A 143,832-nucleotide genomic window follows, 5' to 3' on the forward strand; every position below is an offset into this window, starting at 1 on the left:
AAGAATATTTTTATTACTACTACACCTTGTAAGTTTTTAACCACTTTTTTTTTTTTTTTTTTTGTAATTATCAATACAGATTTCTTTGTATTTGATCAATTTTGTATATTGAAAATAACAATGAAACTCCTCTAATTATCTTTTTTTTTTTTTTTTGGGTTAGTTTCTTGCGAATTCATTCGCCACGAGGGGAATAAAGTGACCCAACATTGACAAAAATTAGTCTTCGTACGAATTTTGAGAATTTATCTTTGAATGTTATTACTCAATGCATTACCCATTAGGTAGATTATAATATTTTGAATTAATTGAAAACTATTTTACAACTAATTACATTAATATTAACTTGGATTTACTTTTAAAATTTAGATGGGTACGTAATGTGTAAGTGTAACCATCTCCATGTGGTTGAGAAAAATAAATTATTAAATTGTAATTACAAGTGATTCAATCTAATCTATTATATACTACTAAAAGCACTCCCAATAAATGCTATACTCCATTTTTTAAAATATCTTCTTAAAACACACATTTTTCTATTTTACCTCTAAGTTTTACATTATACCATACATCAGTTTCTTTATATATTTCTCTACATCATTTAAATATTATATTTTTAAACATATTTTATTAATTAAAGTAAAATAAAATAATTGAAAAAGAAAAAAGAAATAATATAAATGGGAGAGAGAAAACTTATAAAGAAAAATAATAATATTAAAATATTATATAAATGATATGTAAATGTTACGTAAATATAGATATGAATTAATTAGAGTTTGTGCATAGCTATTATAAATATATGTATAAAAGAGCTTGTTACACCCAAATTTCGAGCATTAAGAATTGTGATCTTGAAAGCTGGATTCGTCAGGAATGGGCTCGTAATGTTTGGAACATGTGTCCGCAACCTAAGCACCGTGTAACGCCCTGGTTACCCCAGAACAGTTACGGTGAACCGGAAATTTGACTCCTTGCCTGAGTCATTTGGTTAAAAACGTGTTCTAAGTGTTATTAACAGGTTAAGGTGAAAACCAACAAAAAAGAAATGATAAGTTTTATTTGATACATAAAACTGTTCATAGGCCCACAAGAACATTTACAAGTTATTTACAACTCAAAAAGGTCACTACTGTTCCAAAATTATAAACCCGCCGACTTAATCGGCAAAAATAGGGTAAACCCCCTAGTTCCTCTGAGAACTCCTTGGTTGTGGTGGTCAAGCGGCCGCATATGTACACATCACCACCTAAGCTCTCCACTCAAGGCTGGGTGAGTTTTTCTTTTCCTTTACCTGCACCACATAGCACCCATGAGCCAAAGCCCAGCAAGAAAACATAACATTATATGTAAACATTATCAAATGATTATCATTATAATCGCACTGAGCATAAAGCTTTCAAACAAATGAGTGAATATCACTTGAAGTCCTGATAAACTATACTGAGTGGCTGCTAGGTAAGCCACTAGCCTTCAATAGGTTCTGGTAAACCATACTGAGTGACCAACAAGCGAGTCACTAGATCAAATGGAAGAGTGGCTGCTAGTTAAGCCACTAGCCTTCAAGCGCTTATAATGTTCATCGACCTTGAGGTCGGTCCGGCATTAATGCTCTTTGAGTCATTCAGTGCAGATAAACGATTAGATCTAATCTTCGTTGGCTTGCGTTAACACGCTAAGACCGTTCTGACTAATGAGTCAGCGCAACGTGACCAGTGCCCAGTACCACTGTCGAACCTGACTAATAAGTCACAGCTTCACAGTTGATACTAGCACCTTTGCCAAATCTGACTAATGAGCCAGTACCATGCACAAGTGAGCAACATTTGCTAAGTATTTCACATTCAATTCATGTCCACATTTATACAACCAACATGCCTCATGAATAGTCATGCATGTCACATTTGGGGTGCAGTTTTCTTACCTCTGGTTCGAGCTAGAATAAATAAAAGAACGACCCTTGAGAACGATCAACCCTTTGGTCCTTTAGCGGTTACCTGGTCATAACCAATTATGGGATTCCATCAATAAAATAGATCATAAAAGGTTCCCAAACCAAAACCTAGCCTCCAAGACATCAAACACTACTTAACCGGGTAGTAGGATCGACCCCGAGGCCTAAGGCTTGAATCCCCAAGCTAAAAACACATTTCTGGCCAAAAATGCCCTGATGTGCCGCGACTCACCCTCATGACAGAACCATTTCCCACATAGAAACACACGTAGGCCGCGGCTCACCATAGCCATGCCGCGGCCCTTTACCCAAAACCAGCAAGCACCAGCTTGCTTTCCCCTACGTTTCCCCCCGGAACCAAACCTTCAAACCAGTTCCAAACCTCGACCTAACACCCAATTTAACCCCTAAACTTCATCTACAACTCACCCTTATCAAAACCCAAGTTAAACACCAACCTAACTTCCATTAATTCTAACTATCCACCAAAGAATTACAAGCTGAAATCTTAAACCAAAACAGAGATAAACCAGAAAGTTATGGCTGAACCAAGTCTACAAACCCAACCCCTTTATTTCCTAGCTTGAAACCTCACTTTGAGCTCAAAAACTCCAAAGAATAAATGAGGGAAAATGATGTACGGGAAAGGAAGTTCTTGCTCTGTTTTTGTTCTGTTTTCTACAGCCATCTAAAGCTTCACATATATCCAAACCAAATGACCTAAATGCCTCTAGGTCATTTAAGGCTTCTAAAATCATTTCAAGGGTAAAATTGGTACTTTCCACTTATCCCGTTAATCATAACTAACGCTTCCCAATTCCCGCTAATCTCAATATTCTCAAACACCAATAATTCATAACCCGTTACCCTATAATTCCCAGTAACGCTCTAATCATTAAAACACCCCGAGACTCATCCCGAGCCCCGAGCTTAAGCCTGTTATGACCAAACCGATAATTAACATACCATGATCGTCTCATGCCGAATGGCTCGAACAAACCCACATTATAATGTGGTCTCAAAATATATCACCAACATGCATCCAAGTAAACAATTTACCCTCAACGGGCCAAATTACCATCACACCCCTGTAGTTAGAAATATGGACTCACATGCATGCATTTCACATCATATTATAATATAATCCACATATACATGCATTTTATCAATAAATAACATAATTAAGCAAGTATGGCCCTCCCGACCTACTATTCACGCCTTTAAACACATCAGAGAATTCGGGGCATTACACATCGATCCTATAAAGCAGGGGAAACCTCGAAGATGGTAGCCTCGAAACCCTCACAAGCTCGAAAGACAGACATCGAAGTACGTATATTCTCGGATGACCTCGGATCAGGGGTTCCGAGCCTGACATAATTGTGAGCTCGAAGCCACATGATCTCGGGGAAAATGCTACAACTCGAAAGTCATTAAGAGACCTGGGTGAACACGGCACTGACGATGTAGATTAATAACTTTGAATATCTTAGTGAGTAATTTTGGAGAGACGCAATCTACATTCATTGTTGTAAATCCCCTATAATAAATGGGTATTTATTATTCGGTTATACGTCCCCTGGTTTTCAGGGGGCGTTTCCTTGTATATAGGATTTACAGGCTTTTAATGCCATTAAATTTATTTATATATACAGAATAACTTCCCGAAATGTGTGGGAGAGTATTCTGAGATCTTCTCTATAAATAGAGAAGTCATGTACCATTGAAAGGACCGAATTTTTGTGATCTTGAGAGAAACTCTGGATAATTCATTCTTGAAGAATTTCCAGAAATCATCTTAAGTTCTAATAACAAAGACTCGTGGACTAGGCAGAGTTAACTGCTGAACCACGTAAAAAATCTTGTTTGTCTTATTGTATTTTTCTGGCCATAACTATTTACTGTTTTCGTGCTCTTATTTCACTGTTGACGAAAAACGGCGTCAACAGTTTGGTGCTTTCATTGAGAGCCTTAAGCATTCAGTCCCTGAACAAGTTATGGCCGCTAACGATCAAAACGTTCCTGAAGAAAATTATCCGAGACGCCCTGGGAAACAGCCAATGGTAAACCCGGATGCTGAAGAGAGAAGCGAATCCTCCGATTCTCGGGGACCACCCGCACCACCAAGGGATGAGGATATGTATTACAATCTTGAGCGGTACGTTCCCATTGTGGAACTTGAAAACCAGCAGCTGAAACAGCAGTTGGCAGAAGCCAATAAGCGGAATGAGGAGTTAGCAAGGATAGCCGCAGAGGCACAGGCGGCTCAGCCCCCGCCTCCGCGTGAAAACCAAGCTCCTCCTCCGAGGGACGTGCATGTTCCTCCCTGCAGGCTTCGTGGGCGTCCATGAAAGAATGCTGCCACAAGAAGGCCATAACAACCTCCGGCACCTGCAGAGCCATCCGCTCCCTCGAGACTCCAGAGAAGACCCGAGCTAGGGCCCCGGTTAATCCACCTGCGGGGGTACCTACGGGAACTGAGAACAACCGAGCCCCTGCAGAGGCTCGGACTCAAGTCCCTGGGAACACACAGAATGCAACCAACCCATCTCGGGCAAACTCCGGACCGTCCAGGCCGCGAAATGGGTGGCAGCCACCATCACCCATACGGTTCCCTCCATCGCCCATAAGATATCCTTCCGCTCCTCGCAGGAATGCTCAACTAGTTTGAGATAAGGACGAAAGACGTGCGGGGAGGAGATAAGGGAACAGGGAGGCTTTCCGGGAGCGGAGAGGCGCCCTATCTGAAAAAAGTCAAACGTCCCGATCTCGCACTGCAGAAACGAGGCGGCATGAAAGAGACCCATCTCGAAATAATCATGCGACAAGTTTTACTAGTGACGACTCTAGAGATACCAGATCAGTCAGCATGCATGATCGAGGTCGAAAGAATACTGGGAGCCGCAAGAATCGCTCCGACCTACGGGAACACTTGAATCAGAGTCAGGGTAATGTTAACCCGATAAACCCGGACCTGAGGGATCGCTTAAATAGGCGTAAAGACCCCCTGCGGAGAAGCGAACCTAGAATAGTAATCGACGACAACCAATTTCAGACAAGACCCCTCGCGGACCCGGTCCAGGAAAGAATTGATTAGTTAGAAAATGCCTTCAGGCTTTTGAAAAATGAGCAAGGTCAGTATCGATATGAAGATTCTGATGAGGAGCTTGAACCGTTTGGTCCCCATATTTCCAACACTCCATTTCCCCAAGGATTTCAGATCCCTCACGTCCCAACGTTTGAGGGAAAGTACGTCCCGTACAGCCATTTGAGTACATTCAACACCATAATGATAGCAAGTAACGTGGGTTACGAGATTAGATGCATGTTATTTCCAGCATCACTGACAGGACCAGCCAAAAGCTGGTTCGAAAAATATAGAAGACACTAAATAAATTCTTGGGATCAGCTGTCTAAAGACTTCAAGAAGCAGTTCAAAGCCATGATGGGGGTTAGACCTGAGGCATCAACCCTGACTAACGTTCGCAGCAGCCAGGTGAGACATTGAAAAGTTACCTTACAAGGTTTAACTTGGAAGTTGCCCGAGCTCGGAATGTGGATGACATCGGTCACCTAATGGCTGTCCAAGCTGGAGTAATGCCAGGAAGTGCTCTCTGGGATGACATGCAGAGAAAACCGGTGAGGTCCCTAACCGAGTTTAATAAACGAGCACAGAGGTTTGTCAATGTAGAGGAAGCAAGGTCGACACTTAATGTGACTTCCCATCCCGTAACTACAACGATAAACGTAAACTCTGCCTCAACTTCGATGGACCCACCAGCTTCAAAGCCTGCTGGGGAAAACCCTTCCAAGAGAAAAAAGAACGAAGGGAGTAACCCCGAGGTCGAGGGAAGAAAGAAAAAGAAGGGGGAGAGATATTTCTCCGTGTACAGAGTGTACACCGAGCTCAATGAGTCTCGGGAGAACATATACCTGGCTAATGAAAACCAGGTCCCCTTCAGGCGTCCAGACCCAATGAGAAATCAGAAGTCCAAGAGGGACTCCAGCAAATATTGTCGATTTCACAGAGACACTGTGTAATGCCCCAAATTTCCTAATAAGGTTTAGGACCTTGATTAGGAGGTCGGGAGGGCCATAATTGATTTATTATAGTATTTAATGATTATATGCATGTTTACGTAAAATTATATTATTATATGATGGTGGATGCATGCATATGGGAGAATTTATTATTGTGAGGGTATTTTGATAATTTGGCCACTGTGGGCGTAGTTGTATATTTTGGGTGCATGGTTGTGATTAATTAATGTAGCCACATTATAAGGTGGGTTGGTTCGAGCTATTTGACATGAGACGATCATGAGATGTAAGTGTTCGGTCTAGTCATAACAGGTTTAAGTTCGGGGCTCGAGGTGAGTCTCGGGTTGAATTTAATGATTAGAAAATTACCGGGAATTAAAGGGTAATGGGATATGATTTATTGGTATTTGGGAATATTGAGTATAGCGGGAATTGGAGAGCGTTAAATATAATTAACGAAATAGGCGGGAAAGGACGGTTTTACCCTCGGAAGCTTTTAGAGGGGTTTATTTGGCTTAAGGGCATTATGGTCTTTTGAACTCAAGGATTTATATCAGCCTAAGGGAATTTTAGAAGGTTGTGGAATGAAAATAAAACAGAGTCTATCTTCATCTTTCTTCCTTTCTTCCCGTACAAGTTCTCCTTCACCCTTTGCTTTGAGTTTTGAGAGCCCATGTTGAGGAAGCAAGCTAGGGAGTCTAAGCTTGGGAATTCTAGACCTAGCTCAGCCATTGGGAAGGACTCAAATCGTGTTTGAGGTAAGTTCTTGTAGGAAAAACTAATTGCAGGATCTTTATTTATTTTCATGCAATTTACATATTATCAACACAAACATGCAAATTCCTAGAACATGCTCCTATGAAATTGATACAAATACAAAGTAAAGTAAAAACTTACATTACGCAGCGGAACTGGAACAACTCCATCCTTCAATCTCTCTAACCCTTGATTCCCTTCTGTAGCAGAGTATTATCAAGAGATTGAACAAGATCAGCAACACAGTCTTCCTCACCAAGCCTTTGATCAACCTAGAACTAGTGTGGGCTGGCTCTCAACACATGAGATAGAGATCTAGAAAAGAAGAAGAGATTGTGGCTAAGAAAGGATTAGAGTGTCTAGGTTTTCACTTACCCAAATCAACTGAGACTGACTTGTTACTAAAAACCCTAGATATCATATTCCTTATATATGCAACTTAATGAGATTTATTTAAATTTAAATTAATTAAAAATAATAAACAAAACTAAAAGCCTTGGGCTGCCATAAATGAACTTGGGCCCAATCTCTTTATTTTGAATTTAAATCCCAACTGGGCCTAAATTCAAAACCTTTTATTTATTTATTTTTTAATTAATTAATTAAATCCTTATTCAAATTAACTAATTATAATTTGAAACTTGATTTAATATTATTTATTTATATTGATACCAATTTATCAATATTAATAAATTTACCCAAATATTCTCTTTTATTCTCTAAATCTCATATCTTTGTAAATTTTCCAAAATTGACCTAGTCAACTTTAAAAATCCTAATTGATAATTAAATCAATTAATTGAGACATTCTAGATGATTTACTCAAAGGTGATGCGGGGACCATGGATCCATGAAATCAAGCTCCAACAAGTTACCGTGAATTTATTTACGAATAATTTCACTACCTTATTAATTCCTCGTGACTCCACTATAGACTCGGAATTGAACTCTTGAATTCATAGAACGTATTTTCAAAACCATAAATACGTTATCCATTGTTATAACCATTACAATCAGTCAATCCTCTATCGATGACTTACTAACGAGCTGGGTGCAAATTACCGTTTTACCCCTCATCAGTATTTTATCCTTAACTCCCACTAAGTTCCTTATAAATGATATTTCCGTGAACTTAATCACAGAAATGAGATCTCAATCATTTAACTTTTTGAACAAAGCAATTAAGGAAATCATCTTTTCACTTCTCATACAGAAGTTATAGATTTCGTATCTATGAATAATACTCCCACTCAATTACACTAATAAATCTCCAAGATGTAAGTATGGGCTAGACCGTAGGGTAAGCTGGTAACGAACAAGTCAAAAGATTTAAATAATATAATTAGCAGAATATTATCACTCAGAATTAAGATCGGCTTAATATATGGTCAACGTTGTGACATTGATTAGATTTGATAACAACGATACTTATTTATCAATCAATAATCAATATCGGTCCTAGTCCGATGTAACTAAATACATCCGATCTTATCTACTTGGTCGATGCCTTGGACAAGACATCACACCCTGAATGTGTAAGTAGATCATATCGTAGATTGCCTAATCAGTGAAAATCCAATGCACTGATCTAATCTTAGGACTCGTTCTTTTGAACATTTAATTACAACTATAATCCACTGTGACCTAGTCACTATAATTGTAACTATCCATATGTTCAGGATTTTATAAATGTTTGTATTATTTCAATAATCATGTAATAAAACAAGCAAGCAACACGGTTGTCAAACTAAATGATTTCTACTACTTTTATTGATAATATGAAATCATGCTACATGTCCGACATGGTTTTATAAGGGCATAAAACCCAACAGTTCTAGGCATGGAATTCAGGTTGTGCTCTGTTTTCCTTTTGGATTTTAGCTTGTAGTTTTTGATGTAGAAAGTGGGAATCAAGGGGAGTTGTTGTGTGTGTTTGGTTGGGTTATGATGGGGGTAAGTTGTAGGTGATGTTTGGTGGTTGAATTGGGTGTTAAGTTGTGATTTGAGACAAGTTTGAGGGGCTGGTTCTAAGGAAAAACGCAAGGGAAATTCTGGTGTGCGTGCTAAGTTTTCTGGGCAAAATTGGGTATTGAGCCGCGGCATGACTGTGGTGCGCCGCGGCTCAAGGCGTCTGGCAGAGGGGGTTGCCTCTGTCTGGGGGGCGCACCGCGGCGCAGCAGGGGAGGGCCGCGGCCCTTAAGGCCATTTTGACCAAAAACATGTTTTTAGCTTAGGCATTCAAGCTATAGGCCTCGGGGTTGAACCTAGTACCCGGTTAAGTGGGGATTGATGTTCCGGAGGCTAGATATTGATTTGGGAACTTATGTTGATCATTTTTATTGATGATACCTTATATTTGGTTATGACTAGGTGACCGCTAAAGGACTAAAACTTGATCGTTCTCAAGGGTCGTTCTTTTAATCGTTCTAGCTCGACTTTGAGGTAAGAAAACTGCACCCTGTGTATATGTGACATGCATGGCTATTATGATGCATGTTGACTGATTGTTGAGTATGACATGCATGGCTATTATGATGCATGTTGACTAATTGTTGAGTATGACATGCATGGCTATTATGATGCATGTTGGTTGATTATTGAGTATGACATGCATGGCTATCCTTGATGCATGTTGGTTTGTTGTTAAGCGTGACATGCATGGCTGCTATTGGTGCATGTTGGATTGCTGGATATATTGCATATGATGCATGAGAAACATGTGATTAGGACGTGCTTGTATACTGAGTATGATATTGTTCAGAGCTTGAGCCTCTGTGTTTATGCATGGTCCTAATTGTACTAATACATGTTTAGTAAGCATGCTGAATACCTTGTTTATGGATATGGAACATGTGATGTATGATTGGTGGCATGACTTACTTGTGTATGACACTGACTAGTCAGGGACCGACTCTAAAGTCGAGAATCACGCATTGAATGACTCTATGGCATTAATGCTAGACCGACCCTAAGGTCGATGAACACGCATTGAATAGCTCCATGGCATTAATGCGAGACCGACCCTAAGGTCGAAGAACTTATAAGCGCTTGCCTGGTCTATGACCAGATGTTTATAGCCAAGGTATATGACCCCGGTGACTGTTTGTCACATGGCTAGGGGACGTTGTCCATAGCACGACTCTAGAGTCGGGAGGAAGGTTATGTTGGTGACCATTCACCATGCACCTGTCCTGATCAAACTTATGAAAGAATCACTTATCAGTTAAGCCCTGGTGACCCTATCGTCACATGGCTAGAGGGGAGCTATGCTCATTATTGTGACTTTTGGCTATTGTCACCTATTTACCTGGACTTATAGTCCTGAACGGTTATTATGATCGTTGTTGATATTATATCATGCTTTATTGTGTTTTCTTGCTGGGCTTTGGCTCACGGGTGCTACGTGGTGCAGGTAAAGGCAAGAGGAAGTTGGACCATCCTTGAGTTGAAGAGCTTAGGTGATGATGTGTACATATGCAGCTGCTCGTCCACCACGGCCGAGGTTTAAAGTGGAACTAGGGTTGAACCCTGTTTTGCCGCTTAGAACGGCCTGTTATATTTTCGGGATCCCAATGTATATATTAAACGTTCTAGTGAAACGTTACATCCTAGCGAGTTTAGCCCTGTTTACAAGGCACACCGTAACAGTCCCAGGAGTTGGGGCGTTACAACTTGATATCAGAGCAAGCCAAGGTTTATGGTTCCTGAAGACAAGTTAGGCATGTACACTCATCACTGAAGATAGCTTCACTCAGGGACTGGTAGCTATTTCTGTAGCTATGTGTATAGCTATTGGAATAAAATGTGAATGCTTTACCTGCACATTGTATTAGGGAGCATGAGATTCTGATAGAGCCTGGCTCTTGACTATATGATTATATGCTCCGTGAATATTTATATGACTGTGTGTAGAGTCCAAGAACTTTACTTAGCTAATTATTTAGTAGTATTATAGTATGTTTAGTGTTATCATTGTTACTTTGGATTTTTGGTTCAGACCGGGAGTTATTTGGACACTCATAGTAGTACTTATAGATTTTCTAAGTTTAACCTATAGTTTAAGAATATTAAGTATAACCTAAGGTTTGATTAATGTGTCTGATATTAAGGAATATATTATTATATTATAAGGTTTAGACATCAACCAATAGGATTTTAAGCACATGTTTTGAATGGTAATTAAGGATTTAGTATTGAGGATTAAATTAAATAAGGGTAAAAGTTTGAATGTATAGGGTCAGTCAGCAGCTTTGAGCACGTTGAGGGCTTAGTCAAGGCTGTTTACTCCATTCAAACTCAGCTAAAAATGTGTAAATTCGTGTTTAAATATTCAGCGTATGCCGATATATCGCAGCTATAGGGGGCGATATGTCGCAGCACGTAGATACGGAAAACACGAATCGATGCACGGTCGCCTCGGGAACAAAGGTCCAGGCGATATATCGCCTATAGGGGGGCGATATATCGCCTCCACCAGCATGAATTCAAATACATTTGAATTCTTTTCCCTTCAGCCATTCAAACTCCTTCAACAGTCCAGCATCTTCTGAACGAGTCTTCAGCCTCTGCTGAACGATTATTCAAATGATTTTCACCTAAAAAGCCATTATTTTTATTCAAGTAAAATCAAGATATTTTCATTCCCAAACTCTATAAATAGGACCTAGTACCCAGCCATTATTCACCATTTGCTCTAAGTTCAGAGGCTGCTAGTGTTAAGTGAGTGAGAGAGTGTAAACACTTGGTTTGGGGAAAAACTATAAGCTTAAACATCATAAGCTTATCAAACACTTGGGAAGTAAGTGAGTGCTATAGTACTTCGGTGGATGTTAGATTGATCTTGCAATCTTTGAGGTAAACCCAAAACTCTAGTCCTTTCTGTATTCTATGTTATTTCTTTTCTCAAAACCTTCTACTCAGTCCCCTAACCTTATTCTTATTTTTGGTTAGGGAATCCAAGTTCTTAAGCACTTAAGTGGTGGTAAGCATATTTTCGTTTAATGGTTTAGTCTTCCTATTCTCTTTCATTTCATCTCCTTTCTTTAGACTCACCCTTGTTCATTGTGGTTTTAGGAGTGTTCCAAAAGTCCTAACTCAGTCCATTTTATCCCGGTAACTTTGGTAAGGAAAATAGGCTAGAATTAATATGTTATGTGCTTATGTTATCTATATGTTTATGTTATTAAAAGTGTTATGATATGTATATGTGTATGTAGGCTTGGGCATATGACCCATATGACTAACAAGACCCCAAATGGGTTATGGGCATATGACCTACTTAGCTAGTAGGACCCCATTAACCCCATGGGCATATGCTTGTTTAGTCTATGGGATCCCAAGTAATAATGGCCATTATAATAAGTGTATGTTATATGTATTATGTTAAGTCTTTATGTTTTCTTATGAAATTGTGTATATGACTATGTGTTAGGTTTTTCCTTGCTGGGCATTAGGCTCACTCCTTTCTGTTTATGTGCAGGAAAATAAGCTTAGAGGCGGTAAGATTCGTGATGCTTGGGAGGATGTGTATCGATGATGAATGGAGTCAAGGGGCCGAGCGTTATCGATTCGAGGATGTAGTCTCCTTTTATGTTTTTTATGGTTTTACATGTATTTTCCGCATTATTATGTAATGTCTTTTATTTTAAATCTTATTTTGTTTTAAAGACAATGGGATCCCAAAATCCTTCTTAGTATTCTGTTTCTTTGTAAATAACTCTTATTTTCAAGTTACTCAATAAATTATGGTATTTTCGTAAAATGTAAGTTTTTATGTATAGTTTCGATAATGGTCCAATTAGTCTAGATTAGTGGGTCATTACACTGTGATCATATGGTTACCTGCTCTGTGAATATATATATATAATTGTGTTATTTGCATGCTGGGGTTAGAGGCATGGTTTGAGTATTGGAAGAACATGAATTATGAGTATGTATGAATGCCATGGGCATGTTTGCAGCGCTGCAAGTGGTTTATGATTGTGGTGTGGTAAGGTTTATCCCGTGGGGGAAAGCCCTTGATATGGTTATTGTGACTAATAGGTCAAGTTATTGACTGCAGATTCAATCAGCAGGTTTATTCAAGGCAGATTATGAGGCCTGGTGATAGTTATACAGGGGCTGGGAGTTACGGCCAGGGTATCAGTTCTTCGTCTGCATCTCTGAATGTTCAGCAGACGCTTACAGATTTGCAATTAAGATTGCAGAGGCAGGAGGAAGAGATCAGGTATTTGAAGCAACAGCGGAGTTTGTTGGGGAGTACCTCTTCCTTTGCTATGCCAGGGGTGGCATCAGTTTCAGCTCAGCCTAGGGTTGAGAATAGATGGGAATTTCTCTGTGGAAGATTCCTGAAGTTTTATCCTCCAATCTTTGAGGGAGGCCTAGATCCATTCAGAGCTGAGCAATGGATGGGCATGATCAGCTCCATTCTTGACAGTATGGGACTGGTAGGTCACAATAGGGTGATCTGTGCTACATGTGTACTGCGGGATGATGCCCAGACATGGTGGGAGGTAGTATCCCAGACACGAGACACAGCTGTGATGGACTGGAAAGAATTTAGGCAGCTGTTTAATGAGAAGTATTATTGTGACGCAGCTAAGACTGCCAAGATGAATGAGTTTCTGAATCTTGTTCAGGGCAATGCATCAGTGACCGAGTATGTTACTAAATTTAATGAGTTGTCCAAGTTTGCCTTAGACATGGTACCCATAGAAGTGGCTCGGAAGGAAAGATTTATTCAGGGGTTGAATCCTGGAATAGCTCAGGGCATTAGAGCTGCCCTAGTGTATGAAGTCTCTACCTATGCTCAGGTGGTAAAGAAGGCTCTTGCTGTTGAGAGTATAGTAGTTAGGCAGCAGAGGGCTGGAGAGCATGGAGCCCAGATAGTGGTACCTCCACTTATTGGAGCAAGTAAGAATGAAAGCTGGAAGACTCGTCCAATATGCACGCAGTGCAAGAGACGTCACTTGGGAAAATGCCGAGCAAAGGCATGTTTCGCATGTGGTATGGTTGGGCATATTGTGAAGAGGTGCCCCGTGTTAAGGGATGAACAAAGGGGGATAGCCATCTCGATTCCAACTCGAGTGTTTATTCCAGGGCAATCAGAGTCTGAGACTGAGACCAGTTCCTCGGGGATGATAGGTCAATTTTCTAGTTCTGAGTTTGGAATTATGCTGTTTGGCTTTGGTGCCATGCTATTCTTTTGTTGGTAGGTATATGGAGAAGGGTATATTGAAGGTATATATAGATCACATGGCTACGTTGTGATGAGAAATGTGATACGGTATTGGCCACTTAAGAGATAAGTTGAGTTATGGCAAGGACTCATTAGGGATTCTAATAGAGCTGGCTATGATAGGCTTTGGTTTGATCCAGGGTTTGGATTGGTTAAGTAATTAAAGAGCAGTCTTGAATGGAAAGGAAAGTGTAGTAATTCTTAAGCTTGTAAGCGGAAAGTCTTGTGACAATTGGCATTCTGCATGGATTTGATATGTTTATGATACCGGATGTGAGGGCTGGAGTTTGTGCAGGGAGGTGCATGGAACTCTTAGCCAGTGTGGTGGATACCACTTAGATTGTGTTAGTGAGATCAGGACAGACTGGATTAGTCTGTGGGTTTTCAAATGTGTTTCCAGGTGGTCTGCCATGCCTTCTTTTTATTAAAAGAAGATTAGAATGGTGATTGGTTTAGTACCAGAGATGGAATTGGATATAAACACTGTTTCGTGTGGCTCAGTGGAGTTATAAGAATTAAAGGGTTAGTTGCTGAGTAAGATGGAATCCTTTAAGGTGGATCTTGGATCTGGTTAAGACCAGTTAGAGATCAGAGTGAGAAAAAATTATGTAAAGGATTGAGCTAGTATCAGATTAGAGCATTGCGAGTGCTGAGTATATCTTGAGAATTGGGTTGATGCTAAATGTTTGTGAACCAGATGAATAGTGTATTCAAGGGCAGCCTTGAATGGGATTTATGATCGTCTTGGACGATGGAATAGTGGTGTTTTCTCTGCAGAGAATTGCCAAGAGTGAAGAGTGCCTTGGGGACAGGAGTGTCCATGGATAGTAAAGATATTTCAGGTGCCTTGGGGAGAAAGTGCTGGGTCTTTATAGACCAGGATCAATTAGTGGGTTGTTATGACATCCTAGTGATATAGAAAAGTGATTGCCTATGCAACATGTTGACCAAAGAATCTGACCAGGACTGGGTAGAGTTTCTGGCGGGCCAAGTCGCCAGTTTATTGTTTGAGATTATTATCTCAAGAAAGATAAAAGGAAAGATGGCTAAGTAAGCCACAGACGGGCAAGAATGAATGGAAAGCTTTAGCTGGATTAGCTAAAGGTTGTATAGTGACAGACATGAATTTATGGTGATATAGAGGTCGGACTTGGGATCCGATGGACATTGAGATTAATTGAGAGATTCTGGACGAATCTCATGTTATTCTTTTATTAGCTTCATTCTGGCATTGTGAAAGAGTTACATGATATGGGAATTTTATGGTGATCGCCTGAGATGAAGAGGCATATATCGAGGCATGTGTAAAGAAATTCATGAAGGGTTCTGTGGAGACCATACTGGGGGGCATAGCCTGTCCAAGAAAATCATACGCCAAGGTTATTTCTGGCCTACCATTAAATCAGATTCTTTCGAGTACGTAAAGAAATGCGATAAATGCCAGAGATTCGCCACGATTCCTCGAGCTCCACCATCCGAGCTGACCATGATGACTTCCCCATGGCCATTCGTGGTATGGGGAATCGACCTCATAGGCTCTCTCCCAACTGGCAAGGGCGGTGTGAAGTATGCTGTAGTTTCCGTAGATTACTTCACAAAGTGGACAGAGGTTGAACCGTTGGCAACTATAACTTCCAAAAAGGTCCTTGGCTTCGTGGTAAAGAACATCATATGCCGATATGGGATGCCGAGGAAAATTGTATCCGACAACGGAACCCAGTTCGATAGCGACTTGTTCACCAACTTTTGTGAGAAGAATGGAATAATAAAGAGTTTTTCGTCAGTAGCCATCCTCAGGCGAATGGCCAGGTCGAAGCTGTAAACAAAACTCTCAAGAGTTCGCTAAAGAAAAAGTTGGAGGAAGCAAAGGGACGATGGCCCGAAGAATTGCCCTCAGTCCTATGGGGATATAGGACTACAGCTCGAACATCAACGGGACATACCCCGTTTCTCTAGCATAGGGTTGTGAAGCTATGTTGCCTATCGAGGTCAAAATCCCAACAATTTGAACTCAAATTTATGACCAAAGCTCGAACCACACTCAGCTCGAAGAAACCTTAGACTTGATCGAAGAATGAAGAAACGAAGCTCAGTTGAGGAACGCTGCCTACCAACAACGGGCTACCAGGTACTTCAACAAGAGGGTTCGAGATCGAAAGTTCGGTGTGGGAGATCTGGTGCTAAGGCGTGTATTTTTGGCGACGCGAGATATAGCAGCTGGCGTGCTCGAGCCAAATTGGGAAGGACCTTACCAGATAGAGTCAGTCATCTGACCCAGTGTCTACAAGCTAGCGAGATTGGATGGGAGCCTGGTACCGCGAGCATGGAATGGCGAACACCTAAGACCTTACTATCAATAGTGTAGGAAGGATGTTGCCTGTAACCATGCTTGTTTATCTGTACTATTTTGCCTACTTTTGGATTTTATCAAATAAAGATTTATTTCGTCTAATATGGTTTATTTTTGCAATCTCTCTTAATCTAATAACCTATGATTACATTCATAGGATATTAAGGGGGCATTATTGGTATATATAAATACCACCAGCTTGAAAAATAAAGTAACATATACAAAATACATGCAAGTGTTTGGATATAACCAAATGCGCAAGCTAAGATAGTTTGGATATAATTGAATTATCAAAAACATGCAAGTGTTTGGATATAACCAAATGCGTGAGCTAAAATAGTTTGGATATAACCGAATTATCAAAAACATACAAGTGTTTGGATATAAACAAATGCGCGAGCCAAGGTAATTTGGATATAACCGATTATCAGAAACGTACAAGAGTTTGGATGTAACCAAATTATCAAAAGATAAATATGTTTGGATGTAACCAAATATGCGAACTAAGTTAAAAATATGAGTGTATGGATTACAAACCAAACACGACCTTAACAAGTTTGGAGCAAACCAGCTAAAACTAATCGACGATAAGTTGGAACATAAACCTACTTCGAGATAAGTCAAGATCGAGGTTGGAGTATCTTATAAAAAAAAAGATATAGTTTCGAACTCATAACCTCGGAGAGATAACCGAGGACGAGAAAAAGTAACAAAAAACAATAAGATATAACTAAACCGTTTGCATTACACACCATACAAGTACTTTCAGGTTCATGGTTAAAGTAATATCCGACCTTGATGAATAACGAGATCGGAAGCGGATAATTCGAGCAAACTGTGCATGAATGCATTGAGCTTCGAGCCTAAATCCAAACTATGTTTATACGAATAAATAAACATACACGATTTTTTAATATAAAATGTGCAAAATATTTCAAACCAAGAAATGAAAAGCATGGGTATTAAAAGAAAAAAGAAATTGTATCAGCCTTACGGGCATAAAATAAAACAATTACAAAAATAAAGGGACGCAGCCCCGAGATGAGATTCAAGAAGGAGCAGTCTCCTTGGCCTTCTCACCATCAGCGACATTATACCCCTCAGGACGAATAGCATGACTATCCTTCTGAGCAACCTCGGTGGTGGCCTCCCGAGCAGCCTCCTCCGCCTCAAGCCGAGCATTCCACTTATCTAGGAGCTTTGCCTCAAGAGAGCCTAGGAAGCTGGAATCGAGGTCTTCGTTAATGGCCCACATTCTGTACATGGCCAAATTAACCGCCTGGTCCTTCTTCTCTTTATACTCGACAAGGAGGCGAGCCTTTTCACCCTTAATTATATCAAAAGTGGCGGCCTGGTCTTCTTCGAGCTTTTTGTTAGCCTCTTGGAGCCGAGTGTTCTCCTTCTCAAGCTCTGCGAGCCTGGCATTCTCCTTCTCAAGCTCTGCGAGCCTAGCATTCAGCTTCTCAAGCTCGGATGCCTTGGCCTTAAGATCCTCGGCTCCTGTCTCAAGCTTTGCATTTGCTGCCTTCAGGTCATCACTCACTTTGAGTAGAAGATCCTTTGCCTCCTGAGCATAGGACTTGCTCGAATGGATCTCGTTGTTCAACTTATAGTTGAGCTGGGCAGAAACAGCAAGAGTCTGACAAAAAAAAAAAAATCATCATTAACACTCAGACCGTCTATAAATATAACTAAGAAAAGAAAAGGGGGGAAGAAAAGTTACCGCGGCGGCAAGCTCGATACTCTTCTCGTAGAGGGCGGTGCAGTCTCGGGCGTTGTTCAAAAATTGCCATTGGGAAGCGTCGAAACTGCTAAAGCTCTGGCCGATTCGGGACAAGACGTTCGAGCCCAGTGTAGCCCCATGGGATCCAGCAACATTGTCAATTACATACTCCTCAACGTGAGTAGAAACTGATAGCTTGTGAGTTAGAGAAGCAGAAGGCTTTTTGAGAGGTGGACCGAGTGTCGGGTGAACCAATACAGGAGGTTGAGGTTCGACCATAACGGAGGCACCGACCTGTGAAGTCGGCACCACAGTGGACCTCGTGGCAGGCGGAGCCGGGGGAGGAGGTGCCTTTTTGGTCCTCTTAAGGACCTTGGTAGGCCGGTCATCCTTTCGCGACCCCCTGGGGCGTTTGCTCCTCTTGGCACCACCACTCTCGAGGATATTGTCGAGGTCGGAATCCATAGCACCTGCACAGTTCCAATCGAGGTTAACCATAGTGCTAACAAACTTAGAAGATATAAAAAAAAACCAAGTAGAGAAAGACCTAATTGGAATTCTCCCCCGAACTTGAGCTCGGAGACCATGAAATTCCCCCATCTTCAGAAGAGACGGGGGGAGTACCTTCCCTATATGTAGATGTCAACCTCGAAAGGTCCTTATAATCATTGGTTCCGTATTGGACGGCTATTCCGTTCCATACCTCGTTAAGGCTATACATAGTATCGTATTGCCCGAGCCAGCTATCGAACCTATGAACCCGTTCATCTACCCAAGTCCACACATAGAAGTGGTTCCTATCGACCTGACACAACACTAACCTATCGGGTTTGTGTTTTAGTAAGGTGGGGGACCACATTTTTGAGCTTAGGATGACTGTACCTTGATCATCCGAGCTCGAGCTCGAGGCTTCATCGTTGGCCTCATTCCCTGATTGTGGGCTCCTCCGGCGAATTGGAGGCGGGGGCCTCACCTCACTTCTCGGGGGAAGGGCGCTTGTTGGCAAGGGCACAAGATCCCAGCACTCGTATTTTTTGTTAGACCAGTCCGAGGTGGACTGGCCATCTTCCAAGAGCCCGCAAGCTCGAAGTTTACCTTCATGCAAAAGGTATGAGAGTGATCTCCTGCCATAAGGAAGTTGAAGCAGGGTCTCCCTACGCCCCTTCATCTCGTCAGAAGGAGTGAGGCGATGATAGTTGGCTGGAAAATAAAATACAACTCAACTAAATGCAAGTCTATCGATAAAAGTTCGAACGCAGAGATAAAGAAAGTTGGGGTACTTACGGATCCATCTGAAGGAATAGCATCGTGATGGAGACAGGCCATCCGTCCAGAAGAAGGCCTTCTTAAAATCAGGAAGATGGTTGGGAAGATCCTCAAACATCTTTTTCTCCTTTGGGTAGCTCGAGAGGTAATAGAAGCCATCTCCTCCCCGAGCTCGGGAGGGATTACTTTTCAAACAAAAGAGATACAAGATCTCTTCTGGCGTGGGTCCTTCCCACTTCAGCTCGTTGTAAATTAACTTTAGGGCAGACAGAACCCTGTACGAATTGGTGTTGAGCTGGAATGGAGCCAGCCCAACGAAGTCCGTGAAGTCCTTGAAGAAAGACTTCAAAGGCAGTAACGCTCCTGCCTTCATATGCTCCTGGCTCCAAGCCGCATACCTCAGCTTGTTATCAGGATTTCCATCTCCTGGGGCGCGACAGCTTCGCTCTTGTGAGGTAGGAGCTCGGCACCTCAAGGAGCCAGACAGTCTGAGACCATGGAAGGCCAGGATGTCATTTATCTGACCTAGCGAGGCAACCGAGCTCCAGTAGTGCTCGGCCTCGAAGAACTCCCTCCTCGGCTGCGAAGTAGAGGGCTTCCCCATTAGTGAGAATTGAAGCTCTCCCGGGTTGTACGCGATGGTCACTTTTAGCCTAGGGTCGAGGGGGATCGGCTTGGGCCCTGAATCAGTTTTCGGATAAAGAGCCGCTCGAAGGATTCTCCTCTTCTTTTCTATGACCTCGACGATTTGGCGGCGATGGTGAGCTCAGGTTTCTTCCTATTCGCGCGCGAGATTGTATTCACGAATCAGACGTTGGTTCCGAGCAAACAACGATTCTGGGCTCGGAGTTTTTGGCGAATACGGAATTGTCAGTAGCGACCCCCACAGTCTTTCCAGATTCTGTGACATCTAGCGAGAAAGAAAAAATGGTGAGGGCCATGCATGCAAGGATTCAATAATTACGAGCTTGGTAAGACAAGCTCGGAAAGTGCTTGGGTACGAAACGAGCTCGATCCTGGAGACCCGATTAAGGGTCAGAACGTTTATTCTACGAGAAAAAGGAGGGGAGTGGGTCTAATTTTTTAGAATCCCGAAATATCAGGGAAAAAGGTGATGGTTATTCAGAAATGGTAGTTTTGGGTATTGTGCATTCTTTAAAACCAAGATTTTGTACCCGATATCTTGGTGTGCAAGATATGTCTTTTGAATTTTGAAAACCCATAAAGAAGAGACCTTGTTTGAGCTTGTTCTACATCAAAACTGGATTTGGAACCAATGACTTAAACCTAGCATGAAAACTTAAACTTAAATACCTATCAGCCAGAGCCTCCTGGCGTGTCAAACTAAAAAAAAATAAACCAGTGCATTCCCAAAAATAAAAGAACAACACGGACAGAAATAGGCATGGAAAATGAAAAGATCATCATATACTTACACAATGATGGCGATTGCAGAGAAATCGTCGATTGAAGGAGAGGCTGCAGGTATAACCTTACGGTTTCGAACAAGCTGGCAGTCCTTTATTTCTCTGGCTGGGAGAACATGCAAAAGAAAAAAGCTCTCTGGAATGGCTTCTGGTTTTGTCTCTTTTCTTTTTTCTTTGATGAGTGTAAAATAAGAGGAAGAAGATGTCCAGGGCCTTATATATAGAAAGTAAAAAGTGATAAAAATGGATTAGTCTGAGCCATTGGTGAGAATCCTTATAAAATCTAACTGCCAGGGAAAAATGACAAGATGGCACCGAAAAGGTGGTAGGCGAACGATCGTGGGCGGATTTCCAAGGTACTCGAGTACCTTGGATGAGCAATACCCAACTGACACGCGTCCACCCTCAAGTATGTGTGACGGTGCGGTTCCCGAAGAAAGTAGTTCAAAAGTTTCCTTCTAATGGGATTCGAACAAATACTTTTGAGGGGGCAAAATGTTACACCCAGATTTTGAGCATTAAGAATTGTGATCTCGAAAGCTGGATTCGTCAAGAATGGGCTCATAATGTCTGGAACACGTGTCCGCAACCTTAGCACCGATCCTACAAAGCAAGGGCAACCTTGAAGATGGTAGCCTCGAAACCCTCACAAGCTCGAAAGACAGACATCGAAGTACGTCTATTCTCGGATGACCTCGGATCAGGGGTTCCGAGCCTGACATAAGTGTGAGCTCGAAGCCACATGATCTCGGGGAAAATGCTACAACTCGAAAGTCATTAAGAGACCTGGGTGAACACGGCACTGACGATGTAGATAGATAACTTTGAATATCTTAGTGAGTCATTTTGGAGAGACGCAATCTACATTCATTGTTGTAAATCCCCTATAATAAAGGGCTATTTATTATTCAGTTATACATCCCCTGGTTTTCAGGGGACGTTTCCTTGTATATATGATTTATAGGCTTTTAATACCATTAAATTTATTTATATATACAAAATAACTTCCCGAAATGTGTGGGAGAGTATTCTGAGATCTTCTCTATAAATAGAGAAGTCATGTACCATTGAAATGACCGATTTTTTGTGATCTTGAGAGAAACTCTGGAGAATTCATTCTTGAAGAATTTCCAGAAATCATCTTAAGTTCTAATAATAAAGACTCGTGGACTAGGCAGAGTTAACTGCTGAACCACGTAAAAAATCCTGTTTGTCTTATTGTATTTTTCTGGCCATAACTATTTATTGTTTTCGTGCTCTTATTTCACTGTTGACGAAAAACGGCGTCAAGAGAGCTGATTGAATATGTTTTTGTGAGTTTTAGCTAAATATTATAGAGAAAATGTATTACAAAATACATCACCAAAACATATATTTTTATAATTTAACTCAAACTTTTACATTATACCATACATCAGCTTCTTTATTTTTCTCTACATCATTTAAATATTATATTTAAAAAAAAATATTTTATCCATTTTAAGAAATAAAATAATTAAATATAATAGTATCACATTCATAAATATACAAAAGTTTATAAAAAAATAATAAATATTTATAGCTTGATGAATAGTATTTCACTACATATAGAAAAACACTATTCCTTTATGTAAAAAAATATAAGTTTACATCACTCATTAGAAAATTATTTAACTATTTTTTCTCTATATTATAAAGAATAAGACACTTTAGCTACTCCATTGGGTGTGCTCTAGATGCAATACAAACTATATGTACCTAATTGTACATTCATAATTTACATATAGTGATGTAAATATTTAAATTATGTTATAACCATTTAATATTTTATTATTATTAATTAATAATTTTTCTTTCATTTAAAAAATAATAATATGACATATTAAAAATTGATCAGTGAATCGATGCAATGAAGTAAACTGAATTGAATTTTAGGATTTACTTTTTAAAAACTAATATAAAATTAATTTGAAAAAGTGCTAATATTATTAACTAATTTAAATATTTTTTATTTGTAAAATATTAACAAAAAAGTGTAAGAACTAATTTCTTCAATAATTAAAAAAAAATAATAATTGGTAGTCTTCCCAAAAAGTCTACCCTCCTGTATTACTATTATCATAACGTTTTAGAAAATCTTGCCGCGACTCAAGGGCAAAACTGTAAACATTTCATAATTACAAGTTTTAATTTAAAAGCACGCGAAGAACCGTTTGGACGTACAGGACCAGGTTGACTAACACTCACACATTCAACAAAATGAAATTCTCTCAATGGACTCCTAAAGCTTCCACTTCCCGATTCTTTCTCATCCTCGGCGCCACCATCTCCGTCGCCGTCGCTGCCGTAGACAACGACAACGCCGTGATGTCGAGCCTCCTCGAGGCCATATCTCCTTCCCCAACCGGCTGGTCTCACTCTGCTCACCATTGCTCCAAATGGACAGGCGTAAACTGTAGCTCCTCCGGCCGAGTCACCACCATCAGCTTAGCCAATCTCTCTCTAATGGGAACTCTCCCTTCCAATCTCGCTTCTCTCTCTGAACTAACTCACTTCAATCTCAAAGGCAACCGCTTCTCTGGGCCATTGCCTTCCTTCGCCAACCTTTCTTTTCTCCAAGAAATCTTCCTTGACTACAACAATTTCACGTCCGTACCCTCTCATTGTTTCCAAGGACTCACCAGTTTGATGGTCTTGACTATGGATCAAAATCGCAATCTCGCCCAGTGGGATTTTCCCATTGAGCTTACTGGATCTCCAAGCTTGGTTAATCTAAGCATGGTCAGTTGTAATGTAAGGGGTACCTTACCAGACATCTTCGGTTCTTTCCCGAACTTGCATGGTTTGACTCTTTCTCACAATTATCTCACTGGGGTTTTGCCTCCGAGCTTCGCTGAATCTGGGATGCAGAAACTCATGCTCGACAATCAGAAAACTAAACTAGTAGGTACAATCAACGTAGTATCGAACATGACCAAGTTGTCCCAAGTCTGGCTTTCTGGCAACTATTTCTCTGGTCAAATCCCGGACCTGTCAAAGCTAGACACCCTTTTCGATCTACAACTCCAGGATAACCAATTCACTGGCGTTGTTCCAAGCTCATTGATATCGATCAGGAGCTTACGAAGTGTGTCTTTGAAGAACAATCTGTTGCAGGGTCCTCAACCTTTGTTCCCTCCCTACGTAACCATTGTTGATGTTGTGGGGATCGATAGCTATTGTAGGGACACTCCTGGTCGTTGCGATAGGCAGGTAGAGGTGTTGCTTGAGGTTGCCAGAGATTTGGGGTACCCTTCAGTGCTCGCTAAAAATTGGCGAGGGAATGATGTTTGCAAAGACTGGACTTACGTTGGTTGCGATTCGCAAGGAAACATTACGAAGGTGAATTTTCACAAGCGGCATTTGGATGGGAGGATCTCCCCTGCTTTTGCCAATCTTACAGAGTTGCATAAGTTGTGGTTGAATAACAATAACTTGACCGGTCCCATTCCAGAGAGCTTAACACTCTTGCCTCATCTCCAGATTCTTAATGTTTCTTATAACAATCTTAGTGGAACAGTTCCAAAGTTTCAATCCACGGTGGATTTAATTACTGCTGGTAATCCACTAATGGGGAATTATACTTCTAGCTTGAAGCATAATAATGAGACTTTATCGAATGGTACTCCTCCGGTTATGCCTGGTATAAATCTTTGCATAGCTGCTGATGTCACTGGTTTTTTTTTTTTTTTTTTTTTTGTGTTCTTTTCATATTGTTATCATTCAAATCAAAAAATGGTTTTAGAGTGTAGAGTAGACTGTAGATGATGGCAATCAAAGACATCTTTTTTGATGGTGGGAAAGTTATCATATCAAAGGGATAAATTTTCTAGCAGAGATTAAAGTGCTTACACATGATACTATGCTGTTTTAAAAGTTTTTCTTGTAAATACTTTGTGCTTTGTCCCAACCCAAGTGGAGTCCTTGAAAGTAAAATTATGGTGATTAGTATACAGACTATACTAAGTTTTAGTTATTTTGTCTAATGAATATCTGCTTATACTTCCATGATTTATTTTTAGGAGGAGAACTGAACATCGTTCCAGTTAAAGCAGTAAAAGGTAAAATTAACATTACCACAGTTTATACTGATTTAGATCTATCTTGCTTTCTCTTTTTGTATATTTCTATGGATAATTTCTATGTGCGTACTTGCATATAATGACAATAAGATTCATACAAGTTTAATGGAAACGTGAAAATGTCTGAAGTTGTGAGATTCTTTAATATATGTGGCTCTATGATTTTACACAAATGTCATTTATGTTGCAGCATTTTTTTTTTCTACTTATTTGAATGAATATTGCTTTTACCGTACTTTGGCTATTTTGCAGGAAACAGAAGAGAATTCAAGGTTATTGTTGCAATAGGTAAAATTATTGTCAATTCCCACTTTAAGTAATTATGGTGAAAGATAACCTTTCTTCTATACAGTTTTTTGGGTAATTTACTTTAAACAAAATAAACATTTCACCAGATATACTTAACACAACATAGGAGCCATACATCAATTTAAAAAAAGAGTGTAGTAAGTTTCAGTTTGTGTAATTTTCTTTAATAAGATTTGAAGTTTAAGTTTGTCATTTTTTTTCACTAATGCAGCTGCAACAGCTGTTGCAATTGGGCTAATCATGATAATGCTGCTCTTCTGCCTAAAGAAGTTTCCAATAAAAAAATTAATCTTCTTCTGGAAGAAGCAGAATCCTGCTCATCGAAACATTGAGACTTTTCTAAGGAACTGTGGGCCACTCCAAGTTAGAAGATATAGCTTTTCTGAGGTTAAGAAAATGACCAACTCCTTCAAAGAAAAATTAGGCCAAGGAGGTTTTGGTAGTGTCTACAAAGGAAAGTTACATGACGGCTCTCTTATTGCTGTGAAGGTGTTAAATGAATCAAAGACCACTAATGGAGAAGATTTCATCAATGAGGTGGCAACCATTAGCAGAACTTCTCATGTCAACATTGTCTCTTTATTGGGTTTTTGTTTTGATGGTGCAAAAAAAGCTCTCATTTATGAGTTCCTGGTTAATGGATCTCTTGAGAAATTCGTTTTCGATGAAAACTCAATCGAAAATGACTACAACTTGGATTGGGAAACATACTACCAGATTTCACTTGGCATTGCTAGGGGATTAGAGTACTTGCATCGCGGTTGCAACACAAGGATCTTGCATTTCGATATCAAGCCTCACAATATTCTTCTTGATGCAGAATTTGTGCCCAAAATCTCAGATTTTGGCCTGGCTAAGATTTGTAGCAGACAGGAAAGTCTAAGCTCTATGTTGGGTCCAAGAGGGACTATTGGATACATTGCTCCTGAAATCTTTAGTAGAAACTTTGGAGTGATTTCGTACAAGTCTGATGTCTATAGTTATGGAATGATGGTCTTAGAAATAGTTGGTGGAAGACAAAATGTCAATGTCCAAGATAATAATACTAGTGAAATATATTTTCCACATTGGGTTTATAGACGACTCGAATTGGACGAAGAAGTTAGCCTGAAGAGAATTAGTGATGAAGAAGATAAAAGAAAAGTGAAGAAGATGATAATTGTGAGCTTGTGGTGTGTGCAAGCTGACCCTGCAAACAGACCAACCATGAGCAAAGTGATAGAAATGTTGGAAGGGAGTGTTGATTCCTTGCAAGTACCACCCAGTCCTTTCTTGTCTTCTAGTTCAACTTCACTTTCTGCTGAGTTTTCTAGCAGTACATTTTTATAGTCCTAAATAAGAAAGTAAACTCGTCTTGATTTTACCGAGTGCACTTGATCAAAATTGTGACAATATGTTATTCATCAGCTAATACATCAAAATGAATAAAAAAGTTAATAGGAAAATTGTTATGTGATTCACTATATATATTTCTACAGTGTCAGCAAACCTTTTGAAAGAAAATGATGCTTGTGAAGGCTGCAAGTATGTTAATTGTGATTCAGATGGGAAATGTTGTAGCAGTCAATTTTGTTAAGTGGCATTTCTCAGGGACGATCTCCCATGCTTTTGCTAATCTTACAATGTTGAAGAGTTTATTGTTGAATATGACAGTAGTCTCACTGGTTTGATACCAATTAGCTTGACCCTTTTGTCTCAATTTGAGGTTCTTGATGGAGCAAGCTTGGCCTTTGGCTCAGTACAAGAACTGCAGTGATTTAAAAAACTGCAATTTTATAATGGTTATATAAGAAACGGAGTGATTATTATTTTTTCTTTCCGGGACATTGTCCCTAACAAGGTGTATCTTTGTTATTAATAGTTGCCTAGTACTTATTGATGAGAGTTAAACCCTGCAATAAACCTTGACAACATGATTTACTACCCAAGTATTGTGAACTTATTGAAGTAGCAAGTCAAGATTCAATGAAAGCTTATATAACATGTAAAAGAATCACACATTCACCACTACACAAAGTAATGAGTAATTCTTGGGATCTAGTCGAGAGAAAGAAATCTACTAAGATAAAAATACAAGTTCTACAAAGTATCTTTGATTTTACATTAACAAAAAAAAAATCTTTTATACTTTGTCTCTCTTGCAAATTTCCTTAGATTGATCACTTCAAGTTTTCACACTTAAACTTTCTCAGATATGGCATTCTTTCAATACTTCACTTGAAGAACATTATTCAACACGGTGGTATCATAACTAATAATACTTATTAAATTTAAATTTTGGCCCGATTTTTCTTTTATGACCGAGTATATTGTAGTTATTTAGAGCATCCTGCAAATTTTTATAAAATTTCGAATAATTTACAATGTCGAAAACTAGTTTAAAAATAGTTTGTTGCATGCGTGACTAATTTTTTATGCGCTTGAAAAATAGCATGTTTAAACCTAGTTTTCGGTACTGTAAATTATTCAGAATTTTCTGAAAATTTGCAGGATGCTCTAAATAACTACAATATACACACGACTATAAAAAAATCATGCCGAAAATTATTCACAGGTAAAAAATACAACAAATGGGGCTCTTTTTAAAGTTCCTACCATAAAATACTTCATATAAAAAATTTCTTTGGAACGGACGAAAACACTTGCCCCTTAACAATTCTCTAATTTTTTTCACAACAATTTGACAAAAGAAAAAAGAAAAAAAAGACATCAATAACTATGCAAAGATTTATACCAGAAAAATCCGGTGAAGTACCATTGGATGAAGTCCCATTATGCTCCAAGCTAGAAGTATGATTCCCCAAAAGTGGATTACCAGTAGTAATTAATGTCACCGTCGATTGAAACGTAGGAATTGTTCCACTAAGATTGTTATAAGAAACATTAAGAAGCTGAAGACGAGGCAAGAGTGTTAAGCTATCCGGTATGGGACCGGTCAACTTATTGTCATTCAACAACAACCTCTGCAACTCTGTAAGATTGGCGAAAGCAGGGGAGATCTTCCCTGTGAAAGAGCGCTTGTGAAAATTCACCAACGTAACGTTTTTGCCTAGTGTATCGCATTTGACGTATCTCCAGCCTTTGCACACATCATTCCCTCGCCAAGAATCTGCCAGCAAAGAAGGATACCCCAAATCTCTAGCAACCTCAAGCAACACATCTACCTGCCTTTCGCAAGGTCCTGCAGTGTCCTTACAATAGGTGTTGCCACCCAGAACATCAACCTTGGTGACATACGGAGGGAACGAAGGCCGAGGACCCTGCAACCGATTGTCCATCAGAGACACCTTTCGCAAGCTCCGAATCGACATCAATGAGCTTGGAACAACGCCTGTGAATAGATTACCCTGCAGCTGGAGCTCGGAAAGGGTGTCTAGCTTCGACAGGTCCGGGATTGGACCCGTGAAAGAGTTTTGAGAAAGCGAGAGTTTCTGAATTCCTGAGTCGGGGAAGCTCGGAGGCAAAACTCCACTGAGATGATTGGAAGAAAGGTTCAAGTTTCGCAAGTTCGGGAAGGAACCGAAGAAGATGTCTGGAATGGAACCATTTACATTACAACTGACCATGCTTAGATTAACCAAGCTTCGAGATCCAGTAAGCTCAATGGGAAAAGCCCACACGAAGAGATCGCCATTTTGATCCATAGTCAAGTCCACCAAACTGGTGAGTCCTTGGAAACAACCAGGGGGTACGGAGTTGAACTTGTTGTGGTCAAGGAAGATTTCTTCGAGCAAAGAAAGGTTGGCGAAGGAAGGCAATGGCCCAGAGAAGCGGTTGCCTTGGAGATTGAAGTGAGTTAGTTCAGAGAGAGAAGCGAGATTGGAAGGGAGAGTTCCCGTTAGATCGAGATTGGCTAAGTTGATGGTGGTGACTCGGCCGGAGGAGCTACAGTTTACGCCTTTCCATTCGGAGCAATAGTCAGCAGAGTGAGACCAGCCGGTTGGGGCGGGAGATATGGCCTCGAGGAGGCTCGACATCATGGCGTCGTCATTGTCTACGGCAGCGACGGCGATGGTGGCGGCGAGGATGAGAAAGAACCGGCAAGTAGAAGCTTTTGAAGTCAACTGAGAGAGTTCCATTGGTTGAATGTGTGAGCCAGTGTGGTCCGGTTTGGTGGTGCCTTGGCTTTACAGCTTCAGCCTCTCTGCTACGGCCAAACCGTACTTCGCGCGCTTTTAAAAGTTTACAGTTTTGCCCTTAGTCGCCGCAGGACTTGAGGGTAGACTTTTGTTAAGACTAATGCTCATTCATTGTATTTAAAAGTATATTTTTATATATATATATATATTAAATATCGAGATAAGAAAACGACTACGATCCATCACTTTTTTTTTTTTTAATCGGTGTATTTTTTTTTATTTTGGTATCTGAATAGTTATAATTTCAAAACATTTTATATGACGGTGTACATTACAAGTGTTTAGAATATTCTGCAAATTTTAAAGAAATTCTGAATAGTTTACGAAACTGTCCAATTTTATACGCGTACACAAAAAAAGAGGCACGTGTGCAACCGACATTTTATACCTATTTCGGTATCATAATTTATTCAGAATTTCTTAAAAATTTGTAGGATGTTCTATTTATCTATAATGTACACCATCATATAAAAAAATTTAGAATTATAATTATTCAGGTGCCGAAATAGAAAAAAGATGCACCAATATTGCAAAAAGTAGATGCATTGTAATCGCTCCCTAAATATATATATATATATATTAAAGAAATTATCTTTTGATCTTTTCATACAAAAAATATATTAATGTTTATATTTTGTTGGAATATGTATTTTGTCTCATTTCCGGTTTAAATCTTGTGTTTTGACAAATTATTTTTTAGATCCTATATTTTCTAATAAATGGTTTAAATAGAACCCTAAATCCGATTTTGATCAAAATTTTCTTAACTGACATCACAAATAATTCACTAAACTAACAATTCAAAACAAAAATAAATTCATTCCGCTTAAAAAATGTGTTGTTATATTAATTTTTTTTATCAAAATTGAGTTTATGGGTCTATTTGAACTATGTTACAAAATATAAAGCCTAAAAATAAATATTTTAAAACACAAGATCCAAACAAATAATCGAAAAAAACATAATGTCCAAAAAAAAATATAAACCCTTTAAATATTTTATATAATGAAATAATAAAATACAAGAGATTTTTTTAGCAAATTTACAGAAGTGACTCAACCTTTCAAAAAAAAAAATTGCGTCTCAACATCTTCAAAGCTAAATGGAGGCCTTACATACATTTAGAGAGTGCTTTCCTCCACTGGGATGTGTATTTCGAGATATATTCCCCATTATTGATAAGTTTGAGTCAATTATTGTGAACCACTGTCCTACACAATTAAGCCAATGGTGTAGCACATGAACTCATAGATGAGAGCTTTTTTTTTTTTTTTTTTCACCCTCAAAACAAATTATGATCAATTATGAATACGATAAACTTTGAAGCATTGTATTCTAAATTCATGAATATATTTGGAGTGTTTTTAGGAACAAAATAAAATAAAATGAAGAGCTTAATGAGAATCATCGGATAGCAACTTTCATTGCCGTCTATGCCAATATGGGGTTTGCCCCAATATGGGGCGGGGAATTGATGGGGGAGTGCTCCCCCGTCTTCGTTCTTGTCCCTATTTATATTTTTAATCTTCATTCTCACTTATTTCTCGTCAGGGGTGGGGTGGAGAATTCCTTATTATGGCGGAGAATTCTTACGGAGAATTTATTTATTTAAAAAAATAAAAAATAAAAAATCATAAATTATATGTAAATTAAAATATTACACAATATTTATTATTTAAAATATTAAACATTATTTTAAATAAAATTTAAAATATTAAAAAAAATTACTACTATACTACAACAACACATAAAGAAAGATATAAAATATATATAAAATATTAAAAAAATATATAAAAATTTAAATAGGTCCCCGTTTCATTTAACAATCGAGGATTGAAAATTATCTCTGTCCCCTCCCCATTAGGGGCGGATCCCTGTGGGGGGCCGTCCTCGTGAGGAAAATGTGCATCACTAGTTGTGTCTGGGGCTGGGCTGGAGTAATCTGGCTATATATTAGAGTAACATATGTGCCTCTTGATCTTCTCAAATTTGCTATTCGCTATGTTCTTAGTGGAAAGGCTTGGGACAATCTCTTGGAGAACAAGGTAACTTTTTGTGTGATTGGAGAACAAGTCAATTCATTGTTAAAGTTCTCCTTTTGTTTTATTGGTTGCTTTCTTGCGTTCTCATTATGACACACTGTCTTTACCACAAAGAAAGACCATAAAAAAGAAGAGAGAGAAGCACAATGGGCAGAAGCACAGAGAACACTCCATGGTCCTCGACCACCGGAATCTAACAAAATTTTCCCTGGAAAAAGTAGTTTCAGGGAGCTTTCAGAGACTGCAGAACAAGCCAGGCACCGAGCTGAGGTTGCAAAATAAAATATTTTTACTCATATTTTGATCATAAGAATTGTAATGATTGAATTTGTCGAGTTAAATTTCTTTCGATTTATGATTGCAGGCTTAGGGATTTGCATACACTCAAGGGTCATGTTGAGTCAGTGGTGAAGCTGAAAGATCTTGACATAGATATCATTCAACAACATTACACAGTTTAATCAAGAGACAAGTTAATGTCTTCAAAGAGAAGAAAGGGCGTGAAGCTCAACAAAATTACAACTAATGATGATGATGATGATATGTAATAAACAAACATGAAAATTCACAAATCAACCATTGTTCACGAGTTGTAAACACGGTTGTAAACACGGTGACTAATTTTTTTAATGCGCGTGGAAAACAACATATTTGAACCTAGTTTTCGGTACTGTAAATTATTCGAAATTTTCTGAAAATTTGTAGGATACTCTAAATAGCTACAATATATATGGTCATAAAAAAAAGTCGCGCCGAAAATTGTTCACGGGTCGAGAAACACTGAGAGCCCTACCGGTAGGGTACTTAAAGTGAAGCCCCTATAAAAGAATTGTCCTTTATATATGTATATATATAATATCTTCTCTCATTTTCCCATTCCCTTTTTCTTCCATTCCTTCATTACAATATTAATAATACAATATTGACCTCACAAGACAATTATCAAAGACTTGAAAAGAAGCAAAACAACAAAATTATATTCACTCCCACTGCCACGCTCAGGTACATTTCTCACTTTTTTGTTTTTGCTTTTTATCTAGTTTTCTTTCAACTTTTATATATATATATATATATATATAGGGCAATTCTCTTATAGAGGCTTCACTTTAAGCCTTATCGGTAGGGCTTTCAGTGTTTACAACCCGTGAACAGTTTTCGGCTCGATTTTTTTTATGACCGTGTATATTGTAGCTATTTAGAGCATCCTGCAAATTTTCAGAAAATTCCGAATAGTTTACAGTACTGAAAACTAGATTCAAACATTTTGTTACACGCGTGACTAATTTTTTTTATGTGCGTGGAAAACAACAAAAACAAAGAAAACCAAAAATACCAAAACCTAGCAGAGCTAAGTTTCTCACCAAAAATATAATCAGATTTCTAATTGACTTAACAAATCAAGACACACTTATAACAGAAAATCGTTAAGAAATTTAACACACCACAAAAATCCAAAACCAAAAATCTAGTCAATTAACCATAAGAGAAACTTTAATCCATGCCACGTAAGCAACAAGAAGACGTTATGACAACACCAAATTTCCAGATACAATTGGCAAAACAACAGATGAATCATAATATTACCAAAAAACAAAACAACAAAATGTATGACACTTACAAACACAAACGAGAGATGGCGAAAGAAAACTCAAGATAGCTTTGGCTTTAGTCAAATGCACTATCAAAACGAAGAGATTGCACTCTTACAAGACTTTCTGACTTGAAGAACTTAGCTCACCAAAAAAATTCAGATGTAAAAGCTAACACTCATTCTGGTTCTCTCACACTAGTACAGTAGGAAAAATCAAAATCTAAATCAAACTAGGGTGATCAATCCTAGTGATATATACAGGCACAGAGAACAAAGGCTGAAGAGAATGATCCAGGAAAATGTGACACAAATCACAATTACAAGCTGTAGTCTTGAATGTGTGAGTAAACAGTTAAAAGCTAATTTCATATGTTGGATATCCGAGTGAATGAATTGGTTGACATAATAAACAGAGGAATTAGAGTCATACTAAATTTGGAGCTATATCATATATGTAAGTACTGTATATATTTTCACAAGTTCATAACAAAATTCAAAAGAAATTAAACTCATGCATGGTTATTTTGTATATGAGATCACTTTTCCAATCTTGAATGACTTGATCACATGACTCTTTGACTCTTTTTAGCTCACTATCTCCAAATCACAAGTGACTCTTTTGGATTTGGATCAGATACATACGGCTATCTTTTTGGACACTTTTTTGGAATATGGTAAGAAGCATGAGGTTACATCTGAGTGGAGTAACTTATGATTTTATGTATTATTAAATATACTCACACACTTTCCATGTGAGATATTTTTTCTCTAACATCTTCCAATCATCTCAGTCATCTCAGTCGTGTTCTGCCTCCGACCTTTGCCAAGTCTGGAATTCAGAAACTCTGGCTTTCTAGCAACTATACAAAATAATGTAAAAATAGTATTAGCAATCCAAAGATCAACTCAAATCTCATGTGCATAATTGAGATCTTGCTTTGTTACTTACTATTATTTTCTGAATTTAGATGTACAACCTCGAACATGTTATGTCCAACAAGTAATCCACACAGCTGGATTCTGTGTCATTATTTTTTGTGATGTTTTTTTTGTCTAGACATTCCTTTAAGCTTTTTTATAAAGCTAGCTACCCACTCTACATCACATATCCAATATGTTTTTTTTAACAAAAAAAAAGAAAGAAAGATAAAGAAGTAGTACAATTAATCAATGCAATGTAAGTATTCATTTTAAATATCAAACCATAAACAACAACACATATTGTATATTAGTTGAAAATCTCAATCTAATTTAATAAAGTTAGTTCATTGAGAGATTTTTCACAAATATATGGTTTGCATTATTATTAAGATTGTAAAAAAAAAATTAATAAACAAAATAAATATTATAGCAAAGTGTAATAGATTACACAAAAGTTTAATACAAAAAATGGCTACTTACAGTCATTTTAATTCAAGAAATCAACTCATTTATATGTATATATATACATATAAAAGCTGAAAGAAAACAGGATAAAAAACAAAAACAAAAAAGTGAGAAATGTACCTTGGCGTGGCAATGGGAGTGAATATACTTTTGTTGTTTTGCTTCTTTCCAATTATTTGATAATTGTATTGTGAGGTCAATATTGTATTATTAATACTGTAATGAAAGAATGGAAGAAAAAGGGAGTGGGAAAATGGGGTTTGCGAAAATGAGAGAAGATATTATATATATAGAATTTTCAAGTGAAATGTTATTTTAGTAATTGTCTTGTTAAAATTGTAAAAAAAAAATTAACAAAAAATTAAATATTACTTAAATATAAACAAGTTATATTGTTAAAATCGGTTAATCATAATGTTATATAACTCAAAAGCCCTCCATCTTCACTCTTAACCCTCAACTTCACAATATCATCTACAAAAAGATATTTAATTTCTAATACAGAACACAATTCCGAAAAGGTAAAATAAAATTGTCAAAGAAGTTATATAAGAATGATTTAGTGCATTATTTAGTGGCTTAATCAATGGTTGATTTGTGAATTTTCATGTTTGTTTATTACATATCATCATCATCATCATTATCATCATCGTTGTTGTAATTTTGTTGAGCTTCACGCCCTTTCTTCTCTTTGAAGACATTAACTTGTCTCTTGATTAAACTGTGTAATGCGGTTGAATGATATTTATGTCAAGACCTTTCAGCTTCACCACTGACTCAACATGACCCTTGAGTGTATGCAAATCCCTAAGCCTGCAATCATAAATCGAAACAAATTTAACTCGACAAATTCAATCATTACAATTCTTATGATCAAAATATGAGTTTTAAAAAATTTATTTTTAGGCTCTATATTTTGTAAAACAGTACAAATAGACTCATAAACTCAATTTTGATGAAAAAAAAAATGAATATAACAACACATTTTTTAAGCAGAATGAATTTATTTTTGTTTTGAATTGTTAATTTGGTGAATTATTTGTGATTTCGGTTAAAAAAACTTTGACCAAAATCAGATTTAGGATTCTATTTAAATCATTTTAGAAAATATAGAATCTAAAAAATAATTTGTCAAAACACAAAATCTAAATAGGTAATGAGACAAAGTACATATTCCAACAAAATATAAAACACTAATATATTTTTTTGTATGAAAAGATCAAAAGATAATTTCTTTAATATATATATATATATATATATAAATTTAGGGAGCAATTACAACGCATCCCTTTTTTTTGCAATAGCGGTGCATCTTTTTTCTATTTCGGCACCTGAATAGTTATAATCCCAAATTTTTTTATATGATGGTGTACATTATAGATATATAGAACATCCTACAAATTTTTAAGAAATTCTGAATAAATTATGGTACCGAAACAGGTCTAAACTGTCTGTTGTACACGTGCCTTTTTTTTGTATATGCGTGTAAAATTTGATAGTTTGAACTTTATTTTCGGCTTAAAAAATTATTATAATTTTTCGAAAATTTACATGATATTCTAAATATCTACGATGCACAACATCATATAAAAAAAATTGGATTATAACTATCCTAGTACCAAAATAGAAAAAAAGACTTCTTCTCTAAAATCCCTCAGGCTTAGGTCTTTTCCGCTGTCCATCCTCTACAGCTTCTCCGCAGAAGAAATCCATGCTACATGAATGCTCTAGGATTCCGATGAGTCATCATCCTTCTTTTCAAAGGGAAATTTGACTTTTTATGCTTAATAGCATGGTGTAATACAAAATAATGCTAGACATTTTTAACATTACAAAATAATGCCAAATTTTTTGCTAGTACCCAAAATACCCCTAAAAACAACTATCTCATCTCTTCCCTCCCCCTCTCTTCCTTCCTCATCTCTTCCTTCTTCTTGTTTCTTCCTCACTCTCACTCACCTCACCTCACCTCACACCACCACTAAGAGCACCACGGTAGAGCTTGGGACCGCCACTAAGAAAGCCATTTGTAGACTAAAGTAAGGGTTGAGAAATCTTGGAGAAAAATTTAATGGGTAAGCAATTTTTTCTTAAATACTTGGATTAGTGATGTTTCCTTTAAACTTTTTGAGCATTTCCTATAGATCTGAGCAATATTTGTACATTTTTTTGGGTTTTTTTTCTGGTTTTTTGTCGATCTGCGTTTTCTGGGAATTTTCTGGGTTAGTGTTGTGCTCGATGGGTGCTCGATGCCTGCTCGATGCAGGCTCGATGACACACCAATTTTAGCGTTGCATGTTCTGCTCGATGGGTACTCGATACCTACTCGATGGGTACTCGATGGTAATGTTCATTCTCACTTTTTCATGCATGCTCGATAGATGCTCGATGCCTGCTCGATGCAGGCTCGATGACACACCAATTTTAGCGTTGCATGTTCTGCTCGATGGGTACTCGATACCTACTCGATGGGTACTCGATGGTAATGTTCATTCTCACTTTTTCATGCATGCTCGATAAATGCTCGATGCCTGCTCGATGCAAGCTCGATGGCACATCATTTTTTACGTTGCATGTTGTACTCGATGGGTACTCGATACCTACTCGATGGGTACTCGATGGTAATGTGCATTCTCACTTTTTCATGCATGCTCGATAAATGCTCGATGCCTGCTCGATGCAAGCTCGATGGTACATCATTTTTTACGTTGCATGTTGTACTCGATGGGTACTCGATGGTAATGTGCATTCTCACTTTTCATGCATGCTCGATAGATGCTCGATGCCTGCTCGATGCAAGCTCGATTGCACATATTTTTTTACGTTGCATGTTGTGCTCGATGGTTACTCGGTAGCTACTCGATGCAAGCTTGATGGTCATGTTTTTCAACATCATTAAAATACCATTTGTGTTTGTGTTTTTTTATTTCAGGTTCTACTATTTACGTATTTGTTTCTTACAACGGTGTTTGGGAAATGCATGGTAGGAAATGGTATTTTAAGGATGCTGAAGGTGAAGTGATACCAGTAGAGAATGATGTCACTTACTTGCAACTACTTGACATACTGCACGAGACATTTCAGGTGGATAGAGAGGTGTATGAATTGAAACTCGAGGTGCCATACGTATGCGGCGAGCAACCATTTGCACCGGTTCAATTGAAGAATGATCGTCAAGTTCGTGTATTCTTAGGAATAAGCTTGAATGAACGGGTAGTCTTATGTGTGACTCCACTTAAGAAGAATGTCATATCAGATCCTTCTCCTAGTGTGAACAAAAAAGACACGACTAGTATTGATCCATCTCCTGCAGGTAGCAGTTACAAGCATCTTAGCGAGGTGGGCACTTTTGTTCCAGTTACTGATCCGATGGCTACTATTCAGCTTGATATACCACAAGGAGGTCCCACAGGTGTGCTTGAGGCATATGAGTACGATCCCTATGTGAATGATGATCCAGTTGGTAATTGCTTTGAAGATAATGATGATGGTTCCGAGGATGACTCGTATTATAGTGCAGATGTTTCAAATGAGGAGTTAAACATTTCCCAAGCCCAACAAGTAGAAGAAGAGTCAGGACTGCCTCTTGCACAGGCACCTCTCCCAACTCAAGGACGCCGAGCACCTGCTCGAAGCAGTAATCAACCTGCTAGGACAGAAGATAACACTGGGTGGAGGGAGACAATTGTATCAAGAGAAGATCACACCAGATGGAGTGCCCCAATGTTTACAAAAGAAGATATTGAAGCATCTGCTAAAACCCATTCCTCATCATCTGGTGGACCAATGGGAGAAATATATGTTGGGAAGACTTTTGAGGACAAGAATGATTTAAAAACCAAAGCTGCTCTATTTGCAATGAAGAATAACTTTGAGTATATGGTGAAAAAGTCTGGTACTGACGTGTGGTATATCACATGCAAAGATCCTGACTGTTGTTGGAGATTGAGAGAGAAAAAACAACCAATGTCCCCCATGTTTGAGATCACGGTATACAAGAGCGTACACACATGCTCACTAGAAGTGCGACAAAAAGGTCATCGTCAAGCTGCACCGTGGGTCGTTGGACACCTCATAAAGAACAAATACGCAGTTGATGGGACTAGTTACATGGCAAACAACATAAAGGAGGATATGAAGAAATTTTTTGGTATTGATATGAGTTATGAAAAGGCATGGAGATGTAGAGAGAAGGCACTTACGTATGTTAGGGGGACATATGAGGATTCGTATTGCAAGTTGCCATCCTACTTGCACATGTTGCAGCAAAAGAATCCAGGTACAATTACTGATTTTGTCACTGAAGATGGTCGTTTCCTAGATTGCTTCTTTGCCCTTGGAGTTTGTAGGAGAGGATTCAGATTTTGTCGTCCTGTGATATGTGTGGATGGCACGTTCTTGAAGAATAAGTACGGTGGCCACATGCTATGTGCCGTTGCTTTGGATGCGAATAGTCATTTATATCCAATTGCCTTCGGGTTGGTGGATAGTGAGAACCACAACTCGTGGAAATATTTCATGACGAAGTTGAAGGAAGCCATTGGGGACGTTGATGACTTGGCTTTCGTGTCAGATAGGCATGCGAGTATTATTCATGCTCTAGAGGTTGTCTTTCCTGATGCCTACCACGGCGCATGCTACCATCACATCAGTATGAATGTGAAAGCCAAGTTCAAGACTGATCACTGTCACAGTGAGATGTGGGCAGCAGCCTATGCATGGAAGAAGACGAAATTTCTAAAGCATTATGAAAATATTAAGCGAATGGATCCTCCTATAGCAGCCTATTTGGAGGGAATTGGTTTCGATAAGTGGTCTCGTCCTTTCTTTCCTGGAAAACGATACAATATAATGACTAGCAACTACGCTGAAAGCTTCAACAACAAGACCAAGGATGCAAGAACCTTTCCAGTTACAATTTTTTTAGATTCATTCGGTTCACACTACAGTCTTGGTTTTCTGAACGACGTAGTGTGACAGAGAAGACTACCACCAAATTATCCACCCTGATGGAGGCAGATGTATCGAACAATGCTGACAAAGGAAGGTTCATGATTGTCTATGCCCTTGGTCAATTCGAGTTTCATGTAACTGGTGCAGACAGCGATGCTGAGGTGAATTTGATGACGAAATCATGCTCATGTGGGGTATTCCAGCTCATAGGCACACCTTGTCCCCATGCAGCTGCAGCAGCTATAGAGCGTGGAGTGAACCTTTACTCTTTGTGTTCGCCGTTTTACACCATTGAGTCATGGAGGAATTCGTACAAAGAAACCATTTACCCAACTGGGAACGAGGATGACTGGATACTTCCAGATGACATTAAGAATATGGTAGTTGGTGTACCCATAGAGAAACAACAAGTTGGTCGCCCAAAAAAACCAAAGCTAGGAAGACCAAGGACAAATCGTTGGCCATCTGGCGGGGAAAAACCAGTTACAATGCCTAAGTGTAGTAGATGTGGTGGTCGTGGCCACAACAAATCCTCATGCAAAGCTCGGCTTTGAGTTTATTTTTTGTTGTATTTTATTTAAACTTGAAGTTGAAGGTTATTTTTCGTTTTCTTTTTTTATTGTCGTTAATGAATTTTGGTTGTTAATTGTCGTTAATAAAAAGATACTCGACTCAAAAAAATTTCTTAAAAATCTACATTTTAAGCAAATAAATATAACATGAGAATGTTCAATGTCTAACATTCTGATACCATAAGTCAACTGTCCATTTGTTTCTGAACAACTCCATGTTGTCATCGCAAATCGTGTCAAGTGGTAGCCTACCCAATAAGTGTTCGATGTGCTTGATGGCGTACACACCACAATCTCCACTGTAACCAAAACATAAATTGCATTAGTAACAAAATCAACATGGAATTTAATTTAAAAAACTTGAATAAAAACTAGACTTTTGTTTACCTGACTTTGGTTTGGGGTACTGAATCAACTGGCATGCGGTGCACATTGAACTCTTTGCATCTTTTAGCTCCAGGTGGAATCGTCAACCGAGGGTCGTCCTTGAAAAGTTGTGACTGCAATAACAACGATGGGAACAAAGTAGACCATGACTTCATAAAAGATTGCAGTTGTTTATCACTTATCACGGTCACGTCCGAATCATAAACATTCAGAGTCCAAGTAGAAATGGAGGCTTCAACTGCAAACCAATGCGCTTGAAGGTAGTTCTGGCACCAATATACAGTGTCTACTCCCTTCCACGATGCCAGAAATTGATTGTCAATTCCCGTAATCATTGATATCACATCTGAATCCCACAAAAACCTTTTCTTATCCGCTTCCTTGGCATTCTGATATGCATCATAACGGGCCGGTACCACTTGTGAGAACATAATATTCATCACAACACCATCTTGCCGATACGCCCCGGGATAGAACTGTCGATGCCTACGTAGCATATGCATGGCCGCATCAATATGCTGCAAAAATGATTGGAAAGTAATTAATCAGCCTATCGAAACCCCTATTGAACCCACTGCTTATACCAGATAACAAATATTAATAAATTTAATAAAATTACTTACCCCATCATCGATCCAAAACTGTGGTGTCTTCATCGTCAGAAACCAACTCGGACCATACACACCAGATTGGACATCCTTCTTCGTCTTGTTCGGAATATCTCCAAGCAACCACTTGCCGACCGTTCTGTACTGTGTAGCAAGTGGCTTCTTTAGAGGGTCGAGGACTAATGGCACGTCATCAATCGCATCCAAACGAGATTTCTTTCTGGTTGGGTCGGTGTAGTCTTCAAATTTCTTAGGTTTGCGTCTTTTCCTCTTGGCCAATTGAAACTCTACACCAGCAACATCCCCAGGTTCTATAATAGCAACACCTGGGGTCTCAGGATTTGCTGTGAGTACTATCGGGGGAGGAGTGCCTATGTCATGTGAGACAAAATCATCTGGGAGGTCAAGTGAGTCGGAATCAGAATCAGAATCATTTGGAAGATCTTGTACGAATGTCAAGATCTTATTGACAGCATCCATGATGACCGCCTGGTTCTCTAGGATGGTATCCTGACGACTCTCGACTCGCTCCAACCTCTCCAACACCTCCCGTAAATCAGGTTGATCAGGACTGGGGTGTACCGATGGGGCTGGGGCCGAGGGTGTGGGGTCGATGGGGACTGGGGTATCCTCATCATCAGGGCCATCAACAAAAATATTTGCTGCATTCGCAACCTCAGCAGCTATCTCCGCCACCTTCTCAAAATCAGTGGGAGTTTCTACCTCTTCTTCTTGGTCCAACCCGGGATACAAGGGAGCATCACCCTCCGTCAGAGCGCTATAATAATCTATCTCCGAAGGCCGGGGCTTCAACATGGACAACACAATCAACTGCATCAAATACAAAGCATTAAGTCAGTTTGAAACCACCAAAGAATACTCTATTTTGACATAATATAGCAGAACTTACACTCGTCTTCTTGAACATCGATGCAAGGTCGGCCTTCGAAATAGGACGCTCCTTATTGCTCGACCAACTAAGCATCCTCGGAAACTGGTTTCCATGGTTAATACCATACTCACGTGCAAACTGCTGGATGGCTTCATATGCCCAATACTGCAATGCAGGGACATAACCATACAAACTGTATTTTGCTTCTTTCTGTTTCCCCTTAACTTCCTTTTTCTTCTCATAGTTCCTTTTCTGATGATGCATGTCTTTCTTACATGAATCCATAAGCTTGTTAAAAGACACCTTCCCCCATGGGTAAGTAAAGAAGTACTCAGTGTCCTCCACCATCTTCAGCGAATCTATCCAGACATTTAACTTGCCCTCTCGTGCAAGTAAAACCCCCTCAACAAAGAAACATAGGCCCAACTTGTAGGCATCTTCAACTACAGTGCAGTTTTTTAAAGCAGCCTCCAAATGCATTAACTTCACTGTTTCTTCATCATTAAAGTACTCCTTGATTAAGCGGTCACTAGTCAAGTGTTTCTTCAAATCAGTCTCAGATGGCCCGGAACTGAAGTTCAACCCCGTAACCAAAGCAAACTCGCCTCTACCAAATCTGCAGGGTCTAGATCCCAAATGTAAATGCAACTCATCCTCTTTGAAGCACTGGATCTTGCGCAACATTAATTGATGCATGAGAGATGCAGAGAAGTCCAATTTCTCAGCCATGAAAAATTGTTTGAATGGGGATTCCTTCACCCTTTCTATCAACCCGAGCTCCTCAAACTTGTCCTTGATTGTTTTAAAGTAACCATTGCCCCTATATGTGACTCGTCCAGGAAAGTGATCTGTCAAGGGTAAAAGATACTTCGGCATCTGCAAAAAATAAAGATAACAATAATACAGTTAAATAAAGTCGCATGAAAAATCCATAAATAAACATACATGCAACCATCGAACCCATCTCGAACACCCATCGAACCCCAACCCGAGTACCCATCGAACCCCCTATCGAACCCCTAGAGCATGCATCGAACCACCATCGAACCCAACATAAGACCCAATCCATCGAGCATGCATTGAACCCCCATCGAGCATGCATCTAATTTCTTAGTTTTAAACCCGGAACCCATAATGGGCCTACCCCATCGAACCCCTAAGGCCTACCCTATCGAACCAACATCGACAAGCATCGAACCCAACAAATACCAAACCCATCGAGCATGCATCGAACCCCATCGAGCATGAATCGAACCCAACAAATACACAACCCATCGAGCATGCATCGATCCCCCATCGAGCATCGAACCTAAACTTGGAACCCTTAACGACTTAACCTATCGAACCCCCATCGAGCATGCATCGAACCCCCCCATCGAGCATCGAACCTAAACTTGGAACCCTTAACGGCTTAACCTATTGAACCCCCATCGAGCATGCATCGAACCCCCCCCCCCCCCCATCGAGCATGCATCGAACCCCCATCGAGCATCGAACCTAAACTTGGAACCCTTAACGTCTTAACCTATCGAACCCCCATCGAGCATGCATCGAACCCCCATCGAGCATGCATCGAACCTCCCATCGAGCAACCTTACAGACCCACAAAAATCCCAGGCTTCACTAAAACATACCCACACTATTCCATACCCAAAACAAACCAGATTAATCCATACACACAAACAATCCCACACTAATCCATACACAAACAATTCCACACTAATCCATACACATACACACAAACACAAACAATAAGCTTACCTTTGTTTTGGGTATGGAGAAACTTGAACCGTGGGTTTTGGATGACAGACGGCGAGAGGCAAGACGGAGGTGCGGGGTTTCGACGGGGGCAGTGACAGGGGCTCGACGGGGGGCAGCGCGGCTTCGACGGGGGGCAGCGCGGCTTCGACGGGGGCCGCGACGGGGACTCGAACCGAGAGTTTGAGAGAGAAAGCTTGAGAGAGAGAGAAAGGTTGAGAAACCGACGGGGAGATCTGGGTAGTTCAATGGTCGGGGGGTTGGGAGTTTGTGACCGAGAGTTTGAGAGAGAGAGGGAGAATCAAAACTGGGATTGGGGGGAATTGTGACAGGGGTATTTTCGGTACTAGCAAAAATTTTGGCATTATTTTGTATTACACCACACTATTAAGCATAAAAAGTCAAATTTCCCTTCTCAAATCAAGATATTATAAAAAAAAAAAATTGTAGTCATTCTCTCTATATTTAATATATATATACTTTTAAATAGAATGGATGAGCACTAGTCTTAGTCTCAGCAAAAGTCTACCCTCAAGTCCTGCGGCGACTCAAGGGCAAAACTGTAAACTTTTAATAACAAAAACTTAATTAAAAGCGCGCGAAGTGGCCGTAGCAGAGACGCTGAAGCTGTAAAGCGAAGGCACCACCAAACCGGACCACACTGACTCACACATTCAACAAATGAAGCTCTCTCAGTTGACTTCAAAAGCTTCTACTTCCCGGTTCTTTCTCATCCTCGCCGCCACCATCGCCGTCGCTGCCGTAGACAATGACGACGCCGTGATGTCGAGCCTCCTCGAGGCCATATCTCCCGCCCCAACCGGCTGGTCTCACTCTGCTCACTATTGCTCCGAATGGAAAGGCGTAAACTGTAGCTCCTCCGGTCGAGTCACTACCATCAACTTAGCCAATCTCGATCTAACGGGAACTCTCCCTTCCAATCTCGCTTCTCTCTCTGAACTAACTCACTTCAATCTCCGAGGCAACCGCTTCTCTGGGCCATTGCCTTCCTTCGCCAACCTTTCTTTGCTCGAAGAAATCTTCCTTGACCACAACAAGTTCAACTCCGTACCCCCTGGTTGTTTCCAAGGACTCACCAGTTTGGTGGACTTGACTATGGATCAAAATGACGATCTCTTCGTGTGGGCTTTTCCCATTGAGCTTACTGGATCTCGAAGCTTGGTTAATCTAAGCATGGTCAGTTGTAATGTAAATGGTTCCATTCCAGACATCTTCTTCGGTTCCTTCCCGAACTTGCGAAACTTGAACCTTTCTTCCAATCATCTCAGTGGAGTTTTGCCTCCGAGCTTCCCCGACTCAGGAATTCAGAAACTCTCGCTTTCTCAAAACTCTTTCACGGGTCCAATCCCGGACCTGTCGAAGCTAGACACCCTTTCCGAGCTCCAGCTCCAGGGTAATCTATTCACCGGCGTTGTTCCAAGCTCATTGATGTCGATTCGGAGCTTGCGAAAAGTGTCTCTGAGGGACAATCGGTTGCAGGGTCCTCGGCCTTCGTTCCCTCCGTATGTCACCAAGGTTGATGTTCTGGGTGTCAACAGCTATTGTAAGGACACTGCAGGACCTTGCGATAGGCAGGTAGATGTGTTGCTTGAGGTTGCTAGAGATTTGGGGTATCCTTTTGTGCTGGCAAATTCTTGGCCAGGGAATGATGTGTGCAAAGGATGGATATACGTCAAATGCGATCCACTAGGCAAAAACGTTACGTTGGTGAATTTTCACAAGCGCTCTTTCACAGGGAAGATCTCCCCTGCTTTCGCCAATCTTACAGAGTTGCAGAGGTTGTGGTTGAATGACAATAAGTTGACCGGTCCCATACCGGATATCTTAACACTCTTGCCTCGTCTTCAGCTTCTTAATGTTTCTAATAACAATCTTAGTGGAACAATTCCTACGTTTCAATCGACGGTGAGATTAGATACTACTGGTAATCCACTTTTGGGGAATCATACTTCTAGCTTGGAGCTTAGTGGGACTTCATCCAATGGTACTTCACCGGATTTCTATGGTATAAATCTTTGCATAGTTATTGATGTCTTTTTTTCTTTTCTCTTTTGTCAAATTGTTGTGAAAAAAATTAGAGAATTGGTAAGGGTCACAGGTGTTGTCGTATTGCTAATCAAGGTCACCTGTCAAATTAACTTGTCCAATATCTGTCTACTAACACATCACTTAATTTTCCTTTCATTAAAAAGTTGTTAACTCCTTTAGTAATATGAGTTGTCAAAATTAAGTGATTTGTTGGTACAGAGATCTTAATTAGTAACACCTTCTAGAAGAGGATATTTTAGAGTTGTTTACAGAGGAGAAGGGGACAAACATTTCTAGTCCTCACACGTGATTACTACCTTTTACAAAGTTTCCTAGAAAATACTTTGTGCTTTGTCCCAACCCAAGAGAAATCCTGGAAGCAGAATTATAGTGATTAGTACTTAGTTATTTCGGTAGTTGTTTTGTCTACTTGTCCCAAAGAAGCCTATTTTTTTTAGTGAATATTTGCTAATGCTTTCATGAATTATTTGCAGGAGAAAGCAACATCAATCTGGTTAAAGCAGCAACAGGTAAAATTATCATTAGCCTACTTTATACTGATTTAGATCTATATCTAGCTTTTTTTTTTTTTTTTTTTTTGGCTTTTTCGACTCTTCTAAATTAAAAAAAATAAACTAAACTCTTATTTGAATGAAGGGTTTTCTTACTTTATTTTTATTTTGCAGGAAAAGGAAGAGATTTCATGGTTAAATTTGCAATAGGTAAAATTATTGTCAATTCCCACTTCAAGTAATTATGGTGAAAGATAACCTTTCTTCTATCAGTTCTTCAAAAAATTACTTTAAACAAAATAAACATTACACCAGAAAAGAGTGTAGTAAGTTTCAGTTTGTGTAATTTTCTTTAATATGATTTGAAGTATAAGTTTTTTCATTTTTTTCACTAATGCAGCTGCAATAGCCGTTGCAATTGGGCTAGTCATGATAATGCTGCTATTCTGCCTAAAGAAGTTTCCAATAAAAAAATTAATCTTCTTCTGGAAGAAGCAGAATACGGCTCATCGAAACATTGAGACTTTTCTAAGGAACTGTGGGCCACTTCAAGTTAGAAGATATAGCTATTCTGAGGTTAAGAAAATGACAAACTCCTTCAAAGAAAAATTAGGCCAAGGAGGGTTTGGTAGTGTCTACAAAGGAAAGTTAGTCGATGGCTCTCTTGTTGCTGTGAAGGTGTTAAATGAGTCAAAGACAGCTAATGGAGAAGATTTCATCAATGAGGTGGCAACCATCAGCAGAACTTCTCATATCAACATTGTCTCTTTGTTGGGTTTTTGTTTTGAGAGTGCAAAAAAAGCTCTCATTTATGAGTTCATGCTCAATGGATCCCTTGAGAAGTTTGTCTTTCAAGATATTGCAAATGAAAATAATCACAAGTTGGATTGGGTAACACACTATCAGATTTCACTTGGCATTGCTAGGGGATTAGAGTACTTGCATCGCGGTTGCAACACAAGGATCTTGCATTTTGATATCAAGCCTCATAATATTCTTCTTGATGCAGACTTTGTGCCCAAAATCTCAGATTTTGGCCTTGCTAAGATTTGTAGCAGACAAGAGAGTCTGAGCTCTATGTTGGGTCCAAGAGGTACTGTTGGATACATTGCTCCTGAAATCATCAATAGAAACTTTGGAGTGATTTCGTACAAGTCTGATGTCTATAGTTATGGGATGATGGTTTTAGAAATTGTGGGAGGGAGACAAAATATTAATATTCAAGCTAATAATACTAGTGAAATATATTTTCCACACTGGGTTTATTGCCGACTCAAGTTCGACCAAGAACTTTGCCTTAAGAGAGTGAGTGATGAAGAAGATAAAAAAATAGTGAAGAAGATGGTAATTGTGAGCTTGTGGTGTGTACAAGCTGACCCTGCAAACAGACCAACCATGAGCAAAGTGATAGAAATGTTGGAAGGGAGTGTTGATTCCTTGGAAATACCACCGAGTCCTTTCTCGTCTACTTGTTCATCCTCACTGCTTTCAGGAGTGTTTGGTATGAGGTAAAGTGAATGTGAGAATGAGAATTTAAATCACTTCTCATGTTTGTTTCAAATTTTTAGGAGTAAAGTTAATAATTTTTGTAGCCCCACATATATTTTAAGAGTAAAGTGAACTATTTTATACACTTTAATATTTCATTCATTCTAAGTTCCTGATAAGTATATTTTTGTATAAAGTTTACCTTTCTACTTATCAGATTTTGTGTTCATAAGTAGTGTGTTTGGGGATAGCTAGAATCGTTTTGTTAATTTGATTCATTTAATCTAAATTATTATTTTTAAGGATAATTGTATATTTTTGATGATTTTTGGTTGAATGATGATTTTGTAGGATTCTAACCATTGGAGTAAAGTGTTAAAGAGGAGAAAAATCGAGAAAAGAACAAAAGTACAGAAATCTGAAAGCTGGCCGCTACAGAGAAAAGTCCCTGCCGCTACAAGAGAAACAGAGAGTCTCGTGCCGCGGCAAGGAAAGTTGCATACCGCGGCACGCAAAGCCCATATCGCATATCTGAAGCCTCGTGCCGCGGCAAGGAAATATGGATGCCGCGGCACGCGTTAAAATTCAAATCCAAATTCGATTTTTCTTAATTTTTAGACGGGAAATAAAAGGGGGATTAGGTCATATTCGTGAATTAAGTTTTAGATACACGATTTTAGAGAGAGGAACACAGAGAGAGCGGAGGAGAAGAAGGAGGATCGCATTCAACCTTTTCAATAGTTTTCTTCTTCTCTAAACTCTTTTATTCTTTGATTCTGGTTATGTTTTTAATCATGATTGTTGGCTAAGTTTCTTTTAGGTTAAGGGTTATTCAAAACCCAGACATGAATGTTTGATTTGAGATGTGAATATTGTTCTTGATTTCCATAATGTTAAATTGCTTCTATTCTTCTATGCCTATTGTATGAAATATTGTGATTCCTTGTTAGGGTGTACAACTAATTAGGGCTTGCATTATTTACTGTCATCTTAGAATTTCTATTCACCTAATAGTTTAGGATTCTAAGTGTTTGTGATAAATTGCAATTGATGATGTGGTCAAAAACATTGTTGATTGTGATGAAGAATAGAACCTAGGTTAAATGAATTAAATGCTTCATTGATTTATTGCCTAGATTAACCTATCTCCACTGTTGTTAATGCTTTTACTAAATTAAATGAATCGTATGCTTAATAGGTTTGTTGTTTGGTAAAAAGAATTAATTATTGAGCGCTTAGCCGTAATTGATTGTGATAGGGAGATTGAGATAATTGACTGCTTAAGCGTTATCTGTAGGGTTAATAGTTTAATTGGGAATCGGAATAATATTCATTATTGATATAATTGCATGACTGTCTGAGGTGGAGAATAATTCTTAACCATCTTTAAAATCGTTGTTAATCTCTTCTTGCTATCAATTGTTTTCTTAATTTTTGCTTTTACTTTTACTTTCCAAAACCACCCTTTCCAATTTAACTTTGTTAAGCTTTTGTGAATAATAAACTGAATATAGTTCCCTTGGGTTCGACCTCTATTTGCCGTTATACTAAATAATTGGTTTGAGAGTAAATAAAATATTTGTTAAATTTGGTACGCAATACGACACGCATCAGTTCCTCTACATTTTCCAAGATTACTCAACTACTAAATAATTTCCCTTTTTTTTTTTTTAATAAATAATTTAGTATCCTCATCTTATGAAGACATGAAACTTTTATGTTGTAGGTATCTCAATTAATGAGAATATATAGCATTGTTTTTTCTTTATGCTTTTTTGTAAAATAATATCAAAATTATTATAATTAATTGTACAGGTTTGAAAAAGACGTTCAGAACAAATACATTTAAATTGTTATGTTTGAATAATGCATACTCATTCCAAATATATATCATTATTCAATTGAAAAGGCACAAATATATATATATATATATATTGAAGAAATATGTATATGGGTAGAAAAATACTTAGCCATTCTATTGATATCACCACCATATTTATACAAGAAAAGGAAGATCTAGACTTTAAGCCTAAGCCTACACTCACGCTCATCCTTAGCTGTAGGCCAAAACTTAAGCCTTAATATCATAATACAATTAAAGAAATTATTTCCCTAATATACATGATATTATAATAAATGGCAATATATGAGAATATGCCAATACCCCCCTCAAGTTGGAGCATGTGGATTAAGAATGCCCAACTTGGAGAGGAGGAATTCAAATTGTCGCGTACCCAGGAGCTTGGTGAAAATGTCAGCCAATTGAACAGTAGCAGGGACATAAGAAGGAAGAATGGTACCATCTTCGATAACATCACGGACAAAATGACAATATGCTTTAATGTGCTTTGTGCGTTCATTGAAAACCGGATTCTGAGCAATATGTAAAGCTGACTGACTGTCACAATATAGACCAATAGCAGCAGGATGTTGAATGCCCAAACTCAAGAGAAGTCCCTTCAACCATTTCAGCTCACAAGTAATAGATGCCATAGAGAGGTATTTGGCTTCTGCAGAAGAACGAGCCACTGTTTGTTGTTTTTTGGTTTTCTAGGAAATTGGAGAATGGCCAAGAGACACAAGCCAACTAGAGAGAGATCGACGAGTAAGAGGACATGCTGCCCAATCTGAATCACACCAACCTGTTAAAGATAGAGAACTATCAGCTCTGAGTAAGATGCCCTGTCCAGGAGAACCCTTCAAATAGCGAACCACACACAAGGTTGCTTCCCGATGTTCTTGCCTTAGTGCCTGCAGAAACTGTGATAGGATATGAACAGAGTATACCAAATGAAGGCGAGTGACAGAAAAATAAATTAGGCGACCAATCAAGCGCCTATAAGACTTCGGGTTAGACAAAGGATCCCCAGAAGCATGTGCTAGCCGATGATTCTGCTCAATGGGAAAGGATATGGGCTTGGCACCCAAAAGCCCAGTCTCAGAGATGATGTCAAGAGAATACTTTCGTTGACAAAGAAAAATGCCCTGAGGACTACGTGCCACCTCCATGCCAAGGAAATATTTAAGAACCCCAAGATCTTTCATATGGAAACAAGTGCTCAAATAGTTCTTAAACGTACTTTGGCTATTTTGCAGGAAACAGAAGAGAATTCAAGGATATTGTTGCAATAGGTAAAATTATTGTCAATTCCCACTTTAAGTAATTATGGTGAAAGATAACCTCTCTTCTATACATTTTTTTGGGTAATTTACTTTAAACAAAATAAACATTTCACGAGATATACTTAACACAACAAGGGAGTCATACATTAATTTTAAAAAAGAGTGTAGTAAGTTTCAGTTTGTGTAATTTTCTTTGATAAGATTTGAAGTTTAAGTTTGTCATTTTTTTTCACTAATGCAGCTGCAACAGCTGTTGCAATTGGGCTAATCATGATAATGCTGCTCTTCTGCCTAAAGAAGTTTCCAATAAAAATTTTAATCTTCTTCTGGAAGAAGCAGAATCCTGCTCATCGAAACATTGAGACTTTTCTAAAGAACTGTGGGCCACTCCAAGTTAGAAGATATAGCTTTTCTGAGGTTAAGAAAATGACCAACTCCTTCAAAGAAAAATTAGGCCAAGGAGGTTTTGGTAGTGTCTACAAAGGAAAGTTACATGATGGCTCTCTTATTGCTGTGAAGGTGTTAAATGAATCAAAGACCACTAATGGAGAAGATTTCATCAATGAGGTGGCAACCATTAGTAGAACTTCTCATGTCAACATTGTCTCTTTGTTGGGTTTTTGTTTTGAGGATGCAAAAAAAGCTCTCAATCGAAAATGACTACAACTTGGATTGGGAAACACACTACCAGATTTCACTTGGCATTGCTAGGGGATTAGAGTACTTGCATCGCGGTTGCAACACAAGGATCTTGCATTTCGATATCAAGCCTCACAATATTCTTCTTGATGCAGAATTTGTGCCCAAAATCTCAGATTTTGGCCTGGCTAAGATTTGTAGCAGACAGGAAAGTCTAATCTCTATGTTGGGTCCAACAGGGACTATTGGATACATTGCTCCTGAAATCTTTAGTAGAAACTTTGGAGTGATTTCGTACAAGTCTGATGTCTATAGTTATGGGATGATGGTCTTAGAAATAGTTGGTGGAAGACAAAATGTCAATGTCCAAGCTAATAATACTAGTGAAATATATTTTCCACATTGGGTTTATAGACGACTCGAATTGGATGAAGAAGTTAGCCTGAAGAGAATTAGTGATGAAGAAGATAAAAGAAAAGTGAAGAAGATGATAATTGTGAGCTTGTGGTGTGTGCAGGCTGACCCTGCAAACAGACCAACCATGAGCAAAGTGATAGAAATGTTGGAAGGGAGTGTTGATTCCTTGCAAGTACCACCCAGTCCTTTCTTGTCTTCTAGTTCAACTTCACTTTCTGCTGAGTTTTCTAGCAGTACATGCTTATAGTCCTAAATAAGAAAGTAAACTGGTCTTGATTTTACCGAGTGCACTTTATCAAAATTGTGACAATATGTTATTCATCAAAATGAATAAAAAAGTTAATAGGAAAATTGTTATGTGATTCACTATATATATTTCTACAGTGTCAGCAAACCTTTTGAAAGAAAATGATGCTTGTGAAGGCTGAAAGTATGTTAATGGTGATTCAGATGGGAAATGTTGTAACAGTCAATTTTCTTAAGTGGCATTTCTCAGGGACGATCTCCCATGCTTTTGCTAATCTTACAATGTTGAAGAGTTTATTGTTGAATATGAAAGTAGTCTCACTGGTTTGATACCAATTAGCTTGACCCTTTTGTCTCAATTTGAGGTTCTTGATGGAGCCAGCTTGGCCTTTGGCTCAGTACAAGAACTGCAGTGTTTTAAAAAACTGCAATTTTATAATGGTTATATAAGAAACAGAGTGATTATTATTATTTTTTCTTTCCGGGACATTGTCCCAAACATGGTGTATCTTTGTTATTAATAGTTGCCTAGTACTTATTGATGAGAGTTAAACCCTGCAATAAACCTTGACAACATGACGTACTACCTAAGTATTGTGAACTTATTGAAGTAGCAAGTCAAGATTCAATGAAAGCTTAAATAACATGTAAAGGAATCACACAAAGTAATTTTTACAAGGTTCACCACTACACAAAATAATAGCTAATTCTTGGGACCTAGTCCAGAGTAAGGGTGGCAATTCGTGTTATCGTGTCATAATTGTGTCGACACGATTATGACATGACACGATTAGAGTAAACCCGTACACGACACGATTATTATTCGTGTCAGAAATCCAAACCCGTACACGACACGATTATCTTAGCGGGTCACACGTGTCGACACGATAACACGTTTAATAAATTTATCATTTGACACAAATCTAAAACTGACATGATTAATACACAATTAAACGTGTAATGACACGACACGAAATTGACACGATTAACATAATATAAATAAATTAAATGTTTCTATAATCTTAAACGTGTCTTAAGCGTGTCATTTTCGGGTCAAGCGGGTTGACCCGAAAATGACACGTTTAATAAACGTGTCGCCACGATTATGACACGAAAATTAAATGTGTCACCCAAACCCATTTATTTCGTGTCGTTTTCGAGTCGTGTCCTCATGTCGTATCGAAAATTGTCAGCCCTAATCCAGAGAAAGAAATCCACTAAGATAAAAATGCAAGTTCTACAAAGTATTTTTGATTTTACATTAACAACAAAAAAATCTTTTATAGTTTGTCTCTCTTGCAAATTTCCTTAGATTGATCACTTCAAGTTTTCACACTTGAACTTTCACAGATATGACATTCTTTCAATACTTCACTTGAAGAACATTATTCAACACGGTGGTATCATAACCAATAATACTTATTAAATTTAAATTTTGGCCCGATTTTTCTTTTATGACTATATTGTAGTTATTTAGAGCATCCTGCAAATTTTCATAAAATTCCGAATAATTTACAATGCCGAAAACTAGTTTAAAAACAGTTTGTTGCACGCGTGACTAATTTTTTTATGCGCTTGAAAAATAGCATGTTTAAACCTAGTTTTCGGTACTATAAATTATTCAGAATTTTCTAAAAATTTGGAAGATGCTCTAAATAACTACAATATACACACGACCATAAAAAAAACCATGCCGAAAATTATTCACGGGTCAAAAATACAAAAGATGAGACTTTTTTTGAAGTTCCTACCATAAAATACTTCGTATAGAAAATTTATTTGGAACGGACGAAAACACTTGTGCCCCTTAACAATTCTCTAATTTTTTTCACAACAATTTGACAAAAGAAAAAAGAATAAAATAGACATCAATAACTATGCAAAGATTTATACCAGATAAATCCGGTGAAGTACCATTGGATGAAGTCCCATTATGCTCCAAGCTAGAAGTATGATTCCCCAAAAGTGGATTACCAGAAGTAATTAATCAAACCGTCGATTGAAACGTAGGAATTGTTCCACTAAGATTGTTATAAGAAACATTAAGAAGCTGAAGACGAGGCAAGAGTGTTAAGCTATCCGGTATGGGACCGGTCAACTTATTGTCATTCAACCACAAAATCTGCAACTCTGTAAGATTGGCGAAAGCAGGGGAGATCTTCCCTGTGAAAGAGCGCTTGTGAAAATTCACCGACGTAACGTTTTTGCCTTGTGAATCACATTTCACGTATATCCAGCCTTTGCACACATCATTCCCTCGCCAAGAATCTGCCAGCAAAGAAGGATACCCCAAATCTCTAGCAACCTCAAGCAACACATCTACCTGCCTTTCGCAAGGTCCTGCAGTGTCCTTACAATAGCTGTTGACACCCAGAACATCAACCTTGGTGACATACGGAGGGAACGAAGGCCGAGGACCCTGCAACAGATTGTTCTTCAGAGACACCTTTCGCAAGCTCCGAATCGACATCAATGAGTTTGGAACAACGCCGGTGAATTGATTATCCTGGAGCTGGAGCTCGGAAAGGGTGGCTAGCTTCGACAGGTCCGGGATTGGACCCGTGAAATAGTTTTGAGAAAGCGAGTGTTTCTGAATTCCTGACTCGGGGAAGCTCGGAGGCAAAACTCCACTGAGATGATTGGAAGAAAGGTTCAAGTTTCGCAAGTTCGGGAAGGAACCGAAGAAGATGTCTGGAATGGAACCATTTACATTACAACTGACCATGCTTAGATTAACCAAGCTTCGAGATCCAGAAAGCTCAATGGGAAAAGCCCACAAGGAGAGATCGCCATTTTGATCCATAGTCAAGTCCACCAACCTGGTAAGTCCTTGGAAACAACCAGGGGGTACGGAGTTGAACTTGTTGCGGTCAAGGAATATTTCTTCGAGCAAAGAAAGGTTGGCGAAGGAAGGCAATGGCCCAGAGAAGCGGTTGCCTTGGAGATTGAAGTGAGTCAGTTCAGAGAGAGACGCGAGATTTGAAGGGAGAGTTCCCGTTAGATCGAGATTGGCTAAGTTGATGGTGGTGACTCGGCCGGAGGAGCTACAGTTTACGCCTTTCCATTCGGAGCAATTGTCAGAAGAGTGAGACCAGCCGGTTGGGGCGGGAGATATGGCCTCGAGGAGGCTCGACATCACGGCGTCGTCATTGTCTACGGCAGCGACGGCGATGGTGGCGGCGAGGATGAGAAAGAACCGGGAAGTAGAAGCTTTTGAAGTCAACTGAGAGAGCTTCATTTGTTGAATGTGTGAGCCAGTTGGTCCGGTTTGGTTGTGCCTTGGCTTTACAGCTTCAGCGTCTCTGCTACGGCCAAACCGTACTTCGCGCGCTTTTAATTAAGTTTTTGTTATTAAAAGTTTACAGTTTTGCCCTTGAGTTGCCGCAGGACTTGAGGGTAGACTTTTGCTAAGACTAGTGCTCATTCATTGTATTTAACAAAATGAGAACTTTAACAATGAATTGACTTGTTCTCCAATCACACAAAAAGTTACCTTGTTCTCTAAGAGATTGTCCCAAGCTTTTCCACTAAGAACATATCGAATAGCAAATTTGAGAAGATCAAGAGGGGCATATGTTACTATACTATATAGCCAGATTACTCACCCCAGCCCAGCCCCATGCCCCAATTAGTGATGCACATTTTTTCCATGGGATGGTCTCTTGCGGGGACCCGCCCCTAATGGGGCGGGGGCGTGACTAATACTCTCCGCTCCAACGGGTTTTTTTTAAATTTTTATATATTTTTTAATATTTTATATGTATTTTATATCTTTTTTATGTGTTATTGTAGTATAATGATAATTTTTTTTAATATTTTAAATTTTATTTAGGATAATATTTAATATTTTAAATAATAAATATTGAGCAATATATTAATTTGCATATAATTTATAGTTTTTATTTTTAAAATTTATTTTTTTAAATAAATGAATTCCCTGTGGAGATTTTCTGCACCAATAGTGGACTCCCCACCCCACCCCCAATGGAGAATAAGCGGAGATGAAACAAGAGCGAGGATTAAAAATATAAATGGGAACGGAGACGGGGGAGCACCCCCGCCAATTCCCCGCCCCATATTGGTGCAAACCCCATATTGGCATAGACAGCAATGAAAGTTGCTATCCGATGATGCTCGTTAAGCTCTTCATTTTATTTTATTCCTAAAAGCACTCCAAATATATTAATGAATTTAGAATACAAAGCTTCAAAGTTTGCCGTATTCATAATTGATCATAATTTGTTTTGAGGGTGCAAAAAAAAAAAAAAAAACTCTCACCATTGGCTTAATTGTCTAGGACAGTGGTTCACAATAATTGACTCAAACTTATCACTAATGGAGAATATAACTCTAAATACACATCCCAGCGGAGGAAATCACTGTCTGAATGTATGTAAGGCCTCCATTTAGCTTTGAAGAAGTTGAGACTCAATTTTTTTTTTGAAAGGTTGAGTCACTTCTGTAAATTTGCTAAAAAAACCTGTTTTGTATTCTATTATTTCATTATATAAAATATTTAAAGAGTTTATACATTTTTTTATCATTTGTTTAGATTTTGTATTTTAAAAAATTCATTTTTAAACCTTATATTTTGTAAAATGATTCAAATAGACTCATAAACTCAATTTTAATGAAGAAAAAAATGAATATAACAACACATTTTTTAAGTCGAATGAATTTATTTTTATTCTGAATTGTTAGTTTAGTAAATTATTTGTGATTTCGGTTAAGAAAACTTTGACTAAAATCAGATTTAGGGTTCTATTTGAATTATTTTAGAAAATATAAGATCCAAAATATAATTTATCAAAACACAAAATTTAAACAAATAATTATACAAAATACATATTCCAACAAAATATAAACACTAATATATTTTTTGTATTAAAAGATCAAAAGATAATTTCTTTAATATATATATATATGTACTTTTAAATACAATGGATGAGCATTAGTCTTAACAAAAGTCTACCCTCAAGTCTGGCAGCGACTCAAGGGCAAAACTGTAAACTTTTAATAACAAAAACTTAATTAAAAACGTATGAATTATTACTCAATATTGTGTAGATTATATGTTACACATTTTTGACTTTGAATTTTACAAAGCCATAATTGATATGACTGCTAGAGATGTGATTTTAACTCACATAATGTATATGTAAGTTAAAAAAATCAAGTGGGAATGAGTTTGGAACGTTTTGGAAAAGTTTGGAAAATTGGGTGGTTGAAATGCTCTATGGGCGCGACCAGTGATTGTCCTAGTTCATGACTTGGGGAATAGAAGCCAGCAGCCGCGATAAGTTATATCCTAGGTCGTAGCCAGAGAGGCTGACAACTTTTTTTCCAACTTCAATTTTATCTAATTTTGAACTTTTCAAACAACCAATTAACTCCAAAATCTCTATATTAATTCCATAAAACATCAAATTAAACATTAGTAACAATCATGTGGGCTGTTGGAATTTGAAATTCAAAACGTGTCTTAAAACTCTATAAACAACAGTATATTACTCACTTGTTTGACACACTATTTTCTACCTTATAGAACACTTGGCTAGAAAATCATGAGAGTTATTTTCATTTGAGAGATTCTCTTAGTGCTTGGGATAAAGAGAAATAAACTTTTGAAAAAAATTTGTAAACTGTGTTCAAGTTGGTGATCCGTAATAATATTGCTGAAATAATAAGCTTATTATTAACCGTGTTCAAGTTGTTGTTATTCTTTTCTTATATTGCTTTATCTTCGTATCTTTATTTGTCTATTTACATATTTAATTGTATCTTTATAGCTGTGAACTTTCATCTATATTTCTTTCTCTTCGTCCTTTAATTTATTTATATTATTTTATTATAGAATTGTAAGAGAATTAGTATATTCTATTAAGACAACATATATACATATATTTCTTTCCCTTAATAAAAATTGTGAACTCCCCTCGTACCTAACTCTAGTGAATGTTATAAGAACTATGTAGACCATACAATACAAATTCCAACAAAGTTCGATTGACACATGGACACCATTAAAATTGACTTAAAAAAAAGCAAAAGATGGGTCTGAGTTTCTTGGAACCAGCAAGAGAGAGAGGGAATTGTATTAAAATATTTTTTTTTAATAATTTCCATCGATGACTAAAATTTAAATGGTTTTTATAACAAAGTGTGTGATGACTAATTAATGAGACTCGAATTGATTATTGACCAATTTAATATGGTACAAATTCAACTGTGTATTAAGAAGACATAATCATGTGAATGCTGGAATAAGACAAGGAAAAATGTCTAATGTAATTTCTCTAGTAGTGTTGTTAAAAATGTCTTAATCATCACAGGCATTTGAGCTCAAATAAAAATAGTTTTCATTTGGCAACGTATTGCTCGTGTCAAATATTTATTAACGTACATGTACATACAATAGCATAATTCAAAAGTTGGACTTGTATACTATTCACCAAGTCAATAGTTGTTTAGTGCAATTCTCATTAATCTCTTCACTTTATTTTATTTTGTTCCTAAAAACACTCCATATGTTCATGAAATTAGACTACATAAACCTTCAAAGATTGTTAAGCTTCAAATTTTATTTGGTTGACATAAATTGATCACAATTAGTAAGTGAAGTTAACTTCAACATAATTCATTTTAGAAAATATTTACTCTAATCTAATGATATGTCAAAAGTTGTGCAAAATTTACTACGTTAATATCAAATTTTGGTAGTTGTTTATGTTTGATTGGTTCACGATTGGAAAATTAAATTTTTAAAAAGTATGTTTCTAAAATAAAAATCTGAATTTATAGTCTTAAAATAAATTTAGAATCTGTAAACTGTTTTAAAATTTTAAAAAACTGAATATATGATTAATAGAGAATTTAAAAACATAAAAAAGTAATAGATTTATAAGATTTTATAATATAATAATTTTGAATGAGAAAAATATGAAAATAACATTTTTTATTTTATAACTCAAATTTAAAATTAATATTTAGATTAAGAATTTAAAAATAAATAATAAATTAAATATTTATGTGGGCTCCACCCATTCTAAAATTTAGATAAAATTTAAATTTGGATTCAATACCAATAACCATTTAATGTTTTTGAAAGTCTTTCCGCGACTCAAGGGCAAAACTGTCTTGCCGCGACTCAAGTCTTGCCGCAAAACTGTACAAAGGTAATTAAAAGCGCGCGAAGTACCGTTTGGACATCGATGGAAAACTCTGGCTCACACTTTCAACAAATGAAACCCTCTCAGTTGCCTCCAAGAGATTCAGCATCCCGGCTCTTTGTCATTCTCGCTGCCACCGTCGCCGTCGCCGTCGCTGCCGTAGACAATGACGACGCCGTGATGTCGAGCCTCCTCGAGGCCATATCTCCTGCTCCAATCGGCTGGTCTCACTCTGCTCACTATTGCTCTATGTGGAAAGGCGTAAAGTGTAGCTCCTCCGGCCGAGTCTCCGCCATCAACTTAACCCATCACAATCTAACGGGAACTCTCCCTTCCAATCTCGCTTCTCTCTCTGAACTAACTTCCTTTAATCTCAGATGCAACCGCTTCTCTGGGCCATTGCCTTCCTTCGCCAACCTTTCTTTGCTCCAAGAAATCTTCCTTGACTACAACAATTTCACGTCCGTACCCCCTGGTTGTTTCCAAGGACTCACCAGTTTGTTGGCCTTGACTATGAATCAAAATATCAATCTCGACCACTGGGTTTTTCCCATTGAGCTTACTGAATCTCCAAGCTTGGTTAAAATAAGTCTGGTCAGTTGTAACGTAAAGGGTCCCATACCAGACATCTTCGGTTTCGGTTCCTTCCCGAAATTGCGTGGTTTGGCGCTCTCTCACAATAATCTCAGTGGGGTTTTGCCTCCGACCTTTGCTGAATCTGGGATTCAGTACCTCATGCTCGACACAAATAAATTAATCGGTACAATCGGCGTTGTCTCGAATATGACCAAGTTGTCCCAAGTCTGGCTTTCCGGCAACAATTTCTCCGGTCCAATCCCGGACCTGTCTAAACTAGACACCCTTTTCAACATCAATCTCCAGGATAACAAACTCACCGGTGTTGTTCCAAGGTCATTGATCTCGATTCCAAGCTTGCGAAACGTGTCTTTGGCGAACAATCTGTTGCAGGGTCCTCTGCCTTCGTTCCCTTCCTACGTCGACAATCCCAATCTTCGAGAAAATAGCTTTTGCAGGGCCACTCCAGGACCTTGTAATTGGCAAGTAGCGGTACTGCTTGAAGTTGCTGGAGACTTGGGATATCCTCTTTCGCTGGCTAGTTCTTGGCGAGGGAATGATGCGTGCGAAGGCTGGATTTTTGTTGGTTGCGATTTGCTCAGAAACGTTGTGAATGTGACTTTTCAGAAATGGGGTTTCACTGGGAGGATCTCCCCTGCTTTTTCCAATCTTACACTGTTGCAGAATTTGAGGTTGAATGACAATAACTTGACCGGTCCCATACCGGAGAGCTTAACACACTTGCATAGTCTTCAGCTTCTTAATGTTTCTTGTAACAATCTCAGTGGAACAATTCCTGCGTTTCAATCGACAGTGAATTTAATTACTACTGGTAATCCACTATTGATTTCTAGCTTGGAACATAATGGGACTTCAACGAATGGTACTACTCCGGTTTCGCCTGGTATAAATCTTTGCATATCTAGTAATGTCACTGTATTTTGTGTTCGGTTCATATTGTTTTTTATTTTTAGTAAAAATGGTTTAGAGACAACAAAACAATTTCACTGAGGATAATATTCTAGGTAAAGGAGGTTCTGGAGTTGTTTACAGGGAAGATTTGCTTTATATAAAATTGGTGGGGTCTTCTGCAATGAATCCTAAGGGATGAGTTTACAAGCAGAGATTCAAGTCCTTGCACATGATACAATACCTTTTTCAAAGTTCTCCTAGATATTAATTTGTGCTTTGTCCCAACCCAAGATGAGTTCTGTAGATGTAATTATGGTGATTAGTATATAGAACATGTGACATGTGTGTGAGTATATTCAACAATTTATAAAAGTATGAGATATTCTACTCATCACCAATTGGTTTTGAGATGTAACCTTATATTTCTTACCATGCATCTCATTATACTTATAGACTACATTCCACATTCTAACATGGTATCAAGAGCCAAAGAAAACTCTAACGAGTATGTATCCGATCCAAATCTAAAATCTGTCCAAAAATAGAGCCAAAAGTGTCTATTGTGATTCGGGAATATTAAGCCAAAAAGAGACAAAAGAGCTAATGAGCCACTTGCGATTGGGCCGTCCATGATTGGTGAGCTAAAATAACCACCATCTTGAGGGGGATGTTAGAGAAAATATCTCACATGGAAAGTGTGTGGGTATATTCAACAATTTATAAGAGTATGAGTTACTCCGCTCATCACCAATTGATTTTGAGATGGAACCCTATACTTCTTATCATGCAACTCATTCAACTTCTAATGAATATTTGCTAATACTTCCACGATTATTTGCTAATACTTCCACGATTTTATTTGTAGGAGGAGAGAACAACAATGATCCGGTCAAAGCAGCAACAGGTAAGATTATCATTAGCCTAGTTTATACTGATTTAGATCTATCTAGCTTTCTCTTTTTTGTATTAAATTAAGTTACACAAACTCAAGTGAATTAAATTTAACTATGAAATCAATAACAGTTAAAATGCAGAAGAGAATTTTACTAAGTAAATAAGAGTTTAGAAATTTTGCACAATAATCTAGGTGCGTACTTACATATAATGGCATACAATTTTAAATGGATATACTTGAAAATGTCTGAAGTTGTGAGATTCTTTAATATTTGTGGCTGAGTGGGAGAAGAACGAGTAAGCCATTTCCTTTATGATTTTACTCAAATGTCATTTATATTGCAGCATTTTTTCTACTTATTTGAATGAATAGTGCTTTTACTGTACTTTGGTTATTTTACAGGAAAAGGAAGAGAGTTCAAGGTTATTGTTGCCATAGGTAAAATTATTGTCAATCCCTGATTTTAAGTATTTAAGGTGAAAGATAATCTTTCTTCTATGCAGTTCTATGGATAATTTACTTTAAACAAAATAAACATTTCACCAGATATACTTAACACAACATAGGAGTCTTACATTTTCAAATGAGACTCTAGTGGCTTAAGTTTGTGTAATTTTTTTTTAATTTGATTTGAAGATTAAGTTTGTCATTTTTTTTCACTAATGCAGCTGCAACAGCTGTTGCAATTGGGCTAATCATGATAATGCTGCTCTTCTGCCTAAAGAAGTTTCCAATAAAAAAATTAATCTTCTTCTGGAAGAAGCAGAATCCTGCTCATCGAAACATTGAGACTTTTCTAAGGAACCGTGGGCCACTCCAAGTTAGAAGATATAGCTATTCTGAGGTTAAGAAAATGACCAACTCCTTCAAAGAAAAATTAGGCCAAGGAGGTTTTGGTAGTGTCTACAAAGGAAAGTTACATGATGGCTCTCTTATTGCTGTGAAGGTGTTAAATGAATCAAAGACCACTAATGGAGAAGATTTCATCAATGAGGTGGCAACCATTAGCAGAACTTCTCATGTCAACATTGTGTCTTTGTTGGGTTTTTGTTTTGAGGGTGCAAAAAAAGCTCTCATTTATGAGTTCATGCTTAATGGATCCCTTGAGAAGTTTGTTTTTGAAGATAATGCAACTGAAAATAATCATAAGTTGGATTGGGAAACACACTACCAGATTTCACTTGGCATTGCTAGGGGATTAGAGTACTTGCATCGCGGTTGCAACACAAGGATCTTGCATTTTGATATCAAGCCTCACAATATTCTTCTTGATGCAGAATTTGTGCCCAAAATCTCAGATTTTGGCATGGCTAAGATTTGTAGCAGACAAGAAAGTCTAAGCTCTATGTTGGGTCCAAGAGGTACTATTGGATACATTGCTCCTGAAATCATTAATAGAAACTTTGGAGTGATTTCGTACAAGTCTGATGTCTATAGTTATGGGATGATGGTTTTAGAAATTGTGGGAGGGAGACAAAATATTAATATTCAAGCTAATAATACTAGTGAAATATATTTTCCACACTGGGTTTATCGCCGACTCAAGTTCGACCAAGAACTTTGCCTTAAGAGAGTGAGTGATGAAGAAGATAAAAAAATAGTGAAGAAGATGGTAATTGTGAGCTTGTGGTGTGTACAAGCTGACCCTGCAAACAGGCCAACCATGACCAAAGTGATAGAAATGTTGGAAGGGAGTGTTGATTCCTTGCAAATACCACCCAGTCCTTTCTCGTCTACTTGTTCATCCTCACTACCTTCAAGAGTGTTTGGTATGAGGTAAAATAAAGGTGGGAGTGAGAATCTAAATTACTTCTCATATTTGTTTCAAATTTTTAGGGGTAAAGTTAATAATTTTTGTGGTCCCACATGTATTTTACATTAAAGTGAACTATTTTATACACTTTAATATTTCATTTATTTTAAGTCCCTTTACATTTTCTAAGATTATTCAACTACTAAATAATTTCTCATTTTTTTCTTAATAAATAAATTAGTATTCTCATCTTATGAACACATGAACTTTTATGTTGTGGGTATCTCAATTAATGTGAATATATAGCATTGTTTTTTCTTTATGCTATTTTGTAAAATAATATCAAAAACATTATAATTAATTGTACATGTTTGAAAAAGACGTTCAGAACAAATACATTTAAATTGTTATGTTTGAATAATGCGTACTTATTCCAAATATATATCATTATTCAATTGAAAAGACACAAATATATATATATATTGAAGAAATATGTATATGGGTAGAAAAATGCTTACCCATTCTATTGATATCACCACCATATTTATACAAGAAAATGAAGATTTAGACTTTTAAGCCTAAGCCTACACTCACGCTCATCCTTAGCTTAGCTGTAGGCCAAAACTTAAGCCTTAAGAAGATATTTCCCCAATATACATGATAGTATAATAAATGGCAATACATGAGAATATCCCAATACCCCCTCAAGTTGGAGCATGTGGATTACGAATGCCCAACTTGGAGAGGAGGAATTCAAATTGTCGCGTACCCAGGAGCTTGGTGAAAATGTCGACCAATTGAACAGTAGTAGGGACATAAGAAGGAAGAATGGTACCATCTTGGATAGCATCACGAACAAAATGACAATCTGCTTCAATGTGCTTTGTGCGTTCATGGAAAACCGGATTCTGAGCAATATGTAAACCTGACTGACTGTCACAATATAGACCAATAGCAGCAGGATGTTGAATGCCCAAACTCAAGAGAAGTCCTTTCAACCATTTCAGCTCACAAGTAATAGATGCCATAGAGCGGTATTTGGCTTCTGCAGAAGAACGAGCCACTATTTGTTGTTTTTTGGTTTTCCACGAAAGTCGAAAATGACCAAGAAACACAAGCTAACCGGAGAGAGATCGACGAGTAAGAGGACATGCTGCCCAATCTAAATCACACCAACCTGTTAAAGATAAAGAACTATCAGCTCTGAGTAAGATGCCCTGTCCAGGAGAGCCCTTCAAATAACGAACCACACGCAAGGCTGCTTCCCAATGTTAATGCCTTGGTGCCTGCAGAAACTGTGATAGGATATGAACAGAGTATGCCAAATCAGGGCGAGTGACAGACAAATAAATTAGACGACCAATCAAGCGCCTATAAGACTCCGGGTTAGACAAAGGATCCCCAGAAGCATGTGCTAGCCGATGATTATGTTCAATGGGAAAGGATATGGGCTTGGCACCCAAAAGCCCAGTCTTAGAGATGATGTCAAGAGAATACTTTTGTCGACAAAGAAAAATGCCCTCAGGACTACGTGCCACCTCGATGCCAAGGAAATATTTAAGAACCTCAAGATCTTTCATATGGAAACAAGTGCTCAAATAGTTGTTAAACGTAGTCAAAGCAGCAGAATTTGTAATGCCCCAAATTTCCTAATAAGGTTTAGGACCTTGATTAGGAGGCCGGGAGGGACATAATTGATTTATTATGTGTTAGGCTAATTTTAGCCTATCTTTTTAAGTGTCTTTATCAGTGTCTTTTTAATGGTTCTTGTGTTTTTGGAGCGGAATTATGCTTGTTTTTGCTTGATTTCAGGTTCAGCTTATGTTTTGGGTTTTTGGAGTGAATTGTGAAGAAATCAAGCATTTGGAGTGGATTGTGCTGAATTCTTAATTAGGGCCGCGGCTCAAGAATTGGCGCCGCGGCGCTCGTGCGTATTAGAGCCGCGGCGAGCCCCTTTCCAGAAACTTTTGATATTGGCATTTTTCGAGTAGGGGCCGCAGCTCAGGTATTGGCGCCGCGGCGCTGGAGTCCGTACACTTCAAAATTTTTAAGGGAAATTTCGTCATTATTGGGAGAATATAGAAGGAGGTCTTCATTCTGAAAAGGGGATCGCGATTTTTGACAGAGAAACAGACAAAAAAGAGAAAAAGACAAGAGAAGACGGGTTTTGGAGCAAGCGTGAGCAATCTCCGACAACTCCCCATCTAGTTTCATCCTTTTTTTCTTTGATTTTTTCCTATGTTATTGTTTAGTTTGATTATGGATTTGAATTTTGAGATGATGAACTAAACTCTTATTAGGGATTTGATGGATATTGACTGAAATCATCCCATGGTTAATGCTATTTGATTATTTCTTCTTGCTTGTTTATGAAATTTGTTCATCTTTGTGCTTAATGTATGTTTGAGATTGATCACCTTGAGCATGATTCATGATCCTAATGTGAAATCTGAAAAGTGAATATTAGGAATGCTCTAAATGAATGAACATAGGTTTTGATGCGGAACGAAAGTATTCGCATAGCTTATGTGACTATAGATTATTACTTAAAGCGAATTGATTGTTGTACTATCTCAGAAATGCAATAGTTGACAATGCAATTTAGAACCTAAATGATCTGAAAAGAGTTTAGGTAATTTTATAATCTGTCATTTTATTGAAAGAAGAAGAATAGTCACTTAGCGTTAACAATTGGGTTATCGAAGCAATTGAAATCATATCCCTATCTTCACATCCATTGTTAAACCCTTAATTTCTTATTTGTTGATTTTGCTTGTTTTGTCTTCTGCATTATTATTTAAACACCAAATTTTGTTGTTGCCAAATAGAAATATAGATCCAATTTTGTTAGTACTTAGCTACAATTCCCTTGGGTTCGACCTCACCTGTGTGAGTACTACTTGTATGATACGTGCACTTGCGTGTATTAAAATATAAGCAACAAGTTTTTGGCGCCGTTGCCGGGGAATTGTTTAGTTGATATTACGTTAATTGGATTAAATTATAATTTGGTTTTCTTTTCACTTTTTGCTAACTTGTTTGTGTCCAATTCTTCTTATCTCATCTCAGGCACCATTGGTTTATGCGACGTTAAGGACCAGCTGCAAGAGTGCCTGTTGATCCTGAAATAGAGAAGACTTGTCGGCAGAACAGAAGAAACAGAAGGTTGGAAAGAGTTGTACAAAGGATTGTGCAAGAGGAAGTTATGGCCAACAATGGTAATAATGGGGGTGCCATAGAAGATCCGGCTTATGGTCAGAATCCACCCGACCGTAGCCTGAGGGACTATGTGTTGCCAACAATGACGGGGGTCCAGTCTTGTATAAGACCACCTGCCGTAGATGCAAATAATTTTGAGATAAAGCCAGCCATACTTCAGATGGTTCAATCCACAGTCCAGTTTGGGGGACTACCCACTAAAGACCCAAACATGCATCTCTCCAACTTCATGGAGCTCTGTCAGACATTTAAGATGAATGGAGTCAGTGATGATGCAATCAGACTCAGATTATTCCCATTTTCTCTGAGGGAGCGAGCCAAGAGTTGGTTGGTATCTTTGCCACCTAACTCAATCAATACATGGAATGATCTTGCACTAAAGTTTCTCTCCAAGTTCTTCCCTCCAGCCAAGGCAGCTAAGCTAAGGGGGGAGATCAACAACTTCTACCAGTTGGATAATGAATCTCTATATGAGGCGTGGGAGAGATTTAAAGACTTGATAAGGAGGTGCCCGCATCATGGGATAGAGAGATGGATGTTAGTCCATAACTTTTATAATGGGTTGTGTGGTACCACTCGCACACTCATTGATGCAGCAGCTGGTGGGGCATTTATGAGGAAGAGCGCCAATGAGGCGTATGATTTGTTAGAAGAAATGGCCATTAACAATCAACAGTGGCCTAGTGAAAGAGGTAACTCGAAGAAAGTGGCTGGTTTGCATGAGATTGATGCAATATCTAAGGTAACTGCTCAAGTTGAGGCTTTGACTAAACAGCTGCAAGGCAGTACAATGGCAACCCCCGTGATGCAAGCTCAAACTATGTGTGAATTATGTGGGGGTCCTCATGCTTATGAAAAATTTCAGTACGCGGATGTCAATAATATGCCATTGGAACAAGCTCAAGCCATTGGGAATTTTCCTCGTCAAAACAATAACAATCCTTATTCAAATTTCTATAACCAGGGTTGGAGGAATCACCCCAATTTTTCTTGGAAGAATGACCAACAAGGCCAGTCTTCAGTTCAGCCGTCACAGCAACCATTTCAGCAGCCACCTCCTGGGTTTTACCAACCGCCCATGCGACAACAACAGAATCCTATGAGACAGCCTGATACTCAGTCTGATGTTCTTAATCAATTCATGACTAAAACGCGGTCTTCTATTAGAAATTTGGAGAACCAGATTGGGCAATTGGCTACTCTTATGGAAAACCGTGCTCAAGGTAACCTTCCTAGCACGACTGAAGTCAATCCAAAAGAAGAGTGCCAGGCTATTACATTGAGAAGTGGGAAGAAATATGAAGAGCCAAGTGTGGAGCAGTCAGATGAAGACAAGGTTCAGGATCAACAAGCACAGGGCACAGTGGAAAAGAAGCAAGGTGAAAACAAGGTTACTGAATACCTCCCAACCAAAGAAGCTAAACCACAAGTGAGCATAGATCACCACATCAAGATTCCCTACCCACAATGGCTCCGCAAGAACAACCTTGATAAGCAATTTTCAAAGTTCATTGAAATATTCAAGAAACTACATATCAATATCCCATTTGCGGAGGCCTTGGAGCAAATGCCAAGGTATGTTAAGTTCATGAAGGATATTTTGGCCAAGAAAAGGAAGTTGGAGGAATATGAGACAGTGGCGCTTACTGAGGAGTGCAGTGCAATCTTGCAGATGAAACTACCTCCCAAGCTTAAAGATCCGGGTAGTTTCAATATTCCATGTTCTATAGGGGGCTCAGTCGAAACAAAAGCTTTATGTGATTTAGGGGCAAGTGTGAATCTAATGCCTCTATCTATTTTTCGAAGGCTAAAATTGGGAGAAGCTCGCCCTACAACGGTTTCCTTACAGATGGCTGATCGCTCCATTAAACATCCTCGTGGAGTGATAGAGGATGTCTTGGTGAAGGTGGGTAAATTTATTTTCCCCGCTGATTTCATAATTCTTGACATGGAGGAAGATGCAAACATTCCCATTATTTTGGGAAGACCATTCTTAGCCACAGGACGAGCTTTAATCAATGTACAAAAAGGGGAGTTAAGGTTGCGAGTCCAAAATGAGGAAATAAGTTTTAATGTCTTTGCAGCAACTGAAATTCCTACATGTTGCAGAGTTGATGTGGAGAATGATTGTCAAGAATCAATTGGTAAAAAGAAGAAGAAGACCAAAGAACGATTTCGAACAGTTCGACGTCGTATGAAAAGATTATTGTGTGGCAAGTTTGAAGGTTTCGATGACATTGGGGATAATTTCAATATTCTCAACAGTAGAAGGGAGTTTTCCTCGTATGACACGATGGCTCTCAAGGATGCAAGGGGTGGACTTGACCCAATTTGAAGGGTAGAGAAGTGAGCGTCCAGCTAAAGACGTTAAATAAAGCGTTGTTGGGAGGCACCCAAATCTTTTAATTTAATTTTAGTTTTGAAGTATGAACAATTTGGTTTTTACTTTTTTTTATTTTATTTTTTTTGTTTTTGTTTTCAGTTTTGATTTTTAATTAGACTTTGTTTAGTTTTTTTGTTTTTTTTTGTTTTGGGATTGTAATGTTGAATTGTGAAACACATAAAAAAAAAAGCATTAGAGTCACAGCACTGAAGGCTGGAGCCACGACGGTACATTGGGAATTCCTTTTAAGGCTCATTCGGGTAAGTTCTCTTCTATTGGGTTGTCATGTTCACATTGGGGACAATGTGAAATAAAAGTTTGAGGGAGGGGCTTACTTTTCTGTTTTAGTTTAGTTTAGTTAAAATTTTGTTGTTTAATTTTGTTGTTTTAGTTGTTGTGTGTGTCAAAAGTTAAGCCAATGATATGAATAATTGCTGTTGTTGTCACTTGTCAAACGGAAATTGTGTCTAACCGTGTGCTTGATTTGATCACTCTTTGGATTAATTTTGATGCCTTTTGGAAATTTTAGTGTATGTTGCAAATGTGAATAAGTGGATTATGCTATACATGTGTTACTTGGGTTAGAGGTATGAATTGATGAAAAAGATAGAACTTGCATTGCTTGCCTTTTGAGACGAAATCCTTGATGACATGTGTTTTGGAATATGATTTAGGCAATCTTTTGGAACGTTTGGGCCTTTCAAGCTTACCCTTATCATTATTATCCCTAGTTCGCCTATTTGTACCTTAACTTGTTTGATTGATTGTACAACCACTTCATTAAGCCAAAAATGTATCAATTATTATTTTTCCCTATCCTGTGAATTATGCCATAAGCTTAGAAATAAGTTTGGGGGAACGAATTGTAATTGGGTAAAAAAAAAAGGGTATTGGTGTAAGTGGATGAACAATGTAATCTTCTAATTGAGACAAGTGTGAAATGTAAAAGTGCTTGCAACATCACTAAATTTTGATTCCTTATTCTTGTTAAAAAAATACAAAAAAAAATAAAAAAAATTTTGAGTGATGAATAATTAAATAAAGTGATGTTGGAGCATTGAGTATGAGTCCTCAATCAATAAAAAGTGGGTGAAAAAAAAAAGAGGTTGGTAACTGAATGCAAAGTGGGTTGTTTGATTGGTTTTTGATGTGCTTATGGTATAATGAAGCCTAAATGTCTTTTTTATCCACCTTCACCTAAGCCAAAACGTTATGAACCTTTGAAGTCCTTTTGATTCCATAACATGTGTTGTTGACATTAGTGGAGAAAGGTAAGTGTGCAAGCATATTGAATTTTGGCTAGTGGATCGTTGGAATGAGTGAGGCATGTATGGTGTTATCTAGTTATTCATTTGTATTTGCAAGGTATAATCTAATTTCCAATTGAGGCATTCAGATTAATTGTTAGAGTTTTTGAATTGAAATTCTGGTTGATCAACAGTTGAAGTTTTGTGAGTGATGACGGCGTGGTTTAAATAAGACTGGAGGCTTAACTTATCATGTTTTTTTCTTTTTTTTTTTTGTTTTTTGTTTTGTTTTTGTTTTAGTTTAATTTGTCGTTCCCTTACTCGAGGACGAGTAAGAATAAAGTTTGGGGGAGTTTGTTAGGCTAATTTTAGCCTATCTTTTTAAGTGTCTTTATCAGTGTCTTTTTAATGGTTCTTGTGTTTTTGGAGCGGAATTATGCTTGTTTTTGCTTGATTTCAGGTTCAGCTTATGTTTTGGGTTTTTGGAGTGAATTGTGAAGAAATCAAGCATTTGGAGTGGATTGTGCTGAATTCTTAATTAGGGCCGCGGCTCAAGAATTGGCGCCGCGGCGCTCGTGCGTATTAGAGTCGCGGCGAGCCCCTTTCCAGAAACTTTTGATATTGGCATTTTTCGAGTAGGGGCCGCAGCTCAGGTATTGGCGCCGCGGCGCTGGAGTCCGTACACTTCAAAATTTTTAAGGGTAATTTCATCATTATTGGGAGAATATAGAAGGAGGTCTTCATTCTGAAAAGGGGATAGCGATTTTTGACAGAGAAACAGACAAAAAAGAGAAAAAGACAAGAGAAGACGGGTTTTGGAGCAAGCGTGGGCGATCTCCGACAACTCCCCATCTAGTTTCATCCTCTTTTTCTTTGATTTTTCCTATGTTATTGTTTAGTTTGATTATGGATTTGAATTTTGAGATGATGAACTAAACTCTTATTAGGGATTTGATGGATATTGACTGAAATCATCCCATGGTTAATGCTATTTGATTATTTCTTCTTGCTTGTTTATGAAATTTGTTCATCTTTGTGCTTAATGTATGTTTAAGATTGATCACCTTGAGCATGATTCATGATCCTAATGTGAAATCTGAAAAGTGAATATTAGGAATGCTCTAAATGAATGAACATAGGTTTTGATGCGAAACGAAAGTATTCGCATAGCTTATGTGACTATAGATTATTACTTAAAGCGAATTGATTGTTGTACTATCTCAGAAATGCAATAGTTGACAATGCAATTTAGAACCTAAATGATCTGAAAAGAGTTTAGGTAATTTTATAATCTGTCATTTTATTGAAAGAAGAAGAATAGTCACTTAGCGTTAACAATTGGGTTATCGAAGCAATTGAAATCATATCCCTATCTTCACATCCATTGTTAAACCCTTAATTTCTTATTTGTTGATTTTGCTTGTTTTGTCTTCTGCATTATTATTTAAACACCAAATTTTGTTGTTGCCAAATAGAAATATAGATCCAATTTTGTTAGTACTTAGCTACAATTCCCTTGGGTTTGACCTCACCTGTGTGAGTACTACTTGTATGATACGCGCACTTGCGTGTATTAAAATATAAGCAACAAGTTTTTGGCCATTATACATAAACTTCATAAAGAAACATAAAACATATCATAACACTTATGTCACATACATACTATAATGGCCATTATTACTTGGGGTCCCATAAACTGAACAAATCATATGCCCATTAAATTAGTGGGGCTTGCTAGCTAAGCAAGTCATATGCCCATAATCTATTTGGGGCTTGTTAGTTGTATAGGTCATATGCCCAAGTCTACAAACATACTTAACATAGCATATTACATAACATATAAAATCATATAACACATAAATCCTATCCTATTTTCCTTACCAAAATTACCGGGATATGAGGACAGAGTTGGGACTTTGGAACACTCCTAAAATCCATTTATAACAGGGTGAGTCTATTGAAGAAAAGGGATGAAAATAATGGAAGAACTATACCATTGAGAATATACTTACCAAAAACTTATGTGCAAGTTCTTAGATTTCCTAACCAAGAATAAAGAATAAGGTTAGAATGCTGAGTAGAAGACTATGAGAACTTAAAGAAAATAATACCAATTGAACTAGAGTTTGGAAATACCTTGAAGACTTATATGATCAATCTAAACCTTGAACCGAAATGTGAATAAACTTTACTTCCCCAAGTGTTTGGTAAGCTTATAGTGATCAAGCTTATGATCCCCAACCCAAGTGTTTAACTCTCACAATAACCTAGCAATTTGCAGCTTCTGAACTTAGCTTGAAAAATGAATAAATGGCTGGGCACTAGGTCCTATTTATAGAGTTTAGGAATGAAAAGATCTTCATTTAACTTGAATAAAAATAATGGCTTTTTAAGTGAAAAGCATTTGAATTATCGTTCAGCAGAGGCTGAAGACTCATTCAGAAAGATGCTGGACTTATCAAGAGGTTGAAGATTTGAATGGAGAACATTTTCAAAATGTTTCAAAATACCCTGAAGGAGGCGATATATCGCCCCCTGTAGGCGATATATCGCCTGGGCCAGTATGCCCGAGGCAACCGTGCAACGTTTTGTGTTTTTCGTATCTTCGTGCTGCGATATATCGCCCCCTATAGCTGCGATATATCGGCATACGATGAATTTTTAAACACGAAATTACACATTTTTAGCTTAATTTGAATTGAGTAAACAGCCTTGACTAAGCCCTCTAACGTTTTCAAAGCTGCTGACTGACCCTAGGATATTCAAATTTTAACCTTAATAAATTTATTCCTCAAAATACTTAATCATTATTAAACATACACATGACATGTGCTATTATCTTATTGGGTATTATATAAACCTTATAATATAATAAATATCACCCTCAATATCAATCATATTAATCAAACCTTAGGTTAAAATTAATATTCTTAAACTATAGGTTAAACTTAGAAAATCTACAAGTGTTACTATGAGTGTCCAAATAAATCCCGATCTGAACCAAAAATCCACAGTCATAATAATAATACTACTATTACTATAATACTACTATCTAACTAGCTAATTAAAGTTCTTTGGACTCTACAATTCTCCCCTACTAAAAAGAATTCCGTCCTCGAAATTTACTTACCAAATAACTCCGGATACCGGCCTTGCATGTCCTCCTCCAACTCCCACGTTGCCTCTCGTTCAGAACTGTTACTCCATAGGACTTTGACTATAGGAAAGCTCTTGGACCGTAACTGCTTCACCCCTATCCAGGATGCTAATCGGTCGTTCCTCGTAACTTAAGTCTTTCTGGAGTGCTATCGTATCATACTTGAGGACGTGAGATGGGTCTGACACATACTTGCGTAGCATCGAGATGTGGAACACGTTGTGACTATCTGCTAGTGCTAGCAGTAGGGCTAGTCTATACGCAACTGCTCCCTTGTCCAATATCTCAAAAGGACCTATGAATCGGGGACTAAGCTTGCCTTTCTTCCCAAACCGCTTTACACCTTTCATAGGAGATATCTTCAGGAAGACTTGATCTCCAACTTGGAATTCCACATCGCGTCGCTTGGCATCAGCATAGCTTTTCTGACGGCTTTGAGCAGCAAGCATACGCTGTCTAACAAGCGCTACTAGTTCTTGAGCTTTTCTAACAACTTCGGGACCTAGAAGCTGCCTTTATCCTACCTCGTCCCAGTGCAACGGTGATCGACACCTTCTTCCATATAGCAACTCATAAGGTGCCATCCCGATTGTTGACTGGTAGCTGTTGTTGTACTAGAACTCGATGAGCAACAAGTACTTATTCCATGATCCTCCGAAATCAAGTACACATGCGCGGAGCATATCTTCTAAAATCGGAATCGTACGCTCGGACTGCCCATCTGTCTGAGGATGAAAAGCTGTACTAAGACTTAACTTAGTACCCATAGCTCGATGTAAACTTCCCCAAAATCTCGATGTAAACACCGATCCTCTATCTGACACTATTGTCTTGGGGATTCCATGCAACCGTACTATCTCTTGGATATAGATGTCTGCATATTGGTCTGCCGTGTATGAAGTCTTAACAGGCAGGAAATGAGCCGACTTGGTTAGTCTATCTATTACTATCCAAGCGGAATCATACTGCTTATTCGTCCTTGGTAAACCTGTCACGAAGTCCATAGCTATATCGTCCCAATTCCATTCTGGTACGCTAAGCGGTTGCAATAAGCCCGCAGGCTGCTGATGCTCTGATTTCACTTGCTGGCATATAAGACACTTGGACACAAACTCTGCTATGTCCTTCTTCATCCCTGGCCACCAATAAATTGCTTTGATGTCATGAGTCATCTTGGTAGACCCTGGATGAACTGAGTACGGGGTACTGTGTGCTTCTTCCAGAATCGTCTTCTTAATACTTCGATCATTTGGCATGCATACCCGATCCTTATATCTCAATATGTAGAAAATTAGCTGTACATGGTGTCATATTTCCCGAGCCAACTATCAAACCTATGAACTCGGTCGTCTACCTAAGTCCATATGTAGAAGTGGTCTCTATCATCCGGACGTAAAACTAACCTATCGAGTTTATGTTTTAATAAGGTGGGGGACCACATTCTCGAGCTAAGGATGACTTTACCTTCTTCATCTGAGTCTGAGCTCGAGGCTTCATCGTTAGCCTCATTCCCCGATGGCAGACTCCTTCGGCGAGCTGAAGGTGGAGGCCTCACCTCTCTCCTCGGAGGGAGGATGTGTAATGCCCCAAATTTCCTAATAAGGTTTAGGACCTTGATTAGGAGGCTGGGAGGGCCATAATTGATTTATTATGATATTTAATAATCATATGCATGTTCATGTGAATTATATTATTATATGATAGTGAATGCATGCATATGGGTGTATTTATACTTATAAGGGCATTTTGGTAATTTGGCCTATTGAGGGCATATTTGTAAATTGGGTGCATATTGTAATTTGTGAATGAGATTTAATTATTATGGAGATATATTCGAGCTATTCGACATGAGACGGTCATATATAATGGATTAGCGGTTTTGTCATAACGGGGTCAATTTTGGGGTAATAGAAATGTTTATTTGGTGATAGATTGGGAATATTTGAGATCAGGGTGAAATTCTGGAAGTTTTGACTATAGTGTCCCCGGGGGTGTTTTCGGGACCCCGAGCACTAGGTTTTATTTGAGGTTACTTAAGCTTGAAGTAGCTTGACAGATAAGAACGTACGTTAGAAACCTCTCGTTCTCTCTCAAAACAGACCGTTTTACCGTTTGAGCCTTTTTGAGGAAATCTTGAGTTCTGGGAGTCGGAATCAAGTGAGGGTCGAGGCATAGCGATCCTAGGAAAGATTAGAAGCTTCTTAACCGAAGGATTTGATGAGAAACAACCCAATCAAAGGTAATCTAAGTTTTAAGTTTTAAGTTTTTAAAGCTTAGAATTGGACTTTGTTAATTGTTGAGTTTTTGGTTGGTTTGAGCCTTGGGTTTTGGTGGTTTTGGACCATTGGGGAGTTTGGGAACTTTGATTTGATGATTGGGGAATGTTTGGGAATGTTTTTGGAAGATTTGGAGTGTTTAAAACGCGTTTGGGAATGGCCCAGGGTTGGGGGCCGCGGCCCTGTTCTTGTGCGCCGCGGCCCTAGTTCGAAGAAGCAGGTGTCAGGAAGTGACCCTTGCTGGGCGCCGCGGCCCTTGATGGAGGGCGCCGCGGCCCTAGCCTCAGAGAACCCTGGGGGCCGCGGCCCAAGGTGCTAGGGCCGCAGCCCTTGCCCTGTTTTCACCCCGTTTGCTCGTTTTGACCCCGGGAACTTAGTTATGGGCCTCGGGAGTGTCCCTACTACTTGGATTAGTTTGGATTGACCTCTTGGGGGCTAGATATTGGTGTGGAACCTTTGATTATCATGTTATTGATTATGTTCCATATTTGGTTATGATTAGGTGACCGCTAAGGGCTTAAAGGTTGATCGTTCTCAAGGGTCGTTCTTATATTGGTTCTAGCTCGAATCTAAGGTAAGAAAACTGCACCCTGTGTATATGAGACATGCATGGTTATCATTGATGCATGTCGGTTGATTATTATGTATGAGGCATGCATGGTTATTATTGATGCATGCCGGTTGGCTATTATGTATGAGACATGCATGGTTATTATTGATGCATGTCGGTTGATTGTTATGTATGACATGCGTGGTTATTATGATGCATGTTGGTTGATTAATGAGTATGACATGCATGGTTATTATTGAAGTATGTCGGTTGATTATTATGTATGACATGCATGGCTATTCTTGACGCATGCTGGTTGACTATTAAACGTGACATGCATGGCTGTTATTGGTGCATGTTAGATTGCTGGATTTATTGCATATGATGTATGAGAAACATGTGATTGGGACATGCTTTATATACTGAGTATGATATCGTTCAGAGCTTGAGTCTCTGTGTTGATGCATGGCCCTAATAGTACTAATACCTGTTTAGTAAGCATGCTAAATACCTCGTTTATGGATATGGAATATGTGATATGTGATTGGTGGCATGTCTTACTAGTGAAAGACACTGACTAGTCAGGGACCGACTCTAAAGTCGAGAATCACGCATTGAATGGCTCTATGGCATTAATGCTAGACCGACCCTAAAGTCGAAGAACTTATAAGCGCTTTCCTGGTCTACGACCAGATGACTATAGCCAAGGTATATGACCCCGGTGACCGTTTGTCACATGGCTAAGGGACGTTGTCCATAGTTTCGACTCTAGAGTCGTGAGGAAGGTTATGTTGGTGACTAATCACCTTGTACCTGTCCTAAACAAACTTAAGAAAGAATCACTTATCGGTTAAGCCCTGGTGACCCTATTGTCACATGGCTAAAGGGAGCGATGCTCATTATTGTGACTTTTGGCTATTGTCACCTATTTGCTTGGACTGATAGTCCTGAATGGTTATTATGATCGTTGTTGATATTATATCATGCTTTATTGGGTTTTCTTGCTGGGCTTCGGCTCACGGGTGCTACGTGGTGCAGGTAAAGGCAAGGGGAAACTGGACCATCCTTGAGTTGGAGAGCTTAGGTGATGACGTGTACATATGCAGCTGCTCGACCACCACGACCGAGGTTTAAAGTGGAACTAGGGTTGAACCCTGTTTTGCCGCTTAGAACGGCCTGTTGTAAATGTTTTCTGTAATAAACTCTGAAATTATATTTTCGGGATCCCAATATATATATTAAACGTTTTAGTGAAACGTTACATCCTAACCAAATTTTTAATCCCTAAACTGCTAGTCATACTTAGTTTCACGATTTTGGCCAAATGACTCGATTAGCGAGTTTAGCACTGTTTACAAGGCACACCGTAATGGTCCCTGGAGTTGGGGCGTTACAGGATGCCTGTGGGCAAAGGCACCTGCTCCCAATGATCATACTTTTTATTGGACTAGTCCGAGGTGGACTGGCCATCTCCCAAAAGCCCGCAATCTCGGAGCTTATCCTCATGCAAAAGGTACGAGAGAGACCTCCTGCCGTAAGGGAGTTGGAGCAGAGTATCTCTATGCTCCTTCATGGTGTCTTCGGGTGTAGGGCGGTGAAAATTAGCTGGAAAATAAGACACATTGCAACTAAGTACGAACCTACAAATAAGAGCCCGAGCACAGAGATAAAGAAGATTGGAATACTTGCGAATTCGTCTGAATGAGTAGCATCGAGACGGGGACATGCCGTCTGTCCAGAAGAAGGCTTTTTTGAAGTCAGGCGGGTGATTAGGAAGGTCCTCAAACATCTTCTTCTCCTTGGGGTAGCTCGAAAGGTAGTAAAATCCATCTCCTCCCTGAGCTCGGGAGGGATTGCTTTTCAGACAAAAGAGATATAAAATCTCTTGCGGTGAAGGCCCCTTCCACTTCAGCTCGTGGTATAACGACCTCAGGGCAGACAGAACCCTGTAAGAATTGGTGTTGAGCTGGAACGGAGCCAACCCAACAAAATCCGTGAAGTCCTTGAAAAAAGACTTCAAAGGCAGTAGCGCTCCTGCCTTCATGTATTCCTGACTCCATGCCGCGTACCTCAGCCTGTTGTCAGGGTTTCCAGTCCCTGGAGCATGGCAGCTGCGTTCGCTAGCATTCGGAGCTCGACATCTCAAGGAGCTTGACAACCTGAGGCCATGGAAGACCAGAATATTAGTTATCTGGTTTATCGAGGTAACCGAGCTCCAATAGTGCTCGGCCTCGAAGATTTCCCTCCTCGGCTGCGAGGTAGAAGGCTCCCCCATGAGTGAAAATTGGAGCTCTCCTGGACCATACGCAACGGTCACTTTCAATTTAGGGTCGAGCGGGATCGGCCTGAGCCCTGAATTGGACTCTGGATAAATGGCCTGTCGAAGGGTTCTCCTTTTCTTCTCTATGACCTCGTCAATTTGGCGGCGATAATGAGCTCGAATCTCCTCTTGTTCGCGCGCGAGATCGTACTCGCGAATTCGACGTTGATTCCGAGCAAATAGTGACTCCGAGCTCGGGGTTTTGGGCGAGTAAGGGATTGCCAGCAACGACCCCCACCGTCTTTCCAGATTCTGTGACATCTACCGAGAAAGAAAAAATGGTGAGGTCCATGCATGCAAGAGTCCAAGAATTACGAGCTTGACAGGACAAGCTCGGAAGTTTAAGAACAAAACGAGCTCGATACTAAGACCCTATGAAAGAGTCAGAACGTGTATTCTACGGGAAAAAGGAGGAGAGTGGACATAACTTTTTGAAAATCCCGAAATATCAGGGAAAAAAGGTGGCGGTTATTCAGAAAAGGTAACATTGGGTATCGTGTATTCTTTAAAACCAAGATTTTGTACCCAAATATCTTGGTGTGCAAGATACGTCTTTTAAATTTTGAAAACCCAGAAAAAAGAGACCATGTTTGGGTTTGTTCTACATATAAACTGGATTTAGAACCAATAATGGAAAAACCTAAATCTAAATACCTATTGATCGAAGCATCCTAGAATATCGAACTGCGAAATGAACTAGCGCATTCCCACGAACAAAAACAGCAAAGCCGGAAACTGATAAAAATATATATAAATATCAAACACTTACACAATAATGGCGATTGCAGAGAAGTCGTTGATTGGAGGAGAGGCTGCAGGTATGAGCTTACGGTCTCGAATAGACTGACGGTACTCTGTTTCTTCGGCCGAGAAAACATGCACAAGCAAGAAGTTCCCAGGGAGAGTTTCTGGTTTTGTTTTTGTTCTTTCCTCTGATGAACGAAAAATAAAAGGAAGATGATGAATGGGGTCTTATATATAGACGGTAAAAGGGGATTAATCTGGGACATTGAATAAAATCCTTGCAAGATCCAACGGATAGGGATTACTGATACGATGGTACCAGAAAGGTGGCAGACGAATGATCGTGGGCAGATTTCCAAGGTACTCGAGTACCCTGAATAGGCAATACCCAACTGACATGTGTCCATTCTCAAGTATGTGACGGTACGATTTCCGAAGAAAGTAGTTCAAAAGTTTCCTTCTCATACTTTTGAGGGGGCAAGATGTTATACCCAGATTTTGAGCCATGAGAATTGTGACCTCGAAAGCTGGATTCATAATGAATGAACTCATAAAGTGTGGAATATGTTCGAAATCTAAACATCGAGCCTGCGAAGCAGAGACAACTTCGAAGATGGTAGCCTCGAAATCCTCACGAGCTCGAAAGGTAGGCCCCAAGGTGCGTCTGTTCTCAGGGATGACCTCGGATCAGGGGCTCCGAGCCTGACACGCGTACGAGCTCGAAGTCATGTGGCCTCGGGAGATGTTATAGCTCGAAAGTCAATAGGAAACCTGGGAGAATAAGGTCTTGGTGGTATAGGATAATAACTTTGAATATCCTAGTAAATCACCAATAACAAGACGCGGTCTACATTTATTACTGTAAATCCCCTACAATCAAGGGATATTAATTTGATCAGTTATACGCCCCCTGGTCTTCAGGGGACGTTTCCTGTTATATCGGATTGTAGGCATTTAATGCCATTTAATTTATTTGCATATAAAGAGTAACTTCCCAAAGTATGTGGGAGAGTATTCTAAAATCTTCTCTATAAATAGAGAGGTCATGCACCATTGTAAAGGACCGAATTTTTGTGATCTTGAGAGAAAACTCTGAAGAATTCATCCTTGAAGAATTTTCAGAGATCATCTTGAGTTTAATAACAAAGACTCGTGGACTAGGCAGATTTAACTGCTGAACCACGTAAAAAATCGTGTTTGTATTATTATATTTTTATTGGCCATTACTGATTATTGTTTACGTGCTCTTCTTTCACTGTTGACGAAAAACGGCGTCAACAGTGATTGGTTCAGCTGAATCTGAACATTATATTAATTTTATATACATAGATTGTATAATATCAAATTTTGATTTATCAATAAATTTAATTGAGTAAAATTTAATTATATTGATAAGCAGTGAGTCAAACACTTGAATATATCTTATCACAATTTTGGTGGATCTATAATCAATGTAAAATTTGGATATACATATATGATTATGAATTATTTCTTTATTACAGGACTTTAGTGATACATGACATAAGTGCATAAATATATGTATACACACAAGCATATGTAGTAGAGGTCATTAAAAGAATAGTTGTTCATATCATCAATAGTAGTTGATGGATGGTTATTGATTATTACATCAACACAAGAGTACATCAAGAAAGTATATCTGCAACAACAACAACAGAATACACATATAGAGGGACCCCTCCATTCTAATACATGTAAGTTTGTCTCTATGGAATACCATGCCTCTTTATTTGTCTACAATGACATTCCAATTTTACAAGAAAGCAACCATTGAAAGACTCAAAATTAGTTTCGGAAAAACTTCTTACTCTAGAATTGCAACTGAATAAAAATCCTAATCCCGAGATGCTTATTTGGCGAAAGCCCACAATAAAAACCAAGATTGCCAAATCAGAATTAAAGGCAAGAGAGAGCTTTTAGACTTGCATTTAAAAATTTCACCTGATTGTCAAATTTGACCAAATAAGAGCACAAACCATAATTCAAATCCATTAACCAATATGCAAGCAAGGGAATTGAATAAAGATATGGAAATATAAAAACAGAATCAAACAATATTATATATATATTGCTTTTGATTCTCTTTTGTGTGTATAATGACTCATTTATTATTTTTCAGTTTCTTGAAACGTCTCAACATCTGCAATAAGCAGTTGTAAATTCTCTCATTTTCTGTCATCAAGATCTCTGTTCACACAGTTGTAAAGTTAAGTCTCTGCTGCCATTGCAATCTCCAAAGGCAGCTGTTCAATTTTCTGCAATTTATCTATGAAGTTTACTTGTTTTGTAACTGTTCTTGTTTGGTAATAGTTTGATCACCACAAAGTGTATGATTATAAATATTTTTTTTCTACAAAAAAGAAGAAGAGAATATATTAATGTTTTAACTGAGAATTAAGATGAAAAAAAATCTGCTGTCGCTAATTTTTTGTCCCTTCCATGTCTCACAAATTATTTTAAGACACCACATTTATTTATAGTTGGGAAAAGAGAAAATTGTAAATAATTTAAATATATATTAAATAAATAAATGAGGTGTCTTTAAATAATTGGTAGGACATGGAGGAGACATGAAATTTGGGTACTCGTGATTTTTTTTCAATTAAGATATGCACATATGTATGAATCACAAGTGACTCTTTTGGTTTTGGATTAGATAGCTCTTTTTTTGGACTCTTTTTGGAGCATGGTAAGAAGCATGGGTTACATCTGAGTGGAGTGACCTATGATTTTATGTATTATTAAATGTACCCACACACTTTCCATGTGAGATATTTTTTCTCTAACATCTTCCAATCATCTCAGTCATCTCAGTGGGGTTCTGCCTCCGACCTTTGCCAAGTCTGGAATTTAGAAACTCTGGCTATCTAGCAACTATACAAAATAATGTAAAAATAGTGTTAGCAATCCAAAGATCAACTCAAATCTCATGTGCATAATTGAGATCTTGCTTTGTCACTTACTATTATTTTCTGAATTTAGATTTACAACCTCGAACAGGTTATGTCCAACAAGTAATCCACACAGCTGGATTCCGTGTCATTATTTTTTGTGTTGTTTTTTTGTCTAGACATTCCTTTAAGCTTTTTTATAAAGCTAGTTACCCATTCTACATCACATATCCAATATGTCTTTTTAAAAAAAAAAAAAAAAGATAATGAAGTAGTACAATTAATCAATGCAATGTAAGTATTCATTTTAAATATCAAACCATAGGCAACAACACATATTGTATATTATTTGAAAATCTCAATCTAATTTAATAAAATTAGTTCATTGAGAGATTTTCATAAATATATGGTTTGCATTATTATTAAGATTGTAAAAAAAAAATATATTATAGCAAAGTGTAATAGATTACACAAAAGTTTAATACAAAAAATGGCTACTTACAGTCAATTTAATTCAAGAAATCAACTCATTTATATGTATATATATAAATATATATAAAAGCTGAAAGAAAAAGGATAAAAAACAAAAACTACAAAGTGAGAAATATACCTTGGCGTGGCAATGGGAGTGAATATACTTTTGTTGTTTTGCTTCTTTTCAATTATTTTTGTATTGTGAGGTCAATATTGTATTATTAATATTGTAATGAAGAAATGGAAGAAAAAGGGAGTGGGAAAACGGGGGCTGCGAAAATGAGAGAAGATATTATATATACAGGATTTTCAGTGAAATGTTATTTTAGTAATTGTCTTGTTAAAATTGTAAAAAAAAATATAATAAAAAAATAAATATTACTTAAATATAAACAATTTATATTGTTAAAACCGGTTAATCTTAAGGTTATATAACTCAAAAGCTCTCCATCTTCACTCTCAACCCTCAACTTCACAATATCTTCTACAGAAAGATATTTAATTTCTAACACAGAACACAATTCTGAAAAGGTAAAATAAAATTGTCAAAGAAGTTATAACAGAATGATTTAGTGCATTATTTAGTGGCTTAATCAATGGTTGATTTGTGAATTTTCATGTTTGTTTATTACATATCATCATCATCATCATCATTGTTGTAATGTTGTTGAATGATATCTATGTCAAGACCTTTCAGCTTCACCACTGACTCAACATGACCCTTGAGTGTATGCAAATCTCTAAGCCTGCAATCATAAATCGAAACAAATTTAACTTGACAAATTCAATCATTACAATTCTTATGATCAAAATATGAGTAAAAACATTTTATTTTGCAACCTTAACTCGGTGCCCGGCTTGTTCTGCAGTCTCTGAGAGCTCCCTGAAACTACTTTTTCTAAGGAAAATTTTGTTGGATTCCAGTGGTCGAGGACCATGGAGTGTTCTTTGTGCTGCTGCCCATTGTGCTTCTCTCTCTTCTTTTTCATAGTCTTTATCTTTGTGGTAAAGACAGACTGTCATAATGAGAACGCAAGAAAGCAACCAAGAAAACAAAATGAGAACTTTAACAATGAATTGACTTGTTCTCCAATCACACAAAAAGTTACCTTGTTCTCCAAGAGATTGTCCCAAGCTTTTCCACTAAGAACATAGCGAATACCAAATTTGAGAAGATCAAGAGGGACATATGTTACTATACTATATAGCCAGATTACTCCAGCCCAGCCCAGCCACAACCAGTGATGCACATTTTCCTCACGAGGACGGCCCCCGCAGGGATCCGCCTCGAATGGGGAGGGGACAGGGATAATTTTCAATCCTCGATTTTTAAATGGGACCGGGATAACACTCCCCGTCCCGACGGACCCCGTTTAAATTTATATATATATATTTTAATATTTTATATGTATTTTATATATTTCTTTATGTGTTGTTGTAGTAATTTTTTTAATATTTTAAATTTTATTTAAGATAATGTTTAATATTTTAAATAATAAATATTGTGCAATATTTTAATTTATAAATAATTTGTGATTTTTATTTTAATTAAATGAATTCTTTGTGAGGATTCCCCGCCCTAATAAGAAATTCCCCACCCCACTTCTGACGAGAAATAAATAAGAATGGAGATTAAAAATATAAATGGGGACGAGAACGGGAACGGGAGGAGCACTTCCCACCAATTACCCGCCCCATATTGGTGCAAACCCCATATTGGCATAGACAGCAATGAAAGTTGCTTTCTGATGATTCTCATTAAGCTTTTCATTTTATTTTATTTTATTTTGTTCCAAAAAACACTCCAAATATATTCATGAATTTAGAATACAAAGCTTCAAAGTTTGTCGTAATCATAATTGATCATAATTTGTTTTGAGGGTGCAAAAAAAAAAAGAACTCTCATCTATGAGTTCATGTGCTACACCATTGGCTTAATTGTGTAGGACAGTGGTTCACAATAATTGACTCAAACTTATCCCAGTGGAGGAAAGCACTCTCTGAATGTATGTAAGGCCTCCATTTAGCTTTGAAGATGTTGAGACTCAATTTATTATTTTTTTTTTGAAAGGTTGAGTCACTTCTGTAAATTTGCTAAAAAAATCTCTTGTATTTTATTATTTCATTATATAAAATATTTAGAGGGTTTATATTTTTTTGGATATTGTGTTTTTTTTTATTACTTTTTGGATCTTGTGTTTTAAAATATTCATTTTTAGCCTCTATATTTTGTAACATAGTTCAAATAGATCCATAAACTCAATTTTGATGAAGAAAAAAATGAATATAACAATACATTTTTTAAGCGGAATGAATTTATTTTTGTTTTGAATTGTTAGTTTGGTGAATTATTTGTGATTTCGGTTAAGAAAACTTTGACCAAAATCGGATTTAGGGTTCTATTTAAACCATTTTAGAAAATATAGGATCTAAAAAATAATTTGTCAAAATACAATATCGTAATGAGACAAAATACATATTCCAACAAAATATAAACACTAATATATTTTTTGTATGAAAAGATCAAAATATAATTTCTTTAGTATAACAATTAATGACAACAAAGATTTAGTTTCCACGAATATACAGACAAATATTATAGAAATGACTTTGAGTAAGTACGGAATATTTGCAAGATATTTATTCCCTTTATAAACAAATTGTGATAAGATACAATTAAATAGGGAATGTAAATATTCCACAAATCACAAGAAAGGGAAAGTGAATTCCGAAAAGCACAATAAAAGATATTTCTATAAAATATGCCAATTTTAGGATTTACAATTTTTTTTGGCAAGTAGGTCTCTGAATTCTTTTTTTGGTAAATTGGTCTCCTAACTTTGATTTTCTTGGTAGCAATGGTCCCCAACTGTTAGTAATTAACAAAGAATGACTAATGCTACCAAAAAAACAAAGTTTGGGGGGCAATTTGCAAAACAAAAGAAAGTTCGGAGACCAACTTGCCAAACTCTATATAATTTAAAGACCTGCCACACAAATAAGTCGATTACTTTTTGCAATTTGACTTAACTTTCAAGATATTGAGAGTCACTCTTAGAAATTTGTAATTTCAAGGGAAAAAATTTGTTTTCTTAAGAAAAAAAAAAGATATATGTGCATATTTTACATAACATTAAATTGAATTGAATTTGATGAATTTTTTTTAAATCTAATGTATAATTAAATTGAACAGGTTCTAAAAAAATGTCTTTTGTATTATGTTATTTCATTATTAATAATTTACAATATTTACAGAAAAGTGAAAAAGATAATTTCTTTAATAATTTTTTTAAAAAATTGGTCTTCCCCAAAAAGTCTACCCGTTTTCTAAAGTCTTGCCTTGACTCAAGGGTAAAACTGTACATGGATAATCAAAAGCGCGCGAAGTACCGTTTGGACGTAGCAGGGAAACTCTGGTTCACACATTCAACAAATGAAACTCTCTCAGTTGACTCCGAGAGCTTCAGCTTCCCGGTTCTTTCTCGTTCTTGCTGCCAGCATTGCCGTCTCCGTCGCTACCGTAGACAATGACGACGCCATGATGTCGAGCCTCCTCGAGGCCATATCTCCTGCCCCAATCGGCTGGTCTCACTCTGCTCACTATTGCTCCAAATGGAAAGGCGTAAAGTGTAGCTCCTCCGGCCGAGTCTCCGCCATCAACTTAGCCCATCACAATCTAACGGGAACTCTCCCTTCCAATCTCGCTTCTCTCTCTGAACTAAATTCCTTCAATCTCAAAGGCAACCGCTTCTCTGGGCCATTGCCTTCCTTCGCCGACCTTTCTTTGCTCGAAGAAATCTTCCTTGACTACAACAATTTCACGTCCGTACCCCCTCGTTGTTTCCAAGGACTCACCAGTTTGATGGTCTTGACTATGAATCAAAACATCAATCTCGACCGTTGGGTTTTTCCCATTGAGCTTACTGATTCTCCAAGCTTGGTTAATATAAGCCTGGTCAATTGTAACGTAAAGGGTCCCATACCAGACATCTTCGGTTTCGGTTCCTTCCCGAAATTGTATGGTCTGACGCTTTCTCACAATAATCTCAGTGGGGTTTTGCCTCCGAGCTTTGCTGAATCTGGGATTCAGTACCTCATGCTCGACACAAATAAATTAATCGGTACAATCGGCGTTGTCTCGAATATGACCAAGTTGTCCCAAGTCTGGCTTTCCGGCAACAATTTCACCGGTCCAATCCCGGACCTGTCTAAACTGGACACCCTTTTCAACATCAATCTCCAGGATAACAAACTCACCGGTGTTGTTCCAAGGTCATTGATCTCGATTCCAAGCTTGCGAAATGTGTCTTTGGCGAACAATCTGTTGCAGGGTCCTCTGCCTTCGTTCCCTTACGTCGCCAAACCCAATCTTGGAGAAAATAGCTTTTGTATGGACACTCCAGGACCTTGTAATTGGCAAGTAGCGGTACTGCTTGAAGTTGCTGGAGACTTGGGATATCCTCTTTCGCTGGCTAGTTCTTGGCGAGGGAATGATGCGTGCGAAGGCTGGATTTCTGTTGGTTGCGATTTGCACAGAAACGTTGTGAATGTGACTTTTCAGAAACGGGGTTTCACTGGGAGGATCTCCCCTGCTTTTTCCAATCTTACACAGTTGCAGAATTTGTGGTTGAATGACAATAACTTGACCGGTCCCATACCGGAGAGCTTAACACACTTGCATAGTCTTCAGCTTCTTAATGTTTCTCATAACAATCTCAGTGGAACAATTCCTACGTTTCAATTGACAGTGAATTTAATTACTACTGGTAATCCACTATTGAAGAATCATACTTCTTCTAGCTTGGAACATAATGGGACTTCAACGAATGGTACTACTCCGGTTTCCCCTGGTATAAATCTTTGCATATCTAGTAATGTCACTGTATTCTGTGTTCTGTTCATATTGTTTTTTTTTCAAATCCTGGTTAGTTAAAATGGTTTAGAGACAACAAAATAATTTCAGTGAGGATAATAAGATTTGCTTTATATAAAATTGGTCGGGTCTTCTGCAATGAATCCAAAGAGGTGAATTTACAAGCAGAGATTCAAGTCCTTGCACATGATACAATACCTTTTTCAAAGTTCTCCTAGATATTACTTTCTCCTTTGTCCCAACCCAAGATGAGTTCTGGAGATAGAATTATGGTGATTAGTATATAGAACATGCGTGGGGATATTCAATAATTTATAAGAGTATAGGTAACTCCACTCATCACCAATTGATTTTGAGATGAAACCTTATACTTCTTACTATGCACCTCATTCTACTTCTAGAATTTTAGTTATTTCGGCCATTTATTTTATCTAATTGTTCGAAGGAAGCCTATTTTGTTTAATGAATATTTGCTAATACTTCCATGATTTTATTTGTAGGAGGAGAGAGCAACAACGATCCGGTCAAAGCAGCAACAGGTAAGATTATCATTAGCCTAGTTTATACTCATTTAGATCTATCTAGCTTTCTCTTTTTTGTATTAAATTGAGTTACACAAACTCAAGTGAATTAAATTAAACTATGAAATCAATAACAGTTAAAATGCAGAAGAGAATTTTACTAAGTAAATAAGAGTTTACAAATTTTGCACAATAATCTAGGTGCGTACTTACATATAATGGCATACAATTTTAAATGGATATACTAGAAAATGTCTGAAGTTGTGAGATTCTTTAATATTTGTGGCTGAGTGGGAGAAGAATGAGTAAGCCATTTCCTTTATGATTTTACTCAAATGTCATCTATATTGCAGCATTTTTTTTCTACTTATTTGAATGAATAGTGCTTTTACTGTACTTTGGTTGTTTTGCAGGAAAAGGAAGAGAGTTCAAGGTTATTGTTGCAATAGGTAAAATTATTGTCAATCCGTGATTTTAAGTATTTAAGGTGAAAGATAATCACTCTTCTATACAGTTCTATGGATAATTTACTTTAAACAAAATAAACATTTCACCAGATATACTTAACACAACATAGGAGTCTTACATTTTCAAATGAGACTGTAGTAGTTTAAGTTTGTGTAATTTTTTTTAATATGATTTGAAGTTTAAGTTTGTCATTTTCTTCACTAATGCAGCTGCAATTGGGCTAATCATGATAATGATGCTCTTCTGCCAGAGGAAGTTTCCAATAAAAAAATTAAATTTCTTTTGGAAGAAGCAGAATCCTGCTCATCGAAACATTGAGACTTTTCTAAGGAACTGTGGGCCACTCCAAGTTAGAAGATATAGCTATTCTGAGGTTAAGAAAATGACCAACTCCTTCAAAGAAAAATTAGGCCAAGGAGGTTTTGGTAGTGTCTACAAAGGAAAGTTACATGATGGCTCTCTTATTGCTGTGAAGGTGTTAAATGAATCAAAGACCACTAATGGAGAAGATTTCATCAATGAGGTGGCAACCATTAGCAGAACTTCTCATGTCAACATTGTCTCTTTATTGGGTTTTTGTTTTGAGGGTGCAAAAAAAGCTCTCATTTATGAGTTCCTGGTTAATGGATCCCTTGAGAAGTTTGTTTTTGAAGAAGATGCAACTGAAAATAATCATAAGTTGGATTGGGAAACACACTACCAAATTTCACTTGGCATTGCTAGGGGATTAGAGTACTTGCATCGCGGTTGCAACACAAGGATCTTGCATTTCGATATCAAGCCTCACAATATTCTTCTTGATGCAGAATTTGTGCCCAAAATCTCAGATTTTGGCCTTGCTAAGATTTGCAGCAGACAAGAAAGTCTAAGCTCTATGTTGGGTCCAAGAGGGACTATTGGATACATTGCTCCTGAAATCTTTAGTAGAAACTTTGGAGTAATTTCGTACAAGTCTGATGTCTATAGTTATGGGATGATGGTCTTAGAAATAGTTGGTGGAAGACAAAATGTCAATGTCCAAGCTAATAATACTAGTGAAATATATTTTCCACATTGGGTTTATAGACGACTTGAATTGGACGAAGAAGTTAGCCTGAAGAGAATTAGTGATGAAGAAGATAAAACAAAAGTGAAGAAGATGATAATTGTGAGCTTGTGGTGTGTACAGGCTGACCCTGCAAACAGACCAACCATGAGCAAAGTGATAGAAATGTTGGAAGGGAGTGTTGATTCCTTGCAAGTACCACCCAGTCCTTTCTTGTCTTCTTGTTCAACTTCACTTCCTGCAGAATTTTCTAGCAGTATAGTTTTTAGTCCCAAATAAGAAAGTAAACTGGTCTTGACTTTACCGAGTGCACTTTATTGTTATTTCTACTATTATGAGTCACATATACAGTATTTATGTAATAACTACACGAAATTGTGACAATATTTTTCTCATCAGCTTATGTATCAAAATGAATAAAAAAAGTTATTAGGCAAATTGTTATGTGATCCACTATATATATATTTCTACAGTGTCAGCAAACCTTTTGAAAGAAAATGATGCTTGTGAAGGCTGCAAGTATGTTAATTGTGATTCAGATGGGAAATGTTGTAAACAGTCAATTTTGTTAAGTGGCATTTCTCAGGGACGATCTCCCATGCTTTTGCTAATCTTACAATGTTGAAGAGTTTATTGTTGAATATGACAGTCGTCTCACTGGTTTGATACCAATTAGCTTGACCCTTTTGTCTCAATTTGAGGTTCTTGATGGAGCCACCTTGGCCTTTGGCTCAGTACAAGAATTGCAGTGATTTAAAAAACTGCAATTTTATAATGGTTATTGTTGACTCTGATTTTGGTCAACTGACACGGAGTCAAAAATGCTTGATGTAGACAGATATGTTGAAATGAGAATAATGAAAAAAATAGTAAAGCACCCAAGAATTTATAGTGGTTCGGCCCCAGAATCTGGTAATAACCTACGTCCACTTGAGTTCTTATTGATATAATATTTCAAAGGAGTGATCAAAGAACTAGGGTTCAATGAGTTTCACCAACCTCTGAAGAACAAAACAATATATCGAATGTGATAGCTCTAGTTCACTCGTAAATCTCTAATCTCCAGTCATTAGAAAGCCAATAGTCCCTTCCTTGAGCCATTTTTCTCTATTTATAGGCTCAAGGGAGATTACATGAACTAGTTACATATATTCTTTCCTAAATAATCAAATACTCAAGAAATAATGGGAGATAATTTCGGATATGATCATAACTGCATAAGATTTTCTCCAAATATGACGAGTATACGACCAAGCTGGTCATATATAACGATTGAGCGTTGCGCCGCAGAAATCTTCCTGGTCGATAGTCGAACAAGGCTTCTGCCAGATGTCAGCCACGTGTACCAAATGTATGCCATGTCATCCATGCCTGTTTTTTGGATAACATTTGCACCCCAAGTTTGTTTAATGCGACCAGCAATAAAGAAACTTTAGGGAAACAACCGTTCTTATGCCCCACGAAATCTGTCAGAGTCTTCGTGCGTTTTCGAAAACCGTGACATAATTATGTCTAATCAAGCCTTTTCGGTTTTCAAGAAACCAATGTGACGGCTTAAACACTTCCCCACGTTTTGAAAATGGGAAAATCATGATTGTCATTTATTGCTATACTTCAGCCTCTATAAGTAACCTTTTTATCTCTCTTATTATCCTTTACTCACCATTTCAATCAAGAACTTCGCTTCGGCGCCCAGAATTTCGAAATAGTTCAGACGTCCTGCCGAAGATCTTTCCGACTTGAAATTTTTATTTTTCTGAATCTCTAACCTCTGCCCAGGTAATCTCTCAGTCTTTCAAACTTTTCGTGATGCCATGCATGTAGTTACTGTGTTTTGTGATTTCCTGTGTTCTTGAGTAGAAATTTATGAAAATTTTGTATGAGCCATCTGATGCTTGGTGAGAGAGTGTATTTCTGCTTTATATAAGTTAGGAGCTAGTTCGATAGTAAGGATCATAGGCTTAGGACGTAAGATCGACGTACAAATTCGATCTTTAAGCTAGTTGAAAAAACTGGGTTTTTTCCCGCCCTTTAGGAGTTGAAAAAGTTTCTTTTCAGAAAACATTTTATTTCCTTCTTGATCCGTTTTTCAAACCGCTAGCACCAACTTAGTGTATGGGTAGGATGCTGCTGGTCAATAGACGCGAGCAACGTTATCCCAATCACCCACGTAACTCCCCAGGCTATGTGTCTTATCTCCTCCTTTGTCTGTTTGCAGTTCATATGCAAGATCTTTGGGGAGGAGAAAGACCCATCGAAGACGACCTCCTAGCTCAGCTGCTTGAAGGCGAAGAAAACCCTTCTACTCTGATACTAGATATCCCTTTCTCTTGCCCTAGCTCAAATACTTCTCCAGTTCCAACCCAAAGGATGGCTCGTACAAAAACCAAAGCTCAAAAAAGGAAAATCCCTAACTCGTCATGTCAGCCTACTGTTGATGTCCCATCGACCAGTAGTCGAAGCGAAAATGTTCCTGACACCAATGTACAAAGGCGTGCCCGTCCTCGACACGCCGCTCAGCCGGATGTCGAGTGGCATGTTGTTCCCCAGAGTAGAGTGACGATCAGGATGATCGCCAACTACTTAAATAATAAGTACAAACTGACAGGGGTGACCCTGGTTAGACCTTCCCTCGACCAGAGGGCCAACCTGCCAGGCGGGGCCTACATCGCCTGGTTGCGGTTTCACATTGAGACAGGTGCCACTTTGCCTCTTCACTCGTTCTTTCAGGGGGTGGCAAATTACTTTGGAGTAGCCCCCTTTCAAATCACCCCAAATGGATATAGAATGCTGGCCGCACTCTATATCCTTTACAAACTCAAAAAATGGCCAGAGCCCACTCCCCACGAGGTCAAATTTCTTTTTGACCTTAAGTCCAACCCTAACCAAGAAGGTACGGGGTTTTTCCATTTTTGCCATCAAGAAACTGGGCGCACTTTCTTGGCCGATATTACTCACATCTCCAATGCGGGGATGTATCACCATGAATACTTCCTTACTCCCGACTTAGTTGCAGACAACTTGGCCTTCACTCGAGGAGGTAAAAATTCTTACGTCACTAGCTTCTTCGCTTAGTGTTTCTCTGCCACAATGTCTTGACATTTTATTGTGTTCTAGGCCCATGGTTACATCCAATCCCGACTCCAGGGATGGAGTCAAGGGCGGCACTCTTAGCCAGCATGTTGAATGCTGATAAGAGTGTCAAAAATTTAGTTACTGAGGCTAACCTCAGGTTTGCCGGCCTCTGGAATCCCCAACTAGCGACGAGCGAACCTTCGGCGGACGATGTCCAAGCCGAAGTGGAACCCGAGCAGCAACCCCAAGCGTCTCCTCCGTGGAGGAGACCAATTGGGGTTACGATCAGGGAACCTGCCGTCCCTCATCGAACAGAGAAACCCTTGGCCCCATAGGGCAAAGGAAAACAAAAGGCTGCCGAGCCTACTGAGCTTTCTGACGACTCGTCGGATGAAAACGGTACAATAATCTCTCTTTTAAATCATTTGCCAATTCCCTCTCATCTATTTGATGGGGATGGCAACTTTAAGAATGCTCCCTCCCTAAATTCAGATTTCTTCCAGGCAGTAGGTAGTTCAGTAAATAATATTACGACCAGTAGTTGTAGCGCGGGTACTTTACTTGTAATCCTTTTGCTTTCATTTTTTTACCTTGCGTGAACATTTAGTCTTACTGCTTGCATTGCTTCCTTTTGTGCAGATATGGACTCCGAAGACGTTTTTGAGCACTACCAGGCTACTGCTGCTTCTTCTACTCAGAAGAAAGATAACAAGAGGGCCCGAGGGGAAAGTAGCAAGACTCCCTCGAAGAAGGCTCGAACAGACGATGTTCCAGCCACTGCCCCCTCCAAGGAGAACTCACCACCTCCACCCTCCTCCGAGCAGGCGACTCCCACTCCTGCTGATCCACAGCCTTCTTACAAGGCTCCTTACAAAGAAGCATTGGACACCCAGCCTGAAGGCTCCCTGCCCAGCCTCGTGGTCAGCTCAGCCAGGGAGAGGATTTACAAGCTCTCCAAGCACAGACGCAGCCACTACTGAAACTGCCTCCATGGAGGCTGATCATGTCGTCAACAGAGGGCTGAATGAGATAGTCAGCGTAAGTCATCTCCTGTTACTTTATCATTTATTTCTGATTTCTTGTCCTTACTTTATCTTATTCTCTGTCTTCAGGGGCTGCTGACTCTAAATACTGGCTGGTGCCGTGTTGGGGCGTTGGTTTCTCGGGGAAAGAACTTTGACTCTAGGCTTGCCAAGACTAAGCAAGCACTTCAGGCTGACTACAACAAGCTGCTCGAGGAGAATAAGGAGCTGTCCAAACAGAAAGAACAACTGTGCGAGGACAGAGCTACTATCACCAAGGAGCTTCTGGACGCCCGAGATGCCCTGAAGAAAGCCAACGAGTCTCGGGAAAAATTCAGGGAAAGTGCCAAGCTCAACACTCAAGCATGTGCTCAGCTTAAGCTTGACCTGATCACAAGCAGGCAGGAGATGAGGGAGCTTGAAAAACGAGTGCAGGAGCTCGAGGAGGCCGAGGCCAAGAATTTAAAGAAGTACAAGGAGGCCACTCACCTCTGCTTCTATGAATTCTGGAAGCATAACCGGGAGGCTAACTTCAACTACTTGTCCGAACGTTTGAAGAGGACTCTGATGGCGCAGTGTGCCATCCAGCTGGAAGAAGAAGAAAAGGCCAAAGTGCCTGCCTCCCCAGCAGGGGGGACTGATGGTGCTGATGCTGAAGCTGGTCCATCGGCCGGCCAAGGCATTTCTCCTAACCCCCAGGATCCTCCAGCTCCTTAAATTTTTCTCTATTTTTTTATTTCGTTTTCACGGCCCACGGGTCGTGTTGTAAAGACAATTTGTTTTTTTGCTGCGGGGGCAACTTTTTACTTTTAATTAAACAATTACATCCGAGCAGTACTGCTCGCAATATAAAAGAATGCCTTTTGATATTATAATATTTTTGTCTATTATAACATCTGTTCACATGACCGAACTTAGCATAGTACTTTGGCTTGATTTAACAAAGTATAAATTTTGAAAAATACTTTAAGTACCGTAGCATGCTTTCACTTATTTTGTTCATTTGTTTACACACCTCTTGGTATGCTTTGCTATCGATGTACCTTATATGCCCCCCCAAGTGATCGAGGAGCTTTAGGTCCTTGGTCACTTGCCTTGACCATGACCTGTGAGAACATTGCTGCTCGGTAGGAAATTCAACACTTATAATATAGCAAAACAACACACGTATTGAACAAATACTTGTAAGAATAAATTTACAAAGGTTGGCAAGAATGACTGGCTGTGCACAGTCCCTTATAATTCTCATATTAAAAATGGACTAAACATGTCTTTATGAGTGATCTTAAAAAGATCTTACACTTATAAGTGATTAGCCATACAACATGGCTAACCCTTTTTCGAAACTTGTAAAAAGTAAAATTAATACAAGCCAGTCCTTTAAAAAGGACTATTTATTGGTAATACTTGCGCTGGTGTTCTCCGTTCCAGCAGCGTGGAACGAGATCTCCATTTAAGCATGCAAGCTTGTAGGTGCCTGGATGAAGGACTTCTTCAATCTGGTAAGGTCCTTCCCAGTTTGCTCTGAGTACTTCAGCAGTTGGGTCGCGTGTGTTTAAGAAAACTCGTCGAAGTACTAGATCTCCGACGTTGAATTTTCTTTCTTTCACCTTTGAGTTAAAATACCGGGCGACTTTTTGCTGGTAAGCAGCTACTCGGAGTTGGGCTTTTTCCCGTTTCTCCTCAAGTGAGTCTAGGGACTCCATCATCAGTTGGCTATTCTGGTCTTGGTCGTATGTAATTCGTCGATGTGAGGGCGGATCTAACTCGACGGGCAACATAGCTTCATACACGTACGCTAAGGAGAACGGGGTATGACCTGTCACTGTTCGATGATAAGTTCTATACGACCAGAGTACTTCCGGCAGTTGTTCTGGCCCTGCTCCTTTAGTGTCTTCAAGTCTTTTCTTCAGGGTATCTTTGAGTGTTTTGTTCACTGCTTCGACTTGCCCATTTGCTTGTGGGTGTGCGACTGAAGAAAAGATTTTGACGATTCCATGTCTTTCGCAGAAGTCCGTGATAAGTCGCTGTCAAACTGGGTGTCGTTGTCTGAGACAATTTTTCGAGGCAAACCATATCGGCAAACAATGTTCATGATGACAAAGTCAAGAACTTTCTTGGTCGTTATGGTAGCGAGCGGCTCAGCTTCGGCCCATTTGGTGAAGTAGTCGACTGTTACGACTGCATATTTTACTCCACCCTTCCCTGTTGGCAGGGATCTAATCAAGTCTATACCCCATACTGCGAAAGGCCAAGGACTCTGCATCTATTTTAACTCGTTGGGAGCTGAGCGCGAAATCTTGGAAAGCCTCTTACACTTATCGCATTTTCGTACAAACTCCGTTAAGTCCTCATTCATAGTCGGCCAGAAATAACCCTGCCTCATTATCTTTTTTGACAAGCTCTGCCCCCCAGTTTGGTCCCCACAAAAGCCTTCATGTACTTCCCTCATTAGTTCTTTAGCCTATTCCGGTGTAATGCATCTGAGCAGTGGCATAGAGTATCATCTTCGGTAAAGGACACCATCGACCAGTATATACTTAGCAGCCTGTCTTTGCAGAGTTCTGACTTTGTTTCTATCTGCGGGTAGTACACCATTTGTGAGATACTCCAAGTATGGTGCCATCCATGTATCCTTCAGCCAGATTTCCATATTGGTTTCGTCTGCTCGTATGCTCGGCTCGCATAATCTCTCTGCTGGCACTATATTCAAAGTGTCAGCGTCTTTCGCACTTGCAAGTTTGGCTAAGGCATCTGCGTTTGAATTCTGATCTTGGGGAATTTGCTGGAGGGTATACTTCTCAAATTGTGCCAACATATCTCTAGTTTTGTTTAAGTAAGCCACCATTTTGAGGCCCCGTGCTTGATACTCCCCTACGACTTGATTCACTACTAGCTGTGAATCACTGTAGATATCAAGCACTTTTATATTCATGTCTTTGGCTAACCTTAGTCCTGCGAGGAATGCTTCATATTCGGCCTCATTGTTCGATGCGGTGAAATCGAACCTAATAGCGCAGTGAAATCGATGCCCTTCTGGCGTTATCAATATCACTCCTGCTCTTGCGTGAGATTCGTTGGACGATCCGTCCGTGAATAACCTCCACGAATGAGCTTTGACTTGTGGCTCAGGCGCATTAGGTGTAATGCCCCGGATTCCCTATTATGGTTAATGGCTGGATTAGTAGGCCGGGAGGGCCATAACTGCTTAATTATGCCATTAAATGTGTTTATGCATGCTTATGAGAATTATATTATAATATGATGTTAAATGTGTGCATGTGAATCCACATTTGTTTACAGGGGTATTTTGGTAATTTGGTCCGTTGAGGGTATAATTGAATATTTGTTTGCGTGTTAATGATATATTGTGGGACCACATTATAATGTGGATTGGTTCGAGTATTTCGACGTGAGACGATCTTTAAACATGATTTATCGGCTTTGTCATAACAGGTTTGAGCTCGGGGCTCGGGGTGAGTCTCGGGGTGTTATTTATGGTTATGGCGTTACCGGGGATTATAGGGTAATGGGATATGAATTATTGGTGTTTGAGGATTTTGAGATTAGCGGGAATTGGGAAGCGTTAATTATAATTAACGGGTTAAGCTAAAAGTTCTAACTTTACCCCTAGAGTAGCTTGGAAGGCTTTAGATGACACAAGAGTATTTTGGTCTTTTTGGGAGGATATATGTGACTTAAGAGGCTTAGAAGGCTGTAGAATAAACAGAGTAAAAGCAGAGGCAATTCCTTTCTCTTCCCGTACCTTCTCCTTGCTTCATCTTCTTCACTTCTCTTTGAGGGTTTTGAGTTCTTGGTGGAGTTTCAACCAAAGGAAATTGAAAGGCTGGGTTGGAGCACTTGTTTTATCTTGTGTGGGAGGTTTAAAGCCAGTTTCAAGGTGAGTTCTGACTATATATCACAGCTGGTGCTCTGTTTTATCTTTGGTTTTTAATTCATGGATTTTGATGTGGGAAGTGAGAATCAAAGGGGGTTTTGGTGTTAGTTTGATTGGGGTTTGATGTGAGTGAGCTAAGGGAGTTGTTTGGGGGTTTAATTGTGTGTTAGGAAGAGGTTTTATGAGGGTTTGAAGGACTGGTTTGAGAGGGAATCGCACAGGGGAAAAATCTGGTTCGTGCGTGACTTTGTTGCTGAACTGGGCTGGGCGCCGCGGCGCAGCAGGGGTACGCCGCGGCCCTTGGCGTCTGGCAGATGGGGAGCCTCTCTGTTTGGGGGCGCGTCGTGGCGCAGCAGAGGGGGGTCGCAGCCCTTAAGGCCAATTTTGCTAAAATGTGGTTTTTAGCTTGGGGATTCAAGCCATAGGCCTCGGGGTTGGACCTAGTACCCGGTTGGGTAGTGTTTGATGTCTCAGGGGCTGGGATTTGGTTTGGGAACCCTCGGTTATCATTTTTATTGATAAATTCTATAATTTGGTTATGACCAGGTGACCGTCAAGGAATTTAAAGGTTGATCGTTCTCAAGGGTCGTTCATATTATAATTCTCACTCGAACCAGAGGTAAGAAAACAGTGTATGAATACAGTTGCACCCTGTATAGGTATATGACATGCATGGTTTGACATTGAGGCATGTTGGTTGATATATGTGGACGGGGATTGCGTATTAAATGCTGATGTACGTTGATTACCTATTTGAGACACTGACTAGTCAGGGACCGACTCTAAAGTCGATGATCACACATTGAATGGCTCTATGGCATTAATGCGGGACCGACCCTAAGGTCGAAGAACTTATAAGCGCTTGCCTGGTCTACGACCAGATGACTATAGCCAAGGTATATGACCCCGGTGACCGTTTGTCACATGGCTAAGGGACGTTGTCCATAGTTTCGACTCTAGAGTCATGCGGAAGGTTATGTTGGTGACTAATCACCTTACACCTATCCTGAACAAGCTTATGGAAGAATCACCTATAAACTAAGCCCTGGTGACCCTATCGTCACATGGTTAGAGGGAACGATGCTCACTATTGTGACTTTTGGCTATTGTCACCTATTTGTTTGGACTGGTAGTCCTGAATGGTTATTATGATCGTTGTTGATATTATAGCATGTCTTATTGCGTTTTCTTGCTGGGCCTTGGTTCATGGGTGCTATGTGGTGCAGGTAAAGGAAAGGAAAAGCTTAACCAACCCTGAGTGGAGAGCTTGGGCGATGTGGTGTACATACAGTGCCGCTTGACCGCCTCGGTCAAGGAGTTCTCAGAGGGACTAGGGGTTTACCCTACTTTTGCCGCTTAGGCCGGCGGGGAATGTAAATTTGAAACCGTAGCAACTCTTTTGTATTACGAACTACTTGTAAACATTTTGAAAGGCTCATGAGCAATTTATTTACTTAATAAAATGTACCCTTTCCTTTTTATTGGTTTTTCACCTTAACCTGTTAATGGTACCTAGATCACGTTTTTAACCAAAGGACTCGGGTAGCGAGTCAAATTTCTGGTTCACTGTTCACCGTAACTGTTCTAGGGTAACCAGGGCGTTACAACTTGGTATCAGAGCAATGCCAAGGTTAGGGTTCCTGTAGACTGGCTGGGTATGTACACATATCACCGAAGACAAGCTCGACTCACGGTTTGGTAACTATCTATGTGGTATATGCATAATGGTTTAAATGTGATATATATGCTTTACCTGTGTGCATGAGATATTATGCTGAGCCTGTGCCTTGAAATACTATATCTTCAGCAAATGTGTACTGATTAGTACTGAGATTGCTATCACCTGCTTATTAGTATGGTTGTTTATAAGTTATTATGTGATACATGCTGAGTGCTGAATGCCATAAACATGATCTGATTGTGAATATTAAATGACTGTGGAATGTGGTAATTGTCTGTTGTTCTTGGACCGTAAGGCGGCAAGAGGTTTAGATATTACTACCTGACTGGCCGTATTGATTATTGTTTCAGTAAGGTATCAGTGACAGAATGAACCCAGAACAGACAGGCACCTCAGCTGGCCAGAGTGGTCAGGGTCAGAATAATGACAACAGTCAGGGTCAAGTGAATGACCAATCTCAGGTTCCACAGCCAGCACCTGCAAATTGGCAGTAGATGTTTACTGATTTACATGCTATAGTGGTAAAACAGGGAGAGGAGCTTCGTCTCCTAAGACAGCAGCAAGTGCCTGTGGTGGCCAGTGTTGCAGAGGCACCTTTTGTGTCGGTGCCAGTTATTGGGCCACTGCCTGGGGTTGAAAACAAATTGGAATCTCTTTATGAGCGGTTCAGGAAACAGCAACCTCCTGTGTTTGAAGGCAATGCTGATCCCACCAAAGCTGAACAGTGGATGAGCATGATTACCACTGTTCTGGACTTTATGAAGGTAGTTGGTACTGAGAGGGTGGCCTGTGCGGCCTATATGTTTCGGGAAGATGCCCGGATTTGGTGGGAGGTGGTTGGTCAGACCAAAGATGTTAATCTCCTGAGCTGGGAGGAATTTCAGACCTTGTTCAATGAAAAGTACTACAATGACGCTATTAGAGCGGCGAAGGCTGATGAATTTATGAGGCTACTTCAGGGAAGCTTATTGTAATATCCAACATTTTCATAATACATTTATTTATTATAAATCAAAGTTTTAATACATAAAATGTACAACTTTACAAATTAAGAAATAGTAATGGAAAAATAGTGTTTAAAATATGATTTTATGTTTTTAATGAGATTAAAGAAAGAGAAACTTGAGTAGTCAAGTATTGGACCCAAATGTCATATAATTTTAATTGGGGATTTTTATAAAATTAAGAAAGTTTGGCTAAAGGACTTATTTGAAAAGAATTTTAGTATTTTGGGTCCAAGTGTAATTTTTAAAAATAAATAAATAAATAAAATAAAATAAAAGGCTTCAGCCTTTCATTTTACCCGAGCCCCTCTCTCTCTCTCCTCAGAAACTCTCTCTCTCTCTCTCTCTCTCTCTCTGCGTGTTACTGTTGCCGACGACGCAGGAGTACTTTCCGGCCACCATTTTTAGCCACGCGCCGGACCGTTGGATTCAGAGGCCTCCAAACTATCGACCCACGCGGGAATCTAGAGCTCACTCGCCGATTAAACGCCTCAACCACTCGATTTAAGTTCGGCCACCCCGCGACTTCAAAGTTGCGATTCGGCCACCTCGGGCATCCGTTTGCCGATCCGTCACCACCATCGTGCTCCTCGTGTTGTGGGCTTCAAAACCCAATAACTTGTTCCTACATCTACCATAGTTGGGTGGTGGGCCCACCACGAGCCACCGCGATCCACCGTAGACCGACGGTCGAAACTTAGTGTTCGAGGTTCCGAAGTACGTTTTGAGTCTCAGAAAATCATCGTTTGACTTATTGTGGAACCCGATCATTTTGGTATAATTTCTTTAACCTATATATTGTGATTTAATTGTGATTGATTAGAGTAATTGTTATTATGTGTATTTATGGTATATAATTATATATTATTGATATATGGAATATTTTCTGTAATTTACTGGCTGTCTGGGATTATATATATTTTTTATACAGGTTTTGATTTTGGAATTGTCCACTTTATAGCCGTTGTGCTGTCTAATTTTCTAGAAAATATTAGATATTAAATCAAGTATAAAAATACATATTTAATTGATTTTATATTAATATGGAAATTATTATGATTAAGTAATTTTAATTATTATTGTTATTATTTTGTTAAGTAAATCAAGAATACAGATTCATATATATATATGAAAAGTATGATTTATAGTAAACCTATTATCTAACCATTATTATTGTATATTAATATTTGAATATTAAAATAATATCAAATATTAGTTTCCTACAGTTATTGATATTTGTAAGACCGGTGAAGTTTGGAGAAAGTATATTTATTATATCACTGGAATTGATATTATGACTAACTAATAATAATATAAATATTTATATTTATATTATTATCATTATATTGATTATTACAACTTTATGTTACAAATATGATTTCTTTTATAAAATGACTATTTGAATATATACATCCATATACGTATTGCTATTGAAGTATTTTGTTATTAATATCGAAATAAGTTTAATTATAGACGATAATTATTATTGTTGTTAGGATTATAATTATTATTATCATTTATATAGTTTCTGGTATGATTAATATACACTATCAATAGTGTATATTTACGGATTAGATAGAATTTAATAAATTATGTGCCTTGAATAGGATTTGTATGGATTTGATTGATTGACTCTTGGTGAGCCGTTTTAAAATAAGCTAAGGACCTAAGGTAAGTAAATCTCACCTTTTGTGCTTAAGTGTAAGGTGCATGACTACATTGATTGTGTACATCTGATGAGTTAAGTATGGTATGATGATGATGCATATGATAAGTATGTGAAGAATGGTTATATGAACACCATAAGGGTGTTGTGTGATATGTAATTGATGAATTCTGTGATATGTGAAAGATGTCTTACTTGGTTAAGAATGATATGAATTATGTGCAAGTATGTGTTCTTATGTTGATGGATATGTGGATTACTCTATGTTCATGATTTGTTATATGTTATGATATATGAAGCGTTTAAGTTTTTAGGCTGGAAACCTTAGACCTGAGCCATAGCTCTACGTTAAGGTATAACAACGCCACTAACCCAAAGCTTCATGTATTATGACTAAAGATGTTTTGAGTTATATGAGATGTGATACAATGCCTTGATTGAATACCATCAACATCAGTCATGAACACGAACATTGGCATTTCAGCATCAGCATGTATGCATGGCATGTACATTTATGTGATACATTATTATGTGATATAAGACCATGCATATGGATATGAGAAAAGTTATGAAATGTCTTGAAAAGTCTTATGTAAAGTTAAACATTTTAATGACACAAGGCTTAAGCAAAGTGATAATAAGATGTTTAAAAAGGGTGCCACTGTTTTGATGAAGCAATCAAGTAAGTTCAGTAAAGAAGACGGAAGTCTATAAGACTTATAGTGGCTGCCCACTAGTGTGGGCTAGGTCAGAGTTGACCATTCAGATATGTTTGCCATGTTTCCGTCTTTCTCCTCCATATGTGTAATAAGTATGGCAGCTATGGCAACGATGAAATGAGTGTTATGATGAGCCTAGCTGAGATGATGGCTAGCCGGAGGAGAACCCATGGGATTCTATATGATATGTGTAACAAGCCCTGCAGGCATTGGCTGAATCAAACAGTGTGCACAAGTGATATTGGGCCCATAAAAATGTGAAACTAAAAGAAAGAGCATAAAAGTAAAGTTTGAAAGTGCATGAGCAATAAATGGAATGCATAAGTATATAAGTCAGCATATTAATATATGTGCACTACAAACTCACGACATTCATGTGTATGTGTATGCATGAGATTTGCTTACTGAGCGTTAGCTCATTATGTTATTTTCCAACATTTTTCCAGGTGTGGCTTTAGCTGCTGAGCAACTTGTGGAGCACGGACTCAGTAGCAATGCAATAATGGTTTAGAGTTTTCATATGGCTGCCTTAAATTTAAAGTATTCATACGTGTACTAATTTCTTCTAATAAGTTTATATAAAAGTTTTAAATTTTTCTGTATTTCTTCGTATCATTTTATTTAATTCTTTTGGTCAAGTGCCTTACATACTCGTAAACCCTAGAATTACGAGTATGTGGCAGACGTACCCTACCTTAGGGACGTTACAAATGGTATCAGAGCTTTGAGTTTGTAGATGTCGTATACTCGTTATGTTATTAGATTTTGGGATCTGAAATGCTACTGAGTTCCGCCACAAGACAAGCCACACGTTAATGGTTAGTATAATTTATCCATATTTTAGTTAATGTATGTTAATGATGTTGTATAATTGTATTAGAAACTCATTGTGTGTTTGAGTTTCCATGATATAAGTATGAGTTTGGATTAAATGAATATTCTCATGCACGGTAGAGAAATTGAAGTTTGTTATTTATCTGAATGCATGCCTTTATTATTGATGTGATAAATAATTGATGATTTATCGATGTCGATGTTTGGATTGTTAATTGATATTCTCAAGCTTTGAAAGTGACCTATTAGTCCAGTTAGTGTGTTAAGGGTTAATATGTCAGGTTAGTGTTTTGGAGAGCAAAGTTTTAGGTTGTTGCTGAGAGCACACACAATAAGAGACTTTAGTGAAACAGTAGTAATATATAGAAAAAAAAAAAAAAAAAAAAATACATAATACATTAAGGATTGGGGTTTTGGACATGTTCTACCTCGTCAATCAACTTTTGTTGTTCAACTCTAAGGGTCTCCCCAGTAGTTTGCAGTGTCTGAAATTTTTCCTTCATATCGACTGAGTAGTTAGCAAGAAGTGTAGTTAAAGTCCCATTCTCCTTAACCAACTTCTCCTTCTCTCGAGTCAATGCCTTGTTGGCATTTCTAATGGTTATCATCTCTTGTTTTTGTGTTTCTATATACCTTTTCAAGTGGTCAACCTCTTGTTCTCTTGCAAGAACCCGTTGGCCTAGGTTTGAGACCGATGCTGCCGCCTGAGTGGTAAGAACTAAGGAATCTTTTACAGCTTGTAGGTCTGACCTATGGGATAAAATTATTTGGTCTTTAGGGGTGAGTATGCTTTGACCTATACTAATGGCCACCTTTTTATCGAGCATAGCTGAATCCTCCACCGTGACAAGGCCAGTATCAGAATAAAATTTGGGAAGCCAAACTCTGGGAAATTGAGTATTTCGTTCTGGGATGTGTACCGTAGGATACACCATTAGCTGTGGTAGGGGTGCAGAAATTTGTGGTGAAGATTCGATAGTGGGAAGATTTGGCTCAGGTAAAGCTAAAGTTAGGTCTAAGTTCAGCTGAGATGATGAGGATGCCATAGGTTGCTTAGCTTGAGTAATGGACGGAAGTAATAATGATTTGGTTTTCAAAAGCTTGAGATTGATTGTGTTTTAGTGTGTATGTGATGAATTTTATTTATAGAAAAATGTGTTGAACTGTTGGGTCATTGGATCCTTGAATTTGTTTGTTTTCAAGATAGATATCACAGATTTTATCTTGTTCAATGTGTTACGCTATCCTCTCTGATGATGAAAGTCAAACTTATTAGATGTTGTCGACATGGAAATCACTTCTATTGATTTTGCGATCCTGATTTGAACATGGAAACAATTTGTAAATTGTTGAATGAATCGAGGTGATAAATGTTATTTACTGAATTACTATGTAGTGTGAATTACTTTCGGCGATTAAATTATAGTATATTAGCTGTTTTATCCCGAAAGTAAGATAATGTATTACTTGTGTGAAGTGATGACTGAGTATTATTGGTATAGGTGTTGAAATGAGACATGTCTAACTTATTAGACATGTGAGAATTATTCGTTTTCGTAGATGAAGTGGTGGATTGGTCAGTCAAGACTTATCCCATGTTTTATTCAATGAAGGGATACTAAGCTAAGTGTGTGAATTTCCGAGTGGCCACGGTTATTTGCATTCTAGCATAGTATCAATATGCCCTTTATTATTTTATACATTTGGAAACAATTTTGATTTTTAAATGTTTTCTTAGAGAAAGAATGAGAGTCAGGCTTTTCTGAACTGGTACCTAATGAATGGCCTATCTCACTATTTCTCATTCAGGGCAAGAAGTCGGTTTTGACAACGAAAGGGTTTCACAGAGACTTGGTTTTAAAGAATAATCTTCATCGGCTATATAATTGTTTTCTAATTATCCAAAATATTTTTTTATGCCGAAAAAATTTCTATTGAACAAACTTGTTGCTCAATTTAGCATCTATTATCAAGGTATAACCAGTCAATTGCATCTGCTTAAAAAAAAAAAAAAAAAAAAAAAAAAAAATTGACTGTAAGACATGAAGATCAAGGATGTTTTCATGATGATGGTCATTTTCTCTTCTTACGTTATGTGGTTTGTGTTCAAAAGTATGGATGATGAGGATTCGTTTGTATTTTCGTATACATTCATTGTAATTTATAATATTGTTATAGCTTATTTCCTGTCTATCTATATTGTAGTCCTCATGTGAGGTGTTTACACATCCTCGCCTTTTTATATATGATAAGGATTACAAGAAGTCAGGAATAAGTTTTGTTTTCGGGGTGAAAGTAAGTGTTGTGTATAAAATCTTATGCTGTGAAATGTTGTTCTGTTTATTTGTAATGGTAGTTCTTGTCTCCGATTATCAAATTTTAGTTTGAAATTTCGAGGACGAAATTATTTTAACGGGGGAAGGATTGTAATATCCAACATTTTCATAATACATTTATTTATTATAAATCAAAGTTTTAATACATAAAATGTACAACTTTACAAATTAAGAAATAGTAATGGAAAAATAGTGTTTAAAATATGATTTTATGTTTTTAATGAGATTAAAGAAAGAGAAACTTGAGTAGTCAAGTATTGGACCCAAATGTCATATAATTTTAATTGGGGATTTTTATAAAATTAAGAAAGTTTGGCTAAAGGACTTATTTGAAAAGAATTTTAGTATTTTGGGTCCAAGTGTAATTTTTAAAAATAAATAAATAAATAAAATAAAATAAAAGGCTTCAGCCTTTCATTTTACCCGAGCCCCTCTCTCTCTCTCCTCAGAAACTCTCTCTCTCTCTCTCTCTCTCTCTCTGCGTGTTACTGTTGCCGACGACGCAGGAGTACTTTCCGGCCACCATTTTTAGCCACGCGCCGGACCGTTGGATTCAGAGGCCTCCAAACTATCGACCCACGCGGGAATCTAGAGCTCACTCGCCGATTAAACGCCTCAACCACTCGATTTAAGTTCGGCCACCCCGCGACTTCAAAGTTGCGATTCGGCCACCTCGGGCATCCGTTTGCCGATCCGTCACCACCATCGTGCTCCTCGTGTTGTGGGCTTCAAAACCCAATAACTTGTTCCTACATCTACCATAGTTGGGTGGTGGGCCCACCACGAGCCACCGCGATCCACCGTAGACCGACGGTCGAAACTTAGTGTTCGAGGTTCCGAAGTACGTTTTGAGTCTCAGAAAATCATCGTTTGACTTATTGTGGAACCCGATCATTTTGGTATAATTTCTTTAACCTATATATTGTGATTTAATTGTGATTGATTAGAGTAATTGTTATTATGTGTATTTATGGTATATAATTATATATTATTGATATATGGAATATTTTCTGTAATTTACTGGCTGTCTGGGATTATATATATTTTTTATACAGGTTTTGATTTTGGAATTGTCCACTTTATAGCCGTTGTGCTGTCTAATTTTCTAGAAAATATTAGATATTAAATCAAGTATAAAAATACATATTTAATTGATTTTATATTAATATGGAAATTATTATGATTAAGTAATTTTAATTATTATTGTTATTATTTTGTTAAGTAAATCAAGAATACAGATTCATATATATATATGAAAAGTATGATTTATAGTAAACCTATTATCTAACCATTATTATTGTATATTAATATTTGAATATTAAAATAATATCAAATATTAGTTTCCTACAGTTATTGATATTTGTAAGACCGGTGAAGTTTGGAGAAAGTATATTTATTATATCACTGGAATTGATATTATGACTAACTAATAATAATATAAATATTTATATTTATATTATTATCATTATATTGATTATTACAACTTTATGTTACAAATATGATTTCTTTTATAAAATGACTATTTGAATATATACATCCATATACGTATTGCTATTGAAGTATTTTGTTATTAATATCGAAATAAGTTTAATTATAGACGATAATTATTATTGTTGTTAGGATTATAATTATTATTATCATTTATATAGTTTCTGGTATGATTAATATACACTATCAATAGTGTATATTTACGGATTAGATAGAATTTAATAAATTATGTGCCTTGAATAGGATTTGTATGGATTTGATTGATTGACTCTTGGTGAGCCGTTTTAAAATAAGCTAAGGACCTAAGGTAAGTAAATCTCACCTTTTGTGCTTAAGTGTAAGGTGCATGACTACATTGATTGTGTACATCTGATGAGTTAAGTATGGTATGATGATGATGCATATGATAAGTATGTGAAGAATGGTTATATGAACACCATAAGGGTGTTGTGTGATATGTAATTGATGAATTCTGTGATATGTGAAAGATGTCTTACTTGGTTAAGAATGATATGAATTATGTGCAAGTATGTGTTCTTATGTTGATGGATATGTGGATTACTCTATGTTCATGATTTGTTATATGTTATGATATATGAAGCGTTTAAGTTTTTAGGCTGGAAACCTTAGACCTGAGCCATAGCTCTACGTTAAGGTATAACAACGCCACTAACCCAAAGCTTCATGTATTATGACTAAAGATGTTTTGAGTTATATGAGATGTGATACAATGCCTTGATTGAATACCATCAACATCAGTCATGAACACGAACATTGGCATTTCAGCATCAGCATGTATGCATGGCATGTACATTTATGTGATACATTATTATGTGATATAAGACCATGCATATGGATATGAGAAAAGTTATGAAATGTCTTGAAAAGTCTTATGTAAAGTTAAACATTTTAATGACACAAGGCTTAAGCAAAGTGATAATAAGATGTTTAAAAAGGGTGCCACTGTTTTGATGAAGCAATCAAGTAAGTTCAGTAAAGAAGACGGAAGTCTATAAGACTTATAGTGGCTGCCCACTAGTGTGGGCTAGGTCAGAGTTGACCATTCAGATATGTTTGCCATGTTTCCGTCTTTCTCCTCCATATGTGTAATAAGTATGGCAGCTATGGCAACGATGAAATGAGTGTTATGATGAGCCTAGCTGAGATGATGGCTAGCCGGAGGAGAACCCATGGGATTCTATATGATATGTGTAACAAGCCCTGCAGGCATTGGCTGAATCAAACAGTGTGCACAAGTGATATTGGGCCCATAAAAATGTGAAACTAAAAGAAAGATCATAAAAGTAAAGTTTGAAAGTGCATGAGCAATAAATGGAATGCATAAGTATATAAGTCAGCATATTAATATATGTGCACTACAAACTCACGACATTCATGTGTATGTGTATGCATGAGATTTGCTTACTGAGCGTTAGCTCATTATGTTATTTTCCAACATTTTTCCAGGTGTGGCTTTAGCTGCTGAGCAACTTGTGGAGCACGGACTCAGTAGCAATGCAATAATGGTTTAGAGTTTTCATATGGCTGCCTTAAATTTAAAGTATTCATACGTGTACTAATTTCTTCTAATAAGTTTATATAAAAGTTTTAAATTTTTCTGTATTTCTTCGTATCATTTTATTTAATTCTTTTGGTCAAGTGCCTTACATACTCGTAAACCCTAGAATTACGAGTATGTGGCAGACGTACCCTACCTTAGGGACGTTACACTTATCAGTGACCGAGTATGCCTTAAAGTTTGACCGTTTGGCAAAGTTTGCCAAGGAGTTGGTGCCCACTGATGGGACCAGGAGAGAGCGTTTCTTACAGGGGCTACAGCCCAGGTTAGCCCGAGATGTGCGTATCACCACTGTGGCTGGAGTGACTACTTATGCACAGGTGGTGGAGAAGGCACTTACAGCTGAAACTGCAGAGATTAAGATCTGGCGGGACAATGCAGCCAGAAGGGATTTCAGGAGGCCAGGTCCTCCATTTGTGGGTTCTGGTAGGGGTATTGGCCCCAGTGATCAGAAGATGAAGGTTCCGGATACCTTCCTAGTTCCAGGTCCTGACAGGAGACCTCATGGTGTTACAATAGGTCGTCCTGGGGGCAATGAAGCCTGGAAGTCTTATCCCGAGTGTCCTAGATGCAAGAGGCATCACTTGGGAGAGTGTAAAGCAAGAGCCTGCTTCTCTTGTGGAGCAGTGGGTCATCTCAAAAAGGATTGCCCTAAGGCAAGAAAGGAAGAGCCCAGGAAGGCAGACAGCTCGGTCCCAGCACGAGTGTTTGCATTGACTCAGGCAGAAGCTGAGGCTTCCCCCTCAGTTGTTACAGGTCAGCTTCTTAGTGTAGGAACTACTTATAATGTATTGATTGACTCTGGTGCTACACATTCCTTTGTTGCTAGTAGTGTTATTGATAGATTGTGTAGACCTTGTGATTTCTATGCTGTGGGGTTCGGTACTTTGTTACCCACTGGGGAGCTGAGCTGGTTGTATCCAGGAGGTGGGTCAGATCGCTGCCAATGATAGTAGAGGGCAGAGAGTTGTCAGTGGATCTTATAGAGTTAGTTATGACTGACTTTGATATGATACTGGGTATGGACTGGTTAGCCAAGTATGGGGCAACCATTGACTGCAGAAGGAAGATGGTCACCTTTGAGCCTGAGGGTGAGGATCCTTTTGTATTTGTTGGTACTGTGCATGGACCCCGTATTCCTATGATTTCGGTATTGAGGGCTAGGGATTTATTGCAAGGGGGTTGCATTGGATTTTTAGCCAGTGTGGTTGATACCACCAAGATCGTGCCAGTGAGACCAGAGGATACTAGACTTGTGTGTGAGTTTCTGGATGTGTTTCCAGAGGATCTGCCGGGGTTGCCACCACACCGAGAGATTGAGTTCGTTATAGAACTGGCCCCAGGGACGGAGCCAGTGTCTAGAGCACCATACAGAATGGCCCTAGCTGAGTTGAAGGAATTAAAGGTGCAGCTGCAAGAGCTGTTGGATTTGGGTTTTATCAGACCTAGCTTTTCACCTTGGGGTGCGCCAGTTCTGTTTGTAAAGAAGAAAGATGGTTCTCTGAGGATGTGTATAGATTATAGAGAACTGAATAAGTTGACAATTAAGAACCGGTATCCTTTGACAAGGATAGACGATCTGTTTGATCAATTGCAGGGTAAGACGGTATTCTCTAAGATCGACCTTCGTTCTGGTTTTCATCAGTTGAGGGTCAAGGAGGGAGATGTACCGAAGACCGCTTTTCGTACCAGGTATGGGCATTACGAGTTTCTAGTTATGTCATTTGGGTTGACTAATGCCCCTGCCGCTTTCATGGATATGATGAACAGGGTGTTCAAGGATTATTTAGACCAGTTTGTGATCGTCTTTATCGATGATATTCTGGTATATTCTCAGACTGAGTCAGAGCATGAGCATCATCTGAGGTTGGTTCTGCAGAGGTTGAGAGAACACAGATTGTTTGCAAAGTTCAAGAAGTGTGAATTCTGGTTGTGGATATAACGTTTCACTAGAACGTTTACTGTATACATTGGGATCCCAAAAATATAATTTCAGAGTTTATTACAAGAAAGTGTTTACAACAGGCCGTTCTAAGTGGCAAAACAGGGTTCAACCCTAGTTCCACTTTCAAACCTCGCCCAAGTATTGGTCGAGCAGCTGCATATGTACACGTCATCACTTAAGCTTTCCAACTCAAGGATGGTCCAGCTTCCTTTTGCCTTTACCTGCACCACAAAGCACCCGTGAGCCGAAGCCCAGCAAGAAAACTCATATGCTCATAAACAGTCATATCATGACACCAAAACATATCTGGCATGCCTAGCATTCATAGCTCTATTCAGCATGCAAATGAATTCAAACAGATGCTGGGGTATCCAGGATAAGAAATCTTGGCCTTCTGACTGGAGGACTATCTATCAATCCTAATCAGATGAGTGTCGCAACACTTGAGGTTCCGATAAACCATGCTGAGTGATCGACAAGCGAGTCACTAACCCAAGTGGAAGGGTGGCTTTCTGGTAAGCCATAATGAGTGATGGACAAGCAAGTCACTAATTCAAATGGAAGGCTGGCTGTTGGGTAAGCCTCTAACCTTCAACAGGTTTTGGTAAACCATGTTGAGTGACCAACAAGCAACTCACTGGGGCCTCAGTGCCCAAAGCCATGCATATGATGATCAAAATGATCATACAGAGCTCATAGCTCTGATTAGATGAGTGAATATCACTTTGAGGTCTTGGTAAACCATACTGAGTGACTGACAACCAAGTCACTAGGGGCCCAGTGCCCATAGTCGTGTAACAACACCGTTACCTAGGCTTTCCTGCAATGGCTCTAAATGACTAGCATTTGGCTAGATAAATGCTTGTTTATATTCATCGAACTTGAGGTCGGTCCTGAACTAATGCTCTTTGAGTCATTCAATGCAGAGGTTCGATTAGGTCCAATCGACATAGCTTGCACTAAACACACTAGGGTTGTCATGACTAGTGATTTAGCACGATGTGACCAGTGCCCAGTACCACTGCCGAACCTGACTAATGAGTCATAGCTTCACAGTTGATACTAGCACCTTCGCCAAACTTGACTAATTAGTCAGTACCATGCACAAGTAAGCAATGCTATCAATGTGTATTATATGCCAATCATCCAAGAACAGGGCATTCAGCATGCTTACTAAACAGTTGCTAGCATAATTATGACCATGCACAAACACAGAGACTCAAGCTGTGACCAATTTCATATTCATCATTCATGGCATGCCCTAACCACATGTTTCTCGTGCATCACATGCATCGCACTTAATCATCCAGCATGCCTCAACAATAATCTTATGCAAATGGGCAAGATTGCCAAGCATTCATTATGCTATCCATGTTTACATTTAAACATCCAACATGCATCAATCATAGCCATGCATGTCACATATGGGGTGCAGTTTACGGCGGCATGGGGAATCCGCCCTCACAAGGCCTTGTACTAAGCCATCGAGTTATCTGTGGGGTCATGATCCCCAGGTGGCCTCTGCGGCCCAGAGAATACTCACCTCCCGTGCCAAAGGGGTAAACTCCGCTAAAACTCGATGACTTTACTGACTGAACGGTTAACCCCACTACACGGCTGCATGGGGTCCACCCTCACAAGGTTTCCCTTGACAGTCACAAACATTGCACATGCATTCATGATAACTTTACTGCACTAAGCACATTCAAACCCGATAGATTGGTACTATCATGTGCATCCAGCCATATAATCACACACATATATATATAGCAACTAGAATTTAACCAGCAGTATACAAATATGCAAACAATTCACTAGAATCACAACAAGCTAAGTTACTCTTGGTGTATACTTCCTTACCTCTTGTCCTTAGCTTTCGTGAATTATGTCTTTGTGAGTATTTCTGATCGCGTTTAGACCCTATAATCATATTGGGACAATATGTCTTAGTTTATGCTTACTAAGATTCTAAAATATATAAGGGAATTTAAAAAAAAAAAAAAACAAAACTGAAATTCCCAACCCTGGCCCAAACCCGAGCCCTTGAGGTAAAATGACCATAATACCCCTCTCAAAATCCCAAACTCAACTTAGAAAATTATTATTTCCAATAATAATTCTATCCTAGGCCATGTTTGAAATTTCAAGTCAAAACTCAAACTATTTCTTAAAATTCTGTTTTCCGATGCTCGAGTCCAATTCACGAGCCCCGAGCCCACCTCTTGACCTTGAGACTTAAAATCGGTAATATTGTACTTCCTAAAATATTGACTAAGTCTTTAAAAATCTTTCGTAAGTTCTAAGTCATCAAATCTAAACTTTGAAACTAAACCCCGAGCCTAGAATTTTTGTGAAGCTTAGGTAATAATTTCCGAGTCTTGCTCATAAATTATTAAACTTGGATACTGCATAAATAAATTTTCTAACCCCGACCCTCAAAAATCAGGTCTTAGACTTTGGGGTCCCTAATCCCGAGCCTCGCGACAAAATTCCAAAGTTTTGGGACCAACTACCATTTTGGTCCCCTTTGGTTACAAATTTGTAACCATTTGTAACCAGCTGGGTCATGCACACACAAGCATGCACGTGACCCCATTCTCTTCAACCTCTCATCACATATTCAGCCATGACCACCCGAACCAAGTTTTCTCACCATGGCAGCCATGAACTCACTCGCTAGACCACCATACTCATCACTTCGGCCACCACTAGCACCACCATCACCACCACCGGCCTCCACGCGTGACCACCCAAAGTGGTATTTCCCACGCACGGCCAGCCATCACCACCCGTCTTCAACCACCACCAAATCATCTCAAACTTCAATACCACATATATTAAACTATCTCCAACCCCTTAATATGTGTTTCAAGATCCAAAACACTAATTAAATCCATACAAAACAGCCCACAAATTCACAGTCAACCTAAGAACATAAATGAAAAATAATCGGTACTGTAAACTACAAAGGAAATCTATGAATATATACCGGTTCTTAGTGGTTTCTTCTTCTCCTCAACTTAGTACACAATGCTGTGAACACAACAAAACCATTTGACATGAATTTGGTACTCAGAATCTAGGAGAAAAATCAACACAAAAGTAGGTTCGGACTTACGTTTTTCTTCTGACTATTCTTGTACCGAACTCCCCATAACAGTCCCTTCTTTCTCTTGCTTTCTTCTACAATCAAAACAGAGGCTCTAAGGATGTGTCTAAAGTCTGTAACCCAAAGAAAAACCAAAGTAAAACTCACCTTGACTTCTCCTTCTTGGACCCGAAGTGGTCGTATTCTATAAGAACACAAAATGTTCTTCCTCTCTAACCTCTCCCAGTTTCTCTCAAGTCTGAAACTACGGTTGAAACCAATGAGGAAGGAAAGTGGTTCCAAATTCCTCCCTAGTAACCTCTAAAAACTGCCTAGAATATTAAAAAAGAATCCCGCCAATATGTGTGTGCAGCCGAACCCATGCATTTGTTCAGAAAATGCATTAAACTATAGCTAAAAAATAACTGAATAAAAACTATAGTCTAAATACCAAAATGTCTCACTTTAGCTTAAATTTATGTTTATGATTTTATGTGAATCCTTTCAACATAAAATCACAACTTTAATCCCATAAAATTCTACTTGAATTATTCATAGACTCTTGGTGAATAAGTCACAAAATCATAGTCTAAAATAATTCTAAGATTTTACGTGGATTCCAAACACGTAAAATCATATACTTAAACTCTTTGAGCAAGATGTTCATCTTAGATTTATTTCACATTTAAATCCCCACGCTATGGTCTAAAGCGATCAACTCACATTTCTTTAATTAAAATAATATTCACAAAATATTATTTTAATTATTATTCATACTCTTAAAAAAAAATTAATTCACATAATGATGTTTACATAAAACACAATAAAAAAATAAAAAAAAAATTCTGGGTTATTACAAAAATTGTCAAAGAAGTTATATCAGAATTATTTAGTGTGCATTATTTAGTGGCTTAATCAATGGTTGATTTGTGAATTTTCATGTTTGTTTATTACATATCATCATCATCATCCTCGTTGTTGTAATTTTGTTGAGCTTCACGCCATTTCTTCTCTTTGAAGACATTAACTTGTCTCTTGATTAAACTGTGTAATGCTGTTGAATGATATCTATGTCAAGACCTTTTAGCTTCACCACTGACTCAACATGACCCTTTAGTGTATGCAAATCCCTAAGCCTTCAATCATAAATCGAAACAAATTTAACTCGACAAATTCAATCATTACAATTCTTATGATCAAAATATGAGTAAAAACATTTTATTTTGCAACCTCAGCTCGATGCCTGGCTTGTTCTGTAGTCTCTGAATGCTCCCTGAAACTACTTTTTCCAGGGAAAATTTTGTTGGATTTCGGTGGTCGAGGACCATGGAGTGTTCTCTGTGCTGCTGCCCATTGTGCTTCTCTCTCTTCTTTTTCATAGTCTTTCTTTGTGGTAAAGACAGTCTGTCATAATGAGAACGCAAGTGTTTACCGAGGTTTTCGGTAACTATATTAATAAATATTATTTAAGGGTAATTGTAATGAAAGTAGATGATTAACGCAGGGTTTTTACGTGGTTGGGACGTTAACTAGCCTTAGTCCATGAGTCTATAGTATTAGAGCTTGAAAGACCTTTTACAATGGAGTTCCTTTCTGTATTTCGACAGAGTCATTGTATCTTTGTTCCAAAAGATCCCCTCTACAGTGTTCTACAGCCTGTATTTATAGGCTTATGGGAACATTGGGTTTGGGTCGGATATGACCCGGGCCCATTAGAGATACGGGTATTCTCGGCCTTTCTAATGGAAGCCCAATACAAAAGATACAACATACATGAATTCCATACCAGCTCAGGCCCAATACATTGGCTCAAGAGCTATATATCTCGCCCGACAAAACGGTGCTTTTGGTCTGTACACTTCGAGTTACGATGCAAATTCAGGAGACAAGACCAGTCAGAGTACTTGGCAGTACAGACCTGAAACAACGGCGTGCAATCCCGAGGTGGCCTTTTCCGCAGGTGAAAAGTGGGGACAACGCCCACGCGGAGGGGGGCGGTTTCAGTTTCCTGGATGCTTGGCCCCTCCAACGAGGGACGATGTGATCCAGGTCTGTTTACCTTTGTCCCTCTTCATTTACCGCAGGCCTGGACCGTACCATGGTCCGGGACAAGGACGCGTATGTCGTGGGGGTTCGATCGATCTGCACGTCTCCCGGATGACAGTCCCGGAGGACGGAATCGGATGACCATACTGGACCCCCCAAAGGGCCCAGATATGCGCCCCCGGCCCATACACCCCCTCTCGGACACTTCCGTACCAAGAGGCCTTGGGCCGAGCCCTCATGCTTAACAGCCCCTGACAATGGGCCTGGACGAAGGTCCCGAGTCCATGCAGGAATTGGGGATAACAGCAAGAAAGCAACCAATAAAACAAAATGAGAACTTTAACAGGGAATTGACTTGTTCTCCAATCACACAAAAAGTTACCTTGTTCTCCAAGAGATTGTCCCAAGCTTTTCCACTAAGAACATAGCTGTTGACTGTGTTTTTAGCCAACGACGTGAGAACATCGAATACGATAAACCTTCAAGAGAATTTAAATAACACAGACAGTTTTTATCAAGAAAAGTAAATAACACATAAGATTTTTATAGTGGTTCAGCCCCGATCAGTCGGTAATAGCCTAATCCACTTAGAGTGGTGATTATAGATCTGTACTCAAGATCAGATGGACTGAGCCAACTGAGTTTCTTCAGTACAGATTGCAAAAATACAAGAATCCTTTCAAATACCAGCACTTTCTCTCTCTAGAATACTCAGACCCAAATTTTCTCTCTCTAGAATACTCAGACCCAAAAGTCTAGAAAGAAGAAGCAGAAGCCCCTCTCTAATCCCATAAGCCCTCTATTTATAGGCTTAGGGTCATACATCTGATATCCCCTAGAATCAGGATATTTTATTATATTTATTACATTTAAATTACAAAAAACATTCAAAATGTAACAAAACCCCCCATTTGTGGGAAGAATGAGAGATTCGCGCGTATCTTGTTGAAGTTGTTTCCGTGAATCTTGACTTAGTCCTCCTCTAGCTAGTTGATCTACCTCACCTCCACTCTGGTCGATCATACACATGCTGGTCGGACATACACTTGCTGGTAGGACATGTAAGTGCTGGACATGCACTTCTCTCCTCTAACATGACACTCTCCTCTAGCATGCCATTTCTTTATTTGGACAACCATGCACTGGTTGGACATATGCGTAAAGACCAAATTCTTGGTCTCTCCTCGGACCACATCCTTGGGGTCTCCTAGGACCACTCTCTTGGTTCTCCTCGGACCACATCCTTGGGGTCTCCTAGGACCACTCTCTTGGGGTCTCCTAGGACCACTCCCTTGGGGTCTCCTCAGACCACACCCTTGGGATCTCCTAGGATGCACTTAGCTTAGTTATGACATCTTTCAAGCAGTCCAAACTCTTCACCAGTCTACCGGGTCACTTTATCACAACTCTGAGGAGTCAATGTATTTAGTGACTATTAATCTGTCTTTTACTGACCATGCACTGCCACTTGTCACCTTTATTGCCACGTCATTGATCTCCAATTTTTGGGGATAACAATAGCGAATATCAAATTTGAGAAGATCAAGAGGGACATATGTTACTATACTATATGGCCACATTACTCCAGCCCAGCCACAGCCACAGCCACAACTAGTGATGCACATTTTTCTCATGGGGACGGTCCCTTGCGAGGACCCGTCCTTAATAGGACGGGGGCGGGGATAACACTCTCCGTCCCAACGGGCTCTGTTTAATTTTTTTAATATTTTATATGTATTTTATATCTTTTTTATCTGTTATTGTAGTATAATAGTAATTTTTTTAATATTTTAAATTTTATTTAGGATAATGTTTAATATTTTAAATAATAAATATTGGGCAATATTTTAATTTACATATAATTTATAGTTTTTATTTTTTAAATTTATTTTTTTAACGGAGAATAAACAAGGATGGAGCGAGGGCGGAGATTAAAAATATAAATGGAAACGGAGACGGGGGAGTACCCCCACCAATTCCCCGCCCCATATTGGTGCAAACCCCATATTGGCATAGACAGTAATGAAAGTTGCTATCTGATGATTCTCGTTAAGCTCTTCATTTTATTTTATTCCTAAAAACACTCCAAATATATTCATGAATTTAGAATACAAAGCCTCAAAGTTTGCCGTATTCATAATTGATCATAATTTGCCGTATAATAAATATATACTAAATAGAGAGAGAAAAATTATAAAAAAAATATTAAAATATTATATAAAGGATATGTAAATGTTATGTAAATGTAGATATGAATTAATTGGAGTTTGTGCATAGCTATTATAAATATATGTATAAAGGAGCTAATAGAAGATATTTTTATGAGTTTTAGCTAAATATTATAAAGAAAGTGTAGTATAAAATATATCACAAAAACATACATTTTTATAATTTACCTCAAAATTTTTACATTATACCATACATCTGCTTCTTTACATTATTTATATATTATATTTTTAAAAATATTTTATTTATTTTAAGAAATAAAATAATTAAAATAATAATATCACACTCATATATATACAAAAGTTTATAAAAAAATAATAAAATATTTATAGCTTGATGAATAGTATTTCACTACATATAAAGAAATATTATTCATTTAGGTAAAAAAATATAACTTTACATCATCCAATGAAATGCTACTTAACTATTTTTTCTCTATATTATAAAGAATAACACATTTTAGCTCATTCAATATGAGTGTTCTAATGGAGAATATAACTCTAAATACACATCCCAGCGGAGGAAATCACTGTCTGAATGTATGTAAGGCCTCCATTTAGCTTTGAAGATGTTGAGACTCAATTTTTTTTTTTTGAAAGGTTGAGTCACTTCTGTAAATTTCCTAAAAAAATCTGTTTTGTATTCTATTATTTCATTATATAAAATATTGAATGTTTTTTTTTATTATTTGTTTAGATTTTGTGTTTTAAAAAATTTATTTTTAGATCTTATATTTTGTAAAATAATTCAAATAGACTCATAAACTCAATTTTAATGAAGAAAAAAATGAATATAACAACACATTTTTTAAGTCGAATGAATTTATTTTTATTCTGAATTGTTAGTTTAGTAAACTATTTGTGATTTCGGTCAACAAAACTTTGACTAAAATCAGATTTAGGGTTTTATTTGAATTATTTTAGAAAACATAGAATCCAAAATATAATTTATCAAAACATAAAATCTAAACAAATAATAATACAAAATACATATTCCAACAAAATATAAACACTAATATATTTTTGTATTAAAAGATCAAAAGATAATTTCTTTAATATATATGTACTTTTAAATACAATGGATGAGCATTAGTCTTAACAAAAGTCTACCCTCAAGTCTGGCAGTGACTCGAGGGCAAAATTGTAAACTTTTAATAACAAAAACTTAATTAAAAACGCACAAATTATTACTTAATAATGTGTAGATTATATGTTACACATTTTTTAGTTTGAATTTTACAAAACTATAATTGATATGGCTGCTGGAGATGTAATTTTAACTCCCATAATATGTATGTAAGTTAAAAAAAATCAAGTGTGAATGAGTTTGGAACGTTTTGGCAAAGTTTGGAAAATTGAGTGGTTGAAATGCTCTATGGTCGCGACCAATGATTGTCCTAGTCCGTGACTTGGGGAACAGAAGTCAGCGGCCGCGATCAGTCATATTCTAGGTCTAGAGAGGCTGACAACTTTTTTTCCAACTTCAATTTTATCTAATTTTGAACTTTTCAAACAACCATGTGGGCTGGTCGTAACTCCAAAATTTCTATATTAATTCCATAAAACATCAAATTAAACATTGACAACAATCATGTGGGCTGGTGGAATTTGAAATTCAAAATGTGTCTTAAAACTCTATAAACAACATATATTACTCACTTGTTTGACACATTATTTTCTACCCCATAGAACACTTGGCTAGAAAATTATGAGAGCTATTTTCATTTGAGAGATTCTCTTAGGGTTTGAGATAGAGGAAAATAAACTTTTAAACAAAATTTGTAAACCGTGTTCAATTTGTTAATCCCTAATAATATTCTTCACTTTGATTGGATGTATGAGTGAGAATGTTTGTTGTTGTTGTTGTTCTTTTCTTATATTGCTTTATCTTCATATCCTTATTTGTCTATTTACATATTTAGTTGTATCTTTATGTCATTTATATTTTTTTTTTCTTCATCTTTTAATTTATTTATATTATTTTATTATAGAGTTGCAAGAGACTTACTATTTTCTATTAAGACAATATATATACATATATTTCCAAACAATCAAATTACCTTCTCTATCTTACTTAATAAAAATTGTGAACTCCTCTCGTACCCAACTCTGGTGAATGTTATAAGAACTATGTAGACCATACAATACAAATTCCAACAAAGTTCGATTGACACATGGACACCATTAAAATTGACATAAAAAAAAAAGCAAAAGATGGGTCTGAGTTTCTTGGAACCAGCAAGAGAGAGAGGGAATTGTATTAAAATATATATTTTTAATAATTTCCATCGATGACTAAAATTTAAATGGTTTTTATAACAAAGTGTGTGATGACTAATTAATGAGACTCGAATTGATTATTGACCAATTTAATATGGTACAAATTCAACTGTGTATTAAGAAGACATAATCATGTGAATGCTGGAATAAGACAAGGAAAAATGTCTAATGTAATTTCTCTAGTAGTGTTGTTAAAAATGTCTTAATCATCACAGACATTTGAACTCAAATAAAAATAGTTTTCATTTGGCAACGTATTGCTCGTGTCAAATATTTATTAACGTACATGTACATACAATAGCATAATTCAAAAGTTGGACTTGTATACTATTCACCAAGTCAATAGTTGTTTAGTGCAATTCTCATTAATCTCTTCACTTTATTTTATTTTGTTCCTAAAAACACTCCATATGTTCATGAAATTAGACGACATAAACCTTCAAAGATTGTTCAGCTTCAAATTTTATTTGGTTGACATAAATTGATCACAATTAGTAAGTGAAATTATCTTCAACATAGCTTACTTTAGAAAATATTTAATCTAATGATATGTCAAAAGTTGTACAAAATTTACTGCGTCAATATCAAATTTTAGTAGTTGTTTAGGTCTGATTGGTTCGCGATTAGAAAATTACATTTTAAAAAAATGTGTTTCTAAAATGAAAATCTGAATTTATAGACTTAAATTAAATTTATGAAAATGTGATTGGTTCAGAATCTGTAAACTGTTTTAGAATTTTAAAAAACTGAATATGTGATTGGTAGAGAATCTAAAAATATAAAAAAATGATAGATTTATAAGATTTTATAATATAATAATTTTGATTGGAAAAACATGAAAATAACATTTTCTATTTTGTAACTCAAAATTAAAATTAATATTTAGAGTAAGAATTTAAAAATAAATAATAAATTAAATATTTATGTGAGCACCTCCAATTTTAAAATTTAGATAAAATTTAAATTTGGATTCAATAACAACGACCCTTTAATGTTTTTGAAAGTCTTTCCGCGACTCAAGGGCTAAACTGTACAAAACGGTCTTGCCGCGACTCAAGTCTTGCCGCAAAACTGTACAAAGGTAATTAAAAGCGCGCGAAGTACCTCTGGCTCACACATTCAACAAATGAAACCCTCTCAGTTGCCTCCGAGAGCTTCAGCGTCCCCGCTCTTTGTCATTCTCGCTGCCACCGTCGCCGTCGCTACCGTAGACAATGACGACGCCGTGATGTCGAGCCTCCTCGAGGCCATATCTCCTGCTCCAATCGGCTGGTCTCACTCTGCTCACTATTGCTCTATGTGGAAAGGCGTAACGTGTAGCTCCTCCGGCCGAGTCTCCGCCATCAACTTAGCCCATCACAATCTAACGGGAACTCTCCCTTCCAATCTCGCTTGTCTCTCTGAACTAACTTCCTTCAATCTCAAAGGCAACCGCTTCTCTGGGGCATTGCCTTCCTTCGCCAACCTTTCTTCGCTCCAAGAAATCTTCCTCGACAACAACAATTTCACGTCCGTACCCCCTTGTTGTTTCCAAGGACTCACCAGTTTGTTGACCTTGACTATGAATCATAATATCAATCTCGACCACTGGGTTTTTCCCATTGAGCTTACTGAATCTCCAAGCTTGGTTAAAATAAGTCTGGTCAGTTGTAACGTAAAGGGTCTCATACCAGACATCTTCGCTTTCCGTTGCTTCCCGAAATTGCATCGTTTGACTCTTTCTCACAATAATCTCTGTGGTGTTTTGCCTCCGAGCTTTGCTGAATCTGGGATTCAGTACCTCATGCTCGACACAAATAAATTAGTCGGTACAATCGGCGTTGTCTCGAATATGACCAAGTTGTCCCAAGTCTGGCTTTCCGGCAACAATTTCACCGGTCCAATCCCGGACCTGTCTAAACTAGACACCCTTTTCAACATCAATCTCCAGGATAACAAACTCACCGGTGTTGTTCCAAGGTCATTGATCTCGATTCCAAGCTTGCGAAATGTGTCTTTGGCGAACAATCTGTTGCAGGGTCCTCTGCCTTCGTTCCCTTACGTCGCCAACCCCAATCTTGGAGAAAATAGCTTTTGTATGGACACTCCAGGACCTTGTAATTGGCAAGTAGCGGTACTGCTTGAAGTTGCTGGAGACTTGGGATATCCTCTTTCGCTGGCTAGTTCTTGGCGAGGGAATGATGCGTGCGAAGGCTGGATTTCTGTTGGTTGCGATTTGCACAGAAACGTTGTGAATGTGACTTTTCAGAAACGGGGTTTCACTGGGAGGATCTCCCCTGCTTTTTCCAATCTTAAACTGTTGCAGAATTTGTGGTTGAATGACAATAACTTGACCGGTCCCATACCGGAGAGCTTAACACACTTGCATAGTCTTCAGCTTCTTAATGTTTCTTGTAACAATCTCAGTGGAACAATTCCTACGTTTCAATCGACAGTGAATTTAATTACTACTGGTAATCCACTATTGATTTCTAGCTTGGAACATAATGGGACTTCAACGAATGGTACTACTCCGGTTTCGCCTGGTATAAATCTTTGCATAATGTCACTGTATTTTGTGTTCTGTTCATATTGTTTTTTTTTTTTTAGTAAAAATGGTTTAGAGACAACAAAACAATTTCAGTGAGGATAATATTCTAGGCAAAGGAGGCTCTGGAGTTGTTTACAGGGAAGATTTGCTTTATTTAAAATTGGTGGGGTCTTCTGCAATGAATCCAAAGGGGTGAATTTACAAGCAGAGATTCAAGTCCTTGCACATGATACAATACCTTTTTCAAAGTTCTCCTAGATATTACTTTGTGCTTTGTCCCAACCCAAGATGAGTTCTGCAGATATAATTATGGTGATTAGTATATAGAACATGTGTATGGGTATATTCAACAATTTATAAGGGTACGAGATACTCCACTCATCACTAATTGGTTTTGAAACAGAACCTTATACTTCTTACCATGTACTCCATTATACTTTTAGACTACATTCACATTCTAACATGGTATCAAAAGCCAAAGAAAACTCTAACGAGTATGTATCTGATCCAAATCTAAAATTTGTGGAAAAAGAGAGCCAAAAGAGCCTATTGTGATTCGGGGATATTAAGCCAAAAAGAGCCAAAAGAGTCAATGAGCCATTTGCGATCGAGCTGTCCAATATTGGTGAGCTAAAATAGGCACTATCTTGAGGGGATGTTAGAGAAAATATCTCACATGAAAAGTGTGTGGGTATATTCAATAATTTATAAGAGTATGAGTTACTCCACTCATCACAAATTAATTTTGAGATGTAACCCTACACTTCTTATCATGCACAGTTATTTCGGCCATTTATTTTATCTAATTGTCCGAAGGAAGCCTATTTTGTTTAATGAATATTTGCTAATACTTCCACGATTTTATTTGTAGGAGGAGAGAGCAACAACGATCCGGTCAAAGCAGCAACAGGTAAGATTATCATTAGCCTAGTTTATACTGATTTAGATCTATCTAGCTTTCTCTTTTTTGTATTAAATTAAGTTACACAAACTCAAGTGAATTAAATTTAACTATGAAATCAATAACAGTTAAAATGCAGAAGAGAATTTTACTAAGTAAATAAGAGTTTACAAATTTTGCAGAATAATCTAGGTGCGTACTTACATATAATGGCATACAATTTTAAATGGATATACTTGAAAATGTCTGAAGTTGTGAGATTCTTTAATATTTGTGGCTGAGTGGGAGAAGAACGAGTAAGCCATTTCCTTTATGATTTTACTCAAATGTCATTTATATTGCAGCATTTTTTTTCTACTTATTTGAATGAATAGTGCTTTTACTGTACTTTGGTTATTTTGCAGGAAAAGGAAGAGAGTTCAAGGTTATTGCTGCAATAGGTAAAATTATTGTCAATCCCTGATTTTAAGTAATTAAGGTGAAAGATAATCTTTCTTCTATACAGTTCTATGGATAATTTACTTTAAACAAAATAAACATTTGTGTAATTTTTTTTAATATGATTTGAAGTTTAAGTTTGTCATTTTCTTCACTAATGCAGCTGCAATTGGGCTAGTCATGATAATGCTGCTTTTCTGCCTAAAGAAGTTTCCAATAAAAAAATTAATCTTCTTCTGGAAGAAGCAGAATCCTGCTCATCGAAACATTGAGACTTTTCTAAGGAACTGTGGGCCACTCCAAGTTAGAAGATATAGCTATTATGAGGTTAAGAAAATGACCAACTCCTTCAAAGAAAAATTAGGCCAAGGAGGTTTTGGTAGTGTCTACAAAGGAAAGTTACATGATGGCTCTCTTATTGCTGTGAAGGTGTTAAATGAATCAAAGACCACTAATGGAGAAGATTTCATCAATGAGGTGGCAACCATTAGCAGAACTTCTCATGTCAACATTGTCTCTTTGTTGGGTTTTTGTTTTGAGGGTGCAAAAAAAGCTCTCATTTATGAGTTCCTGGTTAATGGATCCCTTGAGAAGTTTGTTTTTGAAGATGATGCAACTGAAAATAATCATAAGTTGGATTGGGAAACACACTACCAGATTTCACTTGGCATTGCTAGGGGATTAGAGTACTTGCATCGCGGTTGCAACACAAGGATTTTGCATTTCGATATCAAGCCTCACAATATTCTTCTTGACGCAAAATATGTGCCCAAAATCTCAGATTTTGGCCTTGCTAAGATTTGCAGCAGACAAGAAAGCCTAAGCTCTATGTTGGGTCCAAGAGGGACTATTGGATACATTGCTCCTGAAATCTTTAGTAGAAACTTTGGAGTGATTTCGTACAAGTCTGATGTCTATAGTTATGGGATGATGGTCTTAGAAATAGTTGGTGGAAGACAAAATGTCAATGTCCAAGCTAATAATACTAGTGAAATATATTTTCCGCATTGGGTTTATAGACGACTCGAATTGGACGAAGAAGTTAGCCTGAAGAGAATTAGTGATGAAGAAGATAAAACAAAAGTGAAGAAGATGATAACTGTGAGCTTGTGGTGTGTGCAGGCTGACCCTGCAAACAGACCAACCATGAGCAAAGTGATAGAAATGTTGGAAGGGAGTGTTGATTCCTTGCAAGTACCACCCAGTCCTTTCTTGTCTTCTTGTTCAACTTCACTTCCTGCTGAGTGTTCTAACAGTGCATTTTTTTAGTCCCAAATAAGAAAGTAAACTGGTCTTGACTTTACCGAGTGCACTTTATTGTTATTTCTACTATTATGAGTCACATATACAGTATTTATGTAATAACTACACAAAATTGTGACAATATTTTTCTCATCAACTAATGTATCAAAATGAATAAAAAAAGTTATTAGGCAAATTGTTATGTGATCCACTATATATATTTCTACAGTGTTAGCAAACCTTTTGAAAGAAAATGATAGCTTGTGAAGGCTGCAAGTATGTTAATTGTGATTCAGATGGGAAATGTTGTAACTTGTAACAGTCAATTTTCTTAAGTGGCATTTCTCAGGGACGATCTCCCCTGCTTTTGCTAATCTTACAACGTTGAAGAGTCTATTGTTTTTTCTTTCCAGGACATTGTCCCAAACAAGATGTATCTTTGTTATGAATAGTTGTTGAGTACTTATTGATGAGAGTTAAACCCAGCAATAAACCTTGACACAAAAGAAAACTCAAGACAGCTTTGGATTTAGTCAAATGCACTATCAAAACGAAGAGATTGCACTCTTACAAGACTTTCTGACTTGAAGAACTTAGCTCACCAAAAAAATTCAGATGTAAAAGCTAACACTCTTTCTGGTTCTCTCACACTAGTACAGTGGAATGATCAATCCTAGTGATATATACAGGCAAAGAGAACAAAGGCTGAAGAGAATCGATCCAGGAAAATGTGTCACAAATCACAATTACAAGCTGTAGTCTTGAATGTGCGAGTATACAAACACAGTTAAAAGCTAATTTCCAATGTTGGCTATCCGAGTGAATGAATTTTTTTGGTTGACATAATAAACAGAGGAATTAGAGTCATACTAAATTTGGAGCTATATCATATATGCAAGTACTGTATATATTTTCACAAATTCATAACAAAATTCAAAAGAAATTAAACACATGCATGTACAAAACGTTTGGTCACAACGAATCTTCCATGTACAATACGTTTGGTCAATTTCCAATGATGGTCACACAGCCAAGTCAATTGATGACCAAGAAAAAAAAATGGATGACTCCCTATTAGACTATTGTGTCCCACTCTAAGAATATTGAACCATTAATAAGAACATGTGTAACTCTACTAATCACCAATTGAGTTTTAAATGGAGCCTCATGATTCTTGTCACAGTATTAAGAGCCAAGTTCCCTAGTGGACATTTGATCCACACCGATCCAAAAGAGTGAGTCAAGCCGCACGAAATCTGCATAGTGTGAAAAGACACTTGAGATCCAAAAAAAATAAGCCAACTGAAAAAAAAATGGGCCACTTGTGATCAGGTGATTCAAGATTGGTGAGGGAAAAATCGCCACCATCTTGAGGGAAGATATTAGACTATTGTAAGAATATTGAACCATTAATAAGAACATGTGTAACTCCACTAACCACCAATTGGCCAGTGATCACAAATTGGTTAGTTTGATGGTCTTGACTATGGATCAAAATCGCCATCTCGCCCGGTGGGATTTTCCCATTGAGCTTATTGGATCTCCAAGCTTGATTAATCTAAGCATGGTCAGTTGTAATGTAAATGGTTCCATTCCAGGCATCTTCCTGGCAACTATATATACAAAATAATGTAAAAAGAGTGTTAGCACTGGAGAAATATTTGGTTAAAGAAAGAAAACCCCTTGTTCTCATATTGAAAAAAAAAAAAATATTAAAGATCAACTCAAATCTGCATGTGTATAATTGAGATCAGCTTTGTTACTTATTATTATTTTTTGAGTTTTAGATTTACAATCTCCAACAGGTTATGCCCAACAAGTAATCCACACAGCTGGATTACTTATACATTTTTGGGTTTTTAGCAGCGAAAATACTCAATGTTTTTGCAGTGTTCCACTTTTATACCCAATTTTTTTTTTTTGCAGTGAATATACCCAAACCTGCTAAAAGCGTCTCTCCGTTACTACATACTTATTAACACTGTTAATGGTGCTTATGTGGCATTGACGTGGCCTGACCGAAATAAGGTGTCATTGCCACATCATTGCCACGTGTACAATATAAAATAATATTTAATAATTAAAAATATATTTTTATAATCAAAATCAAATTAATTTTTAAAATTATAAAATCTATCAAATAAAAATTAATAAATATAATTAAAAAATAAAAAACAATCACTACCCCACGTCTTCCCCAATTCCCACTTTTTCTTATTCTTCTCTTTCTTTCTTTGCCCATATTTTTTTTCCGTCTTTTTCTTTTTCTTCTTCTTTCTTTGCTCATATTTTTTCAACCCCCCACCCTTTTTTTCTTCTTCTTCCTTTTTTTCTTCTTCTTCTTCTTCTTCTTCTTCTTCTTCTTCTTCTCTTTCTTTGCCTAAAATTTCTTCTTTTTTCTTTTTTTTTTCTTCTTCTTCTTTGTCCAGATTTTCACACCCCCCAACCCTTTTTTTTCTTTTTCTTTTTCGTCTTCCTCTTTCTTTTTCTTCTTTTGTACCTAGATTTTCGCAGCCCCCCTTTTTTTCTTTTTCTTCTCTCACGCCCAAATTTTATCAGCCCCTTTTTATTTTTCTTCTTTTTCTCTTGCCCATATTATTATGGGCGTTTGGATGTTGAGAAAGTTTGAGAGAAGAAAAGAAAATTTTGAATTTTTTCTTTTAGATCTCATTTGTATGAATTTGGTTATTTGTTTATCAATTATTTGTATGAATTTGTGTTTATACTCTCTCTTTGTACAAGTTTTTTTTTTAAAAAAAATATGTTTGGTAAGCTAGAAAATGAGAGAAAAAGTATGAGAACATAAGATTTTTGTATGTTGAAATGTTTGGTAGGCTAAAATTAAAGAGAAAATGAGAAAATAGCAAGAAAGTGTAAGAAATTCTTTTATTATAATTTTAAACTGATTTAATTTTTTCATTTTTAATGAAATTATTTTTTAATTTTGGTTATTTATTTATTTTATAATTATTTGCAATTTTAAATTAATTTTTATTTTATATTGTACACGTGGCAATGGCATATTATTTCGGTCAGGCCACGTCAATGCCACATAAGCACCATTAACGGTGTTAACAAGTGGGTAGTAACGGAGAGACGCTTTTAGCAGGTTTGGGTATATTCACCGCAAAAAAAAAGATTGAATGTAAAAGTGGATCACTACGAAAATATTAAGTATTTTCGCCGCTAAAAACCCTACATTTTTTAAGTACTTTGGTAATGCACGCACATTTGGTTTGGACGTAGCTAAAAGATAGAAAAGATAAAAATTAGATTTAAGTACATGGACATGGTAAGGTGTGGTGTTTAGGTACTCTATTAATTGAGACCATCCAATTTTTCTTTATAGGCATATTTAATGTGTATAGACGTTTTGTCTAATATTTGGTAGAACAAACAAGGACATTACACTACTGTTTTTGAAAACGATCAAACAAATAAGATGTCGTTTTTGGGAACAAAGATTTGTCGTTTGTCCTCTACACACTACATTCTTGCTTCATCTCGAGTTGTGTTGGAATCTTCACTCTCAACCCTCAACTTCACGATATCTTCTACAAAAAGATATTTAATTTCTATCACAGAACACAATTCCGAAAAGGTCAAATAAAATTGTCAAAGAAGTTATATCAGAATGAATTAGTGCATTATTTAGTTGTTTAATCAATGGTTGATTTATGAATTTTCATGTATGTTTATTACACATATCATAATCATCATCATCGTTGTTGTAATTTTGTTGAGCTTCACACCCTTTCTTCTCTTTGAAGACATTAACTTGTCTCTTGATTAAACTGTGTAATGCTGTTGTTTGACAAAAATTTCAAATTTATTATATTAAAATTATTGCCAAACACAATTTCACCTATGCCGATTTTATAGCATAAGAGTTTATTAATTTGAGTTCGACCCATCAAAGATTATAAGAATAACCTCTTAATTACTACTCTTTTTATTTAAAGGAAAACCTTTTGATTCCAATTATGATGATATTAAGTACTTGTGTAATTTTGGGAAAATTTTGAAGAATTTGGAATTGTAACTGCACTCAGTAAATTTGACTGACTGAGCTGCCTACATACATTCTTTATGAATGATCAAGTCACTTATAGTAAATTTGGAAAATGAGTGGAAGAATTCCGGTAAATGACCATTCATAGGAATTCATGGCATTTTTAGAAATTTATGAAATTCTGGTAAATGACTATATCATGGAATCATTTATTGTTTTGAAAGTTATGAGAAATTTCGAGGGGAATGACATTTTATGGAATTTTAAGTGTTGTGTTTGATATTTGAGAATTTTGGGAATTTGTAGTTCATGTGACTGCACTTAGTTTTAGTGACTAAGTTGCCTACGTATCCTTTAGAGGAATCAAGTTAAATGTAGTTCAAACATTTTTTGTATATTTGAGATTTTTTGTGCAGAATTAACTCACTTTGAAATTCTTACCATTTTAAAGTGGGGATTTGAGGTGAATGACCTCACTTAGAAATTTTATTGAGATGGATGACCTCACTTAGGATTTTTGAGGTGAATGACCTCGTTTGGGAAGTTTGAGAAGATTGTTACTGTACCTAATCTTAGCAATCAGGTTGCCTACGTATCATTTGAAGGAATCAAGTCAAACGTAGTTCAACACATTTGAAATATTTTAGAATTGGTTGAGGTTGACAACCTCACTTTGAAATTTGGGTATTCTTATTTTAGATATACTTTGGAGTGTTATTGAATTTTGAGGCGAAAGACCTCTTTAAAATGTCATTTTACATGGATTTGAAGTTACTTTAGTGCACTTTAGAATTTTGAGGTAAAATACCACTTTTGGAATTTTGGTTGAGATAAATGACCTATTTGAGATACTAATTAATATGGATTTCATTATTTCAGATGCTTTAAAGAGCTCATTTGGGATTTGGAAATTTCATACCATTTCACATGCTTTTAGAATTTTGTTATTTTTGTGATAATTTTATGTCTTGAAATCTCTTTATATTTTTTTTTATCAATAATTTGATTTATATATAAATAAATTATTGACCAAAATTTTAATTGATTATTCCAAAATTTGAGAGTGAATAATCAAATTTCATATAAGATAATATCTTCATTCTAAAATTAAAATTTAATTTTAAAATTTGCGATAAAATCTTATTATATAGATATTTATAAGATAATATCATTCTAAAATTCAATTTGAATTTGAATTTAAATTTAAATTTAGAATTTAAAGATATTATCTTTTATTTATTTAAGCCGTCCATACTTATCATAATGTATTCTTCAAACTTCTTCAAATTTGAGAGATATAATTTAATATTGGAGAGAAAAGCATAACATATATTTGGGAACTTATAATATGGGTAGTGTTGACCGCGTTTTTGGCCAACGACGTGAAAATGTAAAAAACGATGAAACCTTCAAGAGAAATAAAACGACACAGACGGTTTTTGAAAAGAAAGTAAATAACACACGCAATTTTTATAGTGGTTCAGCCCCAATGTGTTGGTAATAGCCTAATCCACTTAGAGTTGTGATTATAGATCTGTACTCAAGATTAGATGAACTGAGCCAACTGAGTTTCTTCAGTACAGATTACAAGAATACAAGAATTCTTTCAGATACAAGCACTTTCTCTCTCTAGAAAACTCAGACCCAAAATTTCCAAAAGTCATTCTCTAATCCCATAAGCCATATATTTATAGGCTTAGGATCATACATCTGCTATCTCCTAGAATCGGGATATTTCATTATATTTATTATATCTAAATTACAAAAATATTCAAAATATAACAGAACACCCAATTTGTGGGAAGAATGAGAGATTCCCGCGTATGCCAAGACCGATTCTTGTTGAAGCCGTTTCTGGGAATCTTGACGTAGTCTGCTCTACCTAGTTGATGAATATCACCTTCTGGTCGGCCATACCTCTGCTGGGCAGATATGCTCTTGACTGGTCGGACATGCACTTGCTGGTAGGACATGCACTTGATGGTCGGACATGTGCATGACCGATCGGCCAATGTCACTCCTGGGCAGCAATGTCACTCCTGGACAGCAATGTCATTACTGGTCGGATGCAACAACTTGACTGGTCGGCAATGACACCTCTCAAGCAGTCAAAACTCTTCATTGATGCATTAGACTACTCCTAAGCCAGGTCACCTTATCACAACTCTAAGGAGTCAATATATTTATTGACTTATTAATGTGTCTTTTACGGACCATATACTGCCACTTGTCACCTCTATTGCCACGTCATCGATCTCCAATTTTTGGGGATAACAGGTAGCATATATTTTTATATGTGATATTCCCTGTTTGCCTTTTCGTTTGTGTCTTTCGGATTTTGTAGGTAGTGTTTGTATACATATGTAATTCATTGTTTATACATGTGTACGAATACTTACTAAGCATATTCTTCTTTATGAATGTTGACAAGCAGAGAGCACATATATTTAAATCTCTTAATATATTATGTGACTAGAAGGCGAAAACAAGTCAAACGTGATTGGAAGCTTCTATATATTTCACTGAATATGTATTAAATCTTTTTTTTTTATTTTTTATATTTCACCGAATATGTATTAAATCTTTTTTTTTTTTGTCATGGAGATTGGAGATTGGACTTTACCAGGACTTTGGATCATTATAAAGCCTTATTTTCTTTTCCATTATGATATGTAATGATTTAATATGTAAATATGGAAGACTTATCAGTAGTTGTTACCGATACTAATAATTATGATGATATAATAATATAGTGACTTGGTATAGAGTGTCACCACAGGTAAATATTTTTTTTCTATATTAATTTCGAATTTTGTTTTATTTTATTATAATTAATGTTGTTTCTGACCAATGAGAGATACTAGTAATATTTAGAAATTGACATACTTTTGAAAAATGAAAAGTTTATAATATTATACTTTCATAATAAATACACATTTTCAACAGGAACACTTCCAAAAATTTGAAAAAATCAAAATTTATTTTTAAAAATATTAATTAACAACTAAATATGAATTATTGATCTTAATCCATAAGAAGTAATATTAATAGTGCACTCATATATATATACTAGATACAAATAACGTGCAATATACTTATTTTTATTTATAGAATTTATTAATTATTTTTATTAAACTTATTTTAATTAAATAATTTATTTATTTTTGTTTAAGTTTATGTTTGTTCTAACTTTTAAATTTGAGAATGACAACAAAAAAATTATATATTATATATTTAATGTAATATTAACTATTATTTTGATGTAAAAAAATATTCAGTTAAATATAAAAATATTCTATTAAAATTAACATTCAAAAAATAAAAACCCACTAAATCTAAGAATTGTAGTTATCTAAACAATTATTATTAAAAGAGATACTTTTAAATACAATGGATGAGCACTAGTCTTAACCAAAGTCTACCCTCAAGTCCTGCGGCGACTCAAGGGTAAAACTGTAAACTTTTAATAACAAAAACTTAATTAAAAGCGCGCGAAGTACGGTTTGGCCGAGCAGAGACGCTGAAGCTGTAAAGCCAAGGCACCACCAAACCGGACCAACTGGCTCACACATTCAACAAATGAAACTCTCTCAGTTGACTTCAAAAGCTTCTACTTCCCGGTTCTTTCTCATCCTCGCCGCCACCATCGCCGTCGCTGCCGTAGACAATGACGACGCCGTGATGTCGAGCCTCCTCGAGGCCATATCTCCCGCCCCAACCGGCTGGTCTCACTCTGCTGACTATTGCTCCGAATGGAAAGGCGTAAACTGTAGCTCCTCCGGCCGAGTCACCACCATCAACTTAGCCAATCTCGATCTAACGGGAACTCTCCCTTCCAATCTCGCTTCTCTCTCTGAACTAACTCACTTCAATCTCCAAGGCAACCGCTTCTCCGGGCCATTGCCTTCCTTCGCCAACCTTTCTTTGCTCGAAGAAATCTTCCTTGACCACAACAAGTTCACGTCTGTACCCCCTGGTTGTTTCCAAGGACTCACCAGGTTGGTGGACTTGACTATGGATCAAAATGGCGATCTCTCCTTGTGGGCTTTTCCCATTGAGCTTACTGGATCTCGAAGCTTGGTTAATCTAAGCATGGTCAGTTGTAAGGTAAATGGTTCCATTCCAGACATCTTCTTCGGTTCCTTCCCGAACTTGCGAAATTTGAACCTTTCTTCCAATCATCTCGATGGAGTTTTGCCTCCGAGCTTCCCCGAGTCAGGAATTCAGAAACTCTCGCTTTCTCACAACTATTTCACGGGTCCAATCCCGGACCTGTCGAAGCTAGAAACCCTTTCCGAGCTCCAGCTCCAGGATAATCAATTCACCGGCGTTGTTCCAAGCTCATTGATGTCGATTCGGAGCTTGCGAAAGGTGTCTCTGATGGACAATCGGTTGCAGGGTCCTCGGCCTTCGTTCCCTCCGTATGTCACCAAGGTTGATGTTGTGGGTGCCAACAGCTATTGTAAGGACACTGCAGGACCTTGCGATAGGCAGGTAGATGTGTTGCTTGAGGTTGCTAGAGATTTGGGGTATCCTTCTTTGCTGGCAGATTCTTGGCGAGGGAATGATGTGTGCAAAGGCTGGAGATACGTCAAATGCGATTCACAAGGCAAAAACGTTACGGTGGTGAGTTTTCACAAGCGGTATTTCACAGGGAAGATCTCCCCTGCTTTCGCCAATCTTACAGAGTTGCAGAGTTTGTCGTTGAATGACAATAAGTTGACCGGTCCCATACCGGATAGCTTAACACTCTTGCCTCGTCTTCAGCTTCTTAATGTTTCTTATAACAATCTTAGTGGAACAATTCCTACGTTTCAATCGACGGTGAGATTAATTATTACTGGTAATCCACTTTTGGGGAATCATACTTCTAGCTTGGAGCATAATGGGAATTCATCCAATGGTACTTCACCGGATTTCTCTGGTATAAATCTTTATTGATGTCTTTTTTTTTCTATTTTCTTTTGTCAAATTGTTGTGAAAAAAATTAGAGAATTGCTACGGGCCACTAAGTGTTTTCGTCCGTAACAAAGAAATTTTCTATATGAAGTATAATATGGTAGAGACTTCAAAAAGAGCTATTTTGTAGTTTTTACCTGTGAATAATTTTCGGCATGATTTTTTTTTATGGTCGTGTGTATGTTCTAGTTATTTAGAGTATCCTGGAAATTTTCAGAAAATTCTGAATAATTTACAGTACTGAAAACTAGATTTAAACATGTTATTTTTCAAGTGCATAAAAAATTAGTCACGCTTGCAACAAATTATTTTTAAACTAGTTTTCGGCACTATAAATTATTCGGAATTTTATGAAAATTTGCAAGATGCTCTAAATAACTACAATATACTCGGTCATAAAAAAAAATCAGTCGAAATTATTACCACCGCGTAGTGTTGAATACCTTCTAGAAGAGGATATTTTAGAGTTGTTTACAGAGGAGAAGGGGACAAACATTTCTAGTCCTCACACGTGATTACTACCTTTTACAAAGTTTCCTAGAAAATACTTTGTGCTTTGTCCCCACCCAAGAGAAATCCTGGAAGCAGAATTATAGTGATTAGTACTTAGTTATTTCGGTAGTTGTTTTGTCTACTTGTCCCAAAGAAGCCTATTTTTTTTAGTGAATATTTGCTAATGCTTTCATAAATTATTTGTAGGAGAAAGCAACATCAATCTGGTTAAAGCAGCAACAGGTAAAATTATCATTAGCCTACTTTATACTGATTTAGATCTATATCTAGCTTTTTTTCTTTTATTTTTTTATTGCTATGAATATATTATATTAGAGAACACAGCAGATTGAGTTACACAAAATCAAGTGAATTAAATCGAACCAAGAAATAAATAACAGTTAAAATGCATAGACTTTTACAATGAAAATAAGAGTTCAGAAATTTTGCACAATAATCTACGTACGTGCGTGCTTACATATAATGGCAAATATTTGTTGCTGAGTGGGGGAAGAACGTAAGTCATTTCTACTTAGCTAAGCTTTTTTTTTTTTTTTTTTTTGCTTTTTCGACTCTTCTAAATTTTAAAAAATAAACTAAACTTTTATTTGAATGAAGGGTTTTCTTACTTTATTTTTATTTTGCAGGAAAAGGAAGAGATTTCATGGTTAAATTTGCAATAGGTAAAATTATTGTCAATTCCCACTTCAAGTAATTATGGTGAAAGATAAACAGTTCTTCAAAAAATTACTTTAAACAAAATAAACATTACACCAGAAAAGAGTGTGTAGTAAGTTTCAGTTTGTGTAATTTTTCTATAATATGATTTGAAGTTTAAGTTTTTTCATTTTTTTCACTAATGCAGCTGCAATAGCCGTTGCAATTGGGCTACTCATGATAATGCTGCTATTCTGCCTAAAGAAGTTTCCAATAAAAAAAATAATCTTCTTCTGGAAGAAGCAAAATATTGCTCATCGAAACATTGAGACTTTTCTAAGGAATTGTGGGCCACTTCAAGTTAAAAGATATAGCTACTCTGAGGTTAAGAAAATGACAAACTCCTTCAAAGAAAAATTAGGCCAAGGAGGGTTTGGTAGTGTCTACAAAGGAAAATTACACGATGGCTCTCTTGTTGCTGTGAAGGTGTTAAATGAGTCAAAGACAGCTAATGGAGAAGATTTCATCAATGAGGTGGCAACCATCAGCAGAACTTCTCATGTCAACATTGTCTCTTTGTTGGGTTTTTGTTTTGAGAGTGCAAAAAAAGCTCTCATTTATGAGTTCATGCTCAATGGATCCCTTGAGAAGTTTGTCTTTCAAGATATTGCAAATGAAAATAATCACAAGTTGGATTGGGTAACACACTATCAGATTTCACTTGGCATTGCTAGGGGATTAGAGTACTTGCATCGCGGTTGCAACACAAGGATCTTGCATTTTGATATCAAGCCTCATAATATTCTTCTTGATGCAGACTTTGTGCCCAAAATCTCAGATTTTGGCCTTGCTAAGATTTGTAGCAGACAAGAGAGTCTGAGCTCTATGTTGGCTCCAAGAGGTACTATTGGATACATTGCTCCTGAAATCATTAATAGAAACTTTGGAGTGATTTCATACAAGTCTGATGTCTATAGTTATGGGATGATGGTTTTAGAAATTGTGGGAGGGAGACAAAATATTAATATTCAAGCTAATAATACTAGTGAAATATATTTTCCACACTGGGTTTATTGCCGACTCAAGTTCGACCAGGAACTTTGCCTTAAGAGAGTGAGTGATGAAGAAGATAAAAAATTAGTGAAGAAGATGGTAATTGTGAGCTTGTGGTGTGTACAAGCTGACCCTGCAAACAGGCCAACCATGAGCAAAGTGATAGAAATGTTGGAAGGGAGTGTTGATTCCTTCGAAATACCACCGAGTCCTTTCTCGTCTACTTGTTCATCCTTACTGCTTTCAGGAGTGTTTGGTATGAGGTAAAGTGAAGGTGGGAATGAGAATCTAAATCACTTTTCATGTTTGTTTCAAATTTTTAGGAGTAAAATTAATAATTTTTGTAGCCCCACATGTATTTTAAGAGTAAAGTGAACTATTTTATATACTTTAATATTTCATTCATTCTAAGTCTCTTTACATTTTCCAAGATCACTCAACTCCTAAATAATATCCCATTTTTTTTCTTAATAAATAATTTAGTATTCTCATCTTATGAACACATGAGCTTTTATGTTGTAGGTATCTCAATTAATGTGAATATATAGCATTGTTTTTTCTTTATGCTTTTTTGTAAAATAATATCAAAAATATTATAATTAATTGTACAAGTTTGAAAAAGACGTTAAGAACAAATACATTTAAACTTTTATGTTTGAATAATACATACTTATTCCAAATATATATCATTATTCAATTGAAAAGGCACACACACATATATATATATATCATAAATACATGTTTTCAGTTTTATAGACTTATATACCACATCTTTTTTTTTTTGACGGATTAAATACCAAATGTTTGGGCAATTCCGTCACTACCACACCGTTAAATACTATTACGGCTGATAGGATGTCAGGTGTCATGATCTTATTAGTCCATTTCACATTAATTTTTTTAAAAAAAATTTCAACATTATTTAAAATAAAAAAAATTAAAACATTAAATATATATATATTAAAAAAAAACTAATTGATTTTTAAATATTAAAAAATTGATTTTCTCTCTCTCCTTCCTCTCTTCCCCTCTCTCTCTCTTCTCCCTTCTTCTTCATTTTCTTCCAGATCTGCCATCGCCCTTCTCCACTCGAGCTCTGCCCAAGCGTCGAGAGAACCCCAAGTGAACCTGTACGCCCTGATTTTCCCACGGGCTGATTAGCGAGCTGAGCTGCGACCTAATCATGATTATCTCGTGGACATCCCCAAAACCGGAGCTGCCATCATAAGATCGTACCTCTTTAGCTCGAGGCAACCCAGGGGTTCGCCTATGGTGTTCAAGGGCTGAGGCCAGGTTCTGAAGGTCGAAGGTCGAGTTAAGTCTCTAGCTCGTGGTACGAGCTGGGGTAGGAGGCCATGACCCTTTATAAAGTCAACCACGCAAGGTAAACGTGCATATATCAGACATCACGTGTCTGATATATCCCTGACTTCTCGGACACGCAGCGTGAACGTGCGTATTCAGACACCCATGACTGGGTTGGGCCGTGCGGTCCATTATCCCCTTACCTATTGATTTGACCACACTTATGTGTCAGGTTTAGGAATTAATCATGAATGTCACAGAGTTGATACGATAGGTAAGAAGGTCACGGGATGACCTTCTTACCAACTCTCAGGTGCCTTCTCCTATAAATGTGGAGACCCTGGGAGTTAATGTGGGGTTGGATTCCCGATTGTAAGAAAGACCTTGTAATCAAATATCCAGGATATAGCAATAATATTGACTAGTGGAGTAGAAGGATTTTAACCTTTAAACCACTTAAAAAACGTACTTTGAGTCACCACTTCATTTCCTAAGATCATATATCTGTTTCGGTTCAACCTGAGCACTAATCCCTTTCTCTTATTTTCTTAATTTCCTGTTGGCGAAGAACCGCGTCAACAGTTTGGTGCTTTCATTGAGAGCAAGTCAGATTGGTGCTGCAGCAAACATCCAACTATGGTGACTACTCGATCCAGGCACGATAACGAGACAGAACAACATAATGGGCAGGAGGCTCATCATACTGCCACCCCTGGTGAACAAATTCCTGAAGTCCAACAGCGGCCAGGAAAGCAGCTGGCGGGCCAAGATGATACCGGAAGTTCGGCGCCCCGGCCACCTAATCCTAACCCATGTTATTACACTGCAGTGGAGATGGAGAATGCTCAGTTGAGGAGCCAGCTAGCAATAGCTAATCAGCAGATCAAGGATGTGCTGGCCCGACTACCCCCTCTCACAACCGACGCTAACGTCAGAGAAAGGCAAGGCGAGGCTCCTAAGTCTTGCCGGGGTAACCGATCCAGGCATAGCCGCTTGGATAGACTTCCGACAGCCAACTCCACTCCATCACACCATCGAGAGGAAAACTTCAAAGAAGTGCCAAGAGCCAGACAGCAGCAGTACAGCTGTTCGGTCAGAACGTCGACTCCTAGCTCCCAACCATCCTCGAGAGCGCCCAGGGGAGCTTGAGGAAATTCCCGAAGGAGATCCGGGGAGGGCTCGCAGCATCAGCCCGTCCCCAACAACCGTCCTGCGCCTCATCCAGACCATCAGGCGCGGAACCAGCAGGTTGGCAGGGCCGAAAGGCCCCCACCAAACTTAATCCGTCTAGACGGAACCAGGATCGCCTCTCCAGTCAGGCATCCTCCGTCTCCAATCAGATATCCATCTCCTCCTCGGCCTGTCCGAGATATTCCGGCCTACGGAAGTAGCAGGAGAGATCCGCCATCAACAGGACCTTCCCGGTGTAGCAGGGCGCCAAGGGAAAGCCCAGATCCTCAACACCAAAGGCGAGCTCCAAGCCTCTCTAGCAGGAGCTACTGGATCGGCAGTCGCCGGAGTGACCTTTCTGGCGGAGACCTGCGTCAGCGTTTGAGCTCGGCACAAAGTCCACAAGCCGACCAGGGGGGCGACCTGCGGGACCACCTTAACTCCCATAGAGGGGAGCAGGTAGGAGGAGACAACCATGTTCGCTCAGGGGGGGCCCTGTCCAAAGTACGTGACGAAGGGAATGTCCCAAATAACCTATCTCAAGATAGGAGGGGCAATAACCCACCAAATATGTACAATGGATCCGGAGCTGTTGAACAGCCCCGGAATAACCAAGGACATCAAGACCAAACCCTCGAGCGCCTGGCTCAGATGGAGGAGCTAATGAGGAAGCTCCTATCGAAGAAAGAAAAAGATGAATATGATTCTGGGGACGAGATGGAGCTCTTCGCCCCCAGCATAGCAGCAACGGCATACCCACCTGGTTTCCGTATGCCGCACTTGTCAAAGTTCAATGGGGACGGAGACCCATCAGACCATCTGGGGATGTTCAACACCCTAATGATGGCCCACAACATTGGTCCCGAGCTGAGATGTTTAATCTTCCCTTCCACACTGACTGGACCTGCCAGGCAGTGGTTCAAGCAAGGTAAAAAAGAGTCAATCAGCTCCTGGAAGACTTTCTCGGCAGATTTCAAAAAGGCATTCCGAGCCTCCCAGGCTGCCCGCGTTCAGGCCGACTCTCTGGCTAACGTGAGGCAGCAGCTCGGCAAAACTCTGAAAGCCTACCTGAGCAGATTTGCGAATGTCGCTGCTCGGGCCAGAGACGCGGATGATAGCTCCAAACTCATGGCCATGAGAACTGGAATCCTCGTCGGAGGGGATCTCTGGAAAGACATACAAAGAAAGAGAGTCAGCTCGGTTAACGAATTCCTTAACAGGGCCCAGGAATGGATCAACTTGGAAGAAGCCGAAGCCGAAGCCGCATAAACCAGCCAGGTCCCTGATCAGCCCGCTGGAGTGGGGACGGAGGTCGTGGTAGCGACCCAAAATGTCACACAAAACAACCAGCCCGGTGGAGGCAAAAGAAAGGGGAATGGTGAAGGCAGCCAGCACGGCCAAAAGAAGAATAAGTCCGTGGACAAGTTCAAGCCCGTCTTCGCGACTTATACAGAGCTTACCCAGTCTAGGGAGAATATCTTCCTAGCCAACTCTACTCGAGTCCCCTGGAAGAGGCCGGAGCCATTTGAATGAGGCTCGATCAAGCAGATACCTCGGGAGCAGAATGCTAACGCAGATGCTCTTGCCAAGCTCGCCACCTCTGGGGAGACGGAAACCTTGGGGTTAGTGCCAATAGAATTCTTGGAGAAACCAAGTATAGAAGAAGTCAGGACGGAGGTCGAGATGATCGACGCCAGGCCGACCTGGATGACCCCCATCCTGGAGTATCTTGTCGAGGGAAAGCTACCTGAAGGACGTAATGATGCACAACGAGTCTTGTATCAAGCTCCTAGGTATACGATGGTAGATGGAGTGTTATACCGACGTGGGCACTCCCTACCTCTCCTCCAATGTGTTCTTCCAGGCGAAGCAAAGGCCATCCTGCAGGAGGTGCACGGGGGATTTTGCGGAGACCACACTGGGGGGAAAAGCCTAGCCTTAAAGGTCCTGAGGTAAGGATATTACTGGCCAACTCTGTCCAAAGACTCGATTTCATACGTGAAGAAATGCGACAAGTGCCAGCGATTCACCGCAGTTGCCCGAGCTCCTCCAGTCGAGCTGAAGATGATCTCATCCCCATGGCCGTTCATAGTTTGGGGGATCGACTTGGTGGGTGCCCTTCCTACTGGAAAAGGCGGGGTCCGTTACGCCATGGTAGCCATCGAATGCTTTACGAAGTGGGCTGAGGCAGAACCTTTGGCGACGATAACGTCCAAAAAAGTGCTTGACTTCGTGGTTAAAAGCATTATCTGTCGATTCGGCCTGCCCAAGAAGATCGTTTCCGATAATGGCACTCAATTCGACAGTGACCTGTTCACCGAGTTTTGTGAAAGGTACGGAATTGTGAAAAGTTTCTCCTCCGTGGCCTATCCTCAGGCGAATGGCCAGGTCGAGGCTGTCAACAAAACTCTAAAGGCGAGCCTCAAGAAGAGATTAGATGAAGCGAAGGGGGTCTGGCCAGAACAGCTCCCCCAGGTCCTATGGGCATACCGGACCTCGCATCAGACTCCTACGGGTCATACTCCTTTCTCCTTGACCTTTGGAAGTGAGGCAGTCCTCCCCGTGGAAATTAAGGTGCTTTCGCATAGGGTCCAGTCTTACGACCAGGACCGCAACCACGAGCTACTGTGCAATTCCCTTGACCTAGTTGATGAAAGGTGAGAAGATTCGCAACTCCAGCTCGCCCATTACCAACAGAAGGTCACTCGCTATTTCAACTCCAAAGTCAAAAAGCGCGCCTTCAGCGTTGGCGACCTGGTCCGAAGGAGAGTCTTCTTAGCCGGTAAGGACCCCAAAGATGGAGTCTTGGGACTGAACTGGGAAGGACCATATCAAGTCATCGAGGTCATTAAAGAGGGAACTTATAAGTTAGCTCGTCTTGATGGAGGGGCAGTCCCGCGGACTTGGAACGCCATCCATTTAAAGAAATATTATCAATGATTCACTTGTAAGGCCTGGAAGGCCATTTTTTATGTATTAAGCAATGAGAATCTACTTTTTGTTTATATTTGTACATGTTTTCAAGTGTAATCTAAAGTAACCACGAAAGACCCTTTCCCAGCTACTTGGGGGGCATATGGTACCTGGATATAACCAGGTCTCCTTAGTGACTTATAAGTTGATTCATATCGATTGACCGTTGTTTTTCTTAAAAAACGCGAGATATTGATAAGGATTAACACTAACTAAGTCCTACCCTGGATATAGCCGGGTCATAAAACTTAGAAGTTGATTTAAATCTATTGATCGTTGTTCTTCCTAAAGAGCTTGAGATATGGATAAAAGTTAACACGAACTAAGTTTTCAAATTAAGTTCCTGGATATAACCGGGTCATAAAACTTAGAAGTTGATTTAAATCTATTGATCGTTGTTCTTCCTAAAGAGCTCGAGATATGGATAAAAGTTAACACGAACTAAGTTTTCAAATTAAGTTCCTGGATATAACCGGGTCATAAAACTTAGAAGTTGATTTAAATCTATTGATCGTTGTTCTTCCTAAAGAGCTCGAGATATGGATAAAAGTTAACGCGAACTAAGTTTTCAAATTAAGTTTCTGGATATAACCGGGTCATAAAACTTAAAAGTTGATTTAAATCTATTGATCGTTGTTCTTCCTAAAGAGCTCGAGATATGGATAAAGATTAACGCGGACTAAGTTTTTCAAAAAGTGTAACCAAAATGCGTAGAGGTAAAAGAGAGAATCAATTAAAAATAAAGTTAAATTGTCTCGAGGTGGAAGCACCTCATGCAAAGGTTACACAAAATATTAAAAAATATTGAAGGAAAGGGCACAAGAGAAGAACGCCCTAAGCTCCGCCAGGTGGCCCCTTGTCGCCGTCTCGCCCTGCTCAGCTGCGTCGGAGCCTTTCCCGGCCTCGGAGGGCGCTTCTTTATCGAGGCGAGCTTGGAACTTCACCAGCAAGTGCTCCCAGAGGCTCGCCGATAGGAAGGAGAAGTCAGCGTCTGGATTGTAGGCCCAGCAATGGTAAAACAGGTCCTCCAAGGCCTTTTCCGAAGTTGTCCGCTCGGCATCTAGGTCTGTCCGCGCGGTGGCGAGGGCGGCCTCGAGCTCTTGGACCTTTGGGCGGGTTTTCTCCAACTCGGCCTGCGAGGCTGCCAAGGCATCCTTAGCCGCCTCCAGAGAAGTCTGGTGCTCGCTCTTCATCTCCTCGAGCTGAACCTTGGCCCTGGCGATGCTCCGGTGAAGGGCAACGACGTCCTGCGAGAGATGAGGGACAATTGCCTTTAAAAAAAAAAAAAAGGGGGAGAGAAGGGAGAAAAGAAACACAGGGCAAGGCATGATAACAAAAATCCATAGAAGGGTAAAGACAACTTACTGTTAGGGTCATGCCCATTGAAGACTCCATCACGCCCACCGGGCTCATTGTCTCGATGGCCCTGAACTCCTTATCGTTGAACTTGTATATGTGGCTGATGGCGTAGTTCGCCGACTCATACACCGTTCCCCAGAAGGCCTCTGGAATCTTCTCCAGGTCCTGGGGATTGATTGGGATGCGTACCTCGGAAAGTACAATCGCCGAAGCCCCGGGCTCCGCCCCGGCGTCCTGGACGACGACCGGAGCTCGCGGAGGGGGTGGGGGCATGTTGCTTCCCCCTGCGGGAGGAACCGCTCCCACGACTTGGGCAGCCGGGGGTTGCTCCTTCTCCTTTGCAGGAGACTTGGTGGGGGTCCCGGCGGCATGCTTGGACGTCCGGAGCCTCTTCAT

The 143,832-nt window shown here is 38.2% G+C and overlaps 12 protein-coding genes, 1 non-coding gene and 2 pseudogenes across 15 annotated transcripts; 10 read left to right on the forward strand and 5 right to left on the reverse strand.

Annotated features, from left to right (window-relative positions):
- The first annotated feature begins 22,992 nt into the window (after positions 1-22,992).
- On the forward strand, positions 22,993-25,401 carry LOC133821746 (receptor-like kinase TMK4). Its single transcript, XM_062253892.1, has 4 exons — positions 22,993-24,448; positions 24,795-24,833; positions 25,107-25,126; positions 25,375-25,401. The coding sequence occupies exons 1-4, from the start codon at positions 22,993-22,995 to the stop codon at positions 25,399-25,401; spliced, it is 1,542 nt and encodes a 513-aa protein (XP_062109876.1).
- LOC133821908 (rust resistance kinase Lr10-like) lies at positions 25,258-26,623 on the forward strand. The gene has a single exon (XM_062254081.1). It carries the CDS (start codon positions 25,404-25,406, stop codon positions 26,490-26,492), a length of 1,089 nt encoding a protein of 362 aa, XP_062110065.1. The 5' UTR covers positions 25,258-25,403; the 3' UTR covers positions 26,493-26,623.
- Positions 26,624-27,823: 1,200 nt separating this feature from the next.
- On the reverse strand, positions 27,824-29,242 carry LOC133821747 (receptor-like kinase TMK4). The gene has a single exon (XM_062253893.1). It carries the CDS (start codon positions 29,240-29,242, stop codon positions 27,824-27,826), a length of 1,419 nt encoding a protein of 472 aa, XP_062109877.1.
- Positions 29,243-39,926: 10,684 nt separating this feature from the next.
- Positions 39,927-43,564, reverse strand: LOC133821911 (uncharacterized). 2 transcript variants are annotated; one of them, XM_062254084.1, is made up of 4 exons: positions 43,495-43,564; positions 40,857-42,609; positions 40,234-40,751; positions 39,927-40,145 (listed from the first exon to the last, which is right to left on the reverse strand). In XM_062254084.1, exons 2-4 carry the CDS (start codon positions 41,676-41,678, stop codon positions 40,004-40,006), a joined length of 1,482 nt encoding a protein of 493 aa, XP_062110068.1. In that variant the 5' UTR covers positions 41,679-42,609; positions 43,495-43,564; the 3' UTR covers positions 39,927-40,003. The 2 variants fall into 2 exon arrangements, with proteins under 2 accessions (XP_062110068.1, XP_062110067.1); XM_062254083.1 differs by lacking the exon at positions 43,495-43,564 and having other exon boundaries at positions 40,857-41,672; positions 41,752-41,772.
- Positions 43,565-43,959: 395 nt separating this feature from the next.
- On the forward strand, positions 43,960-48,450 carry LOC133821912 (receptor-like kinase TMK4). Its single transcript, XM_062254085.1, has 5 exons — positions 43,960-45,517; positions 46,035-46,070; positions 46,227-46,262; positions 46,453-47,560; positions 47,892-48,450. Exons 1-5 carry the CDS (start codon positions 44,173-44,175, stop codon positions 47,917-47,919), a joined length of 2,553 nt encoding a protein of 850 aa, XP_062110069.1. The 5' UTR covers positions 43,960-44,172; the 3' UTR covers positions 47,920-48,450.
- Positions 48,451-50,921: 2,471 nt separating this feature from the next.
- On the forward strand, positions 50,922-51,966 carry LOC133821748 (rust resistance kinase Lr10-like; annotated as a pseudogene).
- A 1,266-nt stretch (positions 51,967-53,232) lies between these two features.
- Positions 53,233-55,562, reverse strand: LOC133821913 (receptor-like kinase TMK4; annotated as a pseudogene).
- A 3,614-nt stretch (positions 55,563-59,176) lies between these two features.
- LOC133821749 (receptor-like kinase TMK4) lies at positions 59,177-61,978 on the forward strand. The gene is made up of 3 exons (XM_062253894.1): positions 59,177-60,614; positions 61,488-61,526; positions 61,920-61,978. The coding sequence occupies exons 1-3, from the start codon at positions 59,177-59,179 to the stop codon at positions 61,976-61,978; spliced, it is 1,536 nt and encodes a 511-aa protein (XP_062109878.1).
- Positions 61,979-62,202: 224 nt separating this feature from the next.
- On the forward strand, positions 62,203-63,440 carry LOC133820909 (rust resistance kinase Lr10-like). The gene has a single exon (XM_062253474.1). The coding sequence runs from the start codon at positions 62,215-62,217 to the stop codon at positions 63,295-63,297; it is 1,083 nt and encodes a 360-aa protein (XP_062109458.1). The 5' UTR covers positions 62,203-62,214; the 3' UTR covers positions 63,298-63,440.
- A 3,035-nt stretch (positions 63,441-66,475) lies between these two features.
- Positions 66,476-68,824, forward strand: LOC133821751 (uncharacterized). The gene has a single exon (XM_062253895.1). The coding sequence runs from the start codon at positions 66,476-66,478 to the stop codon at positions 68,822-68,824; it is 2,349 nt and encodes a 782-aa protein (XP_062109879.1).
- Positions 66,908-67,014, reverse strand: LOC133827938 (small nucleolar RNA R71). The gene has a single exon (XR_009890587.1). It is a non-coding gene; the product is annotated as a small nucleolar RNA R71 (small nucleolar RNA).
- Positions 68,825-82,956: 14,132 nt separating the features above from the next.
- LOC133821752 (ATPase 5, plasma membrane-type-like) lies at positions 82,957-86,092 on the reverse strand. Its single transcript, XM_062253896.1, has 5 exons — positions 86,006-86,092; positions 84,243-84,315; positions 83,652-83,789; positions 83,388-83,550; positions 82,957-83,301 (listed from the first exon to the last, which is right to left on the reverse strand). The coding sequence occupies exons 1-5, from the start codon at positions 86,090-86,092 to the stop codon at positions 83,181-83,183; spliced, it is 582 nt and encodes a 193-aa protein (XP_062109880.1). The 3' UTR covers positions 82,957-83,180.
- LOC133821914 (receptor-like kinase TMK4) lies at positions 86,001-89,894 on the forward strand. Of its 2 annotated transcripts, none has more exons than XM_062254086.1 (4): positions 86,001-87,402; positions 87,926-87,964; positions 88,360-88,395; positions 88,624-89,894. In XM_062254086.1, exons 1-4 carry the CDS (start codon positions 86,091-86,093, stop codon positions 89,736-89,738), a joined length of 2,502 nt encoding a protein of 833 aa, XP_062110070.1. In that variant the 5' UTR covers positions 86,001-86,090; the 3' UTR covers positions 89,739-89,894. The 2 variants fall into 2 exon arrangements, with proteins under 2 accessions (XP_062110070.1, XP_062110071.1); XM_062254087.1 differs by having other exon boundaries at positions 86,001-87,381.
- Positions 89,895-122,007: 32,113 nt separating this feature from the next.
- On the forward strand, positions 122,008-125,483 carry LOC133821753 (rust resistance kinase Lr10-like). Its single transcript, XM_062253897.1, has 4 exons — positions 122,008-122,870; positions 123,747-123,785; positions 124,181-124,216; positions 124,378-125,483. Exons 1-4 carry the CDS (start codon positions 122,129-122,131, stop codon positions 125,481-125,483), a joined length of 1,923 nt encoding a protein of 640 aa, XP_062109881.1. The 5' UTR covers positions 122,008-122,128.
- Positions 125,484-132,843: 7,360 nt separating this feature from the next.
- Positions 132,844-137,081, forward strand: LOC133821916 (receptor-like kinase TMK4). The gene is made up of 4 exons (XM_062254089.1): positions 132,844-134,392; positions 135,127-135,162; positions 135,567-135,602; positions 135,785-137,081. The coding sequence occupies exons 1-4, from the start codon at positions 133,048-133,050 to the stop codon at positions 136,894-136,896; spliced, it is 2,529 nt and encodes an 842-aa protein (XP_062110073.1). The 5' UTR covers positions 132,844-133,047; the 3' UTR covers positions 136,897-137,081.
- The last annotated feature ends 6,751 nt before the right edge of the window (positions 137,082-143,832 follow it).

The sequence above is a fragment of the Humulus lupulus genome, chromosome 3 (genome assembly GCF_963169125.1).
Source record: "Humulus lupulus chromosome 3, drHumLupu1.1, whole genome shotgun sequence".
Lineage (NCBI taxonomy): Eukaryota > Viridiplantae > Streptophyta > Magnoliopsida > Rosales > Cannabaceae > Humulus > Humulus lupulus.

Bases quoted from the DNA above. Each gene is read 5' to 3' on its own strand.
- LOC133821746 (XM_062253892.1), top strand. From the start codon at position 22,993: ATGAAATTCTCTCAATGGACTCCTAAAGCTTCCACTTCCCGATTCTTT. The intron at 24,449-24,794 runs GTTTTTTTTTTT...ATTTATTTTTAG, and splicing joins CATAGCTGCTGATGTCACTG to GAGGAGAACTGAACATCGTT. The intron at 24,834-25,106 runs GTAAAATTAACA...GCTATTTTGCAG, and splicing joins TCCAGTTAAAGCAGTAAAAG to GAAACAGAAGAGAATTCAAG.
- LOC133821908 (XM_062254081.1), top strand. From the start codon at position 25,404: ATGATAATGCTGCTCTTCTGCCTAAAGAAGTTTCCAATAAAAAAATTA.
- LOC133821747 (XM_062253893.1), bottom strand. From the start codon at position 29,242: ATGGAACTCTCTCAGTTGACTTCAAAAGCTTCTACTTGCCGGTTCTTT.
- LOC133821911 (XM_062254083.1), bottom strand. The intron at 40,752-40,856 runs GTAAGTAATTTT...TCATTTTTGCAG, and splicing joins AGTTTTGGATCGATGATGGG to CATATTGATGCGGCCATGCA. The intron at 40,146-40,233 runs GTAAACAAAAGT...TTTTGGTTACAG, and splicing joins GTACCCCAAACCAAAGTCAG to TGGAGATTGTGGTGTGTACG.
- LOC133821912 (XM_062254085.1), top strand. From the start codon at position 44,173: ATGAAGCTCTCTCAGTTGACTTCAAAAGCTTCTACTTCCCGGTTCTTT. The intron at 46,071-46,226 runs GTAAAATTATCA...TTTATTTTGCAG, and splicing joins TCTGGTTAAAGCAGCAACAG to GAAAAGGAAGAGATTTCATG. The intron at 46,263-46,452 runs GTAAAATTATTG...TCACTAATGCAG, and splicing joins CATGGTTAAATTTGCAATAG to CTGCAATAGCCGTTGCAATT.
- LOC133821749 (XM_062253894.1), top strand. From the start codon at position 59,177: ATGGAAAACTCTGGCTCACACTTTCAACAAATGAAACCCTCTCAGTTG. The intron at 60,615-61,487 runs GTATAAATCTTT...TTTTATTTGTAG, and splicing joins TACTACTCCGGTTTCGCCTG to GAGGAGAGAACAACAATGAT. The intron at 61,527-61,919 runs GTAAGATTATCA...GTTATTTTACAG, and splicing joins TCCGGTCAAAGCAGCAACAG to GAAAAGGAAGAGAGTTCAAG.
- LOC133820909 (XM_062253474.1), top strand. From the start codon at position 62,215: ATGATAATGCTGCTCTTCTGCCTAAAGAAGTTTCCAATAAAAAAATTA.
- LOC133821751 (XM_062253895.1), top strand. From the start codon at position 66,476: ATGGCCAACAATGGTAATAATGGGGGTGCCATAGAAGATCCGGCTTAT.
- LOC133821914 (XM_062254086.1), top strand. From the start codon at position 86,091: ATGATGTCGAGCCTCCTCGAGGCCATATCTCCTGCCCCAATCGGCTGG. The intron at 87,403-87,925 runs GTATAAATCTTT...TTTTATTTGTAG, and splicing joins TACTACTCCGGTTTCCCCTG to GAGGAGAGAGCAACAACGAT. The intron at 88,396-88,623 runs GTAAAATTATTG...TCACTAATGCAG, and splicing joins CAAGGTTATTGTTGCAATAG to CTGCAATTGGGCTAATCATG.
- LOC133821752 (XM_062253896.1), bottom strand. From the start codon at position 86,092: ATGGCGTCGTCATTGTCTACGGTAGCGACGGAGACGGCAATGCTGGCA. The intron at 84,316-86,005 runs GTCAACTGAGAG...TAAAATGAAAAG, and splicing joins GGGAAGCTGAAGCTCTCGGA to CTTAATGAGAATCATCAGAA. The intron at 83,790-84,242 runs GGTAATTGGTGG...TGCATCACTGGT, and splicing joins GTTTGCACCAATATGGGGCG to TGTGGCTGGGCTGGGCTGGA.
- LOC133821753 (XM_062253897.1), top strand. From the start codon at position 122,129: ATGCTCGACACAAATAAATTAGTCGGTACAATCGGCGTTGTCTCGAAT. The intron at 122,871-123,746 runs GTATAAATCTTT...TTTTATTTGTAG, and splicing joins TACTACTCCGGTTTCGCCTG to GAGGAGAGAGCAACAACGAT. The intron at 123,786-124,180 runs GTAAGATTATCA...GTTATTTTGCAG, and splicing joins TCCGGTCAAAGCAGCAACAG to GAAAAGGAAGAGAGTTCAAG.
- LOC133821916 (XM_062254089.1), top strand. From the start codon at position 133,048: ATGAAACTCTCTCAGTTGACTTCAAAAGCTTCTACTTCCCGGTTCTTT. The intron at 134,393-135,126 runs GTATAAATCTTT...AATTATTTGTAG, and splicing joins TACTTCACCGGATTTCTCTG to GAGAAAGCAACATCAATCTG. The intron at 135,163-135,566 runs GTAAAATTATCA...TTTATTTTGCAG, and splicing joins TCTGGTTAAAGCAGCAACAG to GAAAAGGAAGAGATTTCATG.